The following is a 144,179-nucleotide window of genomic DNA, read 5'->3' as shown; positions in this document are numbered from 1 at the left end:
ACATATAGTTAAAAACAATGACACCCCTGGGGCAGGGCCAGTTTTGACCCCCGGACTTTTATTTGAACAAACTTTGTAGATATTTACTTAAAGATGTTTCATGCTTACTATCTAAACTCCAGCTATTTGGGTTTTTTCAAAGAAGATTTTTAAGTTTTTGCTATACACATTACGACATATAAGGAAAATCAATGACCCCCCCTCGGGCGGGGCCAGTTTTGACCCCAGGGCTTTTATTTGAACATACTTGGTAGACACCCATTAGAACATGTTTCATGCTAAATATCTTAGCTCTAGCTCTTTGGGTTCTTTAAAAGAAGATTTTTTAAGTTTTTACTATATGCATATAGGGAAAATCAATGACCCCCCCGGGCGGGGCCAATTTTGACCCCAGGGCTTTAATTTGAACAAACTTGGTAGACACTCACTAGAAGATGTTTCATGCTTAATATCTTAGCTCTAGCTCTTTGGGTTCTTTAAAAGAAGATTTTTTAAGTTTTTACTATATGTATATAGGGAAAATCAATGACCCCCTGGGGCGGAGCCAATTTTGACCCCAGGGCTTTTATTTGAACAAACTTGGTAGACACTCATTAGCAAGATGTTTCATGCCAAATATCTAAGCTCTTGCCTTTACGGTTCTTTAAAAGAAGATTTTTTAAGTTTTTACTATATGCATATAGGGAAAATCAATGACCCCCTGGGGCGGGGCCAATTTTGACCCCAGGGCTTTAATTTGAACAAACTTGGTAGACACTCACTAGAAGATGTTTCATGCCAAATATCTTAGCTCTAGCTCTTTGGGTTCTTTAAAAGAAGATTTTTTAAGTTTTTACTATATGCATATAGGGAAAATCAATGACCCCCTGGGGCGGGGCCAATTTTGACCCCAGGGCTTTTATTTGAACAAACTTGGTAGACACTCACTAGAAGATGTTTCATGCCATATATCTAAGCTCTAGCTCTTAGGGTTGTTTAAAAGAAGATATTTAAAGATTTTTCTTTCGGTTGCCATGGTAACCAGAGTTCTGCATGGAATTAAATTCTTTGAACAATTTTTAAAGGTGACCACCAAAGGAACATTCCTGTGAAGTTTGGATGAAATTGGCTCAGTGGTTTATGAGGAGATGTCATTTAAAGCAAAAGTTTACGGACGGACGGACGCCGGACGGACGCCGGACGAAAAGCGATCACAAAAGCTCACCCTGTCACTTTGTGACAGGTGAGCTAAAAAAAGCACTTTGAGTCTTTGACCTAAAATACCCTACCTGTCCACTTTTAAGAGTGTTCCATACAAACTCCTTCATGCCTTCCTCTGAAATGTTGTCCCCTACAGTCTTTCTTACCTCAGTTAACCAGATTAATACCTCCTGAAAATACAAACATTGCCATATTAAAGTGTATAAAACTGTAACTGATTAAATATTTCATAAAAAATTGAAAAACAGAGAAGTTATATTGTTCCAAAAAAAGCTGAAACTTATTGTTTGTAATGAATGAAGACATCTTCCACTGCATAATTCTAACAGGAACATTTGGATTGTTGCTTTTTTTTTTTCATTTTATAGCTGAAACAGTATAAAGGCCTTAGCATTTTAACATAGAACCAAATTCATTAATAGCGGCTTGATAGCTTCCTTACATGAAAGAATCTAAGGTCCCCGACAGGACTTGAACCAACAGTAGTAAGGTGCAAGTGTTCTGAAGTCATGAAACTTAACCATTTAGCCACAGAGCCCGGTGCATGATTCTATACTGATGGCAAAGAATAAATACTTTCAGATCCAGCAGGCTAAGGAATAAGTCAGTAAATTAGTAAATGCTGTACAAGTATAAACATGAATAACAAACCTGGTTAGCAAGACCATGGAGAGGCCCAGCCAGTCCATTCATGCCAGCAGCAAAACTCAGATAGGGATCTGATAGAGCGCTTGCCACCAAGTGAGTTGTATGTGCACTAACATTTCCTCCTTCATGGTCACTGAAAACAATAATAATAATAATATTGAACGGTTTATCATTCAAATGTTTTGTTATCAACTACTCAGGCTTATCGCTATCCAGTGCAGTTGAACTTGAACTGCGCATTATTCTACTACAGCACACCAAAATTGATATTTATTTCCTAAATGTCAAATGTGTGATAAATGTGGAATATATAGAAGATATTGAATGAGTGAAGGTAGCCTGGGTTCCAGTCTGTCGATTTTTTATGTGCTTCTGTTTGGCAAATCGACAGCCTGGGGAAATACGATTTTCGATCGAAGAGCCACCTAGTATACACCCCGAAAATTACGGGTGTTATTAAAAGAACGATAACTCATGCAACGACAAACTAGTTTCTAAAAGTAGAAACAGAATTTCCACAAAGTGACCCGAAGCTCAACGAACAGTTACGGAGCCTCGCTTTCAAAACACCTTTTCCGATTAAAAACTAACACTTGTTGACAAAGTTTATTGCATGATGAGTGAATTTGATCAACAGGTTTGATTAGATAAATTGGATAAAGTTTGTGAGCGTCAGAGAATTGTGCTGGACGCAATTTATAATAGTAAATGGCGTCAAATTTTCAACATTCATCATCTTCGCCTCGATTTCGATTTAGTCATGTAATTTGTTGGTCACGTGCTAATTGGTGTATTAATAGGATAATCATTAGTCGATAATTACATGGGAAACCCCACAGTACTATCAAAACCAGAGATGTTGTGTTATCTATGACGATCAAGTATGATGCGCGTATGTTATGAATAAGCAAAAAATATCAACGCCTGAATCCCAGGCTAGAGTGAAGGTTCAATACAGAAATTATTGAATGAGTTGAATAAAATTATAATATGTGAGCCTCTGGGGAGCTTAATATTATTTTATTCCAACAAGTTTAATAAATTTAGTAATGAATCTACATGAATATAATATCCTATTTATAACATACCCAAATAAAGACTGTTTATGTCAAAAAGAATCATTTTCGTTGTAAAGTTAACATTTAAAGCATCTTTACGCTATGTTTGTATAACACAATTGATGTCACGTCAAAATATTTGCACAGCTGTGCAATACCATTTTTTACAGAGTCGCAAAAGTGGCACAAGTATGTGATAAAAAGAAATAGGTAATGGTTTTATGGAAAACAAGCGATGTCAATCTGGACTAAGCCATTAATCACTAGCTTGGGAAAATTTCAAAATATGTACTGCCTTAATAACAAGCACTTTACACCATAACCAGAAAGCAATTTGTTCTGCACTGGTCGGATTTATAAATTTAATTGTTGCAAACAGTCTAATGTTGAATGTAACTATCACATCAATATTTACCTATGAATTGTAAGGTATAATCTCATAAGTTCCACAAAATCAGGATTATCATATCCCAGCATAGTGGCAAAGTTCCAACTCCAGTCCTTCTTTGGGTCAATAGCACCAACACAAGTACCTTCCCTGTACAAGTTACGGTATATTATGGCGGCTACTGTTGGCAGCTTAGCAATCATGTCCATGGAATCTTCATAAGCATACTAGAAATATAAACAAACTTAAATGTACATATTCTTGGTCAATTATATCATAACAAGAGTCATAAATAGACTTTATATATGAAATAGTTTCTTTACCAGAATTAAACATTTTTTCTCCACAAGTATCTTCCAACCTCTCAACCAAAAATTGTATTCAAGCAAACCACTAAAGGTCTTTCATATCATTTTTTTGGTTGGAATTTATGTCACACCAACGCAAAGATGTCATATTGTGACTCCTGGTGCCCCATGATGCATTATTACAGGCATAAACAGGCACCAGTGTACAACCACTGACATTCTGTTAGCTACCTGGATAGCTTTTTCAGATGAAAGAATCCAAAGTCCCTTGCCTTGCGGGATTCAAACACATAGCAGCCAGAGGCAAGTGGTTTTAACTCAACGTTCTTAACTACTCAGCCGCATATGCCAAAGGTCTTTCGTCTTAAACCATGTGTATAAGGCAACTCTTCACTCTAAGCAATACATTAGGAGTACATCAACACCCCTTTAGTACAATTACGCCCATAATTTCTACCTTGTAACACACAGACCATCTTGCTTCAAAATAATGTACAGAAAAAACACTTGTACAATTAAATAATTACCTCCCAGTATTGTGTCTTCTTCACACCACTCTGATATGCCTTGGCAAATTTGCTCTCGCTGTTAAGTGCCGTGATAGCACAGCTGAACTGTGACATCGGGTGGAGATTGCTCGGGAAGTTGTTCAACATTTGTGTGACATGGTTTGGGATAGCTGCTCTGTCATTCCATTCCTTGGAAAGGGCGTCTGCTTGCTGCTGGGTGGGAACTTCTCCTGTGCACAAAAGCCAAAACAAAGCCTCTGGCAAGGGTTGCTCTCCTGTACCTCCATTGCCTGCAAGTTTAATAGAGGAACAAAAAATATATAAATGTCATTTTTCAGATACTTAAAAATACATTTTTTATGTACTGAATTGATTCATTCCATGTCCCAAAGGAGCAGAGTGACCTTGACCTTTGACCTTTAAGTGGGTTTAGTGGGTAGAGCTCACCTGTCAAATTCGGAAGCAGAAGATTGGAAGACTAAAGCATTATGGTCAAGGTTAGTTTACTGACAAACCAGCTCACAATCAAACGGACAGACACAAAAAATATGACATCTTGATCAATCGATCTATTAGCATAAAAATAATTATAACATTTTGAAATGAGGTTTTTCTCAAAGCCTGGTTCTATTTAGCCAGTTGCTAAGAGGGCTTCTACTTAATCAACAAAATTATAATTCTAAATGTTATCAATGTTACACATTCACAAGATTAGCAGAATATGTAATACTTTTTATGGTAATACGGAGCAAACTTACTACTAAAACCCTTTTTAAAAACAAAATTATGCTTATTACATACACACCTCTTGGGAGTTTATCTTGACACTCGGGAATGCTGTAACCACGGAAACGAATACCCTCATTAGGATCGAGAACTGAAGTTTCTGTGACTAAACCTTTAATACCTCTCATACCACCATACATCTGGGGAGAAAAAAACCATCTTTGTATGCAGTTGTAATATTGATTCATAAATGTAAATATAGGTTTTGTTTATTTGTTTGTTTCATTTTACGCCTTCTCCCCAACAGTATTTCAGTCATACAGGCGGGTAGTTTCCTAACCATCGTTCAGGGCTCTCAGTAGGGTCAGAATTTCACGAGTCAAAGACTCTTTGGCCAAAATTTTCATGAGTCAAATCATTTTTTTCTAGTGTCATTTGACTACATGAATTATTTTTATGTTACAAAAATGACTGTATTGGAGGTCATTTTGTGTAGATTCCAAAGTCTACATTGACAGAATAAAAGAATAAAATAAGCAGCTGCTTTTCTAATTAAATGTATAAAATATAAAAAAAATTATCTTTACTGGTATGTTATATCATATTAATTTTAAATACCAAAATGTACTAGGAATATTTAATGGAAAAAGAAATAACAAATGCACAGGTACTCCAAGTAAATTCAAAGAGGTATTATACACCTCAAGTATGTAATTCTTATCAGTTGTGTAGAGCTATTTTTAGCGCTGTCAAATTGCAGCCACTGAATTGTCGCGCTTCAGTGCACAGTCTATAAACAATTGCTGTGTGTAAAGCATTTTATACACAGCTTATACTGCCTGTTGACATTTTTAATGAGTGTGATTTAAACATATGTAGGATTTGATAGGTAATTTAATAGGGGTGGATTTAAGGTAATTATTATTGCATAGCTGAAAATCCCATGTGGCAAATTGACTCTTGAGCAGATTTTATCACGTGTCAAATTTGTGCAATTCCTGATTTTCACGAGTCAAAACCCAGATCCCCGTGTCAATCGAGAGCCCTGCCATCGTTCCTGGAGAGTTACACCAGTACTAGACTACATTCCTCCGGGCTAAACTACCAAAGCATCTCCAGGGGATTGAACCCACGGCAGAGAGGTAACTGGATTTTGACTCTAACCCCTCGGCATGTTGGCGGTTGAAAATATAGGTTATGTTAGACCAAAATTCTCACAAATTGTCATAGAGCAATACTAAGCATGTGTGAGCTCTGCCCAATGGAAACAGTAGCCTAGCTTTTAAGGAGTCTACATGTATTTCTAAGGTGAGGGATCATTTGATCCAATCCTTCTCGGGCTGTGTCCATGTTTCTTCATCAGACACAAGTACTGGATAGTTCTATAAAGTGACTAATATAAGATGCAAGAAATATGTTTCACAATTAAGCTAAAATTAATACATTTAAACTAAACCAAGCTTGCATAACTTTACGAGCGCCTTTACAGTAAAAATTGTAAAATATTACCTTTCCTAAATGACTGAAACTTATTTCTCAGTCTCCAGTCAATAGTTGTCATTAAATTTCTTCTGAGCCTTTTGTTTTGAATTTGAGGCAGTCATTTTTGTTTTATAACATACAACAAAGGGTGTTTTTCAAGTTTTGAGGTTGCCATGTATTTCTGAGAGGCAGTAATTTTGGCCTCCTAATGACAATCCTGCCTGCCAGAATAACAATGAATAATGGCCTTCTACTTCAAATATGCAAGGCAGCAGTGAGCCTTCACTATTGTATGATGTTTTTTTGAACATTTCAAAGTCAGCAAAATAATAGACAAATTAAATGAACTTACCATGTCCACAGTAACATCTCCAACTTTTGTTGATCCATAGTCTTTCCTAAACTGTTTCACTTCCTCTTGTTTTTCTGGGATCTGATTAGCTAGCACTGACTTTAAGTTCTAGATAAGTAAACAAGAAAACTTTGTAATCATTCAAAAAAATATTTACATTGCGCCTGTAAAAAAGAGCAGACATGCTAAAAATCAGGTCTGTTTGGAAAATAGTAAAATCGAATCTAATTACATAATTCATTTAAGTGTACTCTTACCTTTAATTAATATTTCATTAAAGTATGAATTTCAAGTAGAGTAAATGTGTTTTTTATGTACTGTACTTTTCTTTTCATAGACATGCATTATAAAAGCACTCCACCGTGAAATACAATGTACCATTCAAAGCTCCAGATAAGCTTTTACAGGTAAATGGGTAATTATATAATTTATGTCCCTATCAAAATTATTTGGGCATTTCAAATTTTCAACCAAGTATAAATGCAATTTTACTTCATGTTTCAAAATTTAATTGGGTAATACATGCATACACACAGGAAGTCTGAAAGATAAGTAAATAACACTGCGTTCACAAGACAGCCTTTCGAAAAATTGAATGTTAACCAAATTCCTAGATACTTCTAGAATGTATAATGACACAGGATGAGAAAAATGTGCAGTCTGACGGTCATTTGGGATATCTTGAATTTATACCTCTGCCCGGTTTCATGGATAAAGACTAGTTGTTTAACAGCATGGTGTAACATTTTCATCTTCTTTAATTGTTTGTTTCATGTATTTTAGAAAACAATCATTCATGATTTTTGTTTCAAATAAATGACATCATTCGCCTTCTAACATTGATTTTTGAACTTTATTTTTTTTAGCTCTTGCCTTCAAGTCCTTACGAGAAATTTGCCTGAAATCCGAGGCTACCAGTGACGAAAACAGATTTTAATATTCAAGTTAATATTGAAGAAATGTCATTTAAACTTGTATTTAAGCATAAAATAAATGTTTATTTTTGTGTAAGATGTAAATTTATCTTGGTTCTAACACAAACAAACAAGTATCCTTTATATAAACTGACAAGACAAATGATTACCAGAAACTGTATTGATCTTTTACGATTACCTACACTGTAAATATGAAATGGAAAGCACATGCAGAATGTAAAAATTAGCTAAAATGTTGAAAAGTTCAGTTTAAACTAGAAGTTTTGTTTTCAAAAATGTCTAAATATTTCTGGCCTTTTAGTGGATTCAGGAAGTTAAACACATGTATACGCCGTAAATAATGAAATTTATGGAAAATTTATATATATAATTTAAAAAGTCAGTTGTTATTGGCGTTGTAATTTATTTGAGTATTGGGATGATTTTAGTTTTATATTTATGCTAAATTAGTAATATTAGTCCGCAGCTTATCTGGAACTCTGACAAAAGTGACATTGCCAAATTTTATTAGATACATGATGCCCTAAAAGAAAGAAATCCGGATTAATACTCACTGTGCTTGAAGCTGTAGCATATTTGCAGGTGCTTGTCAAACCCTGTAAACAAAAAATAATAGCGTATAGACATGAATCATAACATCAAGTTTTATCTTCCTGAAATACAAGAGACATAAAAAGCATATTTGATCAAATTGGGATAAAATATCATGATGTTTATTTTTTTGTATGTAAACTGGATAATCAGATATGTTTGGTATGTTACTTTGTAGATCTACATGACTTATAAATGTATCAGATACACATTCAGTGCAGATTTTTGCTTTGGTTCAGTTTGACACATATGCACAAACACTGAAAAAGTTATTTGGTAACAGGTACATGATCGTTGAATGTGTGTGCATAATAATAATTATCCAGAACCAAAATTTCTGTTTGTCAGTGATCATAACTCTGAACAAATGTACTGTCATTTACTCCTTAAGAAGTTTATTAACTAAACAATCTATATTCTTTAAGATTTTTTACAGAGGGCCAAGTTGGTATACAGCTTAGTTGACCCTTTACAATAATTTATTATTTCATATGTCATTCAATCATATTTTAAGTAGATCTACTCCAATTCTGATAAGAATACACAAAGATAGATAGATAGAAGTGAATAGTTTGATGACTGTGTTCTAGCACTAACATAAATCACAACAGTTGTTGTATTAGCAGCAGTATAATTATGTCAAAGTTATGTTAAAATACATTACCATCTTCAACGTATTCAATTGTCATGGTGACCTTGCTTTATTTCATGGATAAAACATTGCATTTCCATACAATTGAACATGTTTATTTACTATCAATTAAAATATCTGCATGATAAAAGACAGCTTATCAAACCATGGCATTTAACTGACATAACAAACAGGCAAACGTCCCAATCAAAATAACGTTCCTTATCCCCACCCACCCATTTTCACAGGACCGTCCTTGGCCTTTGCACAGGTTTAAATACTACGTGTTTTATTATGACAATTATAAGAATGCCAGTCTAAAATAATATAATTTGGACAAATTACCTGCTGGCTTGTTACCAATCGTACAATTGAATTGCGGAACATCGACATTTTCGACAAAATATCGTGCTTCCCCAGTACCCCAGTTTAGCCGGTGTCAGTGGAAGTGACGTCAGAGAACTGAATCACGTGACTAATTCCTTTCGTCCTTTTAACTTTCGCCTTAATTAACATAAGAAAATTAAAAAAAAAATGACACAAATTTATGTTAGATCAGCAGAGTTTAGCCCCTGGTTATTCAAAACAAAATAGTTCCAAAACATAAGTGTTAGGTCCCAATCTCCTACGCAGTGATCTCCCCTTATCAGTACAGAGATCTGCAGCGAGGTAATCACTATGAGAATGGAAACATCTAAAAATATTTGTCATCATAGGAATATATGCACCGTGGTATTTTGTCGCAAATTTATTGCAGACTGGCAAAGTTGTGGCCCCTTATTTAGCAAAAATCAGCATATTTGGACTTCCGTCATGTGTAACCCCAAAAGTGTTTATTTAAGCTATGTTTCATTATTTGTCACAAGTCAGCAAAATATGGAAGCATCCAAGCACTATGTACAAATCTAATTTAATTTTTGGTCTTACAGTTAGAGACTTATGTTGCAATATAGCTCTGTGACTCTACTCACAGTATATGGACAAAATCACTGTACTCTGTATTGCGAGCCTATACAGTTCAACGTGTGCTATTACATGCACGTGTTACTTCCGACCTTGGAGCCTAATTATATTCATATATCTAAATTTAAATCTTTCTTGCGATAACAGGAAGTATAGACTTGTTTATATACTGTGCTACTTGCGTTTCTTGTTAGCATATTTAACAAACACAGACAAACTTACCTCGAACTAATAGAGCGGTAACCCATGCACGTACCATGCAATAGCTATGGCGTACCTGAATAGTGCAAACAACAAGGCACGAAGTGCCGGTAAAAAATATGTGTGAGGGCATGCAAGATCGGCAGGTAGATAAAACTTTGGGTAGATTAAGAAAGACCTGACATGGAACTTTATGTGTGTTATGCAGAATGAAATCGTCTTGGTTATTATATTGTCTTTAAATAGATGTTAAGCAAGTCACTTCCAAGACAATAACATTTTTGTACATGGGCCAGCAAAATAGCCTCGATAAATTATTTATTCGATTCCGTCTAAAGGATGTTTAATATAATATGCATAATGTGCGTTGAACAGAAGAACACTTCACTTTATTATGAAATATGCCCACACAAATGTAATATTATGTAATTGAAATGTAATATAAATGGTATTGGTAATTTAGTTTCCATAGGCTTATATAGATCACATACTATAGCTTACACGGGCTAGAGGTGACATACTTGCAAGTATCATTGGCTAGCAGACTTCTTCAAAATTTATATTAATTTCTAAATATATGTGTGAGTAAATGACTGTAAATTATGTATGGAGTTACAATTGTGATAGTAAATTTGTAGGCATGTCTTTGAAAATTAAGGGTTAATTTAAAGATCCTGTTACTCAATTTTTATGGTTTTATATATGCTCAAATGAAGATTTATCAATAGTGTAAGTTTCAAAAAGCATTATTTGTAAAGATATTACCGAATTAACATTTCATGTCAATGAAGGAAAGTGATTAGAAATTTATTTTCTATAAAGCCCAACTCAAATTTTTCAGTAAGAAATGAATGCATATATTTTAATGATGACATATATTAATGTAGACAAATATTTGCAGTACATATTTTACATATTCTTCGATGTTTGAAAATTGTTTTAAAAGCATAATTATATACATATATAAAATTTCACTTAAGTGTTACATATATAAAATTTCACTTAAGTGTTGTAACAACCTTAATTACAAATACAGGTTCTTTTAAGGATAGGACAAGCTGTATATTGTATTCTTTCTATGTTTCGTTTTGCTCCATGCACTTCGATATTTTACAAGAATTAGATTAAAAGTCAATGAATTTGTATAGAAGGTATTAATCAGCTCTCAACTCTACCATGACTGACATGTTTGCAGAATTACCTTCTTACAAGCGAGAAATATATGATTTTATAACAACACTGTTCATTATCAATAAACTGTATAAAAGCTATGTGTATTTTATATGTATTTGATGTTATCTTCTTATCTTTTAAACGCAGTTCACAAATAAATCCGAAGGCATCAAATTTATAAGTCAAACTTAAGTTGGTTAAACATTTTGTGAGGTACTTGTATATCAATTAGTAGAGGAAAGTTAATATACGTTCATTCAAAATATACAATGTAATTATAATAGATGGTACTTTCTTCTGAACCACATGTTCACGGAAACTTACATTTTAGTTGAATGCTGGGCCATTTGAAGGTTCAATTCCTTCTGTATGTAGTGAATGTTTTTCAGATCACTCGTAAAAAGGACAGATCAGGTCTGATTTACAAATTATAAAAAAAAAGTTTCCCAAAATTATACATAATTGAACCATACTTGCAATTAGCATAATCTGAAATAGTAAGCTCTAAATCTTGAAGTTACTTTTGTAATGGCTTGGGTTATGATGTCTTGAAAATCGTGGACTTTGTTTATTTCTTTAAATCCTCACCGTGACTTTCAAACAGCTTTCAGATTTTTCTAACTTGTTAATTCTTCATATTTACTATTTTTTTCAGTTGTACAGACAAGTATATGTAGTATGCCGATGCGGCGCATGAATTTTGTATTCAAATCTCGTAGATATAATGTTATACTCGTATACTCATATACAAATAAATTGAATAATACGCATATGGATAATTAATGAAATAGGCGCCTTATAATATATTATCAACAAGCAATTATCATAGTATTGCAAGCAATCCATAAGTCCCCTACCGGTTAGAACCCCAGCATCATTCTGATGGGCCATTGGCCATTCAATTTTACCAGTGATTGAATGACATGAATGAACTTAAATCTTTTGAGTTCTAAGTTTGTCTATATCACAGTAATGTGTTAAGTTTCCCTGCCTAGAAAGGAAATTATGTTTAACCAACCTTGTCATATTATTACGATGTGGGATTTTAAAGTAAATCCTATGAGGAATGAAGAAGTTGGAGTAAAAAATACCAATTTCTCGAAAAAAATCTAAGTTCAAGGGGGACATAATTCTGGAAATAGTCTTGCTAGAGTATTTAACCTTCTCAAAAATGTTGAGTGATAATAAGAAACATATATATGAAGTTTGAAGTAGATACATTAGGAAATAAAGAAGTTATTTAAAAAAGACAACTTTTTTTTTTCATGAAAATTTTAAGTTCAAGGGAGGTAATACTGATAAGGAATAATAACTAGTACATATAAATTCAATATCCTTTAATAACAATGATCAGTTTCACTTTTCTCGAGAAGACGTTTAGATATATCCAATTTTATGAGGTTGTATCTAAGAAGGCAACGGCTAATTCCCATTGCTGGCAGCAGACGACACATCGCTAGCAGACGACACATCGCTCTCGGATAACTTCCTCTTCAAATTGTTGACGCTCCTAATTCTAAAGCCCTTACCACTGAAATCCGTGTAGTTGGTACACTGTTTTATGGCTTCATTGCGAACCTGGTAATCATAGACAAATATATACTAGTACATGTTAACATGTTCGGGAAAACTCACCATTCATTTTTTCCAAAAATATATGTACAATGGTATAGTCCTTTTGTGTTTTACCTTCATATTTATTATGTACTACCGAAAACCCTTATGATGTACACAAATATATTGTATGTAAAAAGATTGATTGCTATCCTGAGCGTACAAACAAACTGGTCGTTCAGACCAGGTGACCGCATAAAAAAGATGATCATAAGTACTGGTTCGACTGTATATTTCGGCGATCAATATAAGGTTTCACCCACATGGTAATTTCTCATAGTTTAGTCAACTACATGTATTAACATTTTGTGGCGTCGCGGCCGAGCGGAAAATGCATCGGACTAGTAATCTAAGGAATGCTGGTCGTTTGGTTTCAATCCTAGTCAGAGGCAACTTGCCAAGCTGTTGTTTCCTTGAACATTAAAATTTCAAAAATTGCTTAGTACTGGTTGGTTGCAGGAACAGATTCGAAAGTGTGTCTATAAGCTGATAGCTTGACCTACACAACCAAACTAAAATTAAGTCTGCATTTATAAACAAATTTATATGTATGTCTTTTGAAATTTGGTCTTTTAAACCTGTGTTCACTTAAAGATACAATTTTGTAAGAAGTATATTCACTTGAAAAATAAATCATTAAGTGACATATGCCACATGCTGTTTGTTTTCGGCTGTTTGTACACAGAAATTTGTTTACTTTGACGGGGGGATTTTCGTGGCAAATTTATGCCTATAAGTCATCAATCCAAGATTTACACATGGGTTTTTCAAAGACTCAATTTTCAACATATGTTTACAAAATAAATTCGAAACAAGTGGTCTAGTGGTTTAAGTATCTGGCACTCACCCCAGCGATCGTTGCTTTGGGCCCATTTCGAGTCACGACCTTGTCATATCTCATATGACACAAATATTGGTTAGTTTAAAGCGGACTCGGAAGTGATTAATATCAGTTGAAAGAACTTGTTTAACACAATCGAGGTAATAAACATGCTTACAAAATTGACAAAAGTGAAATTATTGAAGTGTGCCTTCAAACGATAGATGTTGGCTTTACCTTTTCCAGTTTGTTATAAGAAGGGTAATCAGTTTTGAAGACGGGCGAATTATAAGCAGCATTGAAGCACGACATAAATCCCATTCTGCCATTGTTACTCTTGTTTTCTTCACTGCGGTGCAATGTATTTCCGTGATGGAAAAATGCATCTCCTAGAAAAAAAGATCAAATTACTGATAACGAAATTACTTATGTTGTAGTTTTATATTAAAATATATGTAGGTCTAAGTGAAAGGCCCATTTCACTACATAGGAAAAAAGCCCTAATGCTAATGACCGTATGTGAATCGTTCCTGGTGCAATGAAATAGAATACGGATTACCCGGTCATTATTTACAAAAAGATGACCTTTTTGATACTGACTCCTGCCAAATGTCATTCACAGAATTTAGTAATATATTGACCCAGTCATTATTCTATGGATTGTTATATGACCCAGATTCTTTACAAAAATGATTCGAATTGAAAAATAATGTGCCTCCACTTGCGCCTTTGAATCCTGTGAAATATAAACTTCGAGCAATATTCAAGAAGAAAAATGAATCCTTAAGTATAAAATACTGACTTAGTTAAAACACATTTATATAAACTATATAAAGAGTATGATAAAAGCATGAAGCTCAATTAAATGTCCCTCAAATTTAATCTTACTAGTATTAGTGTCATATGAAGAAAAATGGCCCTTTGACAAGTAGGGCTTGAACCAGTAACCCATGATTTTAGAGGCAGACATCTCAGTCAATCTTTACCACAAGGCCACCGAACACATAAAAATACCGAATTAAATTAAGATATAATAAGTACCTCTCCCCTCTCCTGTGAAGTGCTAACCCCATCTTTTTTTCAATTTATAATCAACTGAGTGTATAAAGCTATATATCTTATACAAAAATTATTGTTTGGATTTTAAAAAAGAATACTGTCAAAATGCTTGTATGAAATAAATATGGTGTAAATTGCCCTAAAACTAATGGTGCATGCTCAAAATCATTGCTAAACGGATAAAACCCTACTTAAAATAGAAAATAATATTTTGTTCCGGAACATTTTATTCTGTTTACGTACATTATTCCAATGTGTTAATTAACAGAGACATTCTATGTTACAACTTTTTTGGGAATCAACCATGTAATAATGAAACATAATTTTACTGTTGATAAATTTTATAAAAATATTTCATAAGATATAGATTTATACCCTTTAACTACAAAAGTAAAATAAATATTTTTTGTTGTTCATATATTCCATTAGCAGTATTTCTACTTTTTAACGACAAGAAGAAAAAATTATTTTCGTGCTTAAGGAATTCAACAAACAAAATCAAACCAGCAGAGAAAAAAAACTCATCTGTTATAATCAATGCACTTCGGAAGTTATTTTTAAAAGATCAGACTGATTAAACTTGAAATTGAGATTTGTATGTTTCTAAGTTTTAAAGTCGGATTTGAAACTTATGATCTTCACTTTAATATTAAAAAATTGTGACTAAAGTCCTTGGGTTATTAAGTAAAACAAATTTGTAGTTCTGACTGTACATGTTTACTTCTTTTAAATTTTAAATGAATAGTATTTTCGAGAGACTAAATGACACTAAGTCATATTTGCATGTCTTCTGCCCCTAGGCAAGGGACTAAGTTTCATTTAATAGGAATCCGTAACATTACATAAGTTCTTATGTTACATGTACTTTTAAACTTTTTACCTTATGAATTTTTCTTCCAACTTTAATCATTAGCTTTTTGTAGAGAAGGGATAATAAATTACTATAAAGGGGCCACTTTCTCACATGGGTTTGGGGCCCTTTAAATAGAGGAGGGTCGCAATTCTTCCGCGTGGGTTATTTCTGTAAGTTGTTTGGAATGTTCAAAAAAAAAATAAATTGACCTAAATTGACGCGGTTGATCCAAAAATTTAGATATTACCCCCTATTAAAAAGTAATATGACGGGGGGGGGGGCCAAAATCTACATTGTATCATCGTCTTTTTTACAACCTTTGGTCTTCCATTTCTGTCAATTGCATGGAATTAGAATAAGAGCCTGACATGGGGCAATGTTGAACTCTTTTACGTAAAACATAACTTTAAGTAAATCAATATATGTTACTAAAGATACAAAATCAACGTTTCTTATAGAATTTATGAAAAATTAGAAAGAACAGTATAAATATTTCACACTGGTCTGAGCTTGACTCTGGCATGCCTCCAAATTGAGGGCCAAATATTTTTAGAACAGAAAAAAATGAAGATCTTAAAGAAAAAGGTAAAAAGATTCAAATTCAAATTATTATTTAAATTTTATGAGCCTTATAAATGGCCGATTTTGCAGTATCAACATTATATTTTACTGCATTACAACCGTAAAAGGGTTATTGTATGTATATTTTGATCTTCTTTTTTGGTAATTACGTGGATTTTAAGTGGCCGTTTGAATGTAAATAATACTTTTTTTTCATTCACAAATTTTACTTTTAAATACATTTTCAATTTTTTTTGAAAATTAGCATGAATCTAGAGGTTGCTGCTTTTAATTAATAATTGCTTTGACCTTCATGAACCTTGAAATATCCATTGATTCCGATTCAATTAAGTAAACAAAAAAAAGCTTCGGCGAAATAAATTTGTATATGAAAATGCTATGTTATGCCAAATGAAGATAATATTATGTGTTATATGCTGTACTTTACTTTGATTTGCATGATTTTGATATCTTTTACTACAATTTTTACTTTGGTGAGTTGCGTTGTGATTTTGCTATACTACTCTGTGCTTTGCTATGCTATGCTTTACTTTGTCTTTTTTTATGCATTTAATGTATTTGACCTAATATTTTACATCAATTTATTTGCTTTTATATTATTTTGTGCTTTGCTGTCTATTATAATTGCTTGCTTTATTACTTATATTGTATTTGGGCATCTTGCCCTTATTGCTATGCTTTTACTTCAATTGTTTTGCTTCGTTTGAAATTATACCCTTGTTTGCCATGCTATGTATTCTTGTTAATGCTTTGCTACGCTTTATTTTTTCTTTGCTTGGCTTGGCTTTCGTGCTTCTTGCTTTATATGCTCGCAAAAAACTTTTCTTTATTTCATTATGACTTTTGTACGTTCCAAAATTGCTTCTCTTTGCCTATCCTATACATTTACCTTTGCTTTGCTATGTATTTGCATTGTTACGTTAGCTTTTTTTGAAAGCTATGGCTCTGGCCAGATGCTGTTAAAAGCGTCGGCACTAGTATTCTTATGCATCCTAGGCAATGGTTCAAACCCATTTTGGGGGCTAGTCCTTTGAGAAAAAACTTTTTTTTACTCATTTGCCCCAAAAGGGTTTCGGGAAGGAAAGGTTCGAAATTGTCTTTAACCTTTTACCCTACAAAATTGAACTAAAAAAAATTTCTTTTAAAAACCCAAAACTAAGCAAAATTTTTAGTAAAAGGGTTAATAGTGAAGGGGCGGGTCGTTTACGGGAACTTTCACATGTAAGGATTTTGTATTCTTCCCGGACCCATTTCCGGGAAAATAGGGTTTCACAGATCTTATTTTTCCTTTCCCCCCTTTCAGGGCCCGCCCCCATCGCCCATTGAAACTTCCCTTGTTTAATTCAAACCCAATTTTATTTGATGACTTAAAACCCTTGAATGGAAAAAATTTTTAAATTTTTTTATTTGACTTTTAAACGTTTGAATGAAATTTTTTTAAATTTTTTTTATGATTTTTTTTAATTATCAAAAAATTTGACTACAAAACCCAAACTTTTTTATATTGAAAATTATTATAATAATATATTTGTTCTGTTCTGTCAGCTATTTATTTAATATGTTTTGGTGACATATCAAATCCTAAATTTGATATGATATATCATCTCTTTGCATCTTATTTTCAAACTATATAATTTATATTTAAATGACATAATAAGCAATATTCTTAAATATTTGGTCCATGGATATGACATCGCTAATGAAAATGTATGCAACGTCAAAAAACATAAAAATTTAAAATAGAACTATAGTTTGCAAATCAATTAAAATCTAGACAGAATGTCTGAACACTCGTTCAGGTCAGACCCTCGTATTGATTTTTCCATAGACTTACATTATTAGAAATGGTCCCTAATTACACCTTAAAATTGAGTTTTCATGCTTAAGAGGTGTTTGTTTTAGGAGAATGAAATTCCTGACACATAAAAATAATCTTGTTATATAGGGGTAACCAACCATTTTTATATATTTTTTTTTTTCAAAATGATTTAAAAGGGGTTTTCCCCCATTTTCCATCGAAATTTTATGGTGATCCAGGACTACTACCCCTTTTTTAATTTTAATTTGCAACAAAATATTTTTTTTAAGTTTCACAAATTTTTTAAAAAAACCATTTACCCCACCTCGAGGGCCCGTTAAAATTTAACAAAACCCCGAAGGTGAATTAAAATTGGTTTAAAAACAAGAATTTTTTAAAAAGAGTTTTTTCTTTTAAATAAGTAAAATTCCAAATTGAATTTACCAATGTTTTTTCTTTAGGGAATTTATTTAAAAAAAAGCCCTAAAATTTTAAAAAAAATTTTTTAAAACCCTTTTTCCGAACCAATTGAATTTGGTATTTTATTTTCCAAAAAATTTGCCTTTTAAACCCAATTTCCTTTTTACCAAAACCAATTAATTCCCCATCTAAAAGGGAAAAAATTTTTTAAAATAATTTTTTTGAGAAGTTTGTTGATTTTTTTGGCATTAAAATTTGGGCCCCAATTTAATTTAAATTTTCCCTTTTTTTAGTGGGGGGCCGGAGGGCCCCCCGTTGGTTTTTTTTAATAAAATTTTTCCCTAAACTTCAAAAAAAAAACTACTTAAAATATCCCTTTTATTGCAAAAATTCTGTAAAAATTTCGGGATTTGATGTATTACAACAAGTTTTATTAAACCAAATTTTTAAATATCACAAAAACTCATTTTTTAAATTTAATTTTTGCCCCGAAATTTTTAAATTTCCCAATTATGTCCCGAAAATGTTTCTATTTTAATTTTAGGTCGGATCTTAAAGGCGTTTCCCCAAAGGGGCATTAAACCTTTTAAAAAAAGCATTTTTATAATCGAGTTAAATAAGTAAAGTTTAAACTGAAAGTCAGAATAAAAAATGATAGATATCAGACATGTTCGACTTAACAAGACTTTATCCTTTTTAAATGTCGATTACAAAAATGGGCTATATAGGACGCCATATTGGATAACAATCTTTAATATTATTCTATGCTTACGTAACACACTATCCCCTATACAATCGTAATTTTTCACATTTTTGCTGCTTACTTAACGAATATTTCAAATTATTTACCTCCCTGTGAGGTAGATTAGTACATAAAAGAACCTCTAGCGATGTAAAATAATACAAAAACTACCTGTTTACAACTGTTTTCTCGTCTACATTTATCGAGGGGCATCCATACAGTAACCATTTCCGGATACAGTACGCCGTCGTTGTACCAGTATCTACATGTATAAAAGTAGTTCCGTTATTCATATTACTATTTGTTTATTTTTTGTTAAGTCACACCTCTTTGTAATGGTCATACTGTGAATTCCAGTTTTACTGAACCTCTAGAAAACCACCGAGCTTCCGTTAGCTAGCTGGATAGCTTCCTCACATGAAAGAATCCCAAGTCTTTTACGGGATTCGAACCAACAGCGGTGAGGGCAAGTGATTTGAACTTTTGAAGTCGGTGGCCATTACCGCTTGGCCACGGCGGCCCCTACACACAGTACAATTTGCTTATATTTGAAAATATACAGAACTTATTTACTTATTTATTTATTTATTTATTTATTTATTTATTTATTTATTTATTTATTTATTTATTTATTTATTTATTTATTTATTTATTTATTTATTTACATACCCATAGTCTTGGTGCCATACATGTTCCCCACCAAGATTAGCTTCTTTGTTCACAAACATGGAACACCAGTGATAAACTTCGCTCCCTAGTAACTAAAAAATATAACAAAAATTCACAAGAAAAAATATATACATTTGTATATAGAATGATGATGACGATTCTGATGATATTGATGATAATGACGACGATGATAAAATGATGACGATGATGACAATCAGGGTGGTGATGATAGTGGTGGTGACGACAATAAGCGTAATAATACGATTTTCAATTTAATCTTATTATATACCTTAATTACCTTTTGCAAATCTTTCTATTTTAAGTGCCCCAGCTGGTCTATGTAGCAAATTCAAACTTTATATTTTAAAGCTTTAGGACCTCACTGGAGTTCCTTTAAATTCTGAGACTCAATGAGACGTGATGTTATTATTTACATTTTTGAATAATCACCAACCTAAATTATCGGCAGTTATATCAGAAAGTCATATCAACGCAATTACCTCTTTTTATTATTTTTTTTTATATATATATAATTTTATTTGCTGGAGTGTTAAGTCACAGTAACACTGTGAAGGGCATAATACGACTTTCCAGCCTTACTGGTGGGAGAATACATCAGGTGCCCCTCGTGCATTATTTCAGGTATGAGCGGGCACTAGAATAAAAACACCGACCTTCCGTAAGCTAGCTTCATGGTTTCCTCATTTGAAGGAATCCAAAGTCCCTCGATAATGATTACCTTTTCGCATGAGCCTGCCACCTTATCAGATCTTGCAAGTATTCCGGTGACGTCATTGCCAGGGTAATTACACAATGTCCTTTGTATTCTCCTGCCATTTTCTTCATACGTCTGTTATATAATAATAATATAATATTTATATAATAGTAATATAATGTGCATGCAAAATTAAACGTCAACAATTGATTTCTTGCGAATGTTTCGTTGAAGAATGTTAGTGCAATGAAAAATAACGCTACAATCGTACAATAGACCTTTCATAAAAATGTTTAAAAGAAGAGAAAAAAAGCCTGAAAATCGAAGGGTCGAAGGTTCGATCCTTTGCTCCACCACTAATCATACTGTGAGGCCTTAAAGCCGATGTTACATATATCGATGTTCTACACACACTGACATAAGGCATGTAAAAGAACAAGTGTCGCCTCTGGAACGGGCAAACTGCTTTTTTCATGCACTACTCCGACAATAACAGGCATCGCAGATAAAGGCAACCAAAATGTGACAGTAAATAGACCGATAAAACAGAGCATGAGAATCATACCATATATCCATGTTTTAGAATACCATTTGGTCCATTTACAACCTTCCATACATTTTCTATTTCTTCAGCGTCAAGAAAATTTCTAAAATCAAAAGAAAGACCACGTGTTATTTCTGGACGGTGTGCATAACTTATATGACGTTTAATTTCTTTATTTGTTCATATTTACTGACAAAATGCATGCCATATTAATTTTGTATTATTATTATTTCTAAAGAGTGTGTAAGTTTGCTCCTAAGTTCACAATTATGTAGACTCTATATACATGTAGGTATCTCCCATAGAAACTATCATGTGAAGAGATGTTTCAGGGGTAGGTTAGAGAAATGGGTCTTTTTGGAGGGAACAATAATAAAACAAATAAATGTATACTGATGAGCAACACTTGGTTACAGTGAAATAGAAATAGTATTTACTTATTTTAGCAAAACATTGGCATATTCTAAATTAAAAAATGCAATACTCTATTGACCGCATTATTTTTTTATTATTTATTGAAATTTGATTACATTTGTATTATCAGCATTTTCTTTTACGTGCATGTTTACAGCAGACGGATGAAAAATTAAAGCTGCAGACATAGGATTTTTGTCAATGAAAGCGTTTCAACCGTTGGATGCATATATACAAAACACATTTATATATATTTGTATGGAACACCATTCTAATTGAGTCTACATGCATGGCACGTAACCTTCCGAAGACTAAGTGCCTGTAACAGATACTGATCAGTTGTAAGGAAAACAACACAAAAAGCTATTTTACAATAACCAATAAACAATTATCATAATACAATTATCATAAAACTTTTACTTTTCAACCTTCAGCTACTTAATACAAATTAACAAAATTATGATCATTGACAAATTTCAATGAAAAGTATGTATACCATCGTGTAGCCAATTTCTGTGTACTTTTCTACAACTTTTGAGGACACCAATTTGCCAACATTTTGCTCCAGGAATATGTGCAGAATTTCTCAGAAACCAAGTGCACACTTTCTTTTGCAATAATAATAATAATAATAATAATAAATAATAATAATAACAATAATAATAAAATAATAATAATAATAATAAATAATAATAATAATAAATAAAAATGAAATAATAATAATAAAATAATAATAATATAAATAATAATTAAAAATGATAATAATAATAAAATAACAATAAATAATAATAAAAATAATAATAACAATAATAATAATGATGTTTTTGCATTATCTCACCTTACGATGAAAAATCCATTTTCAGTAAAACTTTCCTTCATCTGATCTGTAAGTCTTCCCTCCCATTCAAAATCTATAAAGTAGTATATAACTCATATATGTTTTTGAAAAGGAGACAAATACCCGATACATAGCAAATATAAAGTATAAAATGTCTTATTAAATAAGACATAGAATTTCTGTTGAGGTTGAAGCAAATGAGCAATGTTTAAAAATTTACCAATGTATTTTTAATTTATTGAAGATTTTAATGCATTAACGTGTTGCTGTTCTTGTTCTTGATGTTGTACTTTTTGGTGGTGTAAAATTAATCAGTCTAAGTATGCTTTTCTTTTGTGTTTTATTCATATTTATTAGGGGCACAACTTAAGCTATACTGCAGATGTACGTATAGTGCCGCAGATGTACTTATAAGGTGCTGCAGATGTTCGTATGGTGCTGCAGATGTACGTATATGGTACTTCAGATGTACGTATGGTGCTGCAGATGTATACGTATGGCACTGCAGATGTACGTATGGTGCTGCAGATGTACGTATATGGTACTGCAGATGTAAGTATGGTACTGCAGTTGTACGTATGGTGCTGCAGATGTATACGTATGGTACTGCAGATGTAAGTATGGTACTGCAGATGTAAGTATGGTGCTGCAGATGTAAGTATGGTGCTGCAGATGTAAGTATGGTACTGCAGATGTATACGTATGGTACTGCAGATGTAAGTATGGTACTGCAGATATATACGTATGGTACTGTAGATGTAAGTTTCGTGCTGCAGATATACGTATGGTGCTGCAGATGTAAGTATGGTACTACAGATGTATGCATAGTGCTGCAGATGTATACGTATGGTACTGCAGGTGTAAGTATGGTGCTGCAGATGTATACGTATGGTGCTGCAGATTTAAGAATGGTGCTGCAGATGTAAGTATGGTGCTGCAGATGTACTCATGGCGCTGAAGATGTTCGTACGGTACTGAAAGTGTACGTATGGTTCTGAAAGTGTACGCATAGTGCTGCAGATTTATGCATGGTGTTGCAGATGTTCGCATGGTGCTGCACATATATACATGATGCTCCAGATGTACGCATGGTGCTGCAGATAAATGCATGGTGCTGCAGCTATTCAACAATACTGCAGATGTATACATGATGTTACAAATGTACGTATGGTGCTGCAGATGTACGTATGGTGCTGCAGATGTACGCATGATGCTGCAAATGTACGTATGGTGCTGCAGATGTACGTATTGTGCTGCAGAGACGTACGTATGGTGTTGCAGATGTACGTATGGTGCTGCAGATGTGCGCATGGTGCTGCAGATGTACCTTCTGTGCTTTGATTATAATGTTGCAAATAAGCGTTTAGAGATACAGTTAATTGTTTTTGCGTAAAGAGACAGACTAACAGAGTACTAAATTTTAGCATAAATCCAAATGACTAGCGTTCTTGAGAAGGTACAAATAAGAGAAAGAAAAATAATATAAACAATTTATTTACCGTGCTCAAATGTTTTCGTATCCATATTTTGTTCTATAACTGGGTAGATAAGTGTGAGCTTGCAATCTTGTTTACTTTTATAAGAGTGATAATCTTACCCTGACATATTACTGTCAGTTTCGCATGATATGTGATGTGATAACAAACAATTAAAACGTTTAACAGCATACATATTTAGATTGATAAAGATCATGTCATTCTTTCTATAAGCAAATATTTATGAGGAAATTCAAAGCGATATTTCATGAATGTAAATGATTATACGTGTACGACATAAATGTAACTCGTTGGGCAGGGGGGGGGGGGGGGCCTTTTAAATTTAAATTACCTTTTTATGTTCCAGACCTATTGGCGTTTTATTATTTATTTTTTTCATTACTTTTTTTACATGTTACATGACATATTTCATGCATTTTACTATTTTTTTCATATTAAACTAGCTTTACATGTTATATTACCCTTTTCATGTCATATTCCAATTAAAGGTTTTATAAACTTTTTTGCTTTACTCACTCTTTACTGTATCCTTATTAAACACTAATCTTAAGACTTATGATACAGACTGTAACATATTATAATCAAATAAAACCCTTAGATGCAGAAGTATGCAGTGACTTATCAATTTCAAAAGTAAGTGTAGACAAGTCTAATATTACTGCATTAAACTAACTACATAAATGTATGTCTAGAGACGTTGCACGAGATCCTGGTGATCGTCGCTATTATGAATTATCATAAATGAAAATACAGCAAAACCCCGCTAGAAAAACCATCAGTTGTTATGATATCATATAGAGGCAACTTTAATAATATTTCTAAAGATATAAAATAGTCTTCGATAAATTAATTCAATCGAATATGAAACGTTCGAATAGTTACTTCCGGTTGTAAAGCTCACGACGTTTGTCAATACCATAGGCCTATAGAATTGTATTGATGTATTTTTTTCTTATACTTGTAATTTTCTCCTTTAGCTCATGTCCGATTACCAAAAAATGATAAAAAAAGGAATTATTTCATGCTTTCCAGTGATTTATTGTAATATATCAGATGATTATATGCCGATAAACCACTAGTGAAATTTATAAAATATAGTTTTCGCTGTAGCCGGACTATATCTGAATGCGGATGAAACAAAAATTAAACTAAATGGAATTACAAGGCTGAAATAAGTGCCGTCATACGTAAATTTTGCTTCTTTATGAAAAGAAAGTCGATGTCACCATACATTATGTTTAAAAAATGTAACAAAATTAGAGAAATTTAACAGAACTATATTTCAAAATTGATGACGTGACGTCACAAAGGAGAATGCGCGACGTTACGCGGCAAAATCGGTAATACGATACTTAATTGAAATCACTTAAAAAGCATGAAATAAAAAGAAAATTTATTTGTTTACATATAAGATTGATATATATTTCATTCGCGAACACCAGCTATTATATTTTCACTCGTGGCTACGCCGTTCGTGAAAATATTGCATCCGGTGTTCTCTCAGTGAAATTATATTTCAATCTAACATGCAAAACAACAAATATCCTCTATTCATTTCATGCTTTCCAGTGATTTTTTATAATATATCAGATGATTATATTCCGATAAACCACTAGTGAAATTTATAAAATATAATTTTCACTGTAGCCGGACTATATCTGAATGCGGGTGAAACAAAAATTAAACTAAATGGAATGACAGGCTGATATAGTCCGGCTACAGTGAAAATTATATTTTATAAATTTCACTAGTGGTTTATCGGAATATAATCATCTGATATATTAAATAAATCACTGGAAAGCATGAAATAAGTAGAGGATATTTGTTGTTTTGCATGTAAGATTGAAATATATTTCATTCGTGAACACCAGCTATTATATTTTCATTCGTGGCTACGCCGTTCGTGAAAATATTGCATCCGGTGTTCACTCAGTGAAATTATATTTCAATCTTACATGCAAAACAACAAATATTCTCTATATAATATCTAAGTTAGAGTAAAATAAAAGTAATAATTACAATTTTAGACGTATTTTTGTCCTTTTTTAGTTGGATATTCAGCAATATGGCATCTAATCGGTATAATGGAAACTGAATGGAAAGGAATATCCACTGAATGTTTTAGTCCACACTGATGCATGTTTAATATTTCACTAAATCTTATTTGGCTAATTATAAAAAACGAAAACGACAAGTTTCGCTCTACAAAACGATATGACATTTAGTGCCTTTTTTACACTATACCGTTTCTTAACTGCTCAGCCATTGATGGTGGTGTTGGTAATTTTCACTCCGGATCACGGCAGTACACGGTGAGAGGGCGATTACCACAACTTTTCCGCGCAACGTCGAAATATCTTACTTCTGTCCAAGACACCGTATATTTCTGTGGTACAAAATGGACAGCAAGCCTGTAACCAAGACGAAAACAGCAGGTAATTTGCTTAAAACAAGGTGAAATCATCATTTTTTCTTTTTCATCGAATGTGCCATTTAATTTGATACTTATTTATCTTTACTACATGCAAAATGCTTCATTAATTAAGTCAGGATAGTGAAAACATTTAGGGCATACTGAAAAAAATCTTGCTTTGATTACGAAATATAACGTATTTCTAGTCCGTTCAGTTCATATAACTGGTCAAAATACAATATAAATATGTACATTATTGTCGTATGAACAAGTTACAATACATAAATAACCCATTTTTGTATATTTGGAATGATTTTTATGTTTCCACGTGTGTATTTTAAGGCACCGCACAACTTTGTCAATCATAAGATTTGGGCACCGCATTATTCCTCCTTAAAATCGCCACATTTTTCTGGGTTTTTTTAGCACCGTTTATTTTTGATATTAATGTTTGCTTTCAGAAAAAGAAGACGTTCAAACCTATGTCTGAACAAGCCAAAGCAACGTGCGAAATTGGCAAAGCTGCAGATACTGCAGCAACTTGAGAGCGTCCAACTAAGTCTTCTGACATCAGCAGTACGCCAATGGATCAGCGGCTCCCGATATGCTTAACGCACCACAAGAAAAAGAGTATGAAGTCAAACTTTCGCAATTGATTGTTTAAAAATAGCACATTGGAGACCATGACTGAAGAGATTATGGAAATATTGCCCGGGTTCCCGCAAAAACTTCACCATGAAAATGTGTGTTATGACTTTTGCATCTTTATCAAATTAGTATGCAATAAGAAATTCCCATTAACAAATATTTCATTCCTTTTGTTTCTCGATGTCGTAAGATTAGATAATCCTTCATATCAGACAGGATTTTTTTGCATCCCAGACAGGATTATCTACCGTTTACACCGGTGCTAGAAAACTCTGTCTTACACCCCCCATGTAAGACAAGTCTCGTGCTGTAAATGACGTCATTGACGCGCGCCTTTTATGAATGAATCGTGTTCTTATGATGACGTCATTTTTCCGTTATGAATGAAGTTGTATGTTCATACGCTACTATAAGAAAAAAGTGCGTAATGAGAATATCAGTTTTCATAAATTCTGTTCCGAAAATAATTGACATGTAATATGCAAGAAAAAGAATCAAACACCGGCTGTTGGTACAGACTGGAATATCTAGCTCTCGGGTAACTGTTTAGCGGAAACTCGGCAGAGCCTCGTTACCGCTGTAAACACTTACCCTCGAGCTAGATATTCCGGTCTGTACCGGCAGCCGGTGTAAGATTCTTATAATCTACCGTTTACACCAGTGCTAGAAAACTCTATCTTACACCCCCATGTAAGACAAGTCGCGTGCTTTATATGACGTCATTGACGCGCGCCTTTTATGAATGAATTGCGTCTTTGGATGACGTCATTTTACCGTTATGAATGAAGTTGTAAGTACATACGCTACTATAAGAAAAGAGTGCGCAATGAGAATATCAGTTTTCATAATTTCTGTTCTGAAAATAATTGATATGTTATATGCAAGAAAAAATCTCGGGTAACTGTTTAGCGGAAACTCGGCAGAGCCTCGTTACCGCCGTAAACAGTTACCCTCGAGCTAGATATTCCGGACTGTACCGGCAGCCAGTGTAAGATTCTTATAGTCTGCCAAGAACTTCAATTTTTCCATGTGGGGTTTATCAGTTTGAATAAGTTCGAAAAGGAAAGACATCCTTATCTATATATAGATACCATTGCACCTATCTAACTGGTAGTATTAACACAGATCAGACCTTCAGAAATTTTCCATAACATAACGTATGACATAACATAACAGCAAGTAAACAATGTTTCATCAAATAAAACATACTTGTAAGAAGATTGTATAATTCAAAAGAAGACGGTGCCAGTATTTATCGGTCTAACGGAAAAAGAATTTGGTGTTTGAATTCAGTGTTGTACGGTGCTCCATATTCGGGTCAGTAGGCCTTTTTTGCAACATAAATTCCCTGAAATTTACGATAGAAACACACAATTTTGTATGGAACTTAAACTTAGGGTTAACCATAATAAATATACGAGCTCGTTAGGTCATACAACAAAGACATCGTCGTTATAACTCATGTTTTTGTGACAAGTACGAGTCATCTTGAGGTACACACGATCTTTTGTAAACACTATTTATTCGAAGTATGTGTTTTTGTGTGAATTGTATTGTGCTAGATTAACAATAAATTGTCTCAAAAATTCGATGGAATACTTAAACAATTGGAATAATCTTGCAATGTCCAGCAGTAAGATATTTTGTAAGCTATTACCTGGAATTTGTTTATCCCGCCATTAATATTTTGTCCAGAAATATACGGTGTCTCGGTCAGAAAGATGATATTTTGACGTTGCGCGGAAAAGTTGTGTAAATCGCCCTATCACCGTGCAGTAAGCCACAAAGAATTCACCAGAGCACAGTTCAAAGCCATTTTAAAGCCCGGTTTGTTAAAAAGAACATTTCAGCATAAATTTAACACATTTCGTCAAGATAACTTGTTAAAGCCTTCTAAATTTAATAGGAGTTTACCATTAAATTTATTGCATTAAGGTGACATAATTGTCGCTGGTATTTTGTTACTGGGTCATGATCTCGTTACTGAGAATAAAGATCTTAATGCTTTTCTAAATGCATTTTCATAAAATTTTATAGTATTTGGAAACGATCCACTGTTAGATAAATAAATTATATGACAGTAAAAGTATTTAAAATATCAATAATTTAGCAAAGACTCTGTGTGTCCGAAATTACTGTGGCACAGAGGTGACATGTGTGTGTTATTATTTATCTCGTGCGCACGAGATACTATGTCGTTGAGGCGAGTTACTTAGTCGTGCGCATTTAGATGATTAAGTGGTGCGTACGAGATACTATATGTCGTGGTCACGAGTTACTAAGTCGTTCGCACGAGATCATAAGGTGGTGCACAGGACATAGTATCTTGTACACACGAGATAGATAAAAACGCACAAATGTCACCTCTGTGCAACCGTATTTATTACCTTCTTTTTTTACTACCATTCCTTCTGTTTAATTGCATTCACTTTAAATTCAATTTCTAATACGTTTTAAAATTATTCATTTAAAAAATGTATAGCTTTTATTGGCATACAAACTCGCACTCCATGTCATAGATGGTGAATATTTCTATAACTCATTTTATGGCTTGTGAATTATGTAATAGAAAGAGCATCGAAACATGAGGCTATTTGTACGAGGGGGCATAGCCCCCGAGTATTAATCAGATTGCCGAGTGTTTTGATGTTCTTTCTCTTTTTTATCATAGTCAAACATAATAACACGTTCCCTGTATCACAATATGAAACCCCGGAAAAAAGTAACCAATGAACGAGCATCTGAATATGATATTTCTGTCGCTTTCCCTTTCTCTTGATAGCTTCGTGTTTCGATGCTCTTTCTATTACTAGCTTCTTTGGCATACCTATGAAACCAAAAAAGTTACATGTAAATTTACATGAGTATGATTGTACTAATTGGTTGCAAGCTTGATATCAAATTATTCAACAATATATCTTCATTGTTTAATGAACAAGTCAAGTCAAATACATTGTTTACAAGTCAAGTCAAATACATTATTGGAAAAAACAAATACATGTTTTAAAATATATAAGAAAAGTATGGTATACAGTTAAGAAAACTATTATTAAAATATCAAAATTCCAATACAAGTCACATTTAGTATATAATAATAATATTTTATAATAATAATAATAGAAACAAATGCCTACATACAAATGTATACGAAACAGATATAGTTCATATGAAAATTTGAATTCTTGCATCGATTTGAATTTAATGGGGTCTGATTTGGGATGTTTTTATTTTTTATTTTTTTTATTTATTTATTTATTTATTTATTTATTTATTTGGTGGGAGGGGGCAATATTGTATTATCAAAATTGAGAGTTAGTCTACTTCAAAATAACAAAAGGTATATGTGACTTTTCAATGATTCATACTGAAGCTAAAAACTGACATAATTATATCTATTCTTTACACGATGTACAATCAAATACAAAAATGGATTGAACTCTTGTTTTAGAAACTCGCTTCTTTTTCGGTCAATTCACGATGATGGAAATCAACAATTTTTCACTGTTTGGATTGAAAACTTGCAAATGTTTATAGCGTTTTGATACAAATATGAATCACTCGCATACGTGATGATTTGTTGCTGTATACACATTGTAAAGTTCACTACTTACATAAATAGTTATCATCTTCTTTTGTTTTCGTAAGTCCATTGTGCCAAAGAATTTTTGTTTTTATTTCTCAATGATATCATCTTATATTTTTCAAAAACAGTTACTCATTTGATTTTCAGGTGAACAAGCTTTTGGCTTTAGTTGTTTTTAGCAGTTGGTACAGCTATAATGATTTTGCATGGAAATCAAAATACTACTATTTTGTTACTTCTATCAGGGTCTTTCAAATAAAATTTCTATTTGAAAGACGCTGCTTCTATGAAAAATTATAATCAGTGCTTCTTTCTTCAGCTGATAAACATTTAGCATACATGTTTTCGAAAACTATTTTTAAACGATATTAAACTTATGTTTGACCTTTCTAAAGAAGGAAAATATATTCGTTTCTGGGGGAATAAAATGCCTTCCAAATAAGCATAATTATAAGCACCATATCTCTCATCCTGATAATATATAAATATAATATTGCACGAATAGGTGCAAGTCAACCCGACCCCAAGTCAACCCGGCCTCAAGTCAGCCCGGCACCAAATTGGTCAACCCGGCCCCAAACCTATGTTATTTCTGGTCAACCCGGCCCCTTTTTTATTCATTTATTTATTTATTCATTATTTTTCTTTAAAATATAAACACTTATCAAGAAATAAATAAAAAAAATCACAAAAAAACAAAAACAAAACAAAACGATGATATCTTTTATTATTTATGTTATATAAAAACTATCAATAATAACAAACAAGCAACACGTGCATAGTTTACTGTTTTTACCGTCGCGAAAATAAGGTGACGTCTGTCTTCAACCTTAACCTCTCTACGATAGAAGTTTTTGAGAAAAAAACTAAACTTTTTTTTATTTACAAAAATCATGGAAAAGAAAAACCTTATGTGTGTTCAAATCTTACTATGTTATTGTATGTTAAGAAAAAAGAATTGTTGACCAAAAGCACACTAAGTGTTTCCATTTAACAGTTTTTAAGTAAGATTAATTATAGAGATGCTGCCATCTAACACAGGTACATGTATCTCCTGTCTGTCGCGCGCAATATATCCACAATCAATACAGTTATCAGTCATAATGACATAAAATGATTAAACACAAAACACTTTCAATTTTTCAAACACTTAGTAATATTAACATAACATAACATAACATAATCTTTATTTCTCTAAATCTGATGTTATACATGCAAATATGGGGAAATTTTCAAAAAAATGTATATCAACGAGGCTCAAAAAAGGTGACAAAAAAAACTTAAAATAATAATTTTAAAAAATTTAGAACTAATTTTAATAAATAACACAGTATTTTCTGAATAGTTAATTTTCTTATCTTTTGAATAATACATTTAACAAATTTACACAATTTGAGAAATTCAGATTTGTTTTTCGTACACATAATATTTTCTAGTTTAAAAATGTTTGGTCGTTGATAATATGCTTTTTTCAACAACTCTAGCAAGTTTATTAATTATAAACTTTTTGAATATCCTACATTGAGTGAGAACCTTATTTAAAACTTTTACCAAGAAGACTAGCTTTGTCTCTTTGTTATTTTAGATAATTATATAGCTTAAATATCATTTAGTCATGTCCAACCTATGATAGCAATAATTTAGGCGTCTTTTTTCAAATGTTACGGACAAACTGTTTATTTCACAAACACCGTTTAAATGTTTGCAGCTTGTCGCGCGCGAATTTCATCGTTAGTTGAAAATGGGAAAATCTTAAGATATTTCCATATAAAATTTGAAAAATATACACAAACGATGTCCTCTAGTGCTTATAATCCTTGGAGTTATATTTATATAGCTGGCCCAGATGTGCCTATTTATTTCAAGCGAAAGAAACTAGCCCAAAACGAAAGTGAAAGTAGAATTTCGAAAAATGAATCTAAAATTTTGAAAGAAAATATCGCAAAGTACCTATTGTTTGCTAAAAGTGAGTCGGCTGACTCTATTCCTAGTGTGTGTTATATCAACTCTGCTATCAAGTCTCACCTAGCATATAGACAAAAAGATGTTTGGAAATCATCCGTAATGTCCCATGCTGTTCTATTTGATGAAATGTTCACACGAGAGCGGCTTCAAGGTCATGCTAGTAGAGGCGTTTTCTGTTGCTGCACAAACCCTGAACACCGTACATATTTCCATTCTCAATTGCTCGAGTTTCTCAGGGAAAACAAAAACTTTATAGCCTATGAAATAGTTGAGTGTTCAAATCCACAGAACACCTTTAAAATGACACTTGTCAGTGATGATGGTAACAGTGAAGATAGTGTGATTGAATTGGACATGATAAATCAGCCTAGAATTAAAAACACAGGGGAATGTGATATAAAAGCCTCTCCTATATTTTCAATTTCAGACATAAGTCCAGTGTTCCATAGTTATGGCGAGTGTCTTGCTGTTTTGGAAAAGGTTTAGATTTCTGTTCTGTAGTTTTCTTACATTTTAAATGTGTAACTTGCAAGTGGTCTTATTGTTTGTCTCACAATAATCAAATGTTAACCCCTTATTTTATAAATGGGGGATGTAGACATGAGGGTCTCTCTTTGGAGTCTTTTTTTAAAACTTGTAGTTCAGTATTAATAAGATGAACAAGGTCTAGAGGTCTTCATTTTAACACAGCTTCAATTGAATTAAACTGTTGTCAATTCAAAACATGATTTTAAAGGAAGAAAACTGTTTATACTTGTTTCTAATTTTTCTTATTAAAAATTGCAATGATAATTATATATAAAAAAAGAAGAAAATGCAATTGGGAAAATAAATCAATCGTGTTCAAAGTTTGTGCAAGAACAAGACCCCAAGCACCAAACTAAAGGGTCTGCAGATTGGAAATCTTGACCAGTCCATAACTCTGTTAAAGGGTTTTTGACGACAGTTGACATAATGTGCCCTTGTTATCCTAGCAAATTTTAAAAATAAATCATTTGACTATCATTGTTATAATCATGAAATGCACCTTCCCCTTTCCTAACACCTCTGTATCTAACAGTATCCGCTCACAAAAATTTGGTACAGGTGACAGTGTTACATGTATCATTAATACATACATTTATATAGCTTGCAGATGTCATGGAAGTCAAAGAATTGTTGGATATTTCTGGCAAATATGTGACAGTAGGAACAGGGAAATCATGCGAAGAAACTCTTGATCATCCGTTTATAGTTGTAGAAGGCATGGACGCTACTGGTACATTTCTTGTTTATAATGTCAAATGATATAAATAAGAAATTACAGAATTTTTTTTTGACAGTGTGAAATGCTAAAATTTAAAATTTCTGTTTTGACAGTTTTTTACTCTTTACTTGCTGGAACAGAAAGTGATCAGCCTTTGCCATCAGTATAAAGCCATGGCAACCTGCACATCATTCCAGCCTGACCAGGTGCTTTACTATTAGCTGACTGTTTTTTAATACTATATTCTCATCTTGATATCCCTAAAATTGATAATGGACAGTTCCAAAAAAGGAGGCTGGACATGTCTGTTCAAAGGAGAGTTGTGTCTTCTGTCTCTCAACTAAGGGAGTACTGTGTTTGAGCCTGTCCTAGGTCACAACCATGTGACAACATTTCTAATTATCAGGAAGGAGATTCAAAAGTCATTGAAACATTCTATCCTTACCCAATAAAGCTGAGAGGTTTTACTATAAATGTAATGAAAGGCACATGATGGGACTTGTAATAATTTATGGAATTAATGTTCCATTTGATGTACGTATAGTCTAATAACTTGTGTGCAAAATTTTAGATCATTCTGTCAATCCATCTTTCAGGAATAATATTTTAATTGTCAAATATAATCCAAATTGTATGCTTGTCACTGAACTCTGGCTAAGAATGGCACAAAAAATAGATTTTCAATTTATTTCTTTGTATATTTTCATAATTATCTTTAGCCGTATCTCTCTGTGTTAAGTGCCCCAGTTGATTTTTTGTCTTTAATAGCCTTTTGGGCCTCACTGGAGTTCCTGTACAGTTATTGATGATATTATGTATTGTCTAGAGAATATTTAATTGATATTTTAATCATACCCTTAGGCTTAAAAATGACCGCAACATCCCCCATATGGATGCTTTTTATTTCAGAAACTTCGATATACATCAAAGAAATCTTTTATAATAAAGTGGTAACATTTGTTACATGTAACTCAAACTGTTGATTTTGTTGTTATTTAAAGGGAAAACTACACTGACAGAACTGCTTGAGAAGAAGATGGGTGCTGCTCGATATTTTACCCCACCACCTCAAATAACACATCTGAGGGCTTTCTTTGATAAATACCCAGAGATTGTGAGAAGGGCATATTACAGCCTGGGCAATTATATTGTGGCTCATGAGATCATCCAGGAGTGTAAAACCAGACCTGTTATAATGGACAGGTTAGGTTTATTATTTTATTTTAAATGATACAAGGGAGTCTATGGCAAAGTGTTTATGGTGGCCAAGTTCAAATTACTTTTCTCTCATTGTCTTCAAACCCTGCCAGGAAAGTTGGAGTCTTTCATAAAATGTGCTATCTAAATGACTTAGAGCACACAACTCAAGTCACTCTTGTCACCCTTGCCTGAAATATACATGTAGTTTAAAGACATGAGGTCTTTCTCAGACTTCCCGAAAGTTGAAAAAAACTGTCAGACATTCGGTCTGACAAACCATGAAAATCTGTCGGACCGAAACGAAATCTGTCGGACCAAATAAAATTGATCAAAATCAAAGAATAACTTGTGTTTGTATTTCTAAGAAACTTTTTGTTTTTGATTTTTTTCGCCGTAAAAATCGGCACATTCCTTACAGCGCATTTTCATCTCCTCCCTATCGTACACCAACGATTCACTGTCTTGCTTCTAATTTTCATTAAATTTTGTCTCAGGTCTATTCTTTTTATCCTTTTACTGCTGTTCTGCCTGTTCCTCTGACATAGATTTTTATTTTTCCAAGGTTTGGCACCTTTAGCGACGCCATTTTGTATACATGTGGATAAAAGCCGGACAGTCGGACCGATCCGGAATAAAAACTCGTCGGACCTGATCAAAATTTATCGGACATGTCCGTCGGACCGACGTATTTCAGGAAGTCTGCTTTCTCCTTCATAAAAAGCTGAAAAGTTGCCAGATGATAGTGTCCATTTTACAAGAAATCAAAACAAAATTATTGTTTCAGTGTACATAATTATTATTTATTTTATTATATATGTATATAAGTTTTGTACAATATGAATATGGATCTGTTCTTCTCTCAAGAAAAAATTCTGTATGCCTAACATAAAATATTTTGTTTCCTATCCTGTTACCTACCTAAGTGCTGTCCCCTCTCCCTGTATGTTTTTATCCCCTCACCAAAGATGGATGGGGATAGTAAAATGGTCTCCGTCTGTGCATCTATTTTGCCGTCCCAATTTTGTCCGGAGCACAGTTTCAAAAGTACTTAAGCGAATTTCTTTAAACTTAATACTTAGTAAATTTAATGTTTTGTATAGAAAAAATTCATTTTCTAACTCTCCCACCCAAACAGTCATTGGTTATAGGAAGAGAAAATAAGATATTTGTAAGCCTGGCTTTACTTAATATTCATTTTATGAAGAAATTTCATGAAGATAAATAGTTCATGGTTATAAACAACATTCTTTATTGGCTTTATCAGTAATGTTGTTATGCAGGCAGGTAAAATAAGGCAATTTCTTAATACTTTTAATTTGATTCTTCTGTAATGATATTTGCCAATTATTACCAGGGGTAGCATATACAGTAGCCATGTTTTTCCAATCCAGAATACTTTTTAGCTCGACTATTCAATAAGAATAAGTAGAGCTATCCTATTCACCAGAGCATCAGCGTACCACTTATTTTAAAGTTTTTGTAGCACCTCAAAAGTTCAATGACATATGGCTTTCAAACTTTGCACACATGTTCACCATCATGACCCCAACCTGTAGACAGGAGAAGGTAACTCTATCAAGCTTTTTGACAAAATAATGCCCCTTTTTCAACTTAAAATTTACATTAAAGTTTGCGTACCACCTCAGATATTTTCATATTTCATTGACATCTTGCTTTGGAACAAGTTGAAATTTTGTACACTTCTTTGTGACCATAATAGGACTCTTCACCAAGGCCTAAAAGTGTAACATGGATTTGAAAGAAAACAAATATTTGGCCCTTTTGTTAATTTAGAAAATTTTACATTACTGGTATCAAGGCCATTTAACTATCAAGACCTAAGAAAAGTCAAGTGTGCTGTCCTACTGACAGCTCTTGTTCCAATCCAGATTTTTTTTTTCATACAGATTTTGGCACAGTACTGCAGCTTATGGAATAGCCAATGAATCTAGCCAAGGCCTAAAAGTGTAACATGGATTTGAAAGAAAAAAATATTTGGCCCTTTTGTTAACTTAGAAAATTTTACATTACTGGTATCAATCAAGCACTAAGAAAAGTCAAGCGTGCTGTCCTACTGACAGCTCATGTTCCAATCCAGATTTTTTTTTTTCATACAGATTTTGGCACAGTACTGCAGCGTATGGAATAGCCAATGAATCTAGCAGCCAGGACATGCCAGCGGCTGGTCATTCCGTGTATCAGTGGCCAACTGACCTGTTGAAGCCGACCCTCGTTCTATTCTTGACCGTGTCCGAGGACGTGAGGAAACAAAGACTTACTGGACGTGGTATAACAGCAACATTTGAAGAAATAAGTCTTGATAATGATCAACTATTCAGACAACGGTATGAAGTATGATTATTCAGACATGGCTACCATGTTTGTGTCAGATATTGTGCAAGGAATGAATAGTGCTCTATTCTGTTAAAATAAAGCAGTTATAATATTTAATAGTATGATTACAAACACGTCACTTAAATGCATTTATATATATATATACCGCAGCTGTTTATTATGTACATGTGTAGACATAAAACGAGCACATTTTAAGTTATATTTATAGCAAGTAAATAGCATTTTAAGCCAATAGTGAGGTAGGGAGATATTGTTTCCCCAAAAAACAAACATTGGCTCTTAATGTTCTCAAAAAGCAATTAAAACTTTTAACTCAAATCAGGCATAGAATCTCATTAAAAAAAAAAACGATTTCAGAGGTACATCAGAATGTATCTTATCATCCTTTACTCATTTTCCTCCAGTTAATGTATATACGATAAGAGTTGTATGTTTTAGACTCCAGTGGAATCACTTTAAGAACAATAATTCTAGCATATCACTGTTAAACAAAGATATGCAATGTCTGAAGTGAATGCAAATGGAAATTTCTAAATTTCTATTAAAGTGAAAACAAAATAAAATAATTTCTCCGACATAAACAAATATATAAATAAATTTCTGTATTGTAAACAAATATAAGGTGATTGAAATTTGTATAGTAAAAACAGATACAAAATGTATGTGAAAAGTAAAAGTTTCTGTAGCGTAAACAAATGAATTATGATTTGTGTATGACAAAAAAACAACGTAACTTCTACAAGACAAAAAAAGAGTAATTTTTGATATTCATGTATCATTTATTGATATTGTAGATTGTGTGACAGTTACAGAAGAATGACATCCCCATCTTTAATAGAAATAGATGCTGGGGGTACAGTGGAAGAAGTTTTGGACAAAGTGCTCGGGGTGCTGGCCTCCCAGGGTGTAAATCTTAACAGTTTTAACAACCGATGACAGTTGACCGATGACCGAAGTTGACCGGTGACCAAAGAGAGTAACAGATTGTGAGGTGTTAGGTCGCTTTAAGGTAGTCATATTGTAATGGCAATGCTTTTCCACCAAAATGTTCTAATATTGGCCAATATCGTAGCAAAATCTTTTATTTCCGGAATGTTTTTTTCTAGAAATCTTTGGTATTAGATTTTTTAACAATCACTCATTACTAATTAATATGTACTAAATTCGGGTTATAAATGGTTTAGATTTATTGAATACCGAAAATTGTGAAAAATAACGTTCCGGAAAAGACCGATTTATTACGACATTGGCCAGTTTTAGAATTTTTTGGCGGGAAAGCATTACAGTAAGACTACCTTAACTTGTTGACTTATACACTTACAGGAAAGAAAGAATGAACCCTGACTGTTCTAGAAATGTCAAATTGACATGTCCATCATTCCAACTAGATAAAACCATTCCTTGTTTATAGAAAAAATATTCAAAATATGTACTGGCTGAATAGCAAACAGACCATATTCAGATGGCAGGGGTTTGCGGATCTAAGTCTGCTATGGTCTGGCATGGGTAGATTAAGTCGCCACAAGCTAGAGCTGTCATTGATTGATTCAGTGCAAAGCATTTTGACGATATACCAATATCGGACGACAAATATTGGCGATACACCAAAATGTGTAACAGCTTAGTGTTAGACATGGCCACCTGCTTTTGTTTATGATTTGTAGTGAATTTTCATAATTTATAGACATTTAAATAATGTTTCAAAATAATCAATTTTTTAAAATGTGTATTGATTATTGATGGACAGAAAAATATCAACGATATCATCTCTATATGACAGCTCTACCCCCAGCAGGTAAACACAAGAATATTTGTGTGTTTTCAGTGTTAAGATTAAATTATATTTCTTCCAGTGAAAACTAGACATACTATTTCAGTATCTGGCAAAGTCATTAGGTAAAATTTTACAGCAGATGTTCAAAAGTGAAATAAAAACTTGATCTTAAATATCAAATAAGCGAACTTGCTATTTATCTAGTTTTTGTTACGGTTTTATTTTTATGTTTATTGTTACTGATTTTTTTCGGTTATTTAGAATGTCATACAATTTTTCCTCCTCTTATGTAAAGGGAGAGAAGCATAGACTACAATTTATGTAGACCAGTAGAAGTTTTTTCCCCTTGTTTGGCTTTTGAGTTTGTTTTTTTGTTAGCTTGTTTTTTGGGATTTTTTTCTGTCTCTTCTTATTCGGAAATGTACTTAAATATCTATTTTTTCTTAAAGATATACTCTGCTCAAATTTTTTTATTTGAAAATATTGATAATTGCTACATATAGTCCTTTTGTACATATATAATAAAACATGTTTTGACTTCACACTGTCACAAAGTAGATACATTATGTTTAAAATCCACCACACTAAATTTGACCACAATATGAAGACATAGTGTCATTAAACAAACTGGCAGTTTTTTCAAGAAAAGACCAACTACTTGTCCTGTAATAGGGAACGCAGCTTCCTATACATAGCCAACTCTTTCTTTTTTTCAAATTAGACATATTCAGTAACAATTTCATAAATTTCAATAACTATTCGTGATTAAAATATTTTACTTAATTAAGAATGAGCATAGTATATCTGTAAATTAACTGCATTCTTGACTTGATATGACCAAATATACATGATTGTTTATATAAATATAACACTAAAGTTTATGCACAAAAGTGTTTTTGCCAAAACTTGTAATAACATTATCATGGTGGGCCCTCTTAAAATAAAGTGGAATTAGTACAATATATTTGTTAGTTTTATTACTTTATGAATAATATTTCTTACCAAATATTGGCATATATATTTTCCTTATATTTTATCAATGTTAAGATATATTTATATTAATTTTGTTTTATTGTTAAGTCTGCACTTTCTGTTTACTTATTTAAGGCTTGTTTGCTTGAAAAAGGAAATGTACAACTTTGAAAATTAACCAAATGAAAAATTTCAATTTGTCATAAATTATAATAAAACAATTATTGTATGAAGATTATGGTAAATTTGGAAGTATATCGACCTAACATATTTTCATCAGAAATGTTGTTTTAGGTGAAACCTTAATTTTAACTACTTTGTCTTTATTGAACTAACTAGCATTGATGTCATATGTTTGTGACCCTGAGCAGGCTGGAACCTGCAATCCATTGGTTGGGTTATATAGTTTATATATCTTATTATAACCATAATTATGGGCACTGCTGAAGTAAATTTTGTTACTTAGAGGAGTATGTATGTTGTAAAAGGTTCTGTTATTAGAGCCATTTGCACTTTCATTTTTATCTTTTACTTTGCCATATATCTTTATAATAAGGGCTATGATAAAGTAGTTTGATGAAAATTACATGTATTTTTACAAGTTTTAATAAATAGTTTTTAATATGTTTGAAAATATATTTGTATGTTAATGTTTAAAGCTGCATACCTTCAAATAAGTCAAATATTTCAAGAAGAATGTGGTAAGGTTTTAAGAAAAGTTAACAGATTCAAGTAATAATTTACATTTTATCTGCGATTATCATTAATGACTGATTTTGCAATAGAATGTATTTATCAACATATTTCTACTGCGTGACTAATGCAGTAAGGGCTGTTTGTGCATATTTTGACATCCTGTTGGTAGATTGTAAGTGCTGTTTGCAGTGTGTAAATTACTTGCTTTGTTCCCTTCACAATATTGTACTTTTAAATACATACTCAGTTATCAAAGAAGGGATTATCTGGAGGCATGCTGCTTTAATTGTTTTAGCAATTATTGTTTTTATCTTTTACATGTTTTGTCTGTTTTTATGCTCGGTGATGTTTTTAAGTATTTGGTAATGGTAGTTGTTTGCCCCTCTCATCATTCCTGCAATCAAACTTACTGTGTTTTTCTCAATAAATCTGAACCAGCTAGAACAATCACTACGCTGTCCAACTGACAGCTCTTGTATTTTGATGTCAGAATGCCTAGTTGATTTTCAAATAGATTGTTTCAATATCAATTTAAAGCAGAGCTGATCTAAATATTACACAATTTCATCAGGTTATGGACTTATTTGTACAGGTATTAATAATTATAAGTATTTTAGTACAGATATGAAGGTATGGACCAATAATGGGCAATTTAAGGTAATACTGCGGTGAAGGTCAGTAAGCTATTAAAATTTGAAATTAAAAGCAAAAAAAATATATGTGGCTCTGTGATGACTTCTGTCCTAATCAGAGGAAGTAAATTCTGGTCAGGGGAAGAAACTGCTATGGGGAGTTTGGCTAAAGCAGTGTGAGTGAGCCAAACACTTTCGGCAGCTGAAAAAGATAATGTTGTTTTATATAAACAACATGAAATACTTTTGTTCTGTAGTTTTTTAGCTCACCTGTCACAAAGTGACAGGGTGAGCTTTTGTGATCGCTTTTCGTCCGGCGTCCGTCCGTAAACTTTTACTTAAAATGACATCTCCTCATAAACCACTAAGCCAATTTCATCCAAACTTCACAGGAATGTTCCTTTGGTGGTCACCTTTGAAAATTGTTCAAAGAATTTAATTCCATGCAGAACTCTGGTTGCCATGGCAACCGAAAGAAAAAACTTGAAATATCCTCTTTTAAAAAACCCAAAGAGCTAGAGCTTAGATATTTGGCATGAAACATCTTCTAGTAAGTGTCTACCAAGTTTGTTCAAATAAAAGCCCTGGGGTCAAAATTGGCCCCGCCCCAGGGGGTCATTGATTTTCCCTATATACATATAGTAAAAACTTAAAAATTCTTCTTTTAAAGAACCAATGGAGCTAGAGCTAAGATATTTAGCACGAAACATCATCTAGTAAGTGTCTACCAAGTTTGTTCAAATAAAAGCCCTGGGGTCAAAATTGGCCCCGCCCCAGGGGGTCATTGATTTTCCCTATATACATATAGTAAAAACTTAAAAATTCTTCTTTTAAAGAACCAATGGAGCTAGAGCTAAGATATTTAGCATGAAACATCATCTAGTAAGTGTCTACCAAGTTTGTTCAAATAAAAAGCCCTTGGGTCAAAATTGGCCCCGCCCCGGGGGTCATTGATTTTCCCTATATGCATATAGTAAAAACTTAAAAAATCTTCTTTTAAAGAACCCAATAAGCTAGAGCTAAGATATTTAGCATGAAACATCTTCTAATAAGTGTCTACCAAGTTTGTTCAAATAAAAGCCCTGGGGTCAAAATTGGCCCCGCCCCAGGGGGTCATTGATTATCCCTATATGCATATAGTAAAAACTTAAAAAATCTTCTTTTAAAGAACCCATAGAGCTAGAGCTAAGATATTTAGCATGAAACATCTTCTAATGAGTGTCTAACAAGTTTGTTCAAATAAAAGCCCTGGGGTCAAAATTGGCCCGCCCCAGGGGGTCATTGATTTTCCCTATATGCATATAGTAAAAACTTAAAAAATCTTCTTTTAAAGAACCCATAGAGCTAGAGCTAAGATATTTAGCATGAAACATCTTCTAATAAGTGTCTACCAAGTTTGTTCAAATAAAAGCCCTGGGGTCAAAATTGGCCCGGCCCCGGGGGTCATTGATTTTCCTTATATGTGTATAGTAAAAACTTAAAAAATCTTCTTTTAAAAAACCCAATGAGCTAGAGGTTAGATTGCAGGAAACATCTTTTTGTGGGTGTCTACCAAGTTTGTTCAAATAAAAGCCCTTGGGTTAAAATTGGCCCTGCCAAAGGGGGGGGGGTCATTGTTTTTCATTATCTGTGTGTAGTAAAAACTTAACATTATGAAACATCTTCTAATGAGTGTCACCCAAGTTTGTTCAAATAAAAGCCCTGGGCTTTACACTAGCCCCGCTCCGGGGGCCTAAATACAGGTGAGCGACCTCAGGGCCATCATGGCCCTCTTGTTTTGGGGTGGGGGGGGGGGGGGTAGGGTGGGTTGTTTAACCTTAAAATAGCATGATTTTATAATGTTTTTACCATTATTATCTTTATCACAAATTAAAAACCTGTGCATCACCAACATTCACTTTATTTTATGTAGATCTAGGAATCTAAGTATTATATCTTTTTAGCTCACCTGTCACAAAGTGACAGGGTGAGCTTTTGTGATCGCTTTTCGTCCGGCGTCCGGCCGTAAACTTTTACTTTAAATGACATCTCCTCATAAACCACTTAGTCCATTTCATCCAAACTTCACAGGAATGTTCCTTTGGTGGTCACCTTTAAAAATTGTTCAAAGAATTTAATTCCATGCAGAACTCTGGTTGCCATGGCAACCAAAAGAAAAATCTTTAAATATCTTCTTTTAAAAAAATCCAAAGAGCTAGAGCTTAGATATTTGGCATGAAACATCTTCTAGTGAGTGTCTACCAAGTTTGTTCAAATAAAAGCCCTGGGGTCAAAATTGGCCCAGCCCGAGGGGGTCATTGATTTTCCCTAAATGCATATAGTAAAAACTTAAAAAATCTTCTTTTAAAGAACCCAAAGAGCTAGAGCTAAGATATTTAGCATGAAACATGTTCTAATGGGTGTCTACCAAGTTTGTTCAAATAAAAGCCCTGGGGTCAAAATTGGCCCCGCCCCGGGGGTCATTGATTTTCCTTATATGTGTATATCAAAAACTTAAAAAATCTTCTTTGAAAAAACCCAAATAGCTAGGGATTAGATATTAAGCATGAAACATCTTCTAGTGAGTGTCTACAAACTTTGTTCAAATAAAAACCCTTGGGTTAAAATTGGCCCTGCCGGGGGTGGGGGGAGAACAAGGAGGTCATTGTTTTTCATTATATGTTTTTTCATTATATGTGTGTAGTAAAAACTTAACATCATGAAACATCTTCTAATGGGTGTTTTCCAAGTTTGTTCAAATAAAAGCTTTGGGGTTTAAACTGGCCCCGCTCCGGGGGCCTATATACAGGTGAGCGACCTCATGGCCCTCTTGGGCCATCATGGCCCTCTTGTTTCTCTTTAATTTAGTTATACCGGTATGTATTTTTATAATATAAATTAGTTATGTGTAACCTACGAACAAATAAAATATCTATATCTATAATAGATATGTGTTTTTTTTTATTATAATCAGGAGTTCCTTCCCTTATCAGTAATTAGAAAAAAAGAGGATATAGAATTATCAAAGGTCAACATTTTCTTTATCTGTTGGGGAGTATATTATGCGTCGGGTACATAACGTCACACAGGTAAAATGTTAACATGCACTCGGAGACAAAGATAACAGTGATAGGTAACTTCCTAGCCAGTTAAAATATCACGCCTGTTTGCTTAACTTAAAACTTGTAGCAAAAAGAATTATTAACCAGATATCAAAATCAATAAAATAATACATTTTCTGAAAGCTTATGCATTTGTCTATGGCTGCAGGTAAAATAATTACAGTTCCCATTTAAATAAATGATAGAGAACTACTTATTAACTTTTGTTACAAAACTATGCATATGATGAAAAAACTGGCTCAGTGGATATGTTCTGCTATGTTTTTCTTAGTGAAAGGCATGGAAAGTTACCAATATTTTAACATGTTATCTACATCTCTGACATAGTCTCCATAGAATTACACCAGAAATATAAGTTTCCGATACAATGCAGTGAAAGGGAGGGCACTGCAAGAGAGAACTAAATATTATTTTCAAGTCGTCTCCCTTTTGGATAAAAATTGCAAAAATGTATTGGCACACTTCATTTTTTTTCTACAAAGCATATTGTATTGTTGCACATGCAGATACACATTTATCAAGATTTTGCTCTGAAAGTCTAGGCTTGCTTTTCCTAGAAATTTCCTGAGACAATTTTTCATTTCAACGAAAATATCTTTACTTAGACTCCAATGTAATGACACCTTCAATTTCTGATGAAGATTAACGCATTGCAGATAGAAACATCAGTTGTCATTGTGTTTCTTAACTCTTCACAAGTGGATTAATTTAATGACAGTCGAAGTCTTTAACTAAGGTTAAAAATGGTTACCGTCTAAAATTCGTCCTAAAGTTAGTCTTATGTCCTAGAACTATTGAATATTGATACACTTAGGACTTTCTATGAAACGCAGCTTAGGTCCCTACCTCATTCTACTTGTGTGCTTTATGTAAAGCTTCCCTTAGGCTCGGCACGTTGAAAACTTTGTAGGTATTACTAAGTGCCAAAATAGTTTATATGTCGTTTGCTTGTATAGTTCAATTGGATTATTTGTCCTACCTTTGACTGTTTTTTTTCCCATAGCCATATAAAAGGACTATCTGACTCAACCGGACGCTGGAGTAATTATATGTACTTGGATATAAGTTTTCGGTGCAACTTCTTGTGCAACATATCTCTTCGACCACTAAAAATATTCACTATAATTACACAATGTCTTTAAGTACATAATTGGAGGTTACTTTCCAAGGTCTGCAACTTTAACATTGATTCCACTGAAGTATGGTCCTTTTTGATAAGGGTAGAAGAATTTAAATGTACAAACGGAAAGTCTGTTGTATAACGTCATATAAAAGTTATAGCGTTTCACTTAGTATAATCCAATAGTTATAATTATTTATTTTAAGTATTCAATTTAAGGACATTTAGATAATATCGATTGCTGTACCCCTAGTAAAAGCCTTATCATACAGGGACTGATAGTGAAAGCCCCCAGCACCGCGATTTGGACATAATTTGTACATGTATTTCTGGTCATTTTGACGTCAAAACAAAACATCAACGGGGACGGACAAGGGAAAAATTTCTATTAATTCTCCGGGCAGTGCTTTCAGCGAGTGGATAAAGGCTTTGATAACAAACTATTTGCTCTTCACCGCAAGTGTGAGTTCGAATCCCGCTAGAGCACAAGCTGGCTTACATAACGTCGATGGTACGTTCTATTAGGTACCCGTTCGTGCCTGAAATTATTGAAAGAGGGGCACGTGACGTCTTTCTCCAGCAGTTAAGCATATGACCTAAACTAAACATTCAGTGTTGTTGCGACAAAAAATACAAATTACTAGTGGATAAAAGTTAATTATCATCATCCAAATAACCAAATATGCATTTGGCTGGCCATCAAAGCCAGACCCCTTGCTAGAACGTAGGGGGTTGAGTGCTTTGATAAAAAAAATGCTGGGATAAAAATTGTATGACTTGCAAAATGATACACACTTTTTTTTTAAATTGCGGCAACTTGATGTTCTTTTCCATCGCGGCATTTTATGAAAAGTAAAACACATTTTGTTTATATATGCATAACTAATAAAAAAGACAAAAAAATACATGTCTTATTTATTATTGTTATTGTTATTATTATTATTAATTGGCAGTGAGATTAGTCAAAAGCTACTGATGACATAGTTTACGGTACATGGTATACTTCTCAAAGTTTGCGACCACATAGCATCATGCATTCTATAACATAATTATAATGTTATGATATTAACATTGTAAATCGTGTAGTAATGCATCGAGAGTGTACCCTGTGTATACATAACCTTGAATGACAGGCCATTTCCACGTGCAAGTAGTGCAAACAAGGTGACCATGTATTTTGATAGTCTTTATCACGTACCGACACATGTAGGGTGTTCATTCTTCATTTTCCATTGAAATATTGAACATTTAAGATTGAATAATGGCGAATGCAAATGTAAGAAGGCATTTATCAGAAGCAGCATTGTGGCAGGCAGGTAGTATGGTGGAGCAGGGGGCTCGACATCGTGAGGTTGGTGAGGTGTTTGGTGTGGACCATACGGTTATCAACCGAGCCTGGGCGAGGTTCCAACAGCATGGTACATCTGTTAGACGACATGGTGGTGGCAGAACAAGGGTGACTTCTGAGGCTCAACACCCAGGTAAGGTTGTATGCTGGTGAAATTGGTAATGTGTTTATTTTGATGGATGATAATGCCCGTCCCCATACAGTCAATGTCGTCCTAAAGTACTTGGAAAGACAAGGTATTATTCGTTTGGACTGGCCGGCCCGATCCCAGGATCTTAATCTCATTGAGCATTTGTGGAATGAGATACAGGTCCGTATTTCAGCCCGTCAGGTCCAGCCAAGAAGCACCCAGGAGTTTGATGCCGCCCTTGTCGACGAATGGAATACCATTCCACTAGCCGTACTAAGAAACCTGATAGGGGGTATGCAACGACGGTGTCAAGCTGTCATAGACAACACTGGGTCACTCGCTATTAAAGCAAAATCAGTTATTTGGAAAGATTTTTGGGGGCAAAAATGAGTTTTTCACAAATTCCACCATATCCGTCTAAAACACAATTTCATTTCAATCAAAACAAATCAACATGAAAACACATTAAAATTGGTAACAAATTCCTTAATGATGTTTATAAATCACTACATCATATATTAGATTAGAAATAAATCTAATATTTGACATGGTACAAAAATACTCTTGGTGCTTGGCAAACTTGGAGTAGTATAGTTTATACTATTAGTAATATATTTTATAAGAATTGTATAATTTGTACTGACGCGTGTTTTTTTGTAAGGATTACATTGTGTTTTAGGGGTTGAAAGATATCTGGGTAGTATGGGAGGGACCCGAGTGTCTAGGGCTTGGTCCTACCTCGATAGCATGTTTTAGATTATAGAGAATGGAAAACAAAATAACCATCATTTTCATTTTTTTTTGCCGATTTATTTATCACCGATAGAAATAATTTAAAATAAATATTTCTTCATGACCCTTCAATCCTTCACTAGTTTCTATACTAAAATTCTTTTTACAAATATATTAGAATAAGTACTCTACAAAATCGACTATAATTTGTAAAGTAAATTATTATGCATGTAGTTGGGAGATGTGTTGAAAGGCTTCTTACATCCCGACAATTTAACAAACTATGAAAGTATAATGTAATAGAATAATTTTGAACATAAATTTATTCAAAACTACTAAAGCGAACGGTTTATCATCGGTGATAAATTGAAAAAGGCGGTCTTTTGATACGCACGGTTAAACCACAAGTGAAACACGGCGAGCATTCGATTTATCCTAGTAGGTAAAACGCCAATTTAACTAGGTAGTTAAAGGATGACTTTTAGCTGGTGATTATTTTAACGGTTGTCATAATTTTTCTATGATCGTATTTTTTCTAAAATTTCAAACACCCTCTTTGGAACAGTGATTATGATAGGAGCGAGATAATTTATATTTTGACAAACTTGATGACCAGAAGTACAGACTTAAACTAAATAAAGTCCTTGCCAGTAGTGGTACTTTAATTCAATTAAATTTTTATCGGGAATAGAATATGTAGGTTACTTTCAGGAACTGTCTAATAAGACCACAGGCCCCGTGTTCACTTACAATAGATCCGGATCAAATTATCCTGATTTTATTTTCATTTTTTTTTTATAAAACTGATAAAATTGATGTATTTTGCTAATCATAAATGGTTTACAAACATGTAAAAGAAATATATAAACATGCTGATTTGCACAGAAACAGCCCTATATCGAAATCGATAAATAACAAAACACATACAAAAGTAATGTTGGATCAGAATAAGGAACAATTTTAGGATCAGGATCAATATTTGGGTCAACTGTTAAATATCCATATCTTGTTAAATAATAATTTTTTTTTTTCTAAAATTTCATAAAATTCATCTTTATATTTTAGCAAGTTAATATCAAACATAATTTTAATTCTATGAGGATAAACAATAGAGAATATTTGGATATTCGACGATTATAATTATTTATTTGCCGATTAGGGGCCGTTGCGATTGTTTGACAGATTTTTATACACCTATAGAAACAATATGCGCAGTCTGATCAGGATCCATGTTGTTCGCTTACAGACCCTATAACAAGTAAAGAAACTGATAGCGAACAGCATGGATCCTGATCAGACTGCGCGGAGGCGCAGGCTGGTCTGGATCCATGCTGGTCACAAACCGACTATGTTGGTTTTGTCGTGACGCGGCTCAAATCATTAAAATGAACGATCTTTTGAAGAAAGACAACTACATCAGACTCTGCAAAGTTATCACCTCCGCTATACTATATTTCCTGTCATCTGGTAAAGGCCGAGAGCGAGTATGTTTAGGACAGCTGTCAAGCATACTCACTTTGACTGTTTTCTATCGTTATGGAACACAGACATTATTCTTTGATTAAGACTCTTTCTTTCATTTTTTCACTCTTTTTTCACTTATTACAAGTAAGCACGCATTAATTGCTTGTAGATGAGATAAGTTGCATCCATTAATATTTGTACATATCCGGCTAACTCCGTCATGTAAAATTATAAAGAATTTATATTGATGTAATATAAGGATGAATTTATCTATGTGTATTGTTTGGGACATAATATAATAATTATTTTCATATTATGCTCCAGCCATTGTGTACACCGGTCCAGCAACTCTGAAATAGCTTTCTTTGACTGAAACGATATGTAAAGTAAGAAGGAAACGCCCTGAAAATAGATAACTTATTTACAAACATCATGACGGGGAGTTCCGAATATGTAAAATATTTTAAGTCACAGTTTTGTTTTTGTCACCTTTTATTCATGTCTTTATAACATAATTTATCCGTAAATTGTGACTAAATAATGAAAATAAGAGTTAAAACGAATAATAATACATGTAATAATAATAATAATAATAATGATAATAATAATATTAATAACAACATAAGTTATTCCACGTTTTTTCATAAGTTTATTTTCCGAGCACTACTACTTCTAGTATATATGTTTGAATGTTTTTCGCCAATAACGTATGTACGTTCGAATTGACGTTTTGACTTGTATTTTCAGCCCTTAAATATGTTTCAAATGTCAAAAACATGCTATTGTTCTGTAGTTGATAAATTCTGTATGCATATGTGCGTTTTCGATTTTTTTCAACAATTTTGCGAGTTAATTTGCTCAATTATTGTTTATCGTCATGACGTAATGATATGCCATGTCTCATTTATTTGAAAAATGATAGAGAAAACTATTCTACTTCATAATGCACCGATTCATTTTAAGAATGCTTTTCTGGAAATCAATTACAGGCCTTTTCAACCGAATCGATCGTTAAGCCGAAGCGCCGAATGCACGACGTGAATTCTTACGGTCCGGTGAATTTATTATTCCCGCGGGGGTTAAACGGAACAGCCTTATTGTTATTTTAGAGCCATATAGCACATAACGTGTTAGAGGGCTTGTCCAGCTAGTTGTGTTTTCATTTTGTGTATTGGATATGAGTTATGTAAAATGAGCTATGTTTGGTGCTGTGGGATTTATATTGTTTATCTTGTGTGATTTAACTGCTGTGCTAGCTGTAAATACGTACGGTAAGACATCAAAGACTCTAGCACTCTTTGTAGTAAACTAGTTATATGAAAATTTAGGTCAACGTTACGGTTAAAACAGAAACTTGCTATTAAAGAGAATAAAGTGTAGTTTAATTGACGTTTTCAAGATCGCTGCAATTCTGTCACTTTTACTTATTTTGAGCGTAAATAGTTTCGTTTATTTTGATTACATATAACATGTTTTCAAGACAGTGCAGTACAGTACAGTATATATATATGTTTTGTGTATTAATAATCCGTGTATATTTCAACAGTCTATACGTTCTCGCAGAAATATGCGATTTTAGAGTGTGGGCCGTAATTCAACTTTGTTTAGTTTTCTGCGGACTTGAAAAAGATGAAAACATTCAAATTAAATACGATTTTTGGAATCGTTTTGTCTTATCTGGTGAATTTTCACCTGTATTTTTCAGCTTTTCTTTGATGAAACGTGTCGGTCCCTTTGATGTTTCTTTGATCTTTTAGGATGCTCTTGTAGAGTCAGAAAAGTTATCAGAATCTGAGATAGGCAGTTTATTTTTAACAATTTGAAATCTAATTTAAATAAATTGAATTATTTTGCCCAGAGAGAATGTCATTTACAGAAAAACAATCTTTTAAGATGCATGTTTTTAATGAGATAAAAAAATCTTGGTATTATCAGAAGAAGAAACTGGCAATAATTTGGTAAATTACATGAACTGCAAGCTAGTCCAAGCAGTTTATTTTAAAGGCATATATGTATGATGTAATGAAAAGAATAAAATTTAGTCTTATCAATTTAAAGAAATACCTTTTATCTTATGATTGACATAAACATTGTTTAATTAAGCCTCGGCTTTGTTGTGGTAAATTGTTGGAATGAAATTGAATAGTGATTTTTGTTTTGCGTTCGTAAATTATTCAGCCAATGTAATTTGCTGAATTAATTGAAAATAATATCAGAAGAAACTGTCAGCTGCTCATCATATGTTTTCCTTGTTTTAAGCTACAAAATACATAATTTAAAAATATAAAATTGAAATCGCACAAATTATTTTCTTAATTACAAATTAGAAATTAATCATATACTGTATAATTATCAAGTACACAGATGATTTATTGTTCAGAATAATACAATTTATTTCAGAATGTTGCAGTACAATACCAGAAGATGCTAAGGATTGCAGGGATATTTGCCGTCAGGTAAGACTAAGACACAGATATTGCTCTCAAATTATTAGAGTCTGATTCCCCCTACCCCTCTCCCTTAGCACTAAAACAGTATTAAATATATTTAGCTCTATAATATCATTTCTAAAATGAACTAAGTAAACAAGAACTGTGTCTAATAAATTTCTAGGATTCAAAAAACAGGGGGGATTTTTATCTAGCAGTGAGAATTTATTACATTTGTTGATTTTTTCCCCCTTCTTTCTCTATGAAAAATTTCCCCCCTGTCTCTGAAAAAATAGGGAGAATTCTCAAAAATATGAGTGAATCCCCCCCCCCCCCCCCCCCCCCCCCCCCCCCCCCCCCCCCCTAGAATAGACACTGAAGTAAAGAATGTAGAACAACACTTCTAGAAGGGTTAAAAGGACATAGTATTACAAATCATACCTTTAATAAAACATTTTCTTCCAGACATTTTCATTGGTTGTTTCATTCTTGAAAAGAGCCATCCTGATTGGTCAACATTTACAATAATCCTGATTGGATACCCTATGCTGCTGTTGAAATAATTTGTATCAGGGATTTTGATTGGTCGAAACTTGTTGCAGAAACATCTTAGTTTAAATCTACTATTCTTAAGAACTAGGAAATGAAGGAAAACTACACATGTAATAAAACCCCTATCTGATAAGGTTTATTTTAACATGATTAATTTTACTAAATTGCATAATAATTATTAGTCAATAAAAAAGCAAATCTATAAAAAAACACATACACAAAAACACTATAATCTTTAAGGACATAACAAATATGATGAAAAATTCTTAAATATTATACTAAATTATAGTGAAGTAATGTTTTTAGAGTCACTAAGGGGCTGAAATAAGGTGCCTTTCTACATGTTAAAATTATAGGGTATAGTAAACTGTATGTATATTTTCAACCAATTTATGTTAAATTCATTAATATTTTGACACAAAATGCAAATTTGGTGGTCATTTTTTTTGGCTGAAATAGCCAGTGCCATGTTGCAGGGCTCTCGATTGACACGGGGATCCGGGTTTTGACTCGTGAAAATCGGGAAATGCACATATTTGACACGTGATAAAATCTGCTCAAGAGTCAATTTGCCACATGGGATTTTCAGCTATGCAATAATAATTACCTTTAATCCACCCCTAATCATCAAATCCTACATGTGTTCAAATCACTCTCATAAAAAATGTCAACAGGCAGTATAAGCCGTGTATAAAATGCTTTACACACGGCAATTGTTTATACCCTGTGCACTGAAGCGCGACAATTCAGTGGCTGCAATTTGACAGCGCTAAAAATAGCTCTACACAACTGATAAGAATTACATACTTGAGGTGTCAATTATTGATTGCTTTTAAAGGTTTATAATACGTCTTTGATTTACTTGGAGTACCTGTGCATTTGTTATAAATATACCTGGTACATTTTGGTATTTAAAATTAATATGATATAGCATACCAGTAAAGATATTTTTTTTATATTTCATACATTTAATCAGAAATGCTTTCACAGAAATTCATGTTTTTGTTTTATTTGTTTTTTGTTTTATTTTTTAGGTGGAGCGGGATATAGACATTTATAATTAGGCATTTTTTTCTGTCAATTTAGACTTTGGAATCTCCAAAAGTGACCTCCAATACAGTTATTTTTGTAACATAAAAATGACTCATGTAGTCAAATGACACTAGAAAAAAATTATTTGACTCATGAAAATTTTAGCCAAAGAGTCTTTGACTCGTGAAATTCTGACCCTACTGAGAGCCCTGATGTTGCTTAATAAGGGCTACTAATTTAAGTAAATTGTATAATGAATTAGGAGGGTCCAGATGTTGGGTCCAGTGGTAACTTTTATGTTCTTAATTTATTTTACTAAGCCTTCATTTAACTTAATAATAATATATTTTACTAATTAAGCCTTCATTTAACTTAATAATAATATATTTTACTAAGCCTTCATTTAACTAAAAAAGATATTAATTGACATTAATTGGGTTTGTCATATTAAATGACAAAAACCCTTGTATAATACTGGCATACTCCCCTTATTCCTAATTCAAGGAAATGAACACTTCAACATGTAAATAGGTTAAACAATATGTAAAATGCTCACATTTTCAAATCATTTTTTGCCGGAGACGGTGATCTCATTTCGTTTGTGTAAAAAAATTTATGGCAAAGAAATAATGTTTAATTGATACAAATCTATGTATAAAATGCCCTTAACTTTTGCCCGATCTGGTGATTTGAATTTCAAATTTCACATGTTTTGCGGTGTCAGTTGACAAGTGACTTTCTAAAGGCTTCTGTCAAAGTAAACGTGATTAGGTGCTTTTGTGACACTGAATGAGTTTTAAAACGCATTCGCTGGTAAGAAATCTCAGGATCGCATTTCTTCTGGAGCAAAAAATTTTTTCCCTGAAATATTTTAAATACTTAACTTTGTAAAATATATTCTTGCATATTTAAATTAAAACAGCTTTTAAGTTGATTTTAATATCTGAATATTACAGTATATTGCCCCTGACAATTAAGTCTTTTATTGCTTATATTTATAAACTTATGTTCCTGACATGGTAGGAATGGAAATATTTTTGAGAAAAGTGTATCATATGATGTAGGTCTGACCCTATAACTTGTCTGTTCAATTGCCCACTTTGCTTTTTTTTTACCAGAATAACCATAATCACCCCAAAAATGAAAAGCGTTTAAACGTTTTTAAGTCATATCGGGCTAAAAATTGCATTAAAATAGATTTTTGATTTAAATCTGAGTATATTTCTCTATCACCTTTTAATTGTATATTGTTTAGTGATACATGTAAGTGTTCAGTTTGATCTTTGAAAAACATTTCATTCAAATTTTATATTCTTATATGCCTTTTGACCTCTGTGGATCTCCTTTAAACTATAAGTGGTGAAAAAAATTCATTCAAATTTTATATACCTTTCTACCTTAAAAGTTAAAAGCATCAGTGGGTGAGTAGTGAAGGACTCACTGACGTCAAATAACTTGCCACTCACTGCTGCTGGTTTGAATCCCGTTACAGACTTTGGCTTCTGTGTGTGTTGAGGAAGCTTTCCAACCGTGGCCTGGCTCTACTGCATGGTGTCTACTTGTGTCCGATCATGATGCCAAAAGATGGCATCTGAGGTTAACCATCACCAGTAAACTGGGAATTAACCATATGTATAATGAACTTTACAGTGTCTGTGTGGCAATTTATTATGAAAAAAAAAAAAAACTTCAAAAAAATCAATCAAAATCTGTAAGATGCATCTATCATGATAAAATATAGGGAAATGACTGTATAAAGGAAATGGAATGTTTCATACTTCTATAAACTTGCATTTGAGTAGAAATGAGCCGTTTTCCTTACTACTGTAGAATGTATTCTTTTATAATATTAAACTACAGATTTGATTTTTTTTGTAGTTTATGTCAAAATTGATAATTTTTGTAGAATTTAATGTCATAATTATACAATACAACTGAAAATAATTTGGTTCCAAGCTAGCATAGCTTAACATTAGTCACTTTAAGATAATTATTAGCTGTGAATAGCTTAGTTTAATATTGTGAATGGAAGAAAAATCATTACTGAATTCTTCATATTAATGGAAGAAAAAGTTGGGTTCATTCTACAGAATGAAGAATGGAATGTGCCAGAGTTGGCTCCGAGATTGTACATGAACTGTTTTTTTGTCTATTCCTGTCAGTATTTATAGTTTCATCTCAACTTTGTTTAATATTAACTGTCAGATGCCAGTACAATGATCCATGCCACCTGCCAGAGACGAGAAAAAAACATAGGCAAGCATGCATGTTACATACATTTTGCTGAGGAGAAATTATGATCGAAATGTTAAAGAAATTAAGTGAAGTGAAAGAAAAATTTTCTAGAAATAATTTTTTGATAAAATATTTGGTTTCAAGCAATATATAAAATATTCTGTATATGATAAAATGGTGACCTTCGAGCTACATGTATTCATATATGTAGGAAGTCCTAAATGTATCCCAAAGTCCTGGGACATGTATAAATTGAGGGCAAGAGTGATGCCAGTGTTGTAAGGACTGTTTCAATAAACATTTTTATTATAAAACTTAGCACCTCTGGATTAGTTGTCAAAGAGTGCTACAGGTACCTCGAGACATCGCATCGAAAGCATCACATCTTCTGTTGATAATGATTATATAGACTTGGGTCCAGTTTTATATGCTTGTGGCATATGTTACTACAGTCACTGTCACTCAGATTTTAAATTGACCAATTGGATTCAGACCCTCTGAATGCTTAGGATGGAGATAGATGCATATATAAAATTGCTGAAAGGCTGTAATATTAAGGTTTGGTTGTTAATAGTTTCATTGTGAGAAAAAAAAAAACCCCACAAAATACAAGCTCAATTTTTGAAAATTTACAATAATTTTCTTTCAAAAATTTCGGTGCAAGTGTAAAGTTTGAAATGTTTAGTATGGTAGATTGAAAACTAGCCATGCAAAATTAGTGGGAGGTATTTAAATAGTCTCTTACCTGACACGTTATGTACATTATTACGCGGCCTGTAATACAATCATGTATGTATACATAATGGACACATATTTTCTTCAATTCTATATATAAGTAAATAAAGGCAGATTAAGTGTACTGTAAAATGATTTTCCGCTTTAAAGAATTCATACTCGCTTTCAGGACATAATGACAATGACAGAAATTTCGTACTTAATAATGTTTTTATGGTTTCATGCTATGTAATTTTCTATTTTGTGGGGCAATTCATATTATTTCTGCCCATTTAGGTTCATTGATGGATCTTTGGACCGATTGTTGGGCATGAACCGTTTAACAATAAATGTCACGATTTAATGCAGCAGGTATCTGTCAACTAAGAGGTTTATTTGAAATGGTTACGGTAATGAGGACGTTTTAAAGCTTTGGCTTAAAATTGTAATGAATTAAAAAAAAAATGCTGATTATTTATACCCTTATTACTTGCTGGAACAAAAAAAAACCAACAGATTAATTAGCCTTTGCAACCAGGCTAGCCACATACACACTTGGTTTTTGAATAAAAACCATTTAGAGAGGTTGGTTATTAACTCAAAGTGAATTGAAAGCGTAGATGTCTCTTTTCTAAAACCATCATTTTTCTGGTGTTATTAAAAAACATCGAAAGAAAGCAGTTTTAGAAAAGTGGTATCTATGTTAAAAATTTGTTACATTCAATTCACTTTGAGTTCTACAAACCTCTCAATTTAAGGGTTTTTATCCCAAACCATCTGCCTATGTGCTGCACTGACCAGACATTTTATTGGGAATTGCAGACTTCTTAAAATTTTCAGTACATATTTATAAAGTTGATCAATGTGGTTTAATATTATATACATTGAAATGGTATACTTCTGGTATAATTTTCATGATTTAAAACAGAATTTTAAGAGCACTAAGTACATAATGTAGAATATTACATAAAATGAAAGACACTTTAAACTTTAATTCAATTAAGATAAAGAATTTTCAGAGCAATAACTGTAATTATCATAATTTTCCTGAGGAGTTCTTTTATAATTACTGGCTGCAAAAAATGGAAAAGATACAGTTATAAATCAAGTGTGTAATAAAGGGGAGTAACCCATTTTAATTGCATAACTATCAGAACCCTTGCTGGCTACTGATGACTTGATTAGAAATAAAATTTTAAAAGTACATTGTGTATATTGATTATGAAAATTTTATTCTATAACATTTATTATTTATGGGAAGAAATAACTATTGCCAGCATTATAGGCTATTGACACAGACCTTGGGACATTTCAAATTTTATGATAATTGTTATTAAAGTCACTTCTTATATTAATAAAAAATGTTTGTTGTTTGATACTATAGAAAAAAATAAAGGGGTATTATAATAATTAATTTGACACTTTCCCTTAGGGCCGTAAATAAACTATGGGATTCTCCTCCTAAGGGTGTAGCTAGAATTTAATAAATTAAAATAATGCAAACAGGGAAATATAATAGTAAAGAGCACTTAAATTTTCATTTTTTTAAGCTATAAATGTCATGTCAAGTTTTTTAGTGTTTTTATTAAGACATTTTAATGTGATTAATTTACTTTGTGCCAATGACTCATGCATGCTTAAGCCATACCATATAAGGAGAAATCCCAGGGGTAAAGGTTGAATTGAATGACTTTTATTACATAAGTGCTATGTACTTTTCTTTGGTATGATAATCAGCTTAATCTTGTATATTATTGGCATTAAACTGTTTAATTACTAGATTTACAATTAAGAATAATGTTGTACATTTACACAATTTGTGTTTATAAAACATATTTTAAGCATTATTCTTGTCCTCAAATTGTTTCGTCAGTTTTATGGCAGTTAAAGGAGCCTGGTCTTGAGTAATGTGCATGTGTCTTTATATATCATATTCATTAAAGCTATAAATTTAAGTAAAACTAAATAGCATTAACATAAGTTTATGTCTGTGGTTTTCTTAGGGTTGTTTTGTGACTGTACCAATTCTATGGTTGAAATATTGTTATTGTTTTTGTTTGTCTGTTGTTTTTTTTCAAACTTGACATATATGGGTATATCCTTGTCATTTATAGTTTTAAACTTTGCATGGTTTTCTCAGTTTGGCATCAATTGCTATGGTTTCTTAACTTAAAGAGCATCCATGGTTTTCTTCAGTTTATCACCTATTGCTATATGTTTCTGAATTAGTAGCAATCTGAATAATGACTTTCGTTGTGGTTATATCTCAACTGAAGGCATCTGTAGCTACATCTTAATGATTATATGTTTCTTTTACCTTTTCCATGGACTTGTCCATGTTTTAATTTAGACAAAATGATCATTTTATTGAGCATTCCTTAAGTTAATTTACTGACTTATTTATGAACAGTACACACCATGATCAAACAGCACAGAATGATGGTTTCTGGCAGATCTTGGTCTGCACTGTAATTCTGGACTGCATTTTGATCATGGTCTGCACTGGTTGCATGTATGGTTGAAATCTCAACAGTTAACATTTCAGAATGATATAGATTTCTAGCTTCATTTCACACTAGATACAAATTTAATACACTTCTGAACATTCCTGTGTACCAAACTGATATGTTTGTTGTGAAAGGGGGATAGGAGCTTAATTAGCAGTTTTGATTATTGTGACAACAGCTTTATATCTCAATGCTTCCCAGATAAAGTATAAACAATAAACCTTGCTTGCATTCTTTAGAAAAAGCTTGATTATTTGTCTTTCATGTATATGCATGCATAACAACAACAGGTTTAGATTTATCAGAATTGGGGGAAGTGTGGTGGTAGTGGGGTGTTAATATCATTTGTATGTAAATATCATGACTATGGATAGATTTCACTGGTCACAGTCATCGATCATTTTGCTTTTTGCATTATTATACTACCGATAGAGGAATTCTTTCCATTCTTTAAGTTAGAATGCTTCAAAATTTCAATATAAAGTAATGTTTCACAGCAGTTTATTGTATAGAAGATGGGGTAGGTTATTTGAGAGACGGCCACTGTATAGATAACATCTCTTTGAAGTGCTTCGCCAAAATGGATGGATTGATGACTAAACAATGTCATTATTTTATCACTGATCCCAGCTGGTTCTTTCAATTTCGTTCAGATCTTTTCTATACTATCATTTCTAATCATTCCAACAAACAGTATCATAGAAAGGACCGTTTTCAATGTAAATTCCGCCGTAGTCAGGTCCGAGGGTGTCGGAACGGATTATCTATGTAAGGTTTCAATATTTTGATATCAGATTTGTGAAAAAATAATGTGATTTTGATAATTTATCAAACAGCGAAATTAAATTTTGTGAAACCGGGTATGTTTTATTGGCAATCGCGTAGATCAAAGTTTCTATATTAATTTTCTTGTTTTATACTTGAATTTAGGTCGCACCAATGTTTTCTTAAAAGATGACATGTAAAAATTGTTCACAATAATTTTTAAGGAAAATAGAATATTTAGTTAAGGAGTAACTTTTATTAGAATCACATGACTCATTTGCGTTAAAGGCTTCATTAAAATTGTACCATTAAAATTTCTATAGACATGTTCATGTATTCTTAATTCTGTTGATTAATATAATCATCTATTACAAAATATCAGTCTGGTTCCACTTTTATATTTCGAAACTTTTAAAATTATCAATTTTGCCGTTTACCTCTTGTTTTCAAAAAAAGTATCAATAAATAAATCAGTTTCATACAAAATCATCGAAAATACATAGTAAACTACTAGTAACTTGAATTTATCACTAAATACTAAATTTATCCATTTGACTGACTTTTTAAGTGTGTATGTACCACAAAAAAAGCCGTAAAGCAAAAAAAACCCGCACAGTAGTATTTGATCTGAAACAAGATATGTTAAGTGTCGTCTGCCCGGCCTCTTTTAGGCGGAGAAGTCAGCGATAGTATCTTCTAGGCGTCGTGCTCCATTAGATACCACCAATTTTGGTATTATTATGACTGTCATTATTATTATTATAAATTTAAATCGAGGCAAAGTATATCCTTGAGGAAATTTTTTTGAAAAATTAAATCTTTTATATTATAAGCGATGTTAAAGTTTTTTCTTACACGCAAAATTAGGCTTTTGCTTGTTAGTACTATATTGTCAAATATTGTTATGCTACTGGTTATAGTTCAAGGATTCTAAAATGAACACATTAATTGGTATAAGCCCCTCCCCCTGAATTGCTTAACCCTTACCTACTGTAACTGAAAGTGATTTTAAGCCTAAATTTGCCTCCAAGTATAGTTTTAAAATCTTTGATTTACGTTGATATTACATTGAAGTAAATTGAAGCAGTTGCCCTTTTATAGCTTCATGTACTTGTGTTATAATTATATATTTTCTTTATTTTCAGCTGTCCATGTCAGGGAATCAAGTTGAGCAGATATCCCTGCTAGCATCAGCGCCATCAAAGTGTCCACAACATTTGGTAAGTATCAAAACTTAGTCTATACAAAAAGAAATTTAATAATAACCCTTGTAAAATCAAATTTTAATACAAAATCAAAGTAACGCATTAAAATTTGTTCATTTACTTTTATATTTACACACACAATGTAATAATGAGGTAAAGCAATGTTAATGTGTGCAGTCATATTTACTAAGTAAGTTAATTATAAGGATTGTTAGCTGCAAGGGTTCAAACATTGTCATCAGCAAGCTGCTGTTTTCTTGAGCAAAAAGAATTAAAACCCCAATGCTCGGTGCCATTACAGCAAGGAATGAAAATTCGTGGGTCTGTAAGCTACATGTAAAACTACTTCCTACATAATCAAGTAAAGTAAATTCTGTATAAACTTAAGTGTTATATTTTTGGTTCATATGAATATATGAAATTTAATGTACCTTTTAGTTTTACTGTGAGAGAAATATTATAAATGATCAAGTCAAGTTATCGAGGTCATGGGAATGTAAAACATATAGTATCATCAGTTGAAGTGTCTATTATACTTTATTCAAAACACTAAATAAATTGTTTTAAATGTAACAACATATGTACTTCTACAGATAACCTCTCCTTGCAACTTTTTCCGGTCCAGAGTTTAATTTCCATGATTTATTATTGTTCATTTAATTGAATTAAGGCAAAAATGTAATTAGGAGGGAAAAAAACCTAATGGTATTTTTTTTAATTGTTGAATCTTAATGCATTGTACAGTGTTTCGCCAAAAATATTTAGCATTTAAATCTATGTGTTACCTTAGGAGACAGAAATCTTCGTAAAAAAAAAGAAAATATGTCTTTCTTTTACCTTCCTTTAATGATACTTTTAACTCAGTTTGACTTTTTATTTCTTTGTTTTTTGTACAATATAAGATTTGTTGTAAGGTGTTTTTGTTAAAGATTTTACAAGTTTACACATATTTTTGTATTTTAGTTGATTTATTTATAATATAGATTGATATCTCGGAAATGTCACCAAGACTTATTTTCTTCAACAATTTTTCCAAGCTTGCAAATTTGATCCAATTAAATTACAAATTTTAAATTTTTTGGATTTTTATGAAAGAAACTAAAATTGGTGTAATTATTATTTTACCCGTTTGTCAATAATTTTACATTTACGGTGCTAAATATTGTGAATGGACATGTCCTTTTTCAGTAAAATTTTAAATAAATTTTTTAAAGTTATTGACAGAATAATGAACACTGCAGACCATCTATGATCAGATATGGCACCAGATGTGCTTGATGATCTTGGTCTGCACTGGTTGAATAGGTAGTCATTTTTCATCAGCAGGGTAAACATTAAACAACTCCTTGCTGGGACAGTATTGTATTAAAGAAATGGATCATTCCTGTTTTAAAAAGTCATAGATACAAAATGTTTTACTACTAATGTTTCATGTAAGAGGTAAAGTAATTTTTGTACGAAAATATTTTCATCCCAAAAACTACGGTGAGAAGACATTTCCTTATATTTATGCATGCATGATAAAACTTTTAAAATCCAGCAAGAAAAATGACACAACGCAAATTAATGTTGTCTTAGGTTTCCTGCATGACATGGAGAGTATATTTTGGCGATTTTACTTAAAACATTTTAAAAAGGAAATAACGATATGAAATTGGTCCCATTCTGTTATATACTTTTTTTTTTAAATTTTAGTAAAATTACTTAATCTTATCATCACATAAGCATGCACACCCATGTCAAGTTTTATTTTTGCTAGCACAGTCAGCTTTTCACTCGCACCCTGTATCGGAACTGAATAGAAATTTGAAACGGCATTGCTGTTGAAAAGTTTTAGTGAAATTGCCCGCAGTTCAAAGCTGATTAAAGAATTAAGGTTCTTTTCATACGAACATGAAGCAAGGAAAAAAATTAATTCATAATTTCGTTTTTTAAGGTTACGAAGATGACTGGTTTGGAAGAGTTTTAGATTTGTACGATATAGTTGAATGAAATTGCATACCTGGTTGCGAGCTGTACTTTCAATATATAAGGAGACTATAATTAACTTCTATGAATATGAAGAATGAAAAACGGTTTAGTCAATAAATTATTTCTATAGTATTAATAGTAAGCCAGGTTCACTCAGGTCGCGTTATAGGTAGAAATTAATGTGTATTGACTGAACTTCCATTAATCTATTCTCCCATTATTTAGCTATGGCTTTTTTTTTTTTTGGTGAATTGAAATGGAACATAAATTATTGTATGTTAACAAGCATAAACTACAAGCATTTAAAACCATTTACCCTGCAGAAATTGTGTAATATCAATGTGTTTGTCACTAACAATTTGAAACTGTATGTTTTATTTCTTTCTCGGGACTTTCGCGAAGCGCTTATTTTGAAGACTTAAACCTATAAGTCTGCTACCGTGGTACATGAAGGCTGCACCCAATGTCTTCCTCTACCAGTAAAGCTGGAAAGTCGCCATATAATGTACCATTACCTTGTTGGTGAAACCAAACCACAACTGTACATCATTTAAAACATTTCTGATATATTTAGAGAATGTAAAGAAAAGTAGGCATCATTCAAAATAAAGCAACAGTTTTAATGATTGGATGAAATTTAATGTGACTGAAAACGATGACATTTTATAGTCTCTTATTTATAAAGCATATTCATGTAAATTTATTATATTTTCAGCTTGACTTTTGGTCATGTGCAAAGAAGTCACTGCCTGGTAAGTTTAATGTTTTCTATTGATTGTGTAAAATTAACATTATAAATATATGTCCCGAAAGTTTAAAATTTAGGGCATTTCCCCCTTCGTGGCATCGGAGTGGTTAAGGTCGTTGACTTTAAACCACTTGCCCCTCACCGCTGTGGGTTCGAATCCCGACAGGGACTTTGGATTCTTTCATGTGAGGAAGCTATCCAGCTAACTCAGGGAACGTCTGTGGTTCTACTCAGGTGCCCGTTCGTGCCTGAAAAAATGCACGGAAGGGCACCTGAGGTCTTCCTCCACCAGTAAAGCTGGAACGTCGCGATATGACCTATACTGTGTCGATGCGACGTAAAACCCCCCAAAAAAAAGAAAGAAAAAAAACATGGTGTTTTTACTGTTTTAATAGATAATTGGAATTTGAATTCGAAACATATTATCTGCTGATACTGTTTATTTTCTTTTATGTTTTTTACAAAAATTCGTAATGCATCAGATTACTTTGAATTCAGACTTTAGACATTTAAAGCTTTTAGTTTTTTGGCCACAAGCAAATTATCTAGCAATATTTAAACAAAAGTAACAACTTTTGACTGAATGTGTGACTTTACTGAGTGAAACCCAGTCTTTCTGACTACCAGCAGATTTTATTTTAAATATGTGTCGCCAAGCAGTGTATTTTGATACCTGCTGTTACGCGTTCCTCTCAGTTTATATAATATTATATCTAAATAGTTGATCATTGTAAAAGTTATCATTTTAGTTTTGAGATTGGATAGTTAATCTGTATTTGTTACTTCTATCCAATATAAAATCATTTGGTTTGAGTTTCCATTTAACTGATTTTAGCGTTTTCTTTTAAGTTTTGGCGTTGCAGGCAACATTTTGTTTTCCGAGTGTGTGTTTCTGACAAGGGGTAGTGATTGATATGTATTGACGTTTGGGATTATAAGAATAAAGATTTGCTTCTAAGCCGAAAGAATAATATTAAATGTTTGAAAAACAGATTATGATTTTGAGAATTAGTCCCGATTGAGGTATAGGGGAGACGCTAAATGGATGTAGCTGGGATGGGCGTGAGGGCTGTCTTTGGTTGAACTATAAAAAGTACCTTAATTTTGTAAAAGAACAAATTACAGGTTACAATGATTTTAAGTTTGTATGTTTTGATAAATCTTTGAAGGAAACTAACAGTTAAACCGCAGCACAACCTGTCACATTTAATAATTCATATGTCCCGATAATGCTCTTTTAAAATTCCAACAAAATGCGGCCTTTACTGTAGACCTCGGCACAAGGATTGGATCTTATATAGTCTCTTTATCTTTCTACCTCCAGTACCTGAATCTGAAACAGATTTCCATTGGCCAACTATAAGCATTAGAGGATTATCCTTTATTTTCTGTGCATAAATAATGTCCTCGCAAAAAGACCAAGCTATTATTGTTGAATCATGATTTCTTTATTTTTAAATTCAATGGTCCTGAGTCTTAGTTAATACTTCTAGCTGTTTTCTTTATAGTCGGGTAGTTTAAGTATGTCTCAAAGAAAGCGAACTCTAATTGACCAATGGTTCAATACAAGCCCTTATGACACTGTGTAAATATTACAGTGAATTAGTGGTCCATGTTTAAACTTCTTAAAACTTGTTACAGGCATTGTATTCAGTTTTAAAAGCACTCTTCTGAAGTAGGAGGTACAAAAGATGTTCAAGTGTGGTCACCATGGTACAAGGAGATCTCTGTTGATTTCCTGTTTGGAGAGCTTTGTGGAGAGCTTTGTGGTGAAAGTTGTCATTGCGGTGACTTAGTTAATAATAATTGAGTCTTTTAGAGGACATTTTCCATTTTTCAAAGTCTTTGGTTTTTGAAGAAAAGGCTGAGTTAAATGGTTTTTGAAGACAGGGCTAAATTCATTTTTGTTTCTTTTAAAGATAATTGGAAAGAGATATTAATGTCTGTGAAGTATTAAGCAGTGAAAACTGTATCTGACGTTTTGGTATAATGAAATAGGGATAAATTAAAATCTGAATTGTGGATATTGGTCACTTTTGATCAGCCTGAACTAACTTCTGGTACTTTGTATGGTCGGCCTTATGGTGAAAGTGTTTGCTTCTGAAAGGTCATAGATCATGGCTTTTTGCATAGATGTAGTTTCATCACACATATGGGCTAGTGGTCACAAAAGTGACCTTAAATGTTTCATTTTTAATGAAGCAGAGACAAAAGTGATTCATTTTAAATTTGTTGTTGGAATATTCCTCGCAATGGAGCAAAAAAGTTTAAAGCATATAACATTCAGACAGGTCAAATTATTATATAAACTTAATTGTCCTCAGTAATTTTTTTTCCTCAGAATTATTCAGACTGAATGATATAGGCGTATAAATTATTCAATTTATTTTTAAATAGATTTTCTATGGTATTTATTTTGGGATCATTAAACTGTTTACAGTGTTATTTTAATAACATTCATACCTGTATTGTTTCCTAAAATAGATATCTTAAGTAGAGTAATGCAAATAATTATTTTTGTTCAATACATTTTTCGGCCATTTAAAATTTTACAGATCTCGAGTCAGACTGTAACCGTCTCTGCCATTTTATCAGACTTCATACCTTCAAGAAATTCCATTTCTAAAAATAGCAGAATTCAACAAATTAAGATTAAATTGATTAAATAAAATAATAAAATTATTTTCGATATAAATATTCCCGATTTAAATATTTATCGTTCAACTGTCGAAGTGACTTTAACACAATTATCCAGTTTATCAGTAATTTCGTGTTTCCTTATATAGATGGATTAATAAAGACGATTATATATTTTTTTATGCCCCCGCCATGTAATGGCCGGGGCATATAGTGTTACCCTGTTCCGTCCTTCCGTCCTTCCGTCATTCCGTCCTTCCGTCATTCCGTCCTTCCGTCATTCTGTCATTCCGTCATCATCAGTTTCCGTTCATTATCTTAGTAACGGTTGCACATATTCAACTCAAATTTGACATATAGATATGTCATGAGAAAATACAGGTCAAGTTCGAATTTGGTCATGGTTCGATGATTTTTGGCAGAGTTATGCCCCTTTTACTTTGAAAATAATATGAAATTTTCAGTTTCCGTTCATTATCTCCCCAACGGTACAACACATTCAACTCAAATTTGACATATGGATATGTCATGAGAAAATACAGGTCAAGTTCGAATTTGGTCATGGTTCGATGATTTTTGGCAGAGTTATGCCCCTTTTACTTTGAAAATAATATGAAATTTTCAGTTTCTGTTCATTATCTCCCCAACGGTACAACACATTCAACTCAAATTTGACATATGGATATGTCATGAGAAAATACAGGTCAAGTTCGAATTTGGTCATGGTTCGATGATTTTTGGCAGAGTTATGCCCCTTTTACTTTGAAAATAATACGAAATTTTCAGTTTCCGTTCATTATCTCCCCAACGGTACAACACATTCAACTCAAATTTGACATATGGATATGTCATGAGAAAATACAGGTCAAGTTTGAATTTGGTCATGGTTCGATGATTTTTGGCAGAGTTATGCCCCTTTTACTTTGAAAATAATATGAAATTTTCAGTTTCTGTTCATTATCTCCCCAACCGTACAACACATTCAACTCAAATTTGACATATGGATATGTCATGAGAAAATACAGGGCAAGTTCGAATTTGGTCATGATTCGATGATTTTTGGCAGAGTTATGCCCCTTTTACTTTGAAAATAATACGAAATTTTCAGTTTCCGTTCATTATCTTCCCAACGGTACAACACATTCAACCCAAATTTGACATATGGATATGTCATGAGAAAATACAGGTCAAGTTTGAATTTGGTCATGGTTCGATGATTTTTGGCAGAGTTATGCTCCTTTTACTTTGAAAATAATATGAAATTTTCAGTTTCTGTTCATTATCTCCCCAACGGTACAACACATTCAACTCAAATTTGACATATGGATATTTTTTTGGAATGCCAAGGTCAAGTTCGAATTTGGTCATGGTTCAATAATTTTTGGCAGAGTAATGCCCTTTTCACTTTGAAAAAAATATGAAATTTACAGTTTCTGTTCATTATCTACCCAACAGTGTTACATATTCAACTCAAATTTGACATATGGATATGTCAAAGGAATGGGCAGGTCAAGTTGGAATTTGGTCATGGTTCGATGATTTTTTGGCAGAGTTATGTCCCTTTCACTTTGAAAATAATATAGATACATCTTAGGAATAGGCAGTTTAAGTTTGAATTTGGTCGTGGTTCAATGATTGTGGACAAACTTATCTTTCTTGAATATTGGAAAAAAATTTGAACTTTCAGTTTCAGCACTCATACTTTTGTGGAAATGTATGTAGCCATTATTTTGGCTACAAATATGAAATATGCTATTTTCAAAAGGTTAAGACTGAATAATTTCAGTGCCTTGAACATTGTATGGAAATGGTTTGTGTTAACATTGAAAAGTTTTAAGGGCTTTGAACTTTAAATGAAAACAATAATTTGTGCAAACAAATTTGGAACTAAATATTATAACATCTGAAATTTTGGCTGCATGCGGGGGCATCCGTGGCATGATGACACATTTCTAGTTTCAATAATCGTTCTCTGATTTATATTTCGGAACCAGTTTACTTTCACGGGAGAATATAATACTGCGTGTGGGTATTGATCTACGCTTGATTTAATGGAGTTTTCTTGATCGGTCTGATACCATGTGTCACAATATTGATCACCGTGTCACGGGAAAATAAAAAAATTCTAAAACTAATTATTATCCCATTCGTAAAATGTAATAAAGTCTATTTAATGCAACATTAGAGTTTAAGGCCGTTATAACAAAAAAATAGGTAGAGTTAGTATTTATGGAAGATTTTTGTAGACTATGTCAACCTATGTTCTGTAATAATTTTCATATACATTATTTTGACTAAGTAAAAAGTAAGTATTTAAGTTAAAAAATATATTTCTATTGGTTGTTTTTAAAAAACTTTGATCATTACTTATAATTGCTTACATTTTGATTTTATCCCCTACCACGTAATTGTGTTTTTGAAAGTTTTGCACTTGAAAAGGTTACAAACTAAATTTTCTCTCTAAAATTTCTAATATTTTAAAGAAAATTTGGTTGTTGGAAGACAAATGGAATAGATCACTGCCTGGCTTTATTGAATATGCTGATAAGTGAAGAGATGGGGGGATATGTAAACAAACTTATTTTCATAACAAACCATGTAATAATTAACGTGAGCTGCTGTCAGTCCAGTTTTCTGATAAACTTTGATTTTGATATTAGTTTATACATAATAAATTGCATGTTAATTATAGTTACTGAACACACATTTAAGGCAATTAATAAAAATTTTGATAAGAGATATCTGTTTTTGAGATAAAGTGGGTAAATATTTACAGTAATGCAAAATTGATAGGAATATCATTAAGGGTTCAAAATGAAGTGTTTCTTAAGAGTCCATCTCTGTGCATCATATTATAACTGGCTCTTTTATCATTTCAGACTCTTTTATTATAATATTGTAATAACATACATATAATTAAAGGCCTTAACTGGCTGAATTTTAGTTACTGCATGATTTGTGGCGCTTTAAATTAAGAATAGTCAAAGTTTATTTGAATTTGTTTTTAAAGTACTAAAATCAAACAAGGGCCTGGCAGATGGAATGGACGTGTATACTGGCCAGGCTGTGTCTACTTGTGGCAAAGACTAACCATGCACTTTCAGTTTTAACGAGTTATTAGGAGTTTAATTAAGACCTTGGTCATTAGTAATCTCCCTTAGCTTTAAAGATGTTAAAGTTTCTGTTGTTGGGTGTGAACCCACAGCTGTGTTGGACCATTCAATCATGGAGGCTGTCAGATATAAACACAATGTATAATTTAAAGGAAATCCAGTGAGGTTTATTATAAAGCCTAAAAACATAAAATTTTAATTACTCATACTAGATCAACTGCGGCAGTTAAAACAGAAATATATAGATAAAATATAACTAAGAAATATACTTGGAAATGCATTGAAAATTGTATGTTTGTGTTAATATCAGTCCGATTCGATTTGAGTGAAAGCGTTGCAAAGCTTTTCAATTCAAAGGTCATTTTCACAATTATAATAATTGTTCTTGTAAAACTGAGTGAGCTATACGATCTGAAATTTTGCACATAATTTGTTGGTTACATATAGACCTACATCAAATGGAGTAATAATCTCAAAAAATAATTTTGAGTGCCGTCATGTCAAAAAACCACAGTGGAGTTCCTTTAAAGGAGATCAGATCAGAGTTTTAATGCAAGGAAGGGTGTCTTGAGTCCCCCCCCCCCCCCCGCGCAATGACATTTGACATTAATAATAATGATGTTATTGTATATGGAAGCCCAACCAAATGTAATCTTAAAATTAAAAAAAACCCAGAAATTCTTTCTTTAGGTCAAAGAATACATTCTTCATTAAAAATACATTTACTGTATTTTCCTAAATGTCGAAAGTGTATTTTGATAGCAAACGTCAAGATTTTTGTTTCAAGTTAGATTTGTCATTAGAAAGTCATTAATTCGGATAGCTCACTATCAAATCTCGTGTTAAAATACATCAGCTTCTTGCTCTGACTGAGAATCATTTAGAAACCCATTTTCAAAATCTCTTTAGCTGAAGAAGAGAACGTTAGAAAAGAGAAATTCTCCTTAATTTTGCCTATTTTACTTGCACAGTTCAGGGAAAAAGATAGTTTGGAAGTCTCAGTAATTTTGTAACGTAATTCTTGAATGTTACGACTTGTCTTTTGCAGCTGAATGCACCTTGGCACCTGCCTCTGGGCAGTTCCTTGCCACCTACCTCTGGGCAGTACAGAGGATAGAGAAGGGTTGGGAGCGGGGGTCATGTAAATGGAGCTAAGGTCTGACTATTTCTGTACTGCTAAAATGATAATATTTCAGTGCAGGATAGGGATTTTTTCATCTTGTCACAAAGTTTCCCCGGCTATAAATTAATTATACTAAAGAACCTTGAGACCCCAGCCACAAATACAGTACGTTTTAGGTACAATAGAAGTACCTATAAAGCCCCACAATGTAGTATCAATATGGTATCACTTAAGTACCTGCTTCTAGTGTACTTTATTTTATGGAGCAAAATTTAACATTCACTTGAACAGGGGGAAGTACACTTAAAGCTCCGTCTAAAATATTTAAATTATGCTTCAAAGATACTTCTTTTAAGAAAGCATATATAAAGCATCACTCAGGTAGTACCTACAGGCTCAGCATGGTAGGCTCAGGGAAGTACATTTAAAGTATCAATTTAGGAAGTACCTTTAAAGCTTTACCAGAAGTACAATAGAAGCATCACTTGGAGCCCTTTTAAACATCAGCTTGAAATTAATAATGAAGTACATTTGAAGCACAACATAAAGAAGTACATTTAAAGCATGATCATTTATTGAAGTATATTTAAAGCATCAAACACTATATATCTTAAGAAGTACAATATAAGCATTAAGTTGAAGTTCATTTAAAGCATCACTGAAGAAGTACATCTAAAGCATCATTGAAAAAGTACATTTAAAGCATCATAAATTACATATATAAAGTTTTAAATGGTTAAAGGGTATAATCTATATCTTATGAAATATTTTAATAAACTCTATTAACAGTAAAATAATATTGGTTCCATTTTTATATGATTGATTGTACTGTTAATATAACCCATAATTTACTGAAACAGAAGGGTCCCCTTGTCCTCAGAATGTAAATGTTATGAAAAATCATAACAGATTTAAAATTTCCCCCTCAATAACATTCAGCGAAAAAGACTTAAATTAATAAGGACATATGTAAAATTTATGAAGAGAAACAAAAGCTAAAATTATAAGTGTTAATTTAAGGTAAATTTGAAAAAGCCGTTGTAACAAAATAGTCTAAAAAGCTTACTGTATTCCATTGAAAAATAGTAAATTTCCATTTCCATCTGATTGAAGAACTCATTTAATGTCCCATTTTAATTTCATTAAAGTTCACATTATGATAAAGTTGTTTCATCTAAATGACACTTTAGGCACATGTTTAACTTTAGTCCTAAGCATCTTTATAAATTATTAGCACTGAGGTCCAAAGAAACTTCCTGAGTAATATTTGAATTTTCTGAGAGCCAGATTTGTTTCAGGATATTATATTACAATCATGTTGTAAACCCCACTTATCTAACACTTTCTTTTATATAAGATAGGCCAGTTTAACACAGGCTATTATGAAAACAGCAAGGAGAAACTCTTGACCCCTCACTGACCAATTACACATGGTTTATATTATGTTACAATCACTTGTGTTTGTGAGTTAAATTTTACTCAAGTCTCAAAAGTACATATGAAGTCCCTAGAAATATGCTATATATTTTCATATAAGTGTTTAAAGCATCATTGAAGCCCCATTACTGTTCTTATCTATTTATTAATGTTTACAAAGTATCAACAAAGTCCCTGGCACTTCCAGCAGAAGTTCCCAGGGCTTCTACTGAAGCAGGTATGTGTTAGGAAGAGTATACTTGAAGTTCCAGGGGCTTCATTTGCAGTATGGTTGTTGTGTATCATTGAAGTCTGTAGGACTTCAGGTGAAGCAGGTCTTATTATCTGTAAGTATATCTGAAGTACATTTCAGGTATACTTAAAGCTGGGGGACTTACCTGAAGCATGTGCTTCATTTGTGGCTGGGACGTTTTGCAACTGACTGGTTCATAAACAGTTAGGACTATCTCGTTGCAGGCTTTGTGAAAATAACAGATAAAAAATCAAATGATTATCCGAAATTTAAAAAGTAAATTCAATCTACATATTAAGTAGGACTTCAAGTAGGGGATTTTCATGAATTTCCATGTGCGGAAATAATTCTTTTGAATGATTACAAAGTATCTAACTAGTCAAAATTGGCGCGGACCCTTATAAGGCATGCATGGGTATGAAAGTGCATCTTGTAATTTCATTTGTACAAAAAATACTTTTAAAACATTGATGTTTTGTGGTAAGTTGTAATAAATAGCAAGCAGCATTCTTCACTTTGAAACAATGAGAAAATAATTTGAATAAAAAAAAAGAGCACTAATTTCCATGTTTATAAACCATATAATGTGACAGCTGAGTTGCGGTAAAAAAATTCAATCTTAGTCAGTGAAATTGATCTTAATTTGAAATGAGCATGCAATAAAGGAATTGAAGGCTGATTGGTATTTTAAGTCAGGAATGGTTTTGTGGTCATGTAATAGTGCTCTGTCTAGCAGTAAACATCAAACTCGATTTGAGCCGCGTCTCGACAAAACCAACATAGTGCGTTTGTGACCAGCATGGATCCAGACCAGCCTGTGCATCTGCGCAGACTGATCAGGATCCATGCTGTTCGCTTTCAGTTTCTCTTCTTGTAATAGAGTTGGTAAGCCCTGATCAGACTGCGCGGATGCGCAGGCTGGTCTGGATCCATGCTGGTCGCAAACCCATTATGTTGGTTTTGTCGTGACGCGGCTCATTTTATGATTTAATAACAAGCTAGTAATGTTCGGAGAAACTACCATTATGGGATGACGGCAATTACGTTTTTTCCCTGATAATCATTGCTTTTCTCCTACTCCTGAACAGTAGCAGTCTAGAAATGGGATTCAATTAGCCGATATAATGAAAAATTTGAGATCTTTCCCTGATTCACATTGTTATCATTGAAGCTTTATTATGTTATGAAAAATTTTATGGCCTGTGGAAAAATTCAAGGCTTCCATTTAGATTCTCCAGTGACTGGTTCTAGGCTGTGTAAAATATGATGCTGCCATTTAGATAATTTTGTGACTGGTTCCCAAAGGGAAAAACGTTTTTTTTCTGTTCCTGGAAATTGGATAGATGAGATATATTTTAGGATGCCAGAAGGCTGCAGCCATTAGATAAGATTCCATGTTCAGATAAACATAGTTGATTGAAAAATTAATCTGTATCTTTTCTACTAAACTACATGTAGTATAAATAAAAAAAAAACAACATACACCAGTCAAGTCTATCTTCACCAATGTGTAAACCAGTCTTAAAATAAAGCAGCGTGATTGGTTCAGGTTTGAAAGTTATACTTAAAAGATTATTAAACCAGTCAAAAAGTTTTTTTGGCCTGTCTTCCACTTTATGAACACAAATTGTCCAGCAGAATAGAACACTCTGTATAAAATGACATAAATTGGTGATAATAACAGCTCCTACCATATTTCCCCCCCCCCAAAAGAAAAAAGAAAAAAAAATTTACACTAATAATTTTTATTTATTTTTTGACTCTCACAATTAAAGCGGAAGAAAATTTTTAATCAATTAAACCTAAAGAATTTTAAGTAAACTGAAGGAGAAGAAACTTAAGAGAAAACATATATCCAACTCAAATCATTATAATTTTGAATATTTTGCACATGTTATTGGTGACTTGCAAATGTTTCCCTTGCAGTTTTCTCAGTTCTGAAAATCTATAAAAGTTTTCTGGCAGTAATAAACATTCTCTGTCAGCAATAACAATCAGCCATTGGTTTTTTTTTCAAACATTTTAGATTACAAACATCTGCTAGTAGACATCATTTCTACGAAGAGAGAAAAAAACATAAATTGCTAACAAGCAATTCTAGCTGTCAGAACTAGTTTGTTTTCCTCCACTCTAGCTACCCATAGACTTGAAGTTCTCATGCAGTTGTTGTTTTTAATTGTTTGTTTTTTTTGCCTAAGGGTGCAGGGTGTGACAAAGTGGATTTGGTTTGAAAAAGGAGCCTGTTTATTGGGCTTCGTTTTAATCTGATTGAAATCTGATTTAAAAGTAAATAATTAAAAGGGATTTATAATGCCCCATTCTTAATAGGGGACCATAAGAAGATCTGCTGTTGACCATTCATCATGCTGTCCCGCTGTCATGTTGTTATGCTGTGGTTTGTTGTCTGATAAAACGTTAGTGGAATGTGAGGGAATACATTGACTGCCAGCTTCCATTTTGGGCATCCATTGCTCGGGCATCAATTGTTCCGGCATCCATTGTATGGGCATCCATTGTGGGGGCATCCATTGCTCTGGTATCTATTGTTTGGACATCCATTGCTCGGGCATCCATTGTGGGGGCATTTATTGTTTGGGCATCCATTGTGCAGGCATCCAAATGTGCAGGCATCCATTGATCAGGCATCCATGTCATTATTGTTCCTGGGTTTGAGCCTTTATTGGGGGGGCAATAATATTTGTGGAATTTTTGTTGTAACTAATAGAGCTTGGGAAGCAAGCTTGAGTTAGTTGAATTGATATATGTAAAATTAATGTCAATTTACCTTTCAGTCAAGCTTAAATAAATATAATGGTTTGGCTCATTTTAGAACACAAAGACGTAAGTGAAACATTCAAGCTTCTTTATTGTGTCTGCAATTTAATTTTTACCAGCATTTTGCTTTCTTTAATTATTATAGCTCCATCTGCCAGTAACATACAGAAGGTTGAACAATTAACTGGTTAATGTTGCTATTTAAAAGTCGACCTTAAAAAAGATGTCAATGTTGCATTTGCAAGTTCATACCCCAACAAAATAAAGTTAAATAAAATAAATATGTAGAAAAGATAACTATCAAATTCAGGGATGACTAAAGTCGGGACCTGGTGATGTTAATGATTTATACAGTGAGAGATTGTAAAACTAAAAATACCCCGATTTTCTCCTCCTAGGTTATTGTACCTGAGGAATTTATATTGTTTTTGCTCTTTAACGAGGATCATAAAACTGCCAGTGGAGATAAGGGGGAAATTAAATATACTGACTGAAAAAACAAGTTTGGTTATAATCTCGGCTTTTTACACATCATCTATACCTGATAACGTAAAGAGACTCCGCTGAATTTAAAACGGCTCGCTGAAAATCAGCTGCATTTTAATTGATTGCGTTTTTTGTTGTTGTTTTTTTGTTGTTGTTGTAAATATTTTGTATCATCTGCTTATGTATCATTTAATGGACTTTTATTGGTTCGAACTGATTTATTACCATAAAATCTTTAATTTCTATCATTTTCAAATTTAAGTTTTAATTAGGAAACAACTAGTTGAATGTTATATAAACAACATTGTTAATATTGAACAGTATTTTTTTTCTCTTTTCAAATTTATGAAAAAAAAGAAATTAACTTTTTGACCAAGATAATTACGAAGTTAGGTTCATCACAGAAGCACTATATATAGCAGTTATATATGCAAAACAGATTTTAACACATATTACACCAACTTTTCACGGAAGGAGGACGGCCCATTGTGTGGCCTACCATTCCTTATTTTTAGCTCGACTTTTCTATGAAAAGGGGAGCTATCCTACTCGCCCCGGCGTCGGCGTCGGCGTTAGCGTCGGCGTTAGCGTCGGCGTTGGCGTCACACCTTGGTTAAGTTTTTCGTACCACCCCACTTTATTTCAGAAGTATTACAAGTATGGCTTTGAAACTTACCATACTTGTTCACCATCATAACCTCCATCTACAGACAGGAGTACATAACTCTGTCAAGGTTTTTGACAGAATTATGGCCCTTTTTTGACTTAGAAAGTGTATTGAGCTTGGTTAAGTTTTTTGTACCACCTCACTTTATTTCAAAACCATTGGAGGTATTGCTTTGAAACTGACCATACTTGTTTACCATCACGACCTTCATCAACAGACAAGAGGACATAACTCTGTCAAGGTTTTTGACAGAATTATGCCCCTTTTTGACTTAGAAAATACATTGAATATGGGTAAAATCCACTTATTGCCTTAACCCTTTGAGATATTGCTTGAAATTTAATCTATTAACATTACCCATCTTGCCGAAGGTAATTGTAGGATTGAAAATTTAAGTTTTTCGCTTAGAATCATGTTAACTATGTAACAGGAATTTTTGACTGAACTGGAATATTAAATTGAAGTTGAATACTTGTTTACCATCATGGTCCCAAAACTGGGCCGAAAGGTAATTTCTTTTATGGATTTTATTTTTTGTTTTTGATTGAAACTCATTAATTTTCATTCTTGTATTTTTGACTTTTTTGAAGATTATTACTTAATTTGGAATTTTCTTATTTTCATTGAACCTATGTTAACAAAGATGTAAACTCTGTAAATTTTTTGTTTGTCTAAATTTTAAAGTCTTTGCCAGTTTAACATTAGTTCAAAAGTTTTGTTTTATATGCAAACATTAAAAAAGTCACGAGGGCGGCCTTTTCTACAGCTTTTTTGATTATGCAACAATCTTAAGTGATATAATATTCAATGACCATGTATGGTTAGATTGACATCACCAAATATATTTAGCCATAAAATGTTAGTGACTATGAACATCTTTGGTCATTGAGGACTGGCGACTTAATCATTTATTTTTCGTACTTTTTGTACTTTTTGATTAATTCAAAACTTTAACCTCTTAAATAGTTATTTGAGAGCAGTTAAATTCAATACAATTTGAAAATTTTGTTCAGTTATTATTCACAATGTACTACAATGTCATACTGGTGACAGCCGATATTGCAATGTTAATTATTGGAGAGGAAAAAAAAGTAGGCCAATCTTAATTAAAGTTGATTGGACCGACAGTAGAACTAATCTGCGTAAATCGGGTTCAATTGAAAAAAATTATTGACATGCATTTTGGAGCTGTCAAGCTATTGTATTGACATTGGAAATATGTTTTATGTCAAATGCCGTGACACCTGAATGGAACGAATGGAGTTATTTTGTTTGCTATTCAGTTCTTATTCAAGGTTTTTAAATATATTATCTACATGCAAGTCGGTGTAGAAAAAGGTAGAAATAAAACAAACTGATATTACATTGTAAAACGGAAGTTGTGGATAGGAAATAACTTTTTTGTGTGTACCACAGTGTGAACATTTTGCGTTAATTGGTTTTATTGTTACATAATTCAGGGGTTGACGGAGGGAGGGGTGATTCATTGTAACAATTTGATGAATTTAGTTTGGCATTTTGTGAGTAATCTAGTGTATCAATTGACTTAAGTTACAAACCAATGGTGTTTCATTTGAAACTGTTCTATCTATCTCCTTATAATGTCAAACCCCTTGCAGGGATATATTATGGGTTCCGATAAATTCAAAAATTTCATTTGAGAAATTTAATTGATGTTGAACTTAAATAATTAAAATGATTTTCAATAGTCTTAATTGCACTCACTCGGTAGCCATTCCACACCCTGTGATTTCTCGTCACCTGATTATAAATTTATATTATGATCATCGCATGGTGACCTAGCTCAAGTCCGCTTTTTTTATTTTCAAAGTTTCCATCTTCTCCCATTTAAATTCTGCTCAAAAAAACGCTTTGCATAATATTATAATATATAACAAAAATGTAATATATTTGACTTATTAGACCTGTCATATTCTGTAAATAAACGTAAAGATTTACATTCACTAAAATACATAATATTTGTGATTTATACGTAGTTTTATTGTTTGAGGCAAACTCTTACTTTATAGTTTCATGCCACATAAATTACGTGCATTAACAACGCATCATCTTGGCATGAAAAGTGCATGTGTTTAATTATATCTATACACTGGAGGGATTGAGTGCTTAAAGGATGAGAACTAAAATTGTTATTCTTTTTTTTCGCATCTTTTTTTCTTGACTAAAGGTAAACATCAGATTTTATGGAAATTTAAAAATATAATATATAATGCTTAGGTTTAGATATTGTTACTTTTTCTGCAGTCTTTATAAATGATCATTATGGTGCTTGAAAATAAATTATTTTTCACTGATTAGCCCTTTGTCACTCTTATAATTGTATAGAGCCAGGCCAGCCTTAGCTTCCCTTCAGTCTGACCATGCAATTAGTTCTAATTTTAAATGGCTGATTTATACTTTAATTTTTCTTCTTGATATTCCCAAAACAGACAGTTTTAAATATGGAAGCTTGACAAGCCTATTTTAAGAAATCCAATAAGTTAAGTTTATGACACTTATAATAATATAGTTCTGCATTGTTTATAGTGTGACATTTTTCATTTACTATAAGTATATATATTGGGTTAAACATTTCTTTAAGTTGGATTGTAAGGTTCCTTTTTTCATAAATCTGCACTTTCTTGACACAAAACCAGAATATGGTTGTGACCGAAGTAGGGCTTGAACCCATTATCGTTGGATTGAGAGGGAAATGCATTACCTAAGCTATTAGGCCATCCAGCTCTGCTCAACCCAAGGTATAACTGACCAGAACTCGTGTATCATATGAGAAAGCAATTGGCAATGACTTAAGTGCTTGACCAAGGTATTTAGAAGCAGCTATTGTACCTTATCCCAACATTCTCCTTGATAATGTTTGACCTTCACCTCTGCTTAGATATTTTTCACCAATTTAGTAGAGTCTTCCTGGCCGAGATGCCTTCAAGAAGTTTATTGGTACACTTGTGTTGATATCGTAACACCCATTTTCACCATAAATCTCTGCTTTATGACCATGGTTTTGTGTGGATATTCTGATAATTTATTGTTTATGCTTGATTAGTGACATTTTCTATTGTTTTACTACAACCAATAAAGTATGGCTGAAGAGAAGGCAATATATAGTTTACAACGATATACCCATTTTAAATCATAATTTATATCTGTGGCATTAAATCATCACACCATTAAGATCTTTACCTTTTTCACATTAGTATTTAAATATCCCTCAATAATACATGAATTATTTTCCAGCAGTAACTCCAAGCAAATATTAAAAGACACCATACTCTGCTAGCTGACCCACAACCCCCATCTTAGCCTTTAAACTACTGTAGAAGAGTTTGTCTTGCCACCCTTCATCACTTGTATGTTAACTTTGTGCTGTCTGCTCATAACCAAAATAAACTTACAAATTATGTGTTTGTCCTAGGTTTTAAAAGGTAAACAGAGGTGTAATACTGTTTAATTCATACCTACTTGTTATAAGCAAACCCCAAAACCTTCCTCACGCATTTCATATTTGTCGCCTCATTTTGTAGCGTGAATAGTTTCAAATTTATTTTAAAATCTTGCAAATTGCAGCATGAAATCCCCATAAACTATAATATTATGACTTATAAAATGTAATAAATCGAGGGGATATAACTCCGCCATAGCCGATTTTACACTCAATTTGGCTCTCTTGAAATGATTTTTGTCATGGGTTCACTTTAATGTATGCTTGCTTAATGACCCGTGCCCCGTTGAAGAGGGGTGGTTGGGTTCGTAATTGTATTTTAATGGTCCGAGGAAGAAAGAAAATTGTGATGGTAGGGTGTCAACTAACGCTAAAGAATAGATATAAGAAAAGACGTATTGTTATTATATCGTCAAACATTTATGTTTACGAGTATCAAAGCAAAAATGAAATTATCACCAATGTTATTCCGCGATGAATCATTGAGAGGTTGAAAGTAGTTTTCGTATAAACAGTTAATAGAATCTGAGTTTGAAATTTATGAGTTTGTAATTTATCGAAAAACGAAATTTGGAATCAGTTATGAAAATGTACATCAGTCTTAGCTTTAATGAAAATTGAAGGGTTTTGAAGAGATCTTGCCAAAATATATTTGTAAATGGCTGCAATAATTGATTTCTTGTTGAAAAAGGGGAACAAAATCATTCAGGATTATCAAGAATGTTTAGCTAAGACTTAGATAGAAATTTAATGAATGTTAATTTAAATAGCAGCTAGAAATTGCAATAAGGTTTACTGTTAATTGATTTTCTCAAAATGTTACTTATGCCACATATCATGCACATAAAAATGACCTTTTCCACGAAAAAAAGCAGCAAAAAAACCAAAACAGACCCCACTGTGGAAAAAAATTCACAGGTAAATAAGGTATATTAGGTTCGTAATAATTTATAATAGTCAGAAGTGACTGATGACACGTGTCATGGTAATTGTAGATGACATTTTAGTTTAACAATTGACGATTTTTTGGTTTGTTTGCATTTTATAGAAAATGACGCACAATCACTTGATATTAATTAATTACACATTATAGAAAAGTCAACGCAAAAGTAAACATAGATCTCGGGTGTAGGTGTTATCATGTTGCATAAAAAAAAGCGCAATAATATTTTTTTACGATGATATAAAGCACACTAAATCCTTTCATTTGTAATATGGGTGTCGTCGTTAAGTGTGTGTAAATAAAAAAACGCGCGTAAACAAAAAGTTTCGAATTATCGTGTCAGGAAATTCCAAAGATCTCGAACAGAGTTACCTATAGTTATCTTATATCTGTCATAAATTACAGAAAAATTGTTTATAAAAGAGATACCTGACATAGGATCTCTCATCATGGGTTACCATTGTTGTCATCTGGTTTCCGCTGTCAAAAAAGGCATTCGACTGACTGAAACTCGATTCAGCCATCTGAGTTTAGGTGTATTTCAAGAAATAGTGACATAGTCTTTGACGTAATTTTGATAAGTCTTGCTAGAGTGTCAAAAGTATTAAATCAGAAGTTTTGGCCTCTGTTTATAAGGCTCTGACGGTATAGTGACAGAGATTTTTTCATGTAAGTTAAGTATGCAAAGTGGAGTTTATACTTTAAGCTTGGGCGCTCCAGTTTCTGCCTGAAATAATGCACATATTAGAGAGCCCTTGCTATAGATTAGACTAACTTGAGTGTCAAAAGTAAATCAGAAGTTTTGGCCTCTGTTTATAAGGCTCTGAGGGTATAGTGACAGAGATTTTTTCATGTAAGTTAAGTATTATACTTTAAGGTTGGGCGCTCCAGTTTCTGCCTGAAATAATGCACATATTAGAGAGCCCTTGCAAAAATAGAAAGTTGCAATATGACCTTCTTAGTGTCTGCGTGTGACTTAAAGTGATACAATTTCATCTTCAGTGGGAATTACTTTTGAGATTTAAAGTTCAATTCTATTTTTAAGATTCTGAGGCATATTTCATTAGCTAATTGTTTCTCATCATCTTTTTTCTTTAGAAAGATAACAAAATAAAAAGTCTTTCAGTCTGACATTTAGAATGATTTTTACTCATGCCAAAGCTTGGCATGTGGCGTGAAAAGAACCGTCTTTGTTTAATTAGCTGGTCTCGCTAGGATATGTTATTTTGTTTTTATTCCTGAGGAAGAATGAAGGATGTGTCATATCAACAGGCATTCTAATATGTCAAGAATAGGTAATCAAATGGTAGTCTATATACAGAAATGAATTGTTGATGTAATAATTGCAAACATTGTTTGGATGCATGTCTTGCTTGTGTTACAATTATTTTTTTAGGTGCAAAAGAAATCTGCCGCTGTTTCATTATATATAATATGCACATGCTTATTTTAGTTTAGTAATAATTATTAAAAAATATTTCTATTTTTACCGCAAATTAATTTTCAGTCACTTTTGAGATAGACCCAACCTGCAGTTATACCCTTACCAGGTTATATTTTATTGGTAGTGTTAATTATATTAGTCCGCTTGCTGCTTAGCTCTGATAAAATTTTGTCCTTGAACTAGAGTTACTTTTTTCTGTTTCCTGGTCCTTGAAGCTGAAGGTTTTTTTATTGCAACTTTAGACTGAAGTAATGAAACTTAACAAAGTGGTAAAATCATATTTTCTCAGTTTTGAGAACAAGTCAGCATAGGGTATGCCATTAACATTATGTTGTCGGCATTTGTCAGCATGGTGCAATTAGTGTTTTACATGACGACAAAACATTATAGGATACTCTTGCACGCTGTTAAACATTTTTATGCGATTTGCGATGTTAACAGTTAAACAAATTGTATTATTTGATGCTGTTTCTTAATAGTTTTCACATAAAATTAATAGCAATATAGAAATTGCAACTGAAAATGCATTAGGCTAAAACCAAACCTGCATTCTTTAATAGCCTGAAAATAATTGGAGTGTTTAGCATGACCTTATAGAGTTGTTACAAACTGGCGTAATTTCTAGAACTTAGTCTAACTGCTTTTATTGCTCCTGCTTTAAATTGGATTGAATGTTGGGGTCGTAGAATTTTTGTCGTATCTGTCTGGCTGTCTGCATTTTTAGTGGACAACTCCAATCTTGCTCCTATATTATGTTTATTCTTTAAACTCATTATCAAATATCCATCTGGAAGCACGTCTTAGCTTTGTTGTTGTAATCCTAAAGGTTCTGGAAGAGAAAGTTATTTGCCTGAGCTTCACAGTACATCTGGGAAGTCTGACCAGGATCAATATAATTATATACTGATGGCAGCCCAATCTTAGTATTTTGTATCATTTTTCCATGTATACTGACCACTTATATTCCAAATTCAAAGGAGTGTAAATTTAGAAGATGGCAAAATTCTATTGCTTAGGTAATCCCTCAGCCTGTACCAACAATTGGAAATAAAGAAATATATGTTCCACATAAAAACGAACAAATAAGTCAAAATAAGACTTTGCCGGCTGGCGATCTTGGTCTGCACTTGTTGCATGGGTAGATTCAGTTGCCACTTAAGGCAGGCGAGGGATCAATTGATCCTCAGCTTTATATATATAATGATAAGTCATGAAACTCATTGATGGGAAGTCGTCTGCTTCAGTTATGTAGACAACTGAGTGCAGTATTGTAATTAACGTTTTTCGATACACTTTTTGCAAATAATTGTTCATGTCATAAATTAATACTTTATATGTACATGCCAGCAAACATATCAGACTATCGCATAATTTGAACTAAAGCTTTTATGTACCTGTCACACTAAATCAGAAAATTTGCGTAATGTATTTTATCAATGATTTAATGGCCTCGATCTTTTAGGCAGTCAAATTTATGTTTATCTTTAAGATGTTAGATTACGCGGTTTTGTGTACCTCTATTATTAAAGAAACAAATTACTTTTGTCTTAAAGTTATAACCCTACCACTAATTCAGGGTTTTGGATGAAAAGATTTAATTGTGCGTTTTAACGTGTTTTTGCAAATGTCTTGAAATGTTTGACAAAGGGAGCCGTTACAATTTTGACAGGCAGAGGCCACCTTGGTGTGAGAAATGTGAGTCCAAGGTTTGAACCAATTAGTGGTCTCTGCGATGTATCTGACAAAAAATCTTGACTGGAATGTAAGATAACGAGAACGTTTTTGCTTTCATTTATAAGATGTTTATTTGCAATGACTTTTATTTTGTGTATTGAATATTTAGTGTCTGGTATTATTTAAGTATGGCTGAGGCATTATGCCACCATCATAGAGGCAGGGATTATGTAACTATGGTTATTGGCCGTTTATATATAAATATACAGCACTCGGTAATACTTTACAAAATAATATAAAATTGCATTACAAATCATTTTAGAAAATTTACTGATATCCATTGATTGGCAAGTAAAAAATCATTACCACTAATGAGCGTTAAATGTTATATGTTTCGGCGGTGGGTGGGGTAATGTGATAATTTCGAGGTAGTAACACAATGAGTGTTATAATAACGGTTCCCGTTAGACACGGTCTTGAGATCATGGACTCCAACATCAGCGTTATAAAGCCGGGCTCCAGTAATTATTAGCTCCGACACAAGATCTATTATACTGATAACTTAATTTTAAACCCTTCAAAAAATCCCATAGTCTAGCAGGGCAAATTTAATCCAAAGAAGTCAAAATGTTTGTAATGAACTGTGGTGTGGCTTGGGTTTAGTTGTGTTGCTCGTCCCTTGTTGATGGCTCCTTGAATATTTTGCCTGTAGCGCAGGTTTATCACAAAAACAACTTTAAAGTAGGTCATTTTGAATTTTTGAGAGGCTGTTTAGTATTTAACATAAAATGCAACAAAACTGGAGAAATTTTCGGAAGATAAAAGTCGAGAAAAAAAAGCCCGTCTTTCTAAGCAGCCCTGTTTACATAACATGCTAATGGGATGTGTCGCCATGAATAATTTTATTGTGACACAATGGTTTTTCTTCGGCTTTAAGATCAGCTACTTAGATTAGATTAGTTTAATGTGTTTGGTTACGAAAATTAAAAGTCGTTCTCATGAAATGCGCAGTTAACATTGCACTTTGCATTACAATGGTGCCTTTTAGAATTTTTATTTATTTCTTGCGTGCTGCACAGAATAAAAGTCAGTTTTGGCTTTTGTTATTAAAATCGGGAGAGTTAAAAATGAAGGAAAAAAAACCCTCGGCAGGAAAATAATGACAGGAAAGTTAATATAAAATGTCAAAATAAAGATTAAACGTACCATACAAGATATTTCTTAATAGGTTATTGTTGGACATTTTAATATTAATTAGAGTTAAACTATTATTTTTATGACATTTTATGACGCATACGGATTTAGGTGTGCTCATGTAAATTAGAAAATAATGCAGTTAAGAGCACTTAGGGTGTTCTGTTAAGTGAAATTTACTGCATTTTTCATTATTTGTTTATTTTAAGTGACTATATGCACATGCCAGGTGCAACTGCTGCGAGGAGCATTTAAAAAAAAAATTTTTGTAATAAAAAAGCTTGAATTGGTAATACATGTATAATGGAGCATAATAAATTCATGACGCTGGTCATATGAACGCACATCTTCAGATTTGTCTAAATAAAATAAATTAAACACCAATTTTCAATTATTTGAGAGAGCCTGTGTATGTTGGGCTTGGGTGGTTAAGACAGTAGCTTGTATATCCAATATCTAACCGTCCATGAATATTGGCTCAAATCTGTTAATCAAACAGAGTATGTAACATATTCACAGTTTTGCGGGACCTAGTAGCTTTAAGGTTGCTATTTTGACTATGTTATGTATTAATGTCTAGAAATATCAAAGGAGATTAATTATTTTCTATATCATTACCAAAGAGGGATAATAAAATTCTATTTTAATTACCAAAATATTGTTTTTATTTATTTCATTCTAAAAATGTTATATAATTTTACATCTAGTTTCACTAGAGAAGTAGAATTAGTTCTTTTTAAAAAACAAATTTCGCTTTTAAGAAAGTCCTGTTTATGGTTTAAAGAATTCAACTTAGATTGTAATTTATTTTAGTTATAAAGTGAACGTATTGGTAATGAATTTTTTTAAAAATATGCTATTCAAAGTGAATAAACTTAAGCTATTGGTTATCACAAGAAAGGTACAAGTTAACGTATTATGCTCCCAAAAAAGTACAGTGACCAGAAGTGGCAGATTACAAGAGACCTTGCAAAGTTATGCACTGATGGATGATTTTTTTTGCATATAACTTGGTGTCCAAAGTGATATAACAAAATATAGATTTAAGTGTAACGCACATACATGTAGTTCATTTTATGTCTCTTCCCAGACGGTTCATTTAAAAAAACAACAACCAATGTTAATTAGCCATTACAACTGTTAGTATGATAAAAATGGACCTTTAACAAGCATGTTCACACATAGACGTTGGTTTGTAAGGGGGACTTTAACGACGATTTTCATGTTCTATATGTGACTCGTACACCTATTCCGTGTATTAACAATGGTCGTTACAAGACGTTTTTGTTATGTAAATATGCGTGTTTCCTCACTTAAAGAATGTATGCCCGAAAGTCTGTGCCGCAGTTTTATTTTAAATTCCGTAATTAATCTGTCATATAAAAGTGGATTGACGTTACTTCTGTTTCACACAGTCTGCACAAAGGGCAGTGTTTTAAGATGATGTGTCATTTACAAAGTTTATTATGCTAAATGAATTTAACATGAATACATTTGTGTCAGGTTTGTTTTTTTTTAAATTTTTTTTTTCATTCTGTATGAAATACTGGTTATCGTGTGAAATTTAGAATGAAAAAGGAGAAAAGAAAAAATAGCCTCATGTCTCTGATAAGGAACAGGTTATCATTTCCCTCAAACAAAAATAAAATCATTTTAGAAGAGTCTAAATTGGATTGATGTGGCATAAATATTGTTATAATGTATATACACAGAAATTATTATTATATCTATATGCGAACTTAAAGTTTATTGCGATACAATTCCTAGTTTAACCTGCTGAATTTGTGATTTTGTCTTCACAGTCCTTTTGAAAGCGATTATAATTATCAAAATACAAAAAATGAGCTTAAAAACACTTGAAAGTTTAGACTGGTAGCAAAAGCATAAAACTTACTTTTGATATTGTGTTTCTTCACAGTGAACAAAGTAATGTAATGTGAATTTGAAAATAGAAATCAACTCCAGTTTAAATTTGAAAAAGGATTGTATAGATTTTAAAATGTTTCAGAAATACATAAAAGAAATAGAAAAATAATTTAGTTTATATGTCTTATAGACATATGAAAACAACAACAACAACAACAAAACATATATAACAATTCTTTAAAAATTACATTGCAGTATGTGGATTTTAAATTACATTTAATTATATTCTTTAAAATTCTCAATTTAGTCAAATCGCAACATAAAACATTTTTCCCCAATTTTATCAAAATTTATGATTTTACTGATAAAAATTAAACTGATGCCTTCAAAATAATTACATGTATTCAGATTTCCAATTATCTACAAAATCTGTATTGTATTACCTGTTAATTAAGTTTTGCTAGAATTTGAGGATTTCCTGACTTTATAATTTCTATTCTATTTTCAGCATTACTAGAATTGGGAACATTCTCTGGGCGACCCTGCTGTAACATGACCAAGACAAAGGCTTGCAGGGAAGCATGTATAAAGGTAATTAAATTTTAACTATTCAAGGAGCATACAGAAGGTTGATCAGGTTCTGTTAAGGTGTTTGCTTGTACCTGAAAAGATGAGTAAAGGGACGCCTGATGTCTTCCTGTGCCAGTAAATCTGGAATGGAAGTCACCATATAACATTAATAGTGACTATGTGACCTAAAATCCAAACAAAAAAATAGATACCCTATTGGCTATAATACGGCCTTTGCAGAAAGTCAATTTTCATGAATTGTATTCCAGCTCTTACATTACAACAGTTAATAAACAAAGAACTTAATGTTTATTAGGACAATAAATGGTAGCTTTATGATACTTTAGTTGCTATGCATACTTGCATTTTATGCGTAAAAAAATCATAGCCATAACCATATCTCTCAAATTGGTTCCCCCGACCATCTCATCGCGGCAGATCATGGACGAAATATATATTCTGGATAATAAGAGACGCGTTTTCAATTTAAATTTTCTTCTTGGTTTTCATGCAAGATGCTTCGATCCATTAAAACTTTTTTTTATCAACGAACAATTTTCGTAACACGCCATGAACATTGCAACCCCATGTTTATGAGTGGTACACCTTATATTTATCAATATTTATCAGAATGGATGATGAAATAAGTGACTAGTCAAGTATGTAAGCAGCGGCAAAAAACTTGTGGAAGGCGGATAATCATGCGGGGTCTCGAAATAATGAGAAAAACAGATGTTCAGTAACGTCTTCGATTATTAAGATTTTTTTTTTCTTTTTTTCGTATAAGTGGGAAGTAGTGGAAGTAATTCACATTATGTGTTAATAGGCACTCTTTATTTTGTATTGACTTTGGGAAACAAGTGTATTGAAATGCTGCAAGTGCTGGTTGTGTGCTTTTCAATTTTACAGGCTTGTAGAGTATTTTTCTTCATATAAACTTTTTAAATTGATAACAGTTACTGTCCATTGCTAATGCGATAGATTTTGATGTGAAAATGTTTGATATTAAGTAACAGTTTGCAAACAGTATAAATAAGTGTCTGAAGAGGCTTCAGAGCTTGGCTCTGTACTGGGTGCAAATGTTCGACAAGAATGCATAACCAGTGCATGACCAATTTTCTGTATATCAGATTTAAATGGATTTACTAGTAACTGGATATGGCTATTGATGATATAAACACAATGTATTATCATTTTTTGTTACTCTTTGAGATTTATAATGCAAATTGTTAAGTGTGATGGATAAAGCAATGAAATTACTTGATAGAAAAAGAGTGAAAAGATACCAACACTGGCAAAACTTTGTCAATGATGGCTTATATATTTGGTGCCTGCTTTAGTAAAAAGAACTGGTTGTCTTTCACATTTCACTCTCAAAAACATAAATTACTTTTGCAAAATGTGCTATTAACACCTGCCTTTGTCTTCTATCAGAATTTAAACTAATTCGTTCTGCGCAAAATTAAATTTTCATATTCATTTCCCAGGATCGATAAGAAAACATCTTTACCTTTGAAAGTTTACATTGAAGATACAAAAAACCTCTTCCTAAGTGATTTGTGAAAAGATTAAATTCGAAATTGCGTCAAGAACTAAACCAGAAACTTTTCAAGGAGGGCTGTTTAAAGCCATGACGTCCAAGTGATTTAATCATCTTAATTAGTAAGCACATCTTACTCATGAGCGTAAATTAAATTGGAATCATGCAATTAAGACAAAAAAACAACAACATTTTAATGTTAAACAGAAAAACACCCGTTGAACACTCATAGGACTGTTGTGATTTGATACCATTTGTGAAGATAAACCTATATACCATGTAGTTGGGAAGCCGCGGAAATGCGTTTATTTTTTTTTGCCGCTATTTTTGCTATCGCAATGAGTGGAAAAGGCATCTGCGAAAGTTAAAACCTGTTTTCCTACAGTGTAATGGCCATTAATTTTTAACGGGTGCATTGTATGTGCATATCTTCATCACCATGTCAAGGGTATAAATCACGCATATGGTGTGCATATTTCGCAAGTAGGCACTTGGCCATTAGTCTGCCAATGCTTAAAACATCATATTAATGAATAACACTTGATGAGGTAAAACCTGTCTTTTTGGTACCCCAAGTGAATAAAAAATGTGCACAGGGATTTTAATTATGATATTTATTTTGCTCTTTTTTCGAGTTGTACTGAATCGCTCTAAATATTGGTATAGTAATTAGAAGAGATGCCATAACAAACATGTACCTTTTTCTGCTAAATCATCTTATATGAGCTAGTCCAATTGTTTCAATATGGAAAAAAACCATTCATCATTTTAGGGAAAATTTCAAATTATTTTTGTATGTACTGACTGAATAGCAAACATCTGCAGGCTTTGACTGTCGAGACGGCAATGCTTTTTATGATTTGGTTATTTTGTAAAATAAAGAAGGGAGGAAATGATCTGAAATTGTGCACACAAGTTAATAGTTCTGATGCTCTTAATTAAGTCTCAAAATATATTCCCATTTCCCTTTACCGGGTATGTCAAAAAAAACTCAGTTGAGTCCTGAATGAAATATAAAAACACAAATGCCATACATACTTTACTTAAATTATATGTTTTAAGATAAATATCTCCTAAGTTTATTTTGTAATTCCTTTACAGTTACACTGTATATTTTCAAAATTTGATATTTTATAGTGCAAAAAAGCAAGATAAAAATTTTAATATTTCCTTAACTTAATGGGCCAGTGTTTTTTTTTTTTTCATGAAATTTTGAAATTATTTTTGTAATGTGTATCTGCACCTGTGCATTTTGCATTAATTTTACATCACTGTAAGGTAGAATGTGAAATTATAACATATTAAGGGACATAATCACTTCTATTCCTGCATTTTAAATAATATTTTGAACAAAAAAAAAAGAAAGAAGAAACTTAGTATAAAAACAACGCCCATCCTACCTCTTTTAGAGTAGATTCTTGATTAATCTTTCTATTCATACGGTTAACAATCTTTCTATTTATATGGTTAACCATTACATCATTTATCAACATTATTTACAGAATGGAAATTATATCTAGTCATGGTACTGGTGATTTATTAATATTAAGAATTATATAATCTGCAAAATAGAAATCAATATAAAAAAAACAATTCATAGCCTTGCATGCATACTGTGAGTGATCCAGAATATCTATGTAAGAACGCGACAGTTTTTTTTTTAGTTTGAAAATCAGATTATCAAAGAAGAAATCAGTAACTGTGTGACATTTAGATCTGTTATTTAAATATTTGTTTTGTGATTATTATTATAAATAACTTAACAAAGGAACTGTTATAGAATTTTTGTCACAGGGTAGTTTAATTGCTGAAAATACTGCATGTTTCCTCTGAGAGATGGTTCCTTTAAGGGACCTTATATACAGGAACTGAAAGTTAACAGTATAATTTGCCACTATTACAGTAAAAGAGCCAACTGGCTCCAGTCTCTATAAGCACATCCATGAAACAACGACCAGTTGGTATGCAAATGGCGACCTGCTTTCAATTTGTTTTCACCATTATCAACTATAGACAGTGCCAATAAAGTTAAAAACCTGGACAAGTCCATTAGAAAAAAATTATAGAAATACTGACTTATGTTTTGAATACAAAGTTAATTTAACTTAAGCTTCCGAGACTTAATTATAGACAAACTCAAACCAACTAGACTACTTAATGAAATAAGTCTGAAGTTTGTTGTATTAAAATGGAAACAACTAACTAGTGACCATGACAGGGTTTGAATCCACATAGTCAGCAATTCTAAAGGAATAATTGCTTGTCTAATTTGTTCACAATTTGGTCATGTTGTCTTCCTCCAATTTGAAAAAAAGGCTGAAAAGTTGGCATATAACCTTTGTATATTACTAACATGACTCATAACAAGAAACAGAAATATATTATGCAAACACCACATTATATTTCTATTTTTGAAACTATTATTCTTAAATGTATTACAGTACAAAGGTATTAAGCACAGAAGAATTTCATTTATTACCAGATTTAAAGGGAACATTTTCACAACAAATTTCACCTCGGTCTTACAGCCTTCAACAGTGATGGAGGAATAAAATAATCATAAACTACCACCATAAAAATGCTTTTAAGCCTAGTGTTACAGTTTGTTTTTTTGCCTTGTGTTGCATAACAGTATGGTGGCAAAAGGAAAGATTATTATCTTTCCGTTTATATCCGTAATGAACATTGCCCCCTACTTACACTCACCACCATATTTCCTCATGTTTTAAATTATAAACGGAAGAGCAAAACTTTTAAAATTTAGCCTATCTTTTGTCGTTTCTGACAAAAAAGCTTTCCATTCTTTGTAATATGAATTTGCATTCATTATTAGATATTTTCACAGACACTTTTCTTTGACTTGATTAATAATCTATTAAAAAATATATGTAATACAAGTTGAATAGTTTTTTTTTCTTAACGTACTTCAAAATATTATGCATTCAGTCGAGGAAAAAAATCAACTGTATCAGATGAAAATAACACTGTATTTTCTTTCCATACTTTCCGAATCAATTTACATGTCCTATGATATGACTATCTTTGTAATGGATCACATTTTCTTATTCATTGGCAGTGCCAATATTGCGGCATTCTAACGCAGAGAACAATATTGATATTGATTGGTAATGCCTAAATAATGGATATTGTTTAACTGGGGGTAGTTATGACACGTTTATTGTGGTGTCAATATTATCAGAATGAAAGCTAGACGTTTTTTATTACGAGTTTTTCATGTGATAATCATTATTTAGAGTCGTAGATTAAAAACATTAATCAGTCCAATGTAATGGCCGATGATGATTGTGGCGAGTGTTTGGTGTATGGAATTCTGGTTTTATCCCAGGACACGGCACGTGTTAACTTTGCATTGATTTGATTGAAGAAAAATTTATTTGGCTCAGCACAGTTAACAGTATATCGCATTGGGAAAAGGCCAGTACTGGTACAGAATTGTGCTGGCTGCCATAATTTCTTGGTCTGCACTGATTGCATGGTTAATACAAGTATATCAGTTCCAACCAGCAGGCTTAAAGGGTTGAAGCACTTACTTTTGATATAAACCCTAATATGTGTTTTACTCCTGTAGAAAGAGTTTATTCCTCATACGGTAAGTATAATGCGAAATATTGAATTTAAAATCTTCCAAACAGATTTAGTTCAAACTAGATCACTTTCTCAATCTTCTATAAGATCATTTTGGACTTGAGAACTTGTACTTTTAAATATTTTTTTATCTTGATGATGAAGTCTGAGCTTAAAGTCACAATTAAAAAAAAGAATATATGTTTCTGCGAAGCCAAAGCATCTGTATACATTATAGACTTGAGGCCTTTTAAGCCAGTTATTATTATCTCGTTAAGGGTTTTAACCATGTTGTCAAATGATAATGTTGACTTACTAACAAGTAAATAATTAAAGATGTAGACATAGCTTTAATGATAATCCTCCTTGAGCGATAATTAATAGTTTGTTTGAAGGGGCTTAACGCCACACATGCAGAAGCTGTTAAGGAGTTTGAGGTTAATTGCAGATTTAGTCATTTGACATTTTGTATTTACCGTAAATTGACATTCTTGAATGTGGTTTCCTTTAGCAAATGCAAGGGATAAGTCTAAACATTATTTATTTAAATTTGGTGGGATTGCTTTATTTGAAAAAGTCTTGAGTGAGATTTCTGGAACTTACTTACTTAATGATGTTGTATTTGGAAACATGGAGGTCGACCCATTAGTACGGCTCAAACCCATGATTCCTGGGTTGATAGGCTGACACCATAACTAGACCACAACTTTGTTTTAAATCTGAAACTTATATAGTTTATAGTGGTCTTATATGAAAAGAACATTATAAGATTCATTATCACAAAAATGTATCATGTGTATATGTTTTTGGATAATGCTCAATATTAAAGGCCCACTAAGCATTAAAAGTGATTATTAAAAAAAAAACAAAAAAAATTCAAAAATGTTAATCATTGGCTATCCGTATATAGCTAAGCCTTCAAGTCTTTTGATTTATTTTCTTTTGATTCATTTGTATTTTGGCAATTAATACAGTTATAGTGCTTAAGTATTATTTGTATAAGAATCTGTAAACATTTTGCATCTTTTTAACAAATAATTTCATTCATATTCAGCACTATTTTCTTCTAATGATGAGCATCACATAAATAATTATAATTATATATTTAAATCCATTATTACAACATCATAAAACTTCAGACTTTGATATTTTTACAAAAATAAAAAATAATTCATTCATGCACCTTTAACATTTACACCAAATGCTATTTTCATTTTTGTTGTCCTTCCCTGTTTTCACACCATTTCTAAATATAAAATTATCTTAACATATTTGGTGTGTTAAATGGGTGTTATCATGTTTTAGAGAAAGCATCATTTGTCAAGGTGATTTTTTTCTTTAATCTATAATTACAGGGCTTGATTTATAATTTGGTTTTGTTGCATTAAAAAAACCTGCAGTTCACTTTACTATAACAAGGGGTAGTTCAGTTTGTGCATATTAATTATGTTTAGGAACTCTCACCTTCGTATGAATCTATTACGGGAGATAAAGCTCAGTGTTTAATGCGGAGACTTTACGTCTCAGCCGGGGAAATAAGTGTCGAAATTAATACAGACATTAATCATGGCCGTCGCTAGGATATGACACGGTACTCGTCTATAGCGGTATCAGGTATAATCCCCGTGTAGGGACGCATTGTTTACGATATGATATGACATGGATTATTGAACGATATCATGCAAAGAAATAGCAGAAAATATGCATTTTATCACTGCCTCGTGTCGTATTTCAGATTTGCACTGGGCTCCCCCCTCCATTGCATCTTATATTGCGGTCATTAAGTATTTTGTCGTTTCATGGTGTAAAACACTCTTATATGGTATATTATATATTAAACTTGCAAGCTTTTCACTATCATAAAGTAGCGAAAGTTTTAGTTTAAATCCTTAAGCCTACCAGTGCAATGAGAGCAGTTAGTCTCAGACCTGGTGAAGATAGCTGGCTGGCATCCAAGTTGCCTAATTATGGTCTGCACTGTTCACTATTCAGTCAGTACAAATTTTAAAAATGTCCCTAAATCTGATGAATGGTTTTGTCCATATTGAAAGATGGACAAGTCCATTTAAGATATTAATAGCAGATCAAATACTAAACAAAGATTGTATTGAATGTGACATCAATATTAATAGTAGTAGTGTTACAGAAACTGTAAATGTTTGACAGCTTCATTGTACTGTGAGGCATGATTGTTGCAAAGGGATATTAGGTATGATTGTTTTAGATAGAATATTTGACATGGTGATTTGGTATGATATTATTGGGTAATGTATTGTTGTTATTTATTGCAGGCACAGTCAGAAGCAGACGTCGAAGCCCAGTGTAGCCACAGTACAGAAGATGCAAAACTTTATGAATGTATAGATAGGCAGCGAGGTAATTTTCCTAAAATTTCCCCTTTTCTCACTTAACAGCATGTTACTTTTGATAACTAGTTGAGTCACTTCTAGGGACAAAATATTTTTGAATGGTTGGAATTCTCCAATTAAAGAAGCAAAACACATGTTTCCCAGGGTTCCAGATTCAAGTCCTGGTCAGGCTACCTTGTAACATCTGGCACCTAACAAAGTGTGATGGTCCTTAAGTTGCTTTGAATTTTGAAAAAACAGTTTTGAGCATAGTCCAGACTACCAAGACGTGCAGACTGGCCTGGTGATATTTTAGGCCTAATCGGATTCATTACCCTTAATTTATTAAAATGATTTCGTAACCAGCTGAATGTGTTATCCAAAAATTGATAAAAATTTAAATCAGTGTTATCAAAAACAAAAGGTTATATATTGTTGAATTCATTTTCAATGTTAAAAAGGGGAGATAATCAACCAATTGTTTTCTTTTTTCTCTGAACAGATGGTGAGAAGTGCTGTGGCAAAGCGAGTGCCACGGACAGTCTCGAGTGTAAAGCCACATGCTGGAACATGTATTTAACAAACACGATCTCTGACCATGAAAGTAAAAGATCACTACGGCAATATTGTACAGGTCGGAATCGGGAAGTTTGGCAGTGTGTACAGAAACAAACACGTACAACTCGACAAAGTAGTAACATAGAAAGTATGACCTTATATTATACATGTGTATTATTTTCATATGATCAAATTTTACAGGTTATTGTATAGAATTGAATATGTGAGTGCAATGTCAGGCTAGTTTATATAAGCCAGTCATTCTACACAGATGGTTGTACCTGAAATGATATTCAGAGGAACACCTTGGAACTCTGTTTCCATACTACCAGAGTTTTGGGAGATTTATTTAAATGCCATTCATGGCCATAACGACTGTTTAAGGTAACCGACTTCAAATCACTTGCCTCTAACTGAAGTATGTTCTAGTTCACACTGACTTTGAATTCTCTTTGATGTGAGACAGCTATACGGGTAGCTTTTGGAATGTCGATAGTTCTTTACAGGTGTCCACTATTTCCTCAACATACGAGGAGAAACTAGTGGCTTTCCTGCACTATATAAACTCAAGAAAGTTTTCAAATGGTGTTTTACAGTGAAATGTAATCCAGTAAAAATGGTTTTAATGAAATACTGGAGAAAAAAACCTAACTGATGATGATACAATTGAGGAGTTGAAAATCAATGTGATAACAAACATACCATTATTATTATTGTTTGTCTATTTAGACTTGTAATTTTGTAATCACATTACTAATTTCGTTGTATATTTTAAAAGGTTTGCACTGCTGTGAACATACAGATAATGAGACGTGTAAGAAAGTGTGCACAGAAACGTTACGAAGTGGAAGCAATCCTGACCAAATCATCGAACAAGTCATAGGGTCTTGTGGAAATGTTGACATCATTGTAAGTATTTAAAAATAAGTAGATTAGAAATAAAACAGTGGTACCTCTGCAAAAAGGCAAGAACCTCTGTAGAGCGTGGAAGGAGGGGTGGGGGTTGGGAGTTGCAATGAGTAACTGTATTTACATTACGCTTACGTAGCCTAAAATGAAAATGAGGTTATCTGAGATGCACTGAAATACAATTTATTCGTGGTATGTATTCCCTAGAGTGAATGCTTTCCTTAATACACCTTATTATTTGATAATGCTCCGGTTGTTTATTTACTATCAAATATAATTTACAGCAAGCAGTCAGAGTGATTTCACAGAAATGAGCTCTAAGCTAGCATTTAGTGCATATTTATTAATTTGCACTTACCTTTACGCATCAGCAATTTAAAATAATCTTTTATTACAGTTAAATTATAAATTCTCCCTTCCCCTGGTTTGTATTAGCAATTACACATGGGAGCAGTTATTATTCGATTTCCTGGGGTATACCTTGAATTCATTTTTAATATTTGAAAATAATTACTCCAGTTTGATAATACCAGCAAAATTACCATCTAGATTAGAGGACATCACTTTTTTTTCATTCATCCTGTATATTTCCCTTCTTTTGAGGAGCTTTTTGAAAAGTTAGTGTCAATGTGCCCAATTGTTCAGAGAGAGGGGGTTAATTTCTAAGTAGATATAGTTCTAGTTTCTTTCAATATATCATGTGTGTATTATCTTTGCATTTCTTGTAACAATCCAATCTGCACTTAGTTTAGTAGGGAAAGCATAAGGATTGCAATTCAGGGTATAGCTGGTGTGAGCCTTGTATGTCAGGCAACATTTCTCTGTGCAAAATTATTGATTTTTTGTCTGTCACCTCTGATTTAGAAATAACTTGGGATTTATAATCATAATTGGATAGATTGGTAATTACTGATGGATACGTCTAGGAAAGTTTATTAGGTTGACCAACTGCTGAGATATGACTAAAAATGTAGTAATACCAGCGTTTAAAAACAAACATTCTGAGGTGTGGGGATGCACTTTTTACCTTATCTCAAGTTTGGAGATGGCCAATACCCTTTACCTAATCACAAGTTTGGAGATGACCCATACCGTTTGGGAAGGGCAAAGACCAAGTGCTGTATCTTCAAGTTCCAGGAAGTCTCCAGGGACATGCCGGTTGGTTATGGAATGTAAAACTTCATCTCCAGCGTTATCATACAAAAGATATAGACAAGGGTACTGATTTCTCCCTTGTTTAAATGCTGGCTGTTAAAATAGAAACCTAGTGGGTAAAACTTTTGTAAACCCACCAGTTAGCAGTTAGTTTTTATGTTCTTGAAAGACAAAAACAAAAAAATCCTTCACGTTTTAATTAAATGCACCTGGGTTTTCAGGACAGAATTATTTATCATGCACTCAACTTTATGAAAAACCCATGGAAGTTTTCATTAGCTATATTTTTTCCTGCCAAAAATTTGTTCCATAATCATTATCCAAGCACTTAGAGATGTTTAAGTTAAAGGCACTAAGGCACTAAAACCCTTGTGTTCTTTAATCATAGATACAACAGTTATGTCTCCCATCTCCCAATTTATGATCCAGAATCCACTTATTGTTTAAAACTAATGTCTGCTCTTAAATGATTTTCTTAAACAATACTGATAATAAGCAACTACACTTGCCAGCAGTTTTATGACTTTTGGCTAATTCAGTTTGCAAATAGGTTCCTTTTTTACTTTTGGCTGATTTTTTTTTGTCTGTGAGAATGATATAATCTGTTGTGGTACGCAGATACCGGTGTTACTGCTCTCTAGTTCTTTTACATGCGAGTTAAGCGTGTTTACATTTTTGTGAAAAAGTGAAGTCAGAAAAATTAATATTGCAGAAGTAAATAATTTAAGAAAAAAAGTTTAAATGAGAAAGAATATGAAATCAAATTCACATCTGATTCAATCTTTTGTCAAGAAGTTTAATTATTCTGACAAAAGTAAATGAAGTCTTAAGCTTTTTGGCATTATCTTAATATCAGAAAAAATATGCTCCCTGCCCCTGCCAAGTTGGATTTTTAAGTTTAAGCAAAACTTAAATAAATTGTCATCGGTGGAAAATCTCAGACAGGTGAAAGTTTTCAGTCTCCTTTCTTGAAGAGTATTCGTGAGGGACTGGTTCTTGAAATATTCTGTTTTAAGCTAAATTTGCCTCCTCTTCTGAAGAGTTAAGTCTGTAACATCATCCTACCTTTGTTTTAAAGAGTTTATGTCATGGTATTATTTTTACCTCATTTTATGAAGAGTGAAGTAACGAGCTGTGTCAGGAACTAATATATATGCACCTCTTTTATCGAAGAGTTCATTGACTGACATACTTCCTTAAAATATTGAAAAGTTCCTCTCGTTTGTTAATAACTTGAAGCATATTTTTTTATCATACATGTTGATCATTCGAGAACATTACATTTTACTGAATACTTTAGCATTTAATATCAACCATTTTTTTGACATCATGTAAATATATTAGAATCTAATATCCGTTAGATTAGCTTAAAAAAGGTAACTCAGTGATACACAATGTTGATTTTCAGATAGATATTGACACATGTCATGTAATACTGCAGAATTTAAGGTCTCGTTCAAGTGTCAGGTCTTGGGGGAAGCAAAAAAAATATGCGTGTCAGAATATGACTTGTACCAAGTAAATTGTGTGTGTCAAGAATAAGTTTTACGAACTGATCTGCTTCATTATCTGGTAGAAGTAAATCTTTAGACAACTTTGCACAAATAAAGCTAATTTAGCTGTTGGTTGATTGCTAATTTCAAGGGAGAGAAATGGTTCATGTCAGGTCATAGATATATGTGGTTATCAGTCTACATCTTTTTAAGTCTGCTGGTTCCGACCTTGCTTTTAGAAGATAAAATTTGTTATTTGTCCGTAAATCGTTACTTTAAGGTAGCTTAAAGTGAATTAAAAATAATATTTGTCAATTTTTTTTCTTTATCTGAAACATCAGTGCTGTGAATTTTAATAAACTAACAGAAGAGTGGGTTTGGGGACATTGTAAGATGGTTATAAAAATCTTAGGCTATATATCTTAATAGCATGTAGCCATTCATACAAATTTCCTGGGAAATGTTTAAACTGGAACTTGATATATGAGAAGATTGTTATTGTTCTTGCATATCAGACAGGTATAGCATGTGCTTAAGTTTGCTAATTAATACTAATCTAGGCAGGTACACGAAAATTGATTAATTTCCCTGATAATGATTATAACTAGCTGTCTAATAGGCTTCCATGTTGACTGACAGGCAGCTTACTACTGCTGTGCTTGATTTTTAACCTCAGCAGGAAGTACTTGATTATATAGTGAAGATAGTCCTTGGCAGGAACAATGTTCCACTGGTTTACACCATCTTGACAGCTTGTTAGCACAATATAATCCATGGATGCAAAAAATAAAGAATGAAAAAAAAGGAATGAATGAAAAACACTCCAGCAGACGCTCAGAAATGGAACTGACATGTTTCCCATAAATTCTGAATCTGACTAATACTGGAATGTGTGATATTTTCTGTACATTTTGCAGTTTGGTGCTTGTTTTTTTCTTTCTCTCTCTCTCTGTCTATATGTGTAATTGTTTTATTTATTTTGTTTGGATAAATGAAGTTTTGGAATTTTCCTTTTCTGTATACTTTGTCTTGAACACCATCTCATTATACTGACAGACATGATTTGTATTGCGAGAGAAAAAAAAGAAGAATATTTTCTTTAAGATAAAGCCAAGAGTCTGATGTACAAAAATAAATAATACTTGCAAATGTATTGAAATCGACAGTAAGAAAAGTTATGAAAATTTTGCAATGAACTGTTATGTAATTAAACTTTACATTTTGTAGAGAAGGAAATACATTATTTATAAATAGTTTTTGTTTATTAGTAAGTTAAAGTGTAACAGGTTTTAAATTTTGTATAATTTTTTTGGATACCGAGCTTTTGACACAGTGTTTTACCAAATGATTATATATTATGTTGTAAGACTAGATAAAGAAAGGAATCGCTTATGAGAGAAAGAAAATAAACAACGTAAATTAATTCTCCGCAAATGAAGATTTGCATGTAATGAAAAACTTCTTAATATCGAATAAAACTCCGGAAAAAATTAAAACGGTGCATATCAGATAGTTGGATCTGTTGCAAACATTACAACCAAAGTAGATAAGCGAGTTATCGCAGAGTCTGTTGATTAATTAAAAGATTGATAGGTTAGATAGGGGGCTTCCGTGGAGATGGCAGTGGCAATGAAAACATATGAGGTTACGTAATAAAACTGTTTATCTGGGCTGAACGAAACTCTCTAATCAGAAACAGTTTGAAGGTACTTGTTTACAGTGTTTAAAGCAGATATTCGACTATGCGTTGATAGTTTATTATGTTAGCGAAAATGAATCTGTGGAGTTCGGGGTTTTTTTTTACACTGATAGGATGATAGGAATGAAAAGTTACGAGACATGATTTTGATAAAAAAGTGAGAGAGAGAGAGAATTTATGGAGAAAAAAAATATCCATATGTGACCCTAGACAGCTCTTCATGAAAAGTGTGTTTATGCATAATTCAAGAATCATGATTTAAATGTTATAACTTTTTTTATCAGTATAGGCTTATATTAAAAAAAAAAACAGAATCATTTTAATGTTGCCATAGTGTTTAATTTGAAAATCATGATTTTCACACGAGGATTCATAGAATGTTTCTAAATATAGATTTTGTTCTTGTTTTAAGGCCAGGAGATGTTTTCTTTCAAGTCTCAGAGTCTGCCTAAACTCATCAATATTGGCAGTCTGAAATTTAGACCATAATAGATAAAAAATGCAACAAAAAAAAAATAAAAATAAAATAAAAAAAATGCAATAATTTCTTTCAACTGTTTACTCAGTTTGAAACTTTGCTGAATTATATCACTTACAAGCTGCAAAATTTAAAATGATATTTCTTATGCAAAGTTCTATTATTAAGATTGGCATTACAAAGTATACATGTATATGCAAACAAAAATGATATTTTAATTTAGCATTTAAAAGTATGCATCTTGGTTCATTTTCATTGAAGAGAGATTCTACATTTGCATTAATTGAAACATCATTAACAAAATGAACAGCAAATTATTGGCAATTAATGCCAGATTTAAAATGTGTATAATGCATCTAACATTAATTTGCACTTACAATTGTGCAGTTGCCGGAAATCATTCTCCAGTCTAAGTCATAATATGTAAAAAAAAATTAAAACTGCTAATTATAAACAATTTATGAACTATGTGCAGATTTAATGTCATTTGCACATTTATGGTAAATTAACCTTCACAGCTTTGTCAAAACACCCCAAACAATCTGACAATCTCTTTAAAAACTGACCTCAAGTGTAAAGTAAACAATTTCAAAAACCGAGTAAAATATTACTGAATAATTTTCATTATTTTATTGTCGCAGCTGTCTGTCACCAGAAACTTGAGATGAAATATGTCGGTTCGCTGGAAGCCATATAAATGTCTTGATATTTGTTTACCGGTATTACAACCGGTTGTTGTTGTTGTTGTTGACCTCAAATTGTATTTTCAAGGTGGATGCTATGTATTTCCCATAATACTTTAAGTGACCTAACACTGTATCTTCATTTGCAACTACAAAGTAATAAGGTAGAAAATAATCGAAAAATGAAAATTTCTGAACACAATATATTGTAAGTTTGAATATAGAAATCAACTCCAGTTTCAATTTAAAAATGTAATTTTTTTATTTGAAAAATATACATTTCGTCTCAAAAGTCTTCATCAGGTATACTTTGTTTACAGGAAATGACGTCAACGTCATATGGCGTCATCATGATATACAAATTCACAGTTCTAAAATAATATGCCAGTCAGTTGGTACCCCAATTGAAATATATAATCAATTTAGCTCAACTTGACAATGAAAAAAAATGAGCATAATGTCAGGCACTTTAATTTCGTACGTATTTAGTTATGAAGAATAAAGACAAATTTGAAATCTATATATGTATATTTATTATGTATTTCAGCATCCTCTGTACAAGTGTTTCCTGGTACTGAATTACTCCTACAGATCTGGCAATACAGCTGGGATGGACTCCTCCAAACTTCATTGTTGTGAAAAAGCCGAGACTAAAAGATGTGGTACTCTGTGTGCAAAGGTAAGAAGGGAGTAGAAAGAACTCGAACTAACCTATCCAAAGAACTGAAAGAATTTAAAGATTTGTACAGAACTCAAAAGAACCAAAACAATCAAAAGAAATTGACAAGAAAAATACAGAATTTGTTGTCATACAATGTACATTTTTAAAGGTGTCTGAGTTTGAAATTTTAGTAACTGCAATAAAAACACCTCGAAAAAAATTTGTCCATCACTTCCGTAGGATAAAACCCAGCTGGTACTTCTTTCATGCTTAGCTCACAGAACATCGGTGGTTTTACTCACCTAACCTATATGTGCTTGAAATAATGCAAGGAGGGGCACATGAGTGGTTTTCCTCCCCCAGTAAAGCTGAAAAGTAGCAATATTTCCTTTATGGTGTTGATGTGATGTAAAACCAAAACCCCCCAAAGAAGGAAAGAAAAAAAAATTGCAATGAAAATTAAAGTATTAAAAATTTTGTTCATGCCAGTTTTTGCTGTTCACAGTGGGGTTGATAAAATTTTTTATACCTTATCATTAGTTGCATTAAGTACATGTGTACTTAAAATTTTATCACAGTTGCAGTCAGCACAACACTGGCAATTTGTATACTGTTAAAAGTTCTGAGACAAATACCATAATTTTGCATTTTGTAAATCAATTAAAACAGTTTTTGTACTTTTGAAGATTGTACCAAATTGATTTGAAGAGAGTACAGATGTATGGTACACTTGTCTCTAGTGGGTTTTCTAGTAGGGTAGTGTAACTCTTTAAAATCCTGTAATTATTTAGAAAATAAATGACTTTCGTAAATTTGGACAGATACCAAATTCAAAAAAAGAAAAGAATTTTGTGGTTAAATGTTGGGTAATGTCGTATTTCTCATAAGCCGACAGTATGTAAATTTTCTGTGCCAGGCAAGCAGTCAAAAACTTCTCAATGAAGGGTTTTGGTGGCCAAATGGTTAGGGTTGTTGACTTCAAACCACTGGCCCCGCATCACTGTAGGTTTGATTCCTGAGACTTTGGTTGATTTCATGTAAGGAGGCAATCCAGCTAGCTTTCAGAACACGGTGGTTCTACTCAAGTGCTTGTTTGTACCTGAAATAATGCATGGAAATGCACCGGAGGTCTTAGTACTTTCAATATTAAAGCCCGTTATAATTCTAAATTGAAAGCAAGGTAAACTCCATTCTACATTAGTGTAAGAGATAAAAGAATTAAATGAGCCGTGTCATGACAAAACCAACATAATGGGTTTGCGACCAGCATGGATCCAGACCAGCCTGCGCATCCGCGCAGTCTGATCAGGATCCATGCTGTTCGCTTACCAACCCTATTACAAATAGAGAAACTGATAGCGAACAGCATGGATCCTGATCAGACTGCGGGGATGCGCAGGCTGGTCTGGATCCATGCTGGTCGCAAACACACTATGTTGGTTTTGTCATGACATGGCTCAAATTTTGTTTTTTTAAAATCTATCTTTTTAACAAAACTGTCATGTTATACAAATGTTAAATTCAAGTGTTACGATTTGTATAAAGAGTTAAGCAATATATTGCAGTTTCTAAGCATTAAGTTTTGTTTCCTGATTTAGAAATCATCACAGTGTTATAACTGAGTTAATACAGTATAATATCAAGTTTTAATATTTCCATACCTTTTTTTTTTTTTATCAAAGTCAAGATATGGTAAATGGATTTTAAATCAGTGCGATTTCAATCAGTAGCATGTCACTAAAATTTAGAAACTCCATGCAAAAACATATTTTTGCTTTACCAGGTGGTGTTACTGTACTGTAACAGCAATCTTTTATGTTAATTGATAATGTTTATATAACGAAATAGAAAAATGCAAGAATGCAAAAAATTCATACCGATTTATTACTTAATTGACATTTCTAGAGATAAACGGAAAACATGTCAGATTTCCGATTTTTTTATTCAATATATGCGGGTAGATAGCAATATTGTTTAAATTTTTTAACACATGCTTAATGTAGTATGCAAACTGATAAATCGTACAATTTTTGTCCGTCAGTTGTTCTTTTTATATGTATGTTATGACAGTATAAGATAAAGTTTAAGTGTAAGTTTTGATTAGATCATGTATAGATTAAATCTTATTTTGATTTTCGTTGAGTGCTTCAGACAGTTTTTAAAGTTACGTGAAAGTGACATTTTTGCAATACTTGAGGATTTTCAATGAAAGAAAAAAGGGACATTCAAAATGTCATATCTGAGTTTTTTATTGCATTAACTTGTAATGTAAAGTGAAAGAATATTAGACATTTGAATAGTAAAATGACAGTATGCAAATCAGAATTTGAAAAAAATAATGTACAGTGGGCCATGCTATGTTTTATGATTATTAATGAAGACTTACGGAAGAATTTGTCACAAAATATTTTTACGACATTGTGAACAGAGATAACTTCTGCCTTTCTTTTCCCTTTCTGATACAAATACTGTAATTGTTATTGATTTTTTGACATTGTGATCAGATAAGATTTGTGCTCCTGTTTTGATACTTAATATTTTACAAAAAATGTGTTATTATTGATTTTTTTTTACTGGATACCCAATAGAAACGCCAAAAGATAACTGCAGAACAAGTTCAAACAATTAGAAAAAAATGTTTGTATTGAAAAAGACTATAGTTTCTTTATTTTGAAATTATTACATGGTTTGTTGCAAATGTATTGAAATAGACTATAATTATAAGGTATTCTATTGTTTTGCAGGCACATGCATGGAAGTGGGACAGTATTGCAAGGTTTGAGGAGAACTGTGGCTACCTCTCATCCCCTATTTCAACTCAAGAACTTCAAATGCATAGCTGCTTAAAAGATGGTACATGTTTTGTATTATGTTTTAAAGTTGCACGCCTCCAGATGAGCAAAAATGTTTCAATAAAATCAAACCTGAGAAAATGTACAAAGATTTTAGGAAAAGTATTAAAAAGATTCAAGATTCTAGTAATAATTTACATGTTATGTGTGATTAATGACCGATTTTTAAGTATTTATAACAATATTTCTACTGCTTTACTCGCGCTGTAAGGGCTATTTTGTCATAATTTGACCTCTTTTTGGTAACTTACATGGTTTTAAATGCCATTGATAATAAATAAATTGCATTCTTTTGATAACTTCGCAATATTATATTTTTAAATACATTTTCAAATTTTCATGAAAATTAGCATAAATCTGGAGGCATGCTGCTTTAAATCTTTATAAATGTATTTATCATTTACTTTTATAAAGACTTGACCATGTCACCAGTTTAATGATTAATGTTCTATTCTTCTAGACGGTTGCCTATAAATGTTTGCATTTTAATACTGAAATACTGTAAGATATCTGGGACATGATGTAAAGGGATAAGCAACCATCTGTTTTACAATGGCATCCAGTTTACAGCTGAAAATGTTGAACTTCAATCATGAAATTGTTTACGATGATTACATAATAAATTTATTTTTATACAGATAAATCTGCATGTACAATATATTTACAATGTTATATATAATTAAATAATGTTAAAATCGTTCTAAAAATATCAAGAAAAATTTATCGTCATTGTAAATGAGAGGATTTGATAAATTATGCGTTTCAAATGATGCCAGAATAATGATGATGAAAAAAAAGTGACGGCAAGTACATGTTATAATATATGAAAAGAAATACAATTACTGGAAACCATCTTTGCAGTTTTAATATACGTCTTAAAAAAAGTTTCGTTTGTAGTCGAGCAGCCATGTCAGCTTGGTTGTCAAGGGTTACAATATTGTACGAACATGAACAACCGGCCAGCGGAACATTTCCGGAGCTGTACAGCGGAGGCGGATACTGCTGCGAGAGATGATATACTAATGTGGCAGAAAGGAAGAATTAAACTGCCTAACCTCTCCATTCCAGTCAAAGGTCAGTCAGTTCTCTCGGCCTGTAGCCATTTTAGGCATTATGCTAAAATTTTATTATTTTGGTTACAGAAATTCCAGATTGGCTATTTGGTCTGTGTGACATGCTATTTTAATAAAATTTCATCTGAAATAGAAAATTATGCAAATTTGGCTGAAAGAAAATTTCAGCCAATTTTCAGCCAGTGTAAAATCCTGTCATTTTTGGCCAATAAAGTTAAAAAAAATACAGGTGTGTTATAGATAAACTTAATTTGATATGTTACAAAATAAGCAAAATCTTTTATACAATTCAGTTTATTACTCCATTTGGCACTCATGTTACATTTTTAGATAATAAGCAAAATTTCCCTAAATTTGATCGCTCTGTATAAGGAAGAGAACAAATTTCCCATGTATTTTCTCACTGTGAAAGACATTGAGCAAATTTTAATAATTTTCATTTCATTGTTTAAAATACATGTTGATTGATTTTCTTTCTTAAAAGGAACCATATTCCTAATTGGAAAGTTTGATTTCATGTTCATGTTTAGATTTTAATGAGGCTATTACACTGTTTTACATTATACTCATATCACATAATTATAATACACAAAAAGTAGTAAAAGAGAAAAGCTATTTAGAGAAGTATATCTCTTTAAAATGTAGTATAAAAGCCAAAATGATGTATTCTGGCAAAAAATTATTGCAAAAAGATATAATCTAAGATTTAGTTAATGTCCCTAAACTTGTTGAATTTTTGAAATGGACTCTCCCATCTTTGAATTAATTTTGGTACTGTGGATTCAAAATTTTAGTGTCAAAATCAAAAAAAAAAAAAGCTAGCATTTCAGTGTAGAGCCTTGGGTCAGACTGCACGGACATGCAGGCTAATTGGACTCTGTACTGTGACAAAGGTTAGTCATTTTCAGTTCCAGCAGGTTAATAGTTGAAATCCCTTGAAATTATGATGAACGGTTCTACAGTAAAACTATGCACATTTTTAACTTAGATTAAGTGTGTGGGATAAACAAAGCAAAAAAGCTACTATTTTATCAGGACTGCCTGTTTATTTAATAGCAAGTCTGACTTTTTTCTACAAATTAATGTAATGAATAAATTTAAACCATTGCAGATGTTCGTAATTGTGAACCAAAGATGTGGAAAGCTATTGCATGTACATACCAAATCAAGCCATGTTCGAGAAAACCAACACCCACACAGATATGTCGGTAAGATTTGACAATTTGCTTAAAAATTGCCATTTGTAGTGATTTACTATTTATTCAACTATTGCTGTTTTCATAGATAAATTTTTGGTACTATTCAGGTGCATGCTTCGCCTTGTGGCAAAATAATGTACAAAAGGGCTCCTGGCCAAACTTCCATCACAAACTTGAAGCTGTAATGTGGTATATGTCAGAGTTTGTGTGACTTAAACTCAATTAGAGTACAAATGTACATGTATATAGTCCTTAAAATCTTTAATTTCTATTACAGTGAGGACTGTGTGTATATAATGAACAAATGTGTTGATACGTCACAGCTTCAAGGTCAGGTCGTTACAGATGTATGTAAGAGGTTACCGATCGAGGCTAGTGGAGAATGTATCTCAGTTAAACCATATACAGGTAACTACACAATTAAAATAATGCTTTTAATCCATAACCTGCCATTTGTTGCTTTAAACATATTTATTTAAGCTCAATTCCGAAACAAGTTTTTGCAACTTATATTAATCACTTTCTAGTCCATTTCCTGGAACAAACCAGTACTGGTGTCATTTGAAGAAACATGGTTGTGACCCAAGTAGGACTCGAACCCATGATCTCTGGGTTGAGAAGCAGACACCTTAACCAGAAGGCCATCGCTCACTATTTGTAAAAAAAGAAGATGTTTGCATTTTGTGAAATAAGTAGTAGAAACTGTTTTAATTAAAATGGAACTAATTTTTAAGATATCTTTGATTGTTTTGTTTTCAATGATAAACCTATCGATGAATTAAAAAGTTATAATTTTTCTAGTATTTTATTTAGACTTATATTAAAATTATGTCTTCATTTAGATTTTAACTTCTGTTTAAATATTTTCACAGAATAATTCATTCAAGATCAAAGTTTTAAATTGTAGAAACTCAATTGTTGTTCAATTTTCAGTTGAAAGTCCTGTACAAAGCATACATTCAGAGGTATCGCATCCTTGTAAGTCGAACACATGTAAGGATGATGAAGTTTGTGTGTTGTATCGTAGAAAGTGTAGACACTCAGCAAAATGTCCTCACTATGTCTGCAGAAAAGGTACATTGACCTTTTCCATTGTGAAGTTTGTTGAAATTCTTTTAAAAAATTTGAATTCCGCAAAATGTCCTCACTATGTCTGCAGAAAAGGTACATTCCTTTTCCTTTGTGAAGTTTGTTGAAATTCTTTTAAAAAAATTTGAATTCTTTATTAAATAGATACATATTTGATTACATCCTCGATGCAAGTTTATGGTAAATGTCAAATTCATATTTATTCTGAAAATAACAACAAAAAAAAAAAAAAAACAAGAAAAAAAAAAACAGTCTATCCAATTCATCTCGGGTGGAGTCCAAAGAGGTAAGTAAAGTCCAAAGAACTGGATGGAGTCCAAAACTGTGGGTGAAGTCTGGAATAAGCGGGTGCAGACAATAACATTGATATGTCTTGCTGTTAATAAAAAATACAACAATGTACAATGTTTTTACACCAAAATATGTTTTAGAAAATATTGATATATAAATGTGCACATAAATTAGTGTATAATGTATGTTTGTATCAATTTGAATGGAGAATATTTAAAATGAAATATTGTTTTTGTATGTTACAGAATTGTGTACATCATAGTTTATTATACTTCTATTAATAGGTTGTAAAATGGGTCAGGTGTCTAGAGTTATGGTACCATACAGTTCTGATGTGATAATTCCTGTCAACAAGAACGGGGATTCCAACTCGTGCCGGCGCTACAAAGTTTGTCATTGTTCACACAATGGAATGCTTGGCCACTGTACAGAAATACCATGTATAAAGAATGGCCATTGTACATTGGACAATGGAGTCATCGAATGTAAGTATTAATTATTTAGTTATTGTTTATGAAAGCTTGATTGTAAATAAAACTTGTAGCTTATTTGCTAAATCCAACAGTTGACCTTTCCTGGGTTATATGGTAGATATGCACATTGACTGACTGACTATCTAATTGCTACACTGGGATAATGCATAGTCACTGACTGACCTCTTTTACACAAAAGAGCATGGAGGTAAATTCACTCCACCTTGGCTTCAAATTTTTATATAAATGACATAATTTGTGAGATGCTTGTGGCGGAAAAGTTACATTCACTCTTTGTTTAATATGAATGAAGGAATCATTAAATATACTTAAATGTCCTAGGCTCTCACAATTGTCAAAAGCTAGAGATTATTTTAGCGATTCGATAGCCCAAAGCTATAAAAAAAAATCGATTTCTATTTTAAACTATAAATAACTCTATTTCTAGCTGGTGAACATTTCACGACAGGCTGCAGTGACTGCGTGTGTCATGCTGGGGAGAAAATATGTTCACAGAGACAGTGCCCAGCCATGTCTGTTGTCAATCAGATGGAATTTGCAGGTACCTATATTTGTGTGTGTACTAATTGTGTACAAAAACAATTTGTAATGGTCTTTTGTCACTCAGGACTGATTCGTGTCAGACGGTAGAGCAATACAAATAATGATTGAGTTTGTTTATGTGATGCAGAAAGTATTTTTCATATGAAATACATGTAGATAGGTATTAAATAATCATATTCTATACTACGTATTTTTATAATAAATTTTGTACAAAACTTCATAACTATATTTCAAAAGAAGTTCTATTTTCTTTTAGATGTTCAAAATTGCCAGTGCAGTCGTAAATACAAGCCTGTATGTGCAAGCAATGGAAAGACGTACCCTAACCAGTGTATCTCAAGGTGTGCTGGCCAAACTCTGTTCAGTCAGGGACCCTGTAATGTGCACGATCCATGTGCTAGCAACCCATGTGAGACTGGATACAGGTAAATAATGAAGGCCAACAATTGCCTTGTGGTAACGGTGACTGCACGCTCTATCTAGATTTTGTGGTTTTTAGCCCTACTTGGGTCACAATAATACTTTTTTTCATATATGTCATCAGTTTTTGTTAGTGCTGGATAAATAGAAACAGTCAAGCATTCATAAAATTTTACATAAAAAATGTTTCAACTAAATTATTTTCTACACAGATAAGCCAAAGAATGGGGCATATATTAGAGGGTATATAGACGGTTGACCAGATAATAGTAATATATAGTCACACTGAATTTTCATTAAATTATATGAAATATACATTTTGCAAAACAGATTCTCGTCACAACTTTGCCATTTGTCGACATTTTTATGCCCCCTATACTTTGTGGGATGGGGAGGGGGAGGATGGGATTCATATAGATTTGCCTTGTCCATTTGTCATGCTGTATACCCATAGACCAGTGGAATTAATTGGGTGAAGGGTCTGGGGTATTTTTGTGGACATTCTTGTTCTATGGATACAGTTCTAGTTCACTAAAACATCAGTTTTAAACCTTGTATATTCAATTGTCATTACATGTATATTTGAGAGATGCTGAGTCATGTAACCAACCAAGAAATAATTATTATAACTACAGTGTATGTAAAACCACAAAATGCGAGTGTTGTGCAAAATCTCCTTAACATTGTTGGTTACAGGATGAGCTTAACAATCAGATTATGTACGAGTATCTGCTGTAAATAAATACTGTATATTCAACGATTATTAGTTTTTTTTGGGTAAAAATGACATACACAACTTGAACTGATGTTTTGACAATTTCTCAGAGATGTATGACAATTTTATTATTTTTAGCTCACCTGAGCACGAAGTGCTCAAAGGTGAGCTTTTGTCATCACTCTGCGTCCGTCGTGCGTCCTTCAAAAAATGGCGTCAAACTTTTCAAACAACATCTCCTCCTAAACTACATGGCCAATTGCAACCAAACTTTACAGAAATGATCCTTAGGTGGACCCCTTTCAAAGTTGTTCAAAAATTTAAATTCCATTAAAAACTCTGGTTGCCATGGCAACCAATAAGAAAAACTTAAAAAATCTTCTTCTAAAAAACCGTAAGAGCTAGAGCTTAGATATTTGGCATGAAACATCTTCTAATGAGTGCCTACCAAGTTTGTTCAAATCAAAGCCCTAGGGTCAAAATTGGCCCGCCCAGGGGGTCATTGATTTTCCCTATATGCATATAGTAAAAACTTAAAAAATCTTCTTTTAAAGAACTCAAAGAGCTAGAGCTAAGATATTTAGCATGAAACATGTTCTAATAGGTGTCTACCAAGTTTGTTCAAATAAAAGCCCTGGGGTCAAAATTGGCTCCGCCCCGGGGGTCATTGATTTTCCTTATATATGTATAGCAAAAACTTAAAAAAATCTTCTTTAAAAAAACCCAAATAGCTGGAGTTTAGCTATTAAGCATGAAACATCTTCTAGTGAGTGTCTACAAAGTTTGTTCAAATCAAAGCCCTGGGGTCAAAATTGGCCCCGCCCCGGGGGTCATTGATTTTCCTTATATGACTGTGTATAGCAAAAACTTAAAAATCTTCTTTGAAAAAACCCAGATAGCTAGTGTTTAGATATAAAGCATGAAACATCTTCTAGTGAGTGTCTACCAAGTTTGTTCAAATAAAAGCCCTAGGGTCAAAATTGGCCCCGCCCCAGGGTGTCTTTGATTTTCCCTATATGCATATAGTTAAAACTTAAAAAATCTTCTTTTAAAGAACCCAAAGAGCTAGAGCTAAGATATTAAGCATGAAACATCTTCTAATGAGTGTCTACAAAGTTTGTTCAAATAAAAGCCCTAGGGTCAAAATTGGCCCCGCCCCCGGGGGTCATTGATTTTCCCTATGTGCATATAGTAAAAACTTAAAAAATCTTCTTTAAAGAACTCAAAGAGCTAGAGCTAAGATATTTAGCATGAAACATGTTCTCATGGGTGTCTACCAAGTTTGTTCAAATAAAAGCCCTGGGGTCAAAATTGGCCCCGCCCCGGGGGTCATTCATTAGCTTGATTTTTTTTTTTAGATATATACATATTATATATATACACATATATATTTAATATATATATATGTATATATATATATATATATATATGTATGTATGTATATGTATATATATATATATATATGTATGTATATATATATATATATATATATATACATATTATGTATATATATATATATGTATGTATGTATGTATATGTATATATATATATATATATATATATATATATATATATATATGTATATATATATGTATATATATATATTTGTATATATATATATATATATATATATATATATATATATTACATGCATACATATACAACCAAGTTTGTTCAAATAAAAGCCCTGGGGTTGAAACTGGCCTCGCTCCAGGGGCCTATATACAGGTGAGCGACTTTGGGCCATCATGGCCCTCTTGTTTTTTATTGACGTACATGAATTAGCATACCTTCAGAATGCATGACTGTTTAAACTTGATATTTTTACATAATATTATTTTGTATTTATTTATTTCTTTATTTATTTCTTTTTTCTTTTCTTGAGACCCTAACTGTGTAAGCCCCTTTTTTTTATCACCTGTGAAATATGATATGGTCATTATGGTTATCCCCCCTGATACTTTACATTATTATTATAATAAATAATGTAATAAATCAAAGCAAAATATGATATATGTTACATGCAATCAATATTCATATTATAAATAAGTAAAACAGTATATTAAATCATAGGAACTTAGATATACTAAATATTGTATATTAAAATATATACAATGTATATGGGTATTTTATAATATTTCTGTTTATATCAAGTATTTGAGATTCAAGTTTCTGTATATAAATCACAAAAAAAAACCAACAACATAGTTTAACATTAGTATGAGATCTTTAAATTATTTCTCTTTTTTTTTAAATCAAAGTTTTATCTTGATGCATAATATAAATGAAAGCTATAAATGTAAGAATATCTAGTGTTTCCACAGAATGTTTCTAAATGGTCTCCTTGAGAAATTTACAGTGAAAGGTTACCTTTAGAAATACATAATAAATTTATTCAGAGAAATGAATTTCTTAATATCAAGAAAACCACACTGGGATAAAATCGTCAAGTAAATCTTACTAGGAAAAGTTTTTTTTCAACACTAAAACAGAAAAAAAGTGTATGTGTGGCCATGTCATTTTAATTCCGGTGCAACTCCTCTCCATTAACTTTATTTTCCCTGTAGAATTTTGATAATTCAAAAGCACTTAAATGTATTAGAACATTATTCCATTAAGTGATGCTGCGGAAAAAAAAGAGCTCTGAGCAGTTCATAATTGAATTGCGCAAGTTTTATTCATGACATTTGATGCAACTGAATGTATTCACCTTAATGCAATAGCGTATTAAGTCCTTCTAAATTTAATAGCAGTTAATCAGTTATTGCACTAAGATGACTAATTGTATTGAATTTTCATGAGAGATTTCTTCAGCAAGATCAGAAAGATCTTCACAGAAATTCTATAATTTTTCTAGATTGCTGTTTTTCTTAATGGAATTTCACAATTTTTTTCTTCATCTGAGAATTTTTTTTTGTATTGTGAATTCTATATAATTTTTTTTTTCAATCAGAGAATTTCTAAGATACCAAAATAAGAAGCTTTCATGTTTTGATCCAATAAATATGAAAATGTTCAAATTTTTGTTTTTGCTGTACAATTGAATTCTGGTATTTTCAATTGAGTATTTACCTAATTTGGCATTTGGGTTCAGAATTTTCTTTTCTCAGTGTCTGAAGTGATCATTTTAATGTCTGAAATTTATAATGTATTGTATAAAATTTTAGATTTAATGTTTAAAGTCATTATTTTAATGTCCATAATTTCTTTTTTTCGTGTCTGAAATGTGCATTTTAATGTCTTAAATTTCTGTTACAAAGTCAATCATTTTGATATAACATGGACTTGTATATTGTCATGCAAGTTTGGCATGAACCAGGGACAAAATATATTGGGGACAGGTGACATATTGTAACGGGGATATTAGGGACTATTATATTGGGGACAGGGGACATAATATGATGGGGACAGGGGACCCAAAATAAAGGGGACAGGCAACACAATATAACGGGGGCAGGGGATATAATAGAACAGAGACAGGAGACATGATATAATGGGGTCAGGGGATGTAATAGAACAGGGACGGGGACGTAATAGAACAGAGACAGAGGACATGATATAACAGGGACAGGGATGTAATAGAACAGGGACGGGGACGTAATAGAACAGAGACAGAGGACATGATATAACAGGGACAGGGATGTAATAGAAAAGAGACATGGGAAGTAATATAACAGGGACGGGGACGTAATAGAACAGAGACAGGGGAAGTAATATAACAGGGATGGGGACATAATAGAACAGAGACAGGGGACATGATATAATGGGGACGTAATAGAACAGAGACAGGGGAAGTAATATAACAGGTACAAGGACGTAATAGAACAGAGACAGGGGAAGTAATATAACAGGTACAAGGACGTAATAGAACAGAGACAGGGGAAGTAATATAACAGGTACAAGGACGTAATAGAACAGAGACAGGGGACAGGATATAACAGGGACAGGGGATGTAATAGAACAGGGACGGGGACGTAATAGAACAGAGACAGGGGACAAGATATAACAGGGATGGGGACGTAATAGAACAGAGACAGGGGAAGTGATATAACAGGGACGGGGACGTTATAGAACAGAGATAGGGGACATGATATAACAGGGACAGGGGACATGATATAATGGGGACAGGGGACATAATATAACAGAGACAGGGGACATGATATTACAGGGACAGGGGACATAATGTAAAAGGGACAGGGGACATAATATAACAGGGACAGGGGACATAATATTATGGGGACAGAGGACATGATATAACAAGGCAAGAAACTACATGTATGCTTCCTGACTGAAAAGCTGTCTGATGTATCCTATTGATACATGTAGCTGATTGTTCAATAAGCATTGTGTTTAAATCCTAATTATATTAAAACTGTTATTTACATTGATACATTTTATATATTTTGTATATTTTCATATCATCATTTTATGATCATTTTAATACAAAAGGACTCTTAAACTCTTAAGCAAGATGGTTTATAGTGTTCTTATTTACACTGTTTATTATGGACAAAGAAAATACTAGTTCACAACAGTCAGTATGTCAAAATGGCAAGACATGGGCTATGGTATATTGGACAAAAAAATTAATACAGCGCTTATCCCCAGTTGCTTGTCCAATAATATTTTTTCCCAGCACAAACATTTAAAATTATCCAACTTTAATATATTGCAATACTTTTCCAATGTCACTGTTTAATTGATTTTAATTTTTGCATTGTCATATTGAACATGTTGAAAAGTAGTACATGTACCTGTTTTGTTTACATTTTCAGTTGCATAGTCAACAAACAGGTGTGCTTCGGTCATGAAAATAGTCCCTGCTTACAGTATAAATGTGGTAAGTGCTATTCAAAAAGTAGTTCCTGTATGCCTTAGATATTCATACCTCTTTCAATAGCTTCCCCATGTTTACATTGCATTACAACAAATTACTATATAGTGATTATAAACGTTTGAAAATTTTAACTTTTGTTTACAACAACAGAAAGAAAAAAAATAGTACAATTGTGATTGATACAGAAGTTTATTTTTTATTTATAATTATATAATTTTCTGATATATCCAACAGTCAACTGTATACTATTTATATGGTAATATTATGGCTGTGGGAACAAAACTGGCTCCAGAAAGTTTTATTGTTTACATACCAGACTGGGTAATCAAGTAGATTTACTAGTACAATAATACTATAATGGTACTCTCTGTGGCTGTTACTGGAGTTTTTGTCTGTCTGATTTACATAAATATGAACATTTCAATGCTAAATTGGATGTTGCCACAATAAGATAAATATTATACAAATAGGTTAATGGTTGCTTTTATCTGGGTCTTTCTAGTAATATAATTGAGCCGCGTCATGACAAAACCAACATATTGGGTTTGGGACCAGCATGGATCCAGACCAGTCTGCACATCCGCGCAGTCTGATCAGGATCCATGCTGTTCGCTATCAGTTTCTTTACTTGTTATAGGGTTGGTAAGAGAACAGCATGGATCCTGATCAGACTGCGCGGATGCGCATGCTGGTCTGGATCCATGCTGGTCACAAACCACTGGACACGGCTCAATTCTATTTGAAAGATGCTGCTTTTAACTTTGATGGGAAGAGGTGGGGAGGCAGTTTTACTTTATGTATTATGCACCTCTGTTTAAAATATTGCACTGCAAGTGCCTTAAAAGTTACTTCCTCACCATGGATCTTATAATTCACCAAGAAAAATGAAAGCTTAATTTTATTATTTAAAAGAAAAATTAACAGATGACGTAATTATTTCAGAAATTTTTATCATGCTCAGTTCCTTAAATGGACTGGCCCAGCTTTCAATTTTGGAACTGTCCTGTTGTCAGATTTGATTGAATGGATGTTCAGGCTGGCCTAGCTGTACTGTACTAGCCTAGGCTGCCCTTTTGAACCTTTGACTAAAGGGGACAGATTGCCTAGTGATCAATGTTTCTCCGCAGTCTCTCAACCAAGGCTTCATGAGTTTGAGCCCTATTAATTGACAACTTTATTTTCTTATATGATACAAATACTTAGGTAAGTTTGAGTAAGTGGACTTGAAAGTGATAGTTACGATTATAATACGAGTTGCAAGAACTTGTTTCACAATTCAATCTTAAATTAATATGTTCAAATGAGCAAGCTGTTAGTAAAGTTATAGTCCATGACTTGTGATTTTCCCTCTCTGGTTTCAGTGGCTGTTAGTGAGTGTAATGAACATGATCACGAGCCTGTTTGTGACACGAAGGATATGGAATATACCAACGACTGTGTTCTGTTGTCAAAGAGTAAAACTATGAAATATAGAGGCCATTGTCAGGTAATATATTGTCAGTTTATTCACATTTATATATTATATTTTATGTCATTTAGAAAGTATGGAGTTTTCAGAAAGTTTTTAGATTATATTGGAAAGGAAATTAATGTGGTGGTCAAAAAATGGCCGGCTTTTTTGTTCGTTTTTTCTTTTACAACTTAATTTCAAATTTCTTGTAGCAGAGGATATGAAAAATTAATTTGTTGTATTTTAGTTATTATTTTTCACTTTGGCCATTTAACCCTTGACCTGTAAAAATATACTTAATTATTTTATGAGAACTTTAGGCATTGATTTGAGTATTTGTTTGTTTGGGTTTTACATCACACCGACTAGGTATAGGTCATTCGGCAATGTTCCAGCTTTACTGGTTGAGGAAGACCTCAGGTGATGAAATTAAATTTTTATGATTTTAGGTTAGACAATGTTCCAACAGCGGAAGTGTTTGTGGGCACGATGGGGAAACCTACAATTCCGAATGTGCCGCACTTGCTGCCAGAATTACTGTCGACTATTTTGGACCGTGCAAAACATTTGGATACTCTCTGGCAACTGTTGGTAAGAATCAATTAACGTGATCCGTAACTTTACTAACTTATCTTTAATTGAGTAATCAACAATGTTACAAATCACCATATCAGCCAATTTGAATAATGAAAATTTGACCAAGAAGAAAAATTACTTATTTTTTACAGACTCTATTATCACTCTTGTATGTTTATTGTTATGGTCTTTATGAAAAAAAAATCAGTTTCTACTCAAACTTCTTATTAATATGATAATATTGTTTTAAGATTGGGTGATATTTCGAAATTGTGATATTATGATAAAGGCCATAAAAACGGAATGCAATTAAAGATACACAAGACTTTAGTGACAGTAGTCTGTTGAACCCGTTATAATCCTTATAGATTACGTAAGTGATATATTCTAGTTTATGTAAAATAATGAAATTATATGATTTATAATTAGAACATTTTATTACTGTATATTAATTTTACTCATGTAACAGATGGTAAGGATCCTAAAGAGACCCTGTGTAGTGATGTGGAGTGCCCAGCTGTAGTACCAAAAGGTTGTCATGGGATCATACCTCCCTGGTCATGTTGTCCAATTTGTGGTATATAGATTATTCATGTTTACAGTTTTTTACTAATTTATGGATTGGCTTCTGACTGGTTAGAATTGTTTTCTGCTAATTTAATAGTGTCTATATTTAATGTAAGGAACCTTTTTATCTTTACAAAATTAATGTGTGTACATTTTATTTATGGTGGCTGATTTGTACCATTAGTTATTTCGCCCTGCAACCTGCCAAGCGAAAAGTCGACAATAAACAAGTTAAAATGGCAGGGACGCGGAACGAAAACATGCTAATTAGTGGGGGCGCGGGGGGAAGTTTAATAATTAAAACTGAAATGTTTACTTATTATAGTGAAATGAAAATATATACCACTGAAGTGGGATATATTCCATATTTTCACAGTTATTGATATACAATGTACAGTGAGTCATGCTGGTTTTATAACTTGAATTCTCACATTTCAAATATTTCATTGCTGTCATCAAATTTTTGTTTTGTAGAATTGAATTTTTAATATATTAAATACTTAATTAGAGATAATGAAAATTCATTTTGTTATTTCAGCGGCCGAGTTACGTGTTCTTGTGAGCTCTTCTCTAGCGCACATGTCAATTGATGTTAAAAAGGGACCAGTCACATTAAACAAGATTATTACAGCTCTCTCACAGATGATTTCTGTGTCAGAATGTGACGTGTTTGGTTACCTTGGTTACGATAATGACATCATTATACTTGTTGCCCCGGTAACAGATGAGCCTACCATTTTACAGGTTAGATTTTCTAATGTATCAATATTATTTTAGTGAATTTCTGTTTAGTTAAGATACAAATATCTGCTGGTATTAATTATAACGAAAATTTGCCATTAATATAAAGCTGGAATAATCAGGCACATGTTCGCCTTCTGACTATATCAGGAAGTTTTAGTACTTTGATATTGAAATCCGACAATTTCCAGTAATGGATGTACAGTTCCAGGGAAAAATTAAGATTGTTCAATGAAAAATTGCAGGTTAAAATATGAATATTGTCAATTTGTACTGAATTTTGTTTTCATATAAATTGAGATTTTTAGGTTTCTTCCATGAAACCTTGATAATTACAGATGGTATGTCATAATAGAATGCCTCTGGATTGTTTAAGAGATTTTTCCATGCTAGTGGGTATAAAGTTCTTTTGTGAAAATTAATTAAACCCGAGAATTTTTCTTGCATGAATCTAACTATTTGTTGTTTTTTTTTGTCCATTTCAGACAACAGCATGTGTTAAAGAAGCGGAGAGATTCGAATACCTTATAAAATCTAGAAGCCCATCAGTGACTTCAAATTTATTATTGACACCGTTAATTTATGCCAAATTACGAACTCATGTGATGACAATGACATCAGCTGCGTCAGCATTTTATACTCAACCTATGTTGTTAGTGACCTTGACACTTATGTTGATACATTTTTCCCACAAAATTCGAGGATTTGTGTGATTTTTGATAAATGACATTGCAGAAACTTACATAGAATCTCATGTATTCCTGAAATTCAAGGGCAGGAATGCTGTTCAGCCAAGCATTATTACAGAACAAAGGGAGAGAATGCATAATAAAGGAGCAAAGAATTTCAAGACATGGTGATCTTTCTTGTTTTAAATATTTTTTTTGTATTTTTTTTTTTTCTTTTTCTTAAATTGGTGTAGATTTTTTACTAAATAAGGTTTTATTACCGTTTTTTCATATTAAGAGTTTCTTGTAAAGAGAATGCGTATTTTGGAGCAAAGAATTTATTGGATTATTAGTAAAATAATTTTTCATCTTTTAACATTGAAATGATTATCACCATTTACATTTTACGTTTAAACAGCATAAGTTCAAAATTGTTAATGCTTAAGTGGTTTTTTTTTGGTTGTTTAAAGAATATTCAGTACATACCAAAAAAGGTATTATAATATTTGTTAAAGAGGTGAAAATTGACCTTTTCGAAACACCTAGCTAAACACCGTTTTTTCGGTACGTTACGGATTTAGCTCTAGAGGGAATAACACCAATTGAATTACATAACACAGTTACATGATATTTCTATTTTTCTATCATTATTTTACCGTTTAAAGGTGAAAATAATTGAATGTATTTTGAAATTTATCTATTGCAATTTTTCAAAAAATAAATTTTTATAATGAAATCAATCAATTAAAACAGACGTAGTGGAATCTTCCATAATAATAAGGTTATTTTCTGCGTAAACTTGTTTATTTACTTTATTTTTTGTATGAAATTATTCAAAAAAAATGATATTTAATTATTTTCTATAAAGAAAAACTGTTTTATTTCAATTCAGTTTAAAAAAAGGCGAAAACATCGAGTTCGCTATTACACTCCACTAGGTGATTTCCCCAGAGCTATGTACAGAAAGTACCGGAAAACGGCGTTTAGCTAGGTTTTCGAATTCGTGAAATTTATCTATTTATTATGTGAAGTATTCATTTTAATATTTAAACATGCCCATGTTGACAATTTTTCAGTAGTTTTTTTTTTACATTTATAGAGTATGAAAAAAAAGGTCTTTAGTTTTTGGTAACGGTACTTGTTGAGTTATTTTGATTAGGAACATTGCTAAAAATTCTGTACTTTATGTAAAGTAAGATTTAGTGGCATGAAATAAAATATATTGGCCATAATTATATATGATATAACTGATACAAAAGTTTCGATATAACCTCAACAATGCCACTGTGACAAAAACTTGAAAAGACAAATATGAAATATAAAATAACAAGTCAAAAATAAGCAAAAAAAATGAGTACTTTACATAGTAAAGTAGATAAGGTAAGGTAAAATTATTATACTATATACTGAACCATTTCATTGGAGATTCATGTTGAATTTCTATATTATTATTTCATAGTATTCATGTGACTGTGATATATTGTTGCCATGGTAACCATGTTGTTAGTTGCCCTTGACAACCATTTGCCATGAAAGTGAGAAATTATGCAGCCAAAGTTAGGGCACATTTTACAAATGTGATGTCATCTTGCTACATGATGATGTAATGTAAAATTATTTTGATTTATTGTTATTGTTCATAGAGGAGTGGGGGGGGGGGGGGGGCACTAAAGCATTTTTAGGACCTTTAAAATCAACTTGATTATTTTGGTTGTTTTCTGAAGGGATAAGATTATCAACTTGATTTTATTGTTTCATTAAAGTATTTAATGTATTAAATGATGTTAAAAGCTAAAGAAAAGACAACAAAACATATGTTTGAAAATTAACAAAATTCTGATAAAATCAGAAATTTGCATATTTTCATAGCTTTAAAATTTCAGATTTGATAAAATTAAGTATAGTAAGTAAAGCTTTATGTAAAAAGATGTGTATTATATTGAAACAAAACAATGACGACATTTTATAAAGGGGCAAAGATGATTCAACGGGTATTGCACGAAACCAAACAATATACATGTATATTTAATAACCATTTCTTAGCAGATTTTTACAAAGTTTGACTTGTACTGGAAGTTTTAATAGTTAAATTTTTTACATTTCTGAAGAACAAATGGTTTAGAATAAACTTAAACGAGACAAGGCAATGTGATATGATTTTGCCGATATAATTGGTAAAAGATCTGATATAATTGGTAAAAGGTCTCATGAAATTGGTAAAAGGTCTGATGTACTTAGTAAAAGATCTGATGTAATTGTCATGTATTTTTTCTAGCATTTAGTCTTTCATAGTTGATAATATTGTGAATTATTTCTTCATACTATTTTGTTAATATGTAAAGTTAATTTACTAATGAATTGAATTGGATACATATTATATGAGAATACAATGCATACATAACATATGCATAATCAGCATTATTTATGTATACTTTATATGTGTATTATTATGTGTGTATGTATATTTCATGCTAACACGGCTACCATTTTGTCAGCTATGTAAAATTGAATCAGCATTGTTTTTATGTCCCCCAAAGGGAGGCAAGGTTGTTGTGACTGATCCGTCGGTCTATGGGTCACCTTTTTGTTGCCAGTTTAATATTGTTCACCTTCAACAAAAAGCACTGACACTTAATGAATTCAATAACTGGTACCAAAAGGTCATGACACTTTAACACAATTTTAAGAGTTTGTGACCTGAATAATTTATTAACCAGCTTCTTGATGGTGACAAGATTTGTGCTTTTAGGGGTCATGTGCTTATGTTTTCCAAAGACTTTTTACTTATTGTTTATTACTGAATACTGATAGCCATCACTTGCAAGCTAAAGTTTTGCAATGTATTCCAAACAGTATAATAGTTCCATGACTTAAATATAGTGTAATGAAATCAAGGCATAAATTAACAACTGATAAAATGTTGGGTATAAGGATTCATTATTTCTTAAATAATGCACACACAAATTAAGCGACACAAAACTCAGTATGGTATAGCATTTTGTCACCTCAGTGCAGTAACCTATTAACTCCTATAAGATTACAATAAGAAGTTAACCCGTTATTGTACCAAGTTGACGATTTATGGTTATTTAGTACAGAAGTGAATTTTAGAAATTAAATTCATGATAAATTCATGAAAAATCATCAACTTTAAAAAAAATCTATAACTATCTAAACTTTTAATTAATGCAGAAATGAGTGCAAGGACATGAACAATTGTATAAACGAATACAATGTAATTGTTATAAAATTATTAAATCTATAATATATAGCTGTAATTATTTTAGTGGCATCTTGAAATGTTAAAAAGCATTTTCGTATTAACTTTTGTACAGTGTACCTGTAAAAATGTGTATGTATTTTAATCATGAACTGTAAGTTCTTAAAATTACTGTACAAGTATATTATAAACTAGATGTAATTCTCTTATTTATATAATGTATGTATGTATAATTATATAAATTGTATATGTTATGTACATTATCAGTGAATGTTGAAGCATTATTATGAAACATGTATTTTATCGGTGCCAAAGGTATTACAGTTTTGTTTGTTCACATTGAGCATTTTTACTAGCTAGACACGCAAGGTGTAAAGGTTCACAAAAATTCTACATATGACATTTTGTTTTAAGGTAAAACCTCATTAGAATAATTACTAATTGAAACATTTGCAGACGCTTTTGTCTTTTACACACAATTTATTTATTTACAGTTATATAATGTGTACCAGTGGCTGAGTGCTTAAGGTCACTGTATTTCAATCGCAATTTACTCGTAACCGACCTCAGTTTGAATCACACAAGGGGAGGGGGTTGGAGGGTTTTGTATTTTCGGTATGAGGAAGCTGGCTAGCTTATGTAATGCCGGTGTGCCTCCTTGTACCTGTAATAACGCACAAAGAAGCGATTTAGCGCTACTTTGACCAGAAAAGTGTAATTATCGCTGAACGCCCTTTAAATTTGCAGTATGACTTAAGAACATAATTTTTATCCAACTAACTTTTCTAGAAATTAAGCTGTTATTTTTTTCTCCAAAAAGCAGCGTAGGAGTTCATTACAATTTTCTGGTTTTATACCAATTATATCGATCTATTATTAGTAACACAGTTTCCCAAGCATAAAATTTTAAAATAATATAAATTTTTTTTGCTTACTGTTGTTGATCAATGTTGAATTTTTGTGAACTTTTATGACTTCTCATCTAATATTATGGAATTTTTACGTCTTGAATCATTGTACGATGTATAATTATTGTGCCACATTTCGTTAGCGTGTATGAATGGAGAGATTGGACGATAACAACTGTGTAGCATGTTTTTTTTTCTTGTCTGTTATATTATCGAACTCTGTATCTCAGGATTATTCTAGTCATATTGTATCATTTGTCTTCTCTTGTATCATTGGAGAATACAAAACCTTTGGGTTTTTTTATCATTTATTTGATTCATGTCTTTTTTTGTCTAGGATGTAAAACACTTTATGGTTTACATGAAATACTTGATCTAGATATTGCTTTTTTGAATAAACAAAATCACTTCATGATTTACAGGAAGGAAACAAACACAAACAACAACTCAGGAGATTGTCTGAAATGATGGACTGTTGTTATATTTTATTTAGAAGTATTGATTATCTTTTGCGCTATTCTTAAGACATTTTAAACTTTCTTTATTGTTGAAATATTGTTTTTGTCCCTAAAATCAAAAAGATTTTTTTTTCTAAAATGGAAAAGCTATAAATAAAAATATTTCAAATGGGAAGCAAGAAAGTACAACATATCAAAAACACCAGGTTGACTATTATATTTGAGCCGCGTCACAACAAAACCAACATAATGGGTTTGCGACCAGCATGGATCCAGACCAGCCTGCGCCTCCGCGCAGTCTGATCAGGAACCATGCTGTTTGCTATCAGTTTCTCTACTTGTTATAGGGTTTGTAAGCGAACAGCATGGATCCTGATCAGACTGCGCGGATGCGCAGGCTGGTCTGGATCCATGCTGGTCGCAAACCCATTATGTTGGTTTTGTCATGACACGGCTCATTTATTAAACTTCCAGCTTCAGGTAACATAAACCCTACATCAGGTTAAGATTAAAAATCAATTTCATAGAGTTGGATAGAGTCATATTAGGAGAAAAGAAAAACCATCAAGTTCATGTAAATACTGCTAGGAATTTTTAAATAATAAGTTTTAATAGCCGACAGGAATTGAAATTCAGTGCAAACTTCTGTGATGATGTAAGCTAGGGACTTGAAAACTAGAAATAAATAATTTTTTATATGGAATTTTTTGTTTAAAAACATATAAGAAAGACATACTTTTTGGTATACCATTATTTATGTTAATTTATACAAAACTATATTAGACTAAGTCCTTATTTATTTGTATCTTAAATCATAAAAATGTTCATAATAATTTATCTAGATATTGCTTTAAATGGATAAACAAAATTTGCTATCATAGAAATGTTTTATTGTATTCATTGGTAATTATGAAAATTTGTAGACACATTCATGAAAAAAAACAAACAAAAGCATGGAAGGATCTATTTAATTTATCATTTGGTCATCTTCATTGTTAAAAACAAACTTCACTTAAACTTCACTTTAGGCTTCTCCAAGTTTCTTGTTTAAATCAAATGGACACTTTTGATTAATAATCAGTATCAAAATATTGATTTATGATAATTATCATAATAGTGATTTATAATCAGTGCAGTTACAAAATAATGATTTATGATCGGTATCAAAATATTGATTAATCTGTATCTAAATATTGATCTATATTGAAATATTGACAGTGAAAATATTGATATATGATTGATTTATACATTCATCATCATGATTTGTCTATAATTATTTGAACAGTCTTTAAATGTAGGAAAAATACTCATATTGTTGAATTATAGCAATGTATTTATTTTAGGTTCTGGCAAAGGTAATGTGGTTAATGAGTTACTGCTCTTAGAAGAATGCACCTAAGATTTATTTCACTTGAATATGGATAAAAGTTGAAAAAGAATGTTTTATTTATTGGTAGTGTTGATTTTAGAATGCAGTAAAAATCATTAAAATTAAGTGCTTTTGACACATCAAGATAAATTAATTTTGAACTATATGCAAGTGCTTCTGGAAAAATGAAACATTATGGCTTTTGGTTAAATTAACAAAAGCAACATCAAAATGAAATATTTGTTAATTTACCCACTGATTTAAAAGTATTGATACCCCAAGCCATATTTTTAAATCATTTTTTAGCACAGTTATTGGTATGGAACAAGCATATTTACTTTGATTTATTTCATATACCGTAGGTATATTTACAAGATTTCCAGAGAACATGAATATATATGTTTTAAATGGGCATACTTTTCACTAGAATTTCATAAAGCATATAGATAATATTCTTATGTGTAAAATAGGATCCATTTTCTTCTTGCAAAGGATAAACATAATTTACTAGGGCATTTATATTTTTTACTTCATCATAAATGTATACCATTTAAACCAAATATCTCATCATAGTGTTTTATATGTTTTTTTATAGTGCTATTTAGACAAAAAATTAAAATGTGCTTTAACTGTTTTTTCTGACATATGTGTATTATTATTTATGAATATAAGACAAAATAGATTGGTCATGTATGTTTATGTTTTGATAAGTATTATTCTTCTGTCTTGTTATATATTTGAAGAAAAGGATAAAAATTAAATTGTTATGAAACATGAGATTTCATTATTATTATTCATTTGAGTAAAGTTTTTCCCAAACATAATAAAAAACTTGGGACAGGAAGTCAAGTTTATGATTTGAATTTGATTTTAAATGGTTTCAGAATTTTCAAATGAGTAACGTTTTCTTATACCGCCGCACAACAAATTAGTAAGGGATCATAATACTGGAATTAGCTTATCCTAACCTCTGGCCAACCGTTGATTTTTCCTTATTTGCCCAATAACTTAAGATGCCTTTGACCCACAGACTTCATATTTGGTATTGAGATAGGTAGATGACTCATTGATTTTAAGGTCAAATGTCAAGGTTACAGGGGCCTTGACTTAAAAAAGCTTTTCCACCCAATTACTTAAGTATCCTTTGACCTACAGTCTTCATATTTGGCTTGAAGGTTATTCATGATTATTAGATGACCCCTTTTAAATTTCACTGGGTTAGTGGACAAGTTCATAGGGGCCTTGACTAAAAAAGCTTTTCCGCCAAATAACTTAAGATTCCTTTGACCATGTCTTCATATTTGGTATTGAGATGGGTCATGGTTAGTAGATAACCCCTATTAAAATCAAAGGTCACGGGGGCCTTGACTAAAAAAAAACTTGTCCGCAAAATAACTTAAAAATTCTCTGACCCAGTCATATTTGGCATGGAGGTTAGTCATGATTATAAAATAACCCCTAATTATATTGAGGTCACTGGTTCAAAGAACAAGGTCACAGGGGCCTTGACTAAAAAAAGCATGTCCACCCAATTACTTAAGATTCCTTTGAACCGCAGTCTTCATATTTGGCATGGAAGTTGGTCATGACCATTAGATGACCCCTATTGCTTTTGAGGTCACTGGGTCAAAGTCACTAGGGCCTCGACTTCAAACAGTTGTACGCTCAATTGCTTTAGAATGCTTCGGTCAACAGTCTTCATATTTAAAATTTAGGTTGGTTATGACACAAAGATGACCCTATTGATTTTTAAGTTACTAGGCCAAAGGTTAAGGTCAAAAGGACCTTGACTAAAAAAAGCTTGTCCGCCCAATAACTTAATAATCCTTTGACCCACATTCTTCATATTTGGCAAGGAGGTTAGTCATGACCATTAGATGACCCCTATTGATTATGAGGTCACTTGGTCAAAGGTCACAGGGCATAGACTCCAAAAAGCTTGTCCGCCCAATAGCCTAAGAATCCTTTGACCCACTGTCTTCATATCTGGCACGGAGGTTGATCATGACCATTTGGTGACCCCTGATTTGGGGTCACTGGGTCAAAGGTCCAAGTCACAGGGGTGTTAAGTTTTAAAAGCTTGACAGCTTGATTGCATAAGAATGCTTTGATCAACAGTTCATATTTGGTATTAAGGTTGGTTATGACTACTAGATGACCCCTATTCATTTTGAAGTCACTGGGTCAAAGGTCACGGTCACAGGGGCCTTGACTTCAAAAAGCTTGTCCGGCCAATAAGGTTGAATACATTATTTTAAAGGAAATAATTACATTGCCTTAAAATTGATGCATATTTGTCTAGCAGAAAAAAGAATATATGTATAGGACACTGCCAGTCTTTCAATAAAAAGTGACATGCCTATCCAAGAGTAAATGATAGGTTTACAGGTCAAAGTCAAAATAACTATATTTTACCATAACTGATTTCAATTTTAAAGTATAGTTCATTTGTATACATGACAAACAGAAAAGTCTATAAATCTCCTTTGGATACTTGTATATCGTAAACATTCAATTGGTAAAATAGTGGGGCATTCTATTTATATTTTAGGTAGTTGTATTTTATCCAAAACATTGTTCATTATCAATTATTAGTTGATTATCTTTATAATAGTCAAACTTTTTAAACATACAGTCAGTTCAGTTCAGCTCAACACGACAATGAAAAAATAGCATACTGTCACTTTAACTGAACAAAACAAGGCAGTCTGAATGACAGCTAAATCCCCTTCCGCAGTGGACATGAATGTGTACTTCTTGACCTTTTACCAACCATGACCTTGATCTTGTGCCATGCCATAGGAACCTGGATGTTGAGCTCTGCAGATTGTGCCCTGGCGGTGATCATTTGTGCCAAGTAACTTTAAAACCATGGAATTGTCAATTAGTTATAGAGGGACATAAAAATTAGATGTTTTTACATTGGACCTTTGAGTGTGACCCTGACCTTCAGGGTTGTGACTTGATTACTGTTTTCTGCCAATGGTGTCATAATGGTGATCATTTCTACCAATTTATCTTAAAGATATTATACCTGTTTAAATGTTATGGACAGACATTCTAACATTTGAGCTGAAACTTTGACCTTGACCTTGGGGGTAGCAACCCAATTATTTTGCCCTGCACATTGTCTCATAATGATGATCACTTAATGTGCCAAGCTATTTAAAACTAGAAATGTGTCATCATGCCACGGATGCCCCCGCATGCAGCCAAAATTTCAGATATTATAATATTTAGTTCCAAATTTGTTTGCACAAAATTATTTTTTTCATTTTAAGTTCAAAGCCCTTAAAACTATTCAATGTTACCGCAAACCATTTTTATACAATGTTAAATGCACTGAAATTATTAACTTGACCTTTTGTAAATTGCATATAGCATATTTGTAGCCGAAATAATGGCCACATACATTTCCACAAAAGTATGAGTGCTGAAACTGAAAATTCAAAATTTTTCCAACATTCAAGAAAAAGATAACTTTGTCCAAAATCATTTAACCACGACCAAATTCAAACTTGAACTGCTTATTCCTAAGATGTATCTATATGTCAAATTTGAGTTGAATGTGTACAACCATTGGGGAGATAATGAACGGAAACTTCAAATTTCTGATTTTTTTTTTCAAAGTTCAAGAGAGATAACTCTGACAGCTATCATCAAACCATGACCAAATTCGAAATTGACCAATGCATTCTTATGACATATCCATATCTTTAATTTGAGTTGAATATGTTGGGGAGATAATGAATGGGAACTGAAAATTTCCTTTTTTTCAAAGTTAAAGGGGCATAACTCTGCAAAAAATCATTGAACCATGACAAAATTCAAACTTGACCTGTGCATTTCTTTGACGTATCCATATGTCAAATTTGAGTTAGATGTGTAATACCCTAGAGGAGATAATGAATGGAAACTGAAGATTTCAGATTATTTTCAAAGTAAAGGGACATAACTATGCCAAAAATCATCGAACCATGACCAAATTCCAACTTGACCTGCGCATTCCTTTGACATGTCCATATGTCAAATTTGAGTTGAATGTGTAATACTGTTGGGGAGATAATGAACGGAAACTAAAATTTCATATTATTTTCAAAGTAACAGGGGCATAACTCTGCCAAAAATCATCGAACCATGACCAAATTCGAACTTGACCTGTACATTTTGTATTTTCTCATGACATATCCATATGTCAAGTTTGAGTTGAATGTGTTGTACCATTAGGGGGATAATGAACGGAAACTGAAAATTTCATATTATTTTCAAAGTAATAAAAGGGGCATAATTCTGCCAAAAATCATCAAACCATAACCAAATTCGAACTTGACCTGTATTTTTTCATGACATATCCATATGTCAAGTTTGAGTTGAATGTGTAATACTGTTGGGGAGATAATGAATGGAAACTGAAAATTTCATATTATTTTCAAAGTAAAAGGGGCATAACTCTGCCAAAAATCATCGAACCATGACCAAATTCGACCTTTCTCAAGACATATCCATATCTCAAATTTGAGTTGAATGTGTGCAACCGTTACTAAGATAATGAACGGAAACTAATGATGACGGAATGACAGAATGACGGAAGGACAGAATGACGGAACAGGGTAACACTATAATTATGCCCCGGCCATTATATGGCGGGGGCATAAAAATCAGAGGTTTAAAAGTTATTGAGGGGACATGAAATGTAGACTTTTATACATTTGACCTTTAACCTTTTGACATTGACTTTGGGGGTAGAACCCAATTATTGCACTCTGCTCATGTTCTTATAATGGTGATCAATTGTGACAAGTTATTTTTGTAAAAAAATCAGCGGTTAAAAAGTTATGAAGCGGACATGAAATGTAGACTTTTTAACATTTGACCTTAAAGTGTGACCTTGACCTTTTGGGTAGCAACCAAATTATTGCCCTATGCACGTCGTTTTATACAATGATCAGATGTGAAGTTATTAAAAAAAATGTCAGTGTTAAATAATTGGAGCGGACACGAACTGTAGACTTTTAATTAAGAAATGAAGACTTTTTGATATTTGACCTTTAAGAGTGACTTTGACCTTGGGGGTATTAACCCAATTATTGCGCTCTGCACATCGTCTCATTATGGTGATCACTTGTGCCAAGTTATTTTTTTTAGGAGTTTAAAAGTTATGGAGCGGACACGACAGTGTTATGGACGGACAGACGGACCGACTAACAGACAGACGGAGGTCATTCCTATAATTCCTTTCCTGCTACGCAGAAGTGGATTAACAAGTAAGTAGATCGTATAGAATCTTCTGTTTGTCACATTGTTCTTCTTTTTAAAGCTAATCTACATCATACAGACGTTTGAGTTTGAAAATTTTGTTGGTGACAAGTAAGACTCAAACGCCTGGATGATACAGAATGCAAGTCGGCCACGTGCGGCCATTGCCCACGCTCAAACACCATTTACGACAGATTTTGTTCGAGTGTGCGGCAGGAATGGTATATATTTCATGATCTTGAGGCTCCTGATTCTCTGAGGCAGAAGAGGGTTGTAAACTTCGTAGCCCTCGTTATATCTAGACATATCTATCACAGCATCCTCGTCCGCATCAGATACCTGCCATGTTGCAATTCCTCTGTCTTCCAGTGAACCTTTTGTAGCGAGAAAAACAATCATTTCATGATACCGTATTGTATTAAAGTTTTTATTTATTTTATAAAGGTCAGGAAAATGTGTTTATTAGATATCTATATATGTTTTTTAAATTTATGATGGGAAACGTATTACAAATGCTAATGTTGCCAATAATAAAAAGTAAAAATTAATATTAATTTCTTGATCTACTTTATAAGAACAACAAGAACAACAAGAACAACAACAAAGCCATTGTCATGAGCAACTTGTCGGCGTTGGCTAAGTTTTAGTTAAACTGCACGGTTAACTTTGTTAACCTTTTTGTCTCAAGTTAATAACTTCAAATTTTACTTGAAACATAACATATGGATGCATCTTGATAAGGTTTGTCTGTCACGGACATTTTCGGGTCATAGGTCAATGTCAATGTGCCATTAAATTCAAACTATCTCTTTATTTTGAATATGTGCAGTTTACTATCAAACAAAGAGAAAAGTGGACCGCGATGCTCCTCGGGGGTGGGGGGGGGGACAACTACAACTTTCTACCGATATCAACGCAATGTACCGACTATTAAAAGTCGTTATTTGATAACGTATTTGATACCCGCACATGTGTCCGAAAAATAGGATATAACTAACAAAACTTGTCACAGAACGTTTCAAGCAAGTATGAAAAACCGCATTCGAAGAACCTCCGCGATTATTCATTATCTTATTGAAATGGTTGAAAAGTTAAGATTCTGCAAACAGTAAAGGCATTTTCCAATCAAAATTACATATAACCTTTTTAAACACCATTAAATATGCTATGTAATAAATTCCTATTTGTAGTTTTTACTGACATACTGTCAGATTATGAATTTTGGTAAAAAAAACCCAAGTCTCTTAGCGTACCTGGAACCGTGTTGTCGAGGAAACAGGCTATGATTGTCCCAGTCAGGTTTGGGTTGCCTAGCAACATTGACATTATCCTATCAAACTGCTCGTGACCTATATAATTATAATAAAATAACAAAATTTCATAAATTCGGCACATAATTCTTCAACTTTGAAGAGTGTGTACAAGTATACACTTTTACTAAACATAGGCAGTTCAATTCAATATCATTTAAGTTCTGAGCATTGTGTAATATACCAAAAAGATATTAAAGTAAATATGGAAGTTACCTTATTCATTTATTTGTGGCGTTTCAGAAAAAGTTAAGAATCAATAAATAAGAAGAAAAAAAACTTAATTTATTTATGTTGTTTTTTGTTGTTTTTTTCTTGTTTGTTGTTCTTTTTATATCTTTTTTTTTGGGGGGGGGGGGTATTATAATTCCATGATTACCTCAATTTTTTTACTGATTGCTAGAAATGATAATTAACTACACCAGTATTTATAAGCAAACAGCATTTTCGGTTCAATGTGTTTGTTAATTTTCTGTGGTATCTTTCAAAACCCACAAAATAATAAAAATAATTTCAACACCGTGTTTGGTCCTATCAATTCTTTCGGGATGAAATGTTGCCTATTGAAGGAAGGACAGTCACAGGCGTCGACATGGTTATTAAATGAGAAGATATCTGGTCAATTCGCAAAAAATAACGAAATACATATGTATATTTAGTACAAGAAAAATACCTTTATGTAATTCTAACCATTCTGACGATCTTATTTTAGAAATTCGAAATTACAGCATCATGCGTCATTTGCAATTTATTTATTGTGAAAAGAAATTTGTATAAAATTGCGATTTTCTACACAGAGGTGGTGAACAAAAATCATCCTTTCGTTTTTCTACTTTTTGCTGGGTATATAGCTACAAAAATCTTACAAAGAAAAGTCAAGATAAGAAAACAATACCCGTTTTAATAGGCGAGTCTTCTTTCTGTGCCCATGTTGGAACAGATAGTCCGATGAATATAGAGAGACCAATGATAGCCATGTTTCTAGGTGACGACATGTTGGTTACCTAGCAACGACAAAATAAAACAAGAGCTGTCAACTAATCTCATTACTCGGTAAATTAAGAGCCCGGTTAATGTGGAAATTAACAAAAGAAGATTAGTTAAAAATACACGACATAATTATGAACTTTGGATATTGACCAAAACCTTTTCTATTTTCACAAAGGACCATAATTCAGTCAAATCAATAAATCAACCCAAGAGTTATGGGCCTATAACAGTGACCAACTGTTATGACCGTTGACATGTTGTAAGTACATTTAACAAGTGAATGCATTAAGTTGTTATGAACATTAAATGCTGCATTAAAAACATTGACCAAATATTTTCGAAGTCCACAAAGACCCATAATTATGTCAAATCCATGCTAGAGTTATGGGCATTGGATAGTTGCTTCCAGCGATAATAACAAATTATTGTGTGATATTACAAGCAAAAGTTACATCTTTTGTGGTTGAGGAGTTATGATGTTGGATAAGATGTTGCTGTAAAACTTTAACCAAATTGTTACGCCGACGCAGACACTGACATCGGCGCCAAGTGAGTTAGATAACCCCACTATTCTTCGAATAGTCTATTATAACGATGTACCACGACGCTTGAGAACAGTAATTATGGCGGGAAATTTAACAAGTTTACACCTTACGCTTGTTAAGTTGAAGCACAATTCACTTGGATATCACTTAACTTGATTCAATATGTACGCAATTATTGAGAGTAATGTTTGTTATTTAAAGGCACATTATTCCTCGTAAACAAATTATAAAGGACAAATATGTTATTACTTCCTTTAAAGTATTTTAATTGTTTTTCACCTGAAGAAAGGAGTACTAAATGTGAAAATATCTGTTACAAAAGTAGTAAAATGTAAACAAAGTAGTAATTTGACGTCTATACAAAATACTAAATCACTATAATTGTACTAATTGCAGAAAGGCAAAAATAAATGCTTCACAGTGATTATCTCCCTTTGCAGATAATAATAAGAAGAGATCACTGCGAAGGAGATAAGCGAATTTCAAGAAATGGTAGAAACCTTACCTCAAGATTGGAGAGAATAACACCAAAGAATATACCGAACATAACAACTATCGCTCCACCGAGTACTGGGTAGGGTATTGTAATGAACACAGCCGAAAACTTGCCAAATATGCCGAACAATATGTAGATAATGCCAGTAAATACCAACACTCTACGACTTGCCACCTGGAAATTTATATGCAAATGTGTTATCGAATCAGTTTAATAATGTTTTTTATAAAACTTATTACTAATAGGAAGATTTGTGTTTTTCTTTGTTTCTTTGGTCAGTCATACACACGAAAGGAATATGCAGTGTGCAATAGGCATTTGTTTTCAACTGTTGTGACATATGCAAATTTTGAAGCTGTCACTTATACGAGAAAAAACATTATTTTATACACTGGGGGAAATACAGGTATATTTACATGGGAAAAGTCTCGAAAGGGCTTTTATTACAAATTCATTGCAGAAATAAAATTGCCAACAGACTGGTCGACAGTCATTCATTGAATCTTGTAATTGTTATACGCTATTGCCAGAAAAGTGTTCAAAGCTACAAATTTGGGTTAATACTTGCAGACAGGCACCCTCATCACTCGGCCAACACTTTTCTTCCGTTCTTTTCCCATCTGATGACTTTGTTTTCCATAAAAAGGACAGGATCATGTGATAAGACACACGGACGAATTTCTAGTTGAAATAGTTGTTTATAAGATATAACTGTATATAAACCTCAACGAATGTACAATGTATATAATAAATATAATCATAGATAGTACCTGACCTTTGTGACGCCAATAGCTCCTATGCTGCCACCATAAGTTGACGTTGCATGGCCACACCCTACAGCCCCAGACAGGAAGGAACATATACCCTCTATCAGAATTCCGCGGTTTACCGCATGCTTTGGTGGCGCTGGAACGCGGGTAACCTTTGCGCATGCGTAGTAATCACCAATGGAGTCAAGAATGGACATGAATGTTGCTATCATGAAGGACAGGAATGCTGAAGCGCTGAACCCGAATGGTCCATATTGACCTGAAAATTCATTTGATTAAGAATTCAGTAAAGGAACAAAAAGATGATTAATGCATACTAAATGACCATTCAAGGCTTATGTTTAAGAAGGGAGATTCTGAAAAATATTCTTAAACTCTGTAGGATATTCCTGGATAATTAACCACTGATTTCCTAATAATCCGCAAGTCACCAGCTACTAATCATGTTTCGCCGAGGATCGAACCAGTAAATAAATTAATTAATTGATTAACAAGAGGACCATGATTGCCCTGAGGTCGCTCACTTGTATATAGTCCCCCCAACAGGGTCAATTTTAACCCAAGGGCTTTTATTTGAACAAACTTGGTAGACACCCATAAGAAGATGTTTCATGCTTAACATCTAAGCTCTAACTCATTGGGTTTTTTAAAAGAAGATTTTTAAGGTTTACTATACACATATAATTAAAAACAATGACACCCCTGGGGCGGGGCCAGTTTTGACCCTAGGGCTTTTATTTGAGCAAACTTTGTAGACACTTACTAGAAGATGTTTCATGCCAAATATCTAAACTCTAGCTATTTGGGTTTTTTAAAAGAAGATTTTTAAGTTTTTGCTATAGTTACACATATAAGGAAAATCAATGACCCCCGGGGCAGGGCCAATTTTGACCCCAGGGCTTTTATTTCAACAAACTTTGTAGACACTCAATAGAAGATGTTTCATGCTTAATATCTAAACTCTAGCTATTTGGGTTTTTCAAAGAAGATTTTTTAAGTTTTTACTATATACATATAGGGAAAATCAATGACCCCCTGGGGCAGGGCCAATTTTGACCCCGGGACTTTTATTTGAACAAACTTGGTAGACACTCATTAGAAGATGTTTCATGCTAAATATCTTAGCTCTAGCTCTTTGGGTTCTTCAAAAGAAGATTTTTTAAGTTTTTACAATATGCATATAGGGAAAATCAATGACCCCCTGGGGCGGGACTAATTTTGACCCCAGGGCTTTTATTTGAACAAACTTGGTAGACACTCATTAGAAGATGTTTCATGCCAAATATCTAAGCTCTAGCTCTTAGGGTTTTTTAAAAGAAGATATTTAAAGTTTTTTCTTTTGGTTGCCATGGCAACCAGAGTTCGGCATGGAATTAAATTCTTTAAACAATTTTTAAAGGTGACCACCAAAGAAACATTCCTGTGAAGTTTGGATGAAATTGGCTCAGTGGTATATGAGGAGATGTCATTTAAAGTAAAAGTTTACGGACGGACGACGGACGGACGACGGACGCCGGTCGAAAAGCGATCACAAAAGCTCACGCTGTCACTTTGTGACAGGTGAGCTAATAAAAATATAAATAAATAAATAATAGAAAGAGGATATTAAAGTTTCTTCTATAATTACATGATTTATTTTCATCGAGTGGTATGCAAATAAACATATATATGATAATTTTCATAGCACAAAATGAAAAATATGAAAAGTCTTGAATTTTCTGTTAATTATATACATTTAATCTTTTGACACCACAGTTTGAAAGATTTTCTCTAAAATTGTGTATATTGGCTGAATTAAGCAGAAAGTAGTCCGACAAGACACCAGTGAAAATACGGAAATATGATTAACTGCAGTGAAAATACCGAAAGTATGCTTCACTGCAGTGAAAAAACGAGAAATGAAAATTAAATTTTATTTTATCAATAAATTATCAATATTTTATTTATAAGTATATAATAAATACTATGTATTTAAATACAAAATGAAAACTGCAAACACGGGTTTCACTGTGTACGACGTTACATAGGAACATTGAAAAAATGTTTTTATTACGACGTTAATTACCCGGATATGGTACAGTGAACCACGGATTGTTATCTATGACGTCAGCACGTGCGTCTGTCCGTGCCCTATAACTCGTATGGCTAGGATCATTAGGAAAGACGTCAAATCTGGTCAATATGCCACATATCGCCCAGTTGATAATGATAGAAATAAGAATCTGGAATGAAAATAATAAAGAGAATACATTCAAAGGAAGCGGTTGGTGTTTTTGTGGAGGAGTTAAAATAAAGTCATATATTAAACTTTTTTGAAGAACATATTTTGCTGTGTGTAAGGTAGCCATCGGTTTCATTTGTATCTAGTACATTTACTTTGATGATAAATGGTTGAAACAGCAGTCCCTTGAACAACAAAATACTAAAACTGCTAAACTTTATGAATAACGGTGGGGACAGTTATAAATGCCAAAAATAACAAATTGTGTTTTAAGATGGTAATGCAATGGTCCAATTTTAAACATAATGAATAGAGACGTTTTGAACCTCCATAACATCCATAACAAAAGTTTGTAACAGAGTTACCGGAAAGTTTAACATGAGTAACAAAATTGTGCTATTTCAAAAGGTTGAGGTATGGACCGGGACTTTCAGGAATGCTAGATCTGCACATGCAAGTAACCATAAATTCATTAAAGAAATATAATGAAATAACTCCTGTATATGTGTCAACAGAAATACATTTGTATACTTATCTCGTTATCACTATTTTAAAGCCACAAAATGTGACAAATAAAAATTCAAGACAAAATATGGTCTGTTACAGGGTATACTTCGTGTCCAGTCATAAGTAATTAAACAATGACATTTCATACCTTGTAACAGACCATTTTAGGCTTTGAACAAGTGGGATCTTGACCTTTGAGGTAGGGGTCTAGGTATTGCGCATGACATGTCGTCTCATTATTGTTAACATTTGGGCCAAACTATTTAGAAATCCCTTGATTGATGAAACAGTTATATACGCACACAAAATATACTCTAGAACAGACCGTGTTAAGCTTAAGCACTCAAGTGTGAGCTTGACATTGAAGGTAGGAGTCTGGCTGTTGCGTACGATACATGGTCCCATTATTGTGAACACTTGTGCTACGTTATTTCAAAATCCCTTGATAGATGAAAATTTTATGGACCGGACACCACGAACACCCTCGAACAGATGATGTTCACCTTTAATCACAGAACGTGACCTTGATCTTGAAGTAAGGCGTCTGGATGTTGCGTATCATCTTCTTATTGTGAACATTTGTGCCAAATATTTTCAAAAATCCCTTGATGGATGAGAAAGTTATGCACTGGAAACAAAATACACCCTATAACGGACTTTGTTAACCTTTGACCTCTAACTGTGACCTTGACCTTGGAGGTAGGCAACTGGTTGTTACGCATGGCACATCGCTTTATAAATGTGAATATTTGTGCCAAAATTTCAAAATCCTTTTATCTTTGGATAAGTTATGAACTGGACATATAATATTCCCTGTAACAGACTATGCTAATATTTGACCTCAAATTGTGACCTTGATTTTTTTCGAGGTATGTAATTGGTTTTAGGCACGACACATTGCCTCATTATTGTGAACATTTGTGCCAAGTAATTTCAAAATCCCTTGATCTATGAAGAAGTTATAGACCGGACACAAAATATATCCTGTAACGGACTATGTGAATATTTGACCTCTACCTGTGACCTTGACCTTGGAGGTAGGCGACTTTTTAGTTTAATAATATTTTATTGCATATATAAATATACATCAATTCATTTACATTAACAAAATTACACAATATACAAAAGGGTTGGGTTAGGCGACTGGCTTTTACGCATAACACATTGACTCATTATTTTGAACATTTGTGCCAAGTTTTTTCAAAATCCTTTCATGGATAAGAAAGTTTTGGATCGGTCACGACATATACCCTCAAATAGTCAATGTTGACCTTTAATCACCAAGTGTGATCTTGACCTTGGAGGTAGGGTTCCGGTTGTTGCGATTGACACATCGTCTTATTATAACAAACATTTGTGCCAAGTTATTTCAAATTTCTTTGATAAATGACATAGTTATGGACCGGACACGAAAATGTGACGGACGGACAGACGGACGAGCCAATATTTGGGGTTTATATGCTTTTTCTTTGTTCTTTATGTGGCACTTTTCCCCATAAACCAGTAAAATTGTCACATAAACCTGTCAGTTTATGTGATTTCCTTCTTTTTTAACTAAAATTATGGACGGAATGAAGTATTCACCATTGAATGTTCGCCAAAACAGACGGACGGAACCTTTTGTTCTACAAAAAGGCGGGGACAATTAACTATATAATTTACAGAATGTTTTTTGTTTGTTGAAAATATGTTATAAGTAAAACATAAAAAACAACATAAAAACAAATATTGAAATACTTACTGCAAAAACTTGATGTAACGGGTAACGTATAATTCTGTATCCACCGGAAGGAGTCCACACTGGCACTGGCATGTCATATTTAGCAAGATATAAAAATAATACCACTGCAACAGCTACCGTGCTGGAAATAATAAAATTTCTACTTCACATTGCCTTGCCTGTTTCTATTTACATCATGTGCCATTTCATAACATAAATTTGACATACGTATAACGCCGATATTCATTTCTTCAATGAGTATTATAAATGTAACTGATGATTGTCAGATGTAACTAGAGCTATCACTGAAGGTGATTTATAGCCATTGATAAGTGTTCTGAAGAAAAATTTGACCTCAACCTATAGTAAATGAAGTTTCAACTGCGTACAAAGAATTATTTCAATTAATTGCAATACCAACCGGGGTCTTCATGTAAGTTTCCTATACACCAAGTTTGATTACAATATCTCACTCCTAACTCTAGTTATTGTCCGGAAATCTGTTTTCTATTTTAGTAACGGTGACCTTGGATGCAATATCAACCGGGATTTTGACATAAGGTTTTCTATATACATGTACCAAGTTTAATTACAATACTGCATTCCAAACTCTAGTTATCGTCCGGAAACCATGATGTGGACGGAAGGACAGACGGACCGACCGACCGACAACCGGACTCCTATATACCCCCCCCCACTAAACTTCGTTTGTGGGGATATAATTAAGAGAACCACTTACGACATGGATATTGCCCAGCTTACTACCACGAATTTCAAAACCGGTTGAACAAGGAATATAAATATTAGCACCAATGCAGGAACGATTGTGAGTGGACCAACGAATTTCAACAGCAGTCCAACTATTCCAGTGAAGCCGAAAAGTGCGTGAATCAGGCCTGCTATCATTAAACTGCCTTGCAACTGGAACAAAAGAGCAAAAATGCGTGAATCATGCATGCTGCTATGAACCGCCATGCAACAAATTAAGAAAACACATTTAACTTCACATAAAAACAAATAAACAAAAGGGTCATGATGGCCCTGAGTCACTCACCAGTATTAACTGCATTTCAGTGTTGGAAATTAAATTTCAAATGATTTTGCTGAAAGGCAAGTCCAGCTATTTTGCCAAGTTCAACTCAACTTTAACTTGCCCCTCTTGTAATAAACTTTCACAACACTGATTGTTTTTTTTTCCCGTCACAATAAACATAATTTTAGAGCCACATATGGTACTAGATCACTCATCTGACCCATCATTTCATTTTTCACTATATAAATTGAAATATTTTGCCCTAATATTTTGGAAGGGTTTTATTAAAAATATCTTTGTTGCAAGTGTGTACCTATGTAGAATAAATGCAGAATAAATGACCACTAGAGTTTTTTTTTTGATGGGACAATTTTTTTTATAACTTTTGTGAATGAATGCACAAAATGTCACATGCAAAATATAATGAGTAGATATTTGAAGTTTACAATTTGGGACAATGAATATTTTATACATTTTATATGGTAACTTAAGTGTACCTAAAAAGACAATAGGTCAAACAATGTAAAAATATCAAAAGTAGGCTAGCTGATATCAAAATTGAATTCAGCATTACAAGTACACCCCTAGTCCATATTTTAAGTAAGTACATCAAACAAGAGGGCCATGATGGCCATGAGGTCGCTCACCTGTATATAGGCCCCCACCCCCGGGCCAATTTTTACCCAAGGGCTTTTTATTTGTTTATTTGAACAGACTTGGTAGACACCCATAAGAAGATGTTTCATGCTAAACATCTAAGTTCTAGCTCATTGGGTTTTTTAAAAGGAGATTTTTAAAGTTTTTACTATACACATATAGTTAAAACAATGACACCCCTGGGGCAGGGCCAGTTTTGACACCCGGGCCTTTATTTGAACAAACTTTGTAGATATTTACTTAAAGATGTTTCATGCTTAATATCTAAACTCTAGCTATTTGGGTTTTTTCAAAGAAGATTTTTAAGTTTTTGCTATACACATATAAGGAAAATCAATGACCCCCCCCCCCCCCCGGGCGGGGCCAGTTTTGATCCCAGGGCTTTTATTTGAACATACTTGGTAGACACCCATTAGAACATGTTTCATGCTAAATATCTTAGCTCTAGCTTATTGAGTTCTTTAAAAGAAGATTTTTTAAGTTTTTACTATATGCATATAGAGAAAATCAATGACCCCCTGGGGCGGGGCCAATTTTGACCCCATGGCTTTTATTTGAACAAACTTGGTAGACACTCACTAGAAGATGTTTCATGCTAAATATCTTAGCTCTAGCTCTTTGGGTTCTTTAAAAGAAGATTTTTTAAGTTTTTACTATATGCATATAGGGAAAATCAATGACCCCCTGGGGCGGGGTCAATTTTGACCCCAGGGCTTTTATTTGAACAAACTTGGTAGACATTCACTAGAAGATGTTTCATGCCAAATATCTAAGCTCTAGCTCTTATGGTTCTTTAAAAGAAGATTTTTTAAGTTTTTACTATATGCATATAGGGAAAATCAATGACCCCCTGGGGCGGGGCCAATTTTGACCCCAGGGCTTTTATTTGAACAAACTTGTTAGACACTCACTAGAAGATGTTTCATGCCAAATATCTAAGCTCTAGCTCTTTGCGTTTTTTAAAAGAAGATATTTAAAGTTTTTTCTTTTGGTTGCCTTGGCAACCAGAGTTCTGCATGGAATTAAATTATTTGAACAATTTTTAAAGGTGACCACCAAACGAACATTCCTGTGAAGTTTGGATGAAATTGGCTTAGTGGTTTATGAGGAGATGTCATTTAAAGCAAAAGTTTACGGACGGACGACGGACGAAAAGCGATCACAAAAGCTCACCCTGTCACTTTGTGACAGGTGAGCTAATAATTGCTAAAACAACCAATATTTAAAAGTAGCACGCCACTAGAAGATGTTTCATGCCAAATATCTAAGCTCTAGCTCTTATGGTTCTTTAAAAGAAGATTTTTTAAGTTTTTACTATATGCATATAGGGAAAATCAATGACCCCCCGGGGCGGGGCCAATTTTGACTCCAGGGCTTTAATTTGAACAAACTTGGTAGACACTCACTAGAAGATGTTTCATGCTTAATATCTTAGCTCTAGCTTTTTAGGTTTTTTAAAAGAAGATTTTTTAAGTTTTTACTATATGCATATAGGGAAAATCAATGACCCCCTGGGGCGGGGCCAATTTTGACCCCAGGGCTTTTATTTGAACAAACTTGGTAGACATTCACTAGAAGATGTTTCATGCTTAATATCTAAGCTCTAGCTCTTACGGTTCTTTAAAAGAAGATTTTTTAAGTTTTTACTATATGCATATAGGGAAAATCAATGACCCCCCGGGGCGGGGCCAATTTTGACCCCAGGGCTTTTATTTGAACAAACTTGGTAGACACTCACTAGAAGATGTTTCATGCCAAATATCTAAGCTCTAGCTCTTAGGGTTGTTTGAAAGAAGATATTTAAAGATTTTTCTTTCGGTTGCCATGGCAACCAGAGTTCTGCATGGAATTAAATTCTAAGGAACAATTTTTAAAGGTGACCACCAAAGAAACATTCCTGTGAAGTTTGGATGAAATTGGCTCAGGGGTTTATGAGGAGATGTCATTTAAAGCAAAAGTTTACGGACGGACGACGGACGGACGGACGACGGACGGACGACGGACGGACGGACGGACGGACGCCGGACGAAAAGCGATCACAAAAGCTCACCCTGTCACTTTGTGACAGGTGAGCTAAAAATCAAGAAAGTAGGTCAAGCGATATAAAAATATCAAAAGTAGGCAAGTTGATATAAAAATTAAATTCGGTATCAGAAATTACACCCATGGTCCAAATTTAAAATCTGAATGTCAAAGAACAAGAAAATAGGTCAAATGGTGTCATTAATATCAAAAGTAGGTCAGCTGATATCAAAATTCAATTTAAGATAAAAATACACAAATTATACCCCTGGTCCAAATTTCAAGTCTGTACATAACAGACAAATGAAGTAGGTCAAGCAATATCAAAAAACATATCAAAAGTAGACCAGTTCATATCCAAATTCAATTCAGGATCAGAAATTAAAGCCCTTGTCCAAATTTCAAGTAGGGGCATAAAAAAACGAGAAGCTAGGTCAAACAATATCAAATAATAACATCAAAAGAAGTCAGTTGATATACTGATTTAATTCGCATTAGAAATTACATTCCTGTCAAGAAAGTAGGTGAAATGGTTTCAAAAAAAAAGTAACAGCTCAACTGATACCAAAATTCAATTTAGCACATGAAACAGGTTCACCAGTATGTCCTAACATTTATTGAAATGTGCTTTCTCCAAGTTTGAATCCAATTCAACAAAAATGAACAAGAGCACCGCTTGGCGGAGCATTATATGCAAGAAAGTGTTTTTTTTAGTAAGGATGAAGCATTTATTAGACATGGGAATTAGCTGTTCATCCTATGAAATTTTACAGATGTAGGTTGATTAATACTTAAGTAATTAATAATGACCTTAACCTTTGACCTTGTGACCCTAAAATCAACAAGATATGTTTGTAAAACATGTATGCCCCCTATCGGCAGCCAATTAGTCATGTGATCAGGTTATTATGCATGACTTCTGACCCAGTGAACAAACAATTAATAAGGGTTATCTAGTATCTACTGGTCATGACTAGTTACAAGGTAATAATTATTGTGACCCCATAGGTTGTGTGCAGCAATTTAAGTTATTACAAATCTTACCAAATAATATATGCATAAATTTTTTGAATCATGTAGGCCTCATTAATGACAGCCAAGTTGTTATATAACATAAGACCTTCAAATGTGTATACCAAAAGCATTTTTAGTTCAATATAAAAATATCAGCCAAGGCAACTTGAGT

At 32.6% G+C, this 144,179-nt stretch overlaps 5 protein-coding genes across 6 annotated transcripts in view; 2 read left to right on the top strand and 3 right to left on the bottom strand.

The window, feature by feature from the left end:
- LOC132723094 (citrate synthase, mitochondrial-like) overlaps positions 1–9,329 on the bottom strand; it is a 13,237-nt gene extending 3,908 nt beyond the window's left edge. Inside the window, exons 1-8 of the mRNA XM_060707759.1 lie at positions 9,174–9,329; positions 8,161–8,202; positions 6,672–6,779; positions 4,917–5,037; positions 4,130–4,401; positions 3,322–3,521; positions 1,852–1,981; positions 1,269–1,370 (exon numbers count right to left, since the gene is read on the bottom strand). Of these exons, the coding sequence (XP_060563742.1) occupies positions 1,269–1,370; positions 1,852–1,981; positions 3,322–3,521; positions 4,130–4,401; positions 4,917–5,037; positions 6,672–6,779; positions 8,161–8,202; positions 9,174–9,221 (1,023 nt within the window). The 5' untranslated portion in view covers positions 9,222–9,329. The remainder of the gene's footprint in view (positions 1–1,268; positions 1,371–1,851; positions 1,982–3,321; positions 3,522–4,129; positions 4,402–4,916; positions 5,038–6,671; positions 6,780–8,160; positions 8,203–9,173) is intronic.
- Positions 9,330–19,176: 9,847 nt separating this feature from the next.
- LOC132723099 (ectoine dioxygenase-like) lies at positions 19,177–23,855 on the bottom strand. The gene is made up of 6 exons (XM_060707765.1): positions 23,733–23,855; positions 22,234–22,306; positions 21,003–21,084; positions 20,462–20,572; positions 19,723–19,814; positions 19,177–19,315 (listed from the first exon to the last, which is right to left on the bottom strand). The coding sequence occupies exons 1-6, from the start codon at positions 23,755–23,757 to the stop codon at positions 19,177–19,179; spliced, it is 522 nt and encodes a 173-aa protein (XP_060563748.1). The 5' UTR covers positions 23,758–23,855.
- An 8,211-nt stretch (positions 23,856–32,066) lies between these two features.
- On the top strand, positions 32,067–41,470 carry LOC132723093 (uncharacterized). The gene is made up of 5 exons (XM_060707758.1): positions 32,067–32,818; positions 33,467–33,596; positions 34,586–34,787; positions 36,902–37,129; positions 37,934–41,470. Exons 1-5 carry the CDS (start codon positions 32,072–32,074, stop codon positions 38,073–38,075), a joined length of 1,449 nt encoding a protein of 482 aa, XP_060563741.1. The 5' UTR covers positions 32,067–32,071; the 3' UTR covers positions 38,076–41,470.
- Positions 41,471–50,178: 8,708 nt separating this feature from the next.
- Positions 50,179–120,007, top strand: LOC132723092 (reversion-inducing cysteine-rich protein with Kazal motifs-like). Its single transcript, XM_060707757.1, has 23 exons — positions 50,179–50,379; positions 51,509–51,564; positions 60,488–60,562; positions 63,234–63,270; positions 86,826–86,908; positions 94,304–94,388; positions 94,863–95,066; positions 95,697–95,827; positions 101,883–102,014; positions 104,741–104,849; positions 105,746–105,922; positions 107,033–107,129; positions 107,398–107,528; positions 108,054–108,194; positions 108,785–108,985; positions 109,422–109,535; positions 109,794–109,962; positions 115,448–115,512; positions 116,871–116,995; positions 117,409–117,550; positions 118,005–118,112; positions 118,641–118,846; positions 119,329–120,007. Exons 1-23 carry the CDS (start codon positions 50,307–50,309, stop codon positions 119,554–119,556), a joined length of 2,889 nt encoding a protein of 962 aa, XP_060563740.1. The 5' UTR covers positions 50,179–50,306; the 3' UTR covers positions 119,557–120,007.
- Positions 120,008–129,694: 9,687 nt separating this feature from the next.
- Positions 129,695–144,179, bottom strand: part of LOC132723091 (solute carrier family 23 member 1-like) — a 25,250-nt gene continuing 10,765 nt past the window's right edge. For both annotated transcript variants that reach the window (XM_060707755.1, XM_060707756.1), the window contains exons 5-12: positions 140,021–140,202; positions 139,303–139,423; positions 136,899–137,055; positions 134,839–135,092; positions 134,073–134,237; positions 132,928–133,036; positions 131,976–132,071; positions 129,695–131,096 (exon numbers count right to left, since the gene is read on the bottom strand). In XM_060707755.1, coding sequence (XP_060563738.1) covers positions 130,897–131,096; positions 131,976–132,071; positions 132,928–133,036; positions 134,073–134,237; positions 134,839–135,092; positions 136,899–137,055; positions 139,303–139,423; positions 140,021–140,202 — 1,284 coding nt within the window. In that variant the 3' untranslated portion in view covers positions 129,695–130,896. The remainder of the gene's footprint in view (positions 131,097–131,975; positions 132,072–132,927; positions 133,037–134,072; positions 134,238–134,838; positions 135,093–136,898; positions 137,056–139,302; positions 139,424–140,020; positions 140,203–144,179) is intronic.

Source organism: Ruditapes philippinarum, unplaced genomic scaffold (genome assembly GCF_026571515.1).
Source record: "Ruditapes philippinarum isolate M1 unplaced genomic scaffold, ASM2657151v2 ctg91_1_1_1_1, whole genome shotgun sequence".
Classification (NCBI taxonomy): domain Eukaryota; kingdom Metazoa; phylum Mollusca; class Bivalvia; order Venerida; family Veneridae; genus Ruditapes; species Ruditapes philippinarum.
This window is presented reverse-complemented; position numbering and strand designations above follow the sequence as displayed.

Excerpts from the sequence above, each read along its gene's own strand:
- LOC132723092 (XM_060707757.1), top strand. The coding sequence starts at position 50,307 with ATGTTTGGTGCTGTGGGATTTATATTGTTTATCTTGTGTGATTTAACT. Across the intron at positions 117,551-118,004 it reads ATACTCTCTGGCAACTGTTG|ATGGTAAGGATCCTAAAGAG; the intron begins GTAAGAATCAAT and ends CTCATGTAACAG. Across the intron at positions 118,847-119,328 it reads ATGAGCCTACCATTTTACAG|ACAACAGCATGTGTTAAAGA; the intron begins GTTAGATTTTCT and ends TGTCCATTTCAG.
- LOC132723099 (XM_060707765.1), bottom strand. The coding sequence starts at position 23,757 with ATGGATACGAAAACATTTGAGCACG. Across the intron at positions 22,307-23,732 it reads TACGAAAACATTTGAGCACG|ATTTTGAATGGGAGGGAAGA; the intron begins GTAAATAAATTG and ends ACTACTTTATAG. Across the intron at positions 20,573-21,002 it reads TTCTAAAACATGGATATATG|ACGTATGAAGAAAATGGCAG; the intron begins GTATGATTCTCA and ends ATTATATAACAG.
- LOC132723093 (XM_060707758.1), top strand. The coding sequence starts at position 32,072 with ATGTTTGCAGCTTGTCGCGCGCGAATTTCATCGTTAGTTGAAAATGGG. Across the intron at positions 32,819-33,466 it reads GTCTTGCTGTTTTGGAAAAG|CTTGCAGATGTCATGGAAGT; the intron begins GTTTAGATTTCT and ends ACATTTATATAG. Across the intron at positions 34,788-36,901 it reads AGACCTGTTATAATGGACAG|ATTTTGGCACAGTACTGCAG; the intron begins GTTAGGTTTATT and ends TTTTTCATACAG.